Below are 144,179 nucleotides of genomic sequence, written 5' to 3'. Positions count from 1 at the left end.
GAAGCAGCAGAACCACTAGCCTCCTCAGCCTCTCTATCTATTTACTCTTCACCATGAGCAGTGTCTTTGGTCTGAAACATACGTACACCAACAAATCTGTCATTCTTGCCCTTCAACACATCGCTCGTACCTACTGGGGCCAAAGTCTATTAATTCAATAAAGTAGTTATTGCCTCTTACTCATTTGAACCAGTGTCAGTTTAAAGCCACAGTATGTAACATTTTATCAAAAAAAGGACAAAAATAAAATACCTATCTTCATGGAGAATGTTTGTTTGGTTTCTATTTCCCTAAAGTTCCATACTGTACCTTTTTAAAGTATTTCCTGATTGAACTATGGATGTCATCAAGAAATAACAAAAAATCACAACTCAACAACACTTGGTCACTTGCACATCCGTACACCACATCCCTGGTTGGGCATCTGACTGTGCGAAGATGACACAATGCAGATGTTTGCATGACTCACGGCTGGCAGAACATGCTTTCATTACGGAAGGCGGATGTAAACAGGTCTGTCAGTTATGATAATCCCAGCCAGAGTTTAGCGCAGACAATAACATCAGACAGCAACAGGAACACAACCTGTCGCACATCTGCAACTTGGGTATGTTGCTTTACCCATAAACAATTCCTCTGGTATGGACTGTGTAAATGTGGCAATGGCTTCTTCTCAAAATAAGTGAGGATAAGTAAGGAACTAAGTAAGGAATTAAGGAACATATACCCAATTTTGAACCACGAGTAAGGAATATAAGAGGCTGCTGTGTAACTTTTCTGATTTAGGGTATCCCACTTATTTGTGTCCATGCGTATATTATTTTTTTTTTCTAGAATGTTTCTTCCAGGCACTCCAGTTTCCTCCATCATCCCAAAACATGCACAATCCTCCAACAATCCTTAGTCCTGATCAAGCCTAGCAACAAGTTCCGGAGATGGGTTCCTGGGCACTGTGCCTTGATGCTCACTGCTCTTAATGAGATACGCCAGCAGGATTGAAGGATGGGTCAAATGCAGCGGACAAATGTCTCCACGGGGGCAATAAAGTGTATTTTAACCAGATCTGTGGAGAGATGGACCCACTTACAGTAAGAATGCATGCGTTTCTACGATTGAATACTTGAATTGAATGTAATAGAAAAAAAAAAAAAGCAAGATAGAGAAGTTTAATATACTGGCGAATATTCCAGGCAAAGCAATAGCATCCCCAAATCATGGCTGACCCTCCATTAGAAAAGTTCCATAGTGCATCTTTTAAGTTCGCTCAACTCACTTCCTTCTATCCCATGTTGCACCAGGACTGAGAAACGCATAAGCTCCTAAAATGTTCCATGCATATATTCCCCACACTCTGAACACTTGTAGAATCCCACCAACACACAGACAGTCTTATTGACATTTACTATTTCCCTTCTTAATTATACCAATCTGGGCCTCGTGCCGGTGCCATGTGCTAACTGTAATACAGTTGGAACCTGAAAATTCAGACTTTATGTTTGAGGAATGTCAAACACACTTAATTGGAAAGCCCTTTCTCTGCTCATTTGCATTTATGGAAACACAACAAAGGGAGCCAATGCATTTCACCGGAGTACACAAAACACACAGCTCAGATGAAGCCATGTGCTGCTTTGGGGGAAGACAGGCAAAACTGACAATGCTCTTTGTAAGGGAAGAGATTTAAATTTTGACTAAGTTTAAATGAAAACTCTACAGGTCACAGAAGTAAAAGAAATATTTGTAAAAGAAATTTGGTATATGGACTGGTAATTTTTCAGATGTATTTTATGTACCTGATGGATGTCATTTCTGGCCTCTTCTCATGCAAGTCTCCTTTTTTTGCTGTGAATTTCTGATTTTCTTTTCTGATTTTCTTGTTTGTGCAGGGTCCAACTGGTGTGAATGGTCCAACTGCAGCACTGCATTGTGGTTTGGGCAGAGTAAAAAAAAAAAAAAGCACCAAAACTTACTAAAACAACAAAACTAAAAACGATAGACATACTTAAGCCTATTTTTGCAGAATTATGGAGTATTTTGATTTTGAAAAATGTGCAGTAAAAAGTGCTTTGTACATTTGTGCACGGGAAAGATGTCCATGCTTTCACTTAACTCGACATTACCAAACTTTGATTTCTCGGCTTGTTGCACTGTTGTGACGCTTTGACCAATCAGTTTGAAGTATTCGATGAACATCCCAATTGATTTCCTTAAGAGATATTCCAAATTGATTAGGTTAGAAAGCCAGGGGGTCAAAACATCATCCTTTCCACTTGCAGTGTCTCACCTTAATAAAAATTATTTCCCTCTTCATGCAGCTCTTATAGTGTCACTCATTCATTGCCTAAAAGTTCAGGACAAAACTGCACTCTTAGTTTGGTTCACACTATTAATACAGTTTCATTAAAAACAACAATATGCACATCTCACTACTTTTACCAAAAACACAAACTTAACCTGCTCAACAGCCATCCCCCGTCCTCCTCCTCCCCCCCTCCACTTAAGCAGCCCACTTGATTGCCAGCGCCCTGTAAGTTGGTGTGAGAGAGGATAACGAGACGTCACAGCTCCTCTCTCAGGTTTTTCCGAGCACAGGGAACATTTGTCATTTAGGCGTCTCTCCGGTCTGAGCGTCTGTCAGCCAAACGCTCCACTCCGACGGCAGACGGATCCAATTACCAGCCGCGGACATCTCTAACAAGGTGCCAGGAAAAGGCTGCTTGGACAAACAACGCCGAGCCCATAATGAGAAGCCCTCATTTGAGTGATTTGAGTCTTTTCCCTCCATTGAAATCTGCGACAAAATATGCAGGCTTACTTTTATTCATCTTTTGTTTTGTTTTGCCTATCACTTTCAAAGTCTTGTCCGGACTTTTACCGACAGTGAGTGAGGGGACTTAATGACATAAAAAGTGTGTATTGTCTCAGGGTTTAGCATAAAACTTCCAGGCGAGAACTCAAACTTGGGAACGCGCGATTATAAATCATTCCACTGGCAAGGTTGTCAATACAAATGATACAAATAACAACACCGCAGCAGCTACACGGTGCGCTAAAGTGTCGGAGCACCACTTTGGAGGAGCAGCTCATTTGGCCTCATTCCCTCGCATAGCTAACCAGGCCATGGATTGTCAATGGTCGGGTCCAGATCAATACGCCAGAGCTTTGTGCGTAGCATCGATTTCCCAACTCCCAGATATCAGCGCGACTCTTCATCAACAAAAGCACTTTGTCCTTCCCAAATAATCCGATCGAACGCGCTCCTCTCTTGAGACGGAGCGGCCACAGCGATCCTACAGCCAAACTGCACACACACACACACACTCTCCTATCCTCTTGTAGCGGCCCCTCCCATCCCTGAGTCTTCCGGTGTTGCACCCCAGGGAGGTTGAACTGTTTTGCTGGTTCTTATGAGTGAGGTGTAGGACAAACGAGTGCATGCTGAGAACCTGTGAATTAATGTATAATAAATAGGTTTAGATCAATAGAACATGGCACGGATGACACAGGATGAGTGAAATCGAGATTCCATATTAGCTCAACTGAAGACATGTTGAAAGAGGGAGTTATGTCAATTGAATTCCACAGTAAACTTTATAATAACTAGTAATAAGTAAGTTAAGCTAAGTATTAATCATTCTTAATATTCCACTCCTTCATTATGAATCTGTTAAGGCTATATTAGGTGTAGTTATATTGTTTCATTTACACATGAGTTCTTCTCTCTAATGAAAAACACTCTGCTCCACCTTGTGATGTCATGTGGTAATACAGGAAGTGCTCCGCTGTGCTTTTAAAGTTCATACGCCTTCACTAGAATCATTTAGATAATTTCAGCCCTGGAATTGCCTGTTGTGACTGAACTGAATGTAAAAAGTAGCTGTTATGTAGCTGTTAACTACCGCTACATGACATCACAATGTGGAACAGAGCATTTTGAGCTTTGGAAATGACAAACTGATAATAACGGATTACTCAAATGTGTAGGAATGATACAAAACACAACTCCAGGTATGTTTTTGATGAGGTAACATTTTAACATCAACATTGTAATATGGCTTAAAGCTCACAGAATCCATTTTGTGTAATATAGGACGTTTAACATGCGTCTAACTTTACATTTGTCTACAGTAAGCATAACAAAATTGAGTTAGATCCGTAGACTGTGTAAAGAAGTGGCCAAAGTGAGTGTAGAGGCGAATTTCGAGCCGAGATCCAAATTTGGAATTCCGACCATAAGTACCATAGCAACCAAAGAGCCAATCAGGAGCGTTAACCAGGAGCGGGTGCTTAGTAACGCTGTCAATCAAACCTGCTGCTGACATTAGCAGGAGCAACCTCAGAGAAAAAGGGCAGCTCATTTGTCTGTTATTAATGTTCATATCTTTATTTTTTGACAAAATAGCCAAGATCATGTAGCGTGGGCTAATACGAAAATTTTAAGACCAAAATGATGAGGCACAAAGCAGTAGTTACAGAGAGAGGAGTGACAGTTTTTCAATAGAAAGTGAATTGTTACCCATGCTCACTTCCTATTCAGAGTGCAGTAGCTACCTGGCTAGCTATGTCCATTTATATATACAGTCTACGGTGTCATCATTATTGCACAATATGCCACATCTCAAAGTTACTCTCCAAATTTAAATTCTTCTTCTACAACATTGCATCATCTCTAGTCAAGTGCTTTAGACAAATGAGGCCGCTTTGACAATTCATAAATCCACTTTAATATTTTAAGAGGGTCTTTGGGATGGGGAAATTGAGAATAAAAAAGAGACTGTGGAAAAGGAGGGCGTAGGTGCTCAGACAGGCCATGGCAGCGGTTGGAGGGGTGGGGGTCGTGCTCTACTCACTGCCCAATTTGATCAATCGCCACAGCCCGGCCTCTCCACTCAGAAAATTAGAAATGGGAATCTTAAAATCTGGGGCCGTTTATCATCGCAGGTAAGCAGTCGGAGTGTGTACGTGAGTGTGTGTGTGCGCGTGTGTGTGGTGTCTGGAAAAAAGCGGTATTTTTCATGTGCACCGTATAATCTTAGTTTGTCACACCGAAGGGAATTATGAATGTGGAGATATGGTTTATTGCAAGCATTGTGATTAGAATCTCATAATGCAACGAAAGATACGGCAAACCTGTGAACAATGAGAGCCAACTTCTCATAAGTTCTCATGGATTACGGTTTTGATTATACAAGAAGTCAACCGGCATATCCAATGGTGCCAACGAGCGAGAATACGACAAAAAAGTCCAATCCAATCCAACTTTATTTCTAATGCACTTTAAAGAGCCCGTATTACGCCGTTTTCTGATTCATGTTCCTCATCAAAAACATACCTGAAGTTGTGTTTTGTTTCATTCACACAAACCATGCATACTTAGACTTAGAGTTCTCCTACAAAGAAAACACTCCGGCGACTGTTCCACCTTCTGATGTCATGTCGTAATACAGGAAGTGCTCCAATATATGTTTTCAAACTCCATACACCTTCACTAGAATCATTTGGATAATTTAAATGGTAGTTTTCAAGTTACAGCTACCTTTTTATCCACGACTTCATAACATCACAAGGTGGAACAGAGCGTTTTGAGCTTTGGAGATGTAGACAGACTAATACTAAAGGATTACTCAACATAAAGACACACTGTATACTATAAAAGTTGATATATTAATCACAGTTAAAGTCTAATGAGAACAGAGGAGTTTTAAGAGCTGACTTAAAACCGAAATCAACTCAGCCTGTCTCATTCCACAGTCTTGGGCCCACGACAGAAAAAAGCAGTCCCCCTCAAAGTTTTCATGTTGATTTTGGGACCACTAAGGAGTGATCTGCTGACCTGAATGAACGTGCAGAGTCATAGGGCTGAAGCAGGTCAGACAGATAATTTCGGGCAAGGCCATGGAGCCATTTAAAAACAATGACAATGATTTTACTAACTCAATAAAATGTATTTAAAATTGAAAAAGTAAATGGGTTCTGGACTTAAAATGTGAACATGTTCTAAGATGAAATGTTGTGCTCCGTGTGCTTCGTTTTTAATGTTTTTGGTGTGATGTGAATGATCTGAATGACTGTACATAAGACAACTCTGAATCTATACGTTTGTCTTTTTAATTACCTTTAGCACCACTTTATAATAACAACAGTGTTACCTCAGTTTTTGATCAACTTCATAAAATGTGTTTTTGTGCTCTAGCTAGGGGTAATTTAGTTTAATTGTAAAGCGTTACCAAATCTCTTTAACAGTGGTAAGAAGCATAGACTGGTGCCATGGTGACTCCATTGCCCCTCATCAGTTTAAAACATGCAAAATACACACATTTGACTAAGTCGGTACTCCAGTCTGGAAATGGGTCTCAGGCTTTTCACTGCGGTTGCACATTCCCTCTGACATGTTTTCCTAATTGAAAGATGAGTCAAATGCAGAGGAAATGCAATAATGAAACGTACCTTAACGTCATAATGCTCGGCAGAAACCTTTCCTTTTTAAACACAAGGATGGATCACAGGCTAACTCCAAACAGAAAGGCCCCAAATGTCGCTGGGATCAAGCCAGACTTTTGCTGTGAGGTATAAGAGCTAACCCCTCAATAAAATAACCAACCCAGCATTTTTGGATTCATAGAAAATACGTTGTGGAGACTGCATTTGAGCACATTTCAACCAGTTTCAACCAGGGCTGAAGATGTGACAAAGACATCACACAAATCTTTAAAATTAGCTGAACCGACAGCCATTAGAAATCTCTTATTTTTTTAATATTCTTACTCCTCTCTTGTCAGGGGATGTTCATTTCAGACTCCTAATGCTTTTGATTAGCTGTTATAATTGGTATACCTGACTGAGCTGTTGGAGTGCTGTCGCAGTGAAATTAAAACACACGCGAGAATCCAAGGACTAAAAAGTTGCCGCTTTTGCAAATGAGATGAAGATATTTGACAGTGGCGCAGTTATTTAGAGCCGAGATTGGTTCGGTTCTAACTAAAGCCACAGTCAAACCTTTATAATTAGGAGACATGAGGATTCATCGCAGAGCAGTGAGTGTGTTTTCCTAATGGAGGTGTCACATGTGCACTGCTAAACAAGAAGCTGGAAGCATGCTGCCCATTTGTTAAAAATAAAGTTAGAAATACAATCCTAACTACTTGACATCCCAATACGCCCCCACTTTTCAAGATGTATTACAAGCTAATGACCAGGGGCGGGCTCAGGAATGCTCATTCTCGATTTCAAATGGATTCTTGTTTCCCTCAGATTAGTGCGTTCTGCCATTGTGTCCTTAGGCAAGACACTTCACTCACGATGCCAGTGTGTGAATGTGACGCGTGGCTGAATGATTGGCAGTGGTTGGAGATTGCAACCCCAGGCTATGGAAAAAGGAGAATAATGCACAGAATTATAAAGTATCTTGTAAAGCGCAATTTAAGACTTACGCATTTCTCTATGTCATAAAGTCCTGCACCTACACCATTAAACGAACAATAAGAGAAGTACTCCCCAAAGTGGCTTTTTCACAAGTGTATTTCATAAGAACTCTTTATTAATGTTGCAAAAATGGACTTGCAAGGAATTTGTTGAAAATTGCCAAAGGTCAACAGTGTTAATATCCATGCAAAATTTCAAGCAAAGGAAATATGTTTTACACTCCAGAAAGGCTGAATCTGTAATTTTGTGTGTTATTTTAACTACAAAACTTGTCAGGTTGGTCTGGTAAATACAACACTAATAATCAAGATATAGAAAACAGCCAATTATCTATGTATTCGGCCGCCAGAGTTTAAAGAATGACTTGTTTATATGCAATAAAAACATATATAACTAAGCTTTGGTACAACAGAGTATATTGTTTTTCCTGGTAGCATTAAAAAAAAGAAAGAATGGCTAATCAGGACAGGACAGTATGGTTTAAACCTTCAAACGCACAAGGGAGCTTCATTAGCCAAAGATGACGTATATCAGTCTTGAGAGCTGAAGTTGAGATATTTAACTATTATGCAGAATTACTCAAGCATGCACAAAATAACAAACAAACAAACAAAACTGTATGCTAATCATGTGTTTTTCCTAATTTTAACATGGCTAAAAGGTCAAAAAGTTGCGAAGAGGCACACTTGTACGCAACAAGGGAAAACATCCAACAAAGACGCCTGGATTAAAGCTGAACGATTATCACAGTTATGCAAGCTTTGAGAGTTGACACAATTTCACCACACTATTTGTGATAATGGCAATGCTCTAACTCCATCCAGTGCAAGGTTTAACAAGTATGACACCTGGAGACAATAGCTTTTATTTTGTTGCAAACTGCTTTTAACAAAAACAGATGCAGTCCTTGTGCACTTTTTATGAGTGTTGTACGCACATACTTGTTGACCTTATTCTGCCCCGCGCACTTTTGCCTGTAAATGCTACAACGCTACATGCTAAAATATGATATAAAGTAGGTTGATTTGTGTAAAATGCTCAATATTCATGGGCACCAACAAGTCAACAATACCCCAATTCTCTGGGAGGCTTGAGAAAGGCTTCGTAGTCCGGATGGAACTTGTCAAGATCATCAGCCCCAAGGTACAAGGTAAATAACACTACAGAAAGCAACAAAGCAACGATGTCAATGTAGCTAGTGGAACGCATAATTTAAGAACCTTTACCATTGCAGAGCTGGTATACACACTCCCTTAACCGCAGTTTTACCATGCCCATGTTAGACTTGTTGATCTTTCCTACCCAGAATCCTATCTCTGGGTGGCTTCCATAAACACCATGCCGATCCCCAATGGTACGACTTTGACTGACAACTGTGATTTGACTTGTAGATGCCACACTAGACATGCAAATGGACAGCCCTCGGCACGCCTGGTCTCTCCGCCATCTTTGCTCTCCTCCGGCACCTCTTTGATTCGAGCAATTACCATGCGACTGGAGACAGGGGCTGACATTTGTCTATCAACGCACAGCCGCGACGCTCTTGTCTTGGCTCCCCTAATTAGCGTCTTCGGAGATGGAGCGGAAATGGGAGGTAACCCCAGTGAGTGAGAGAAAGATGATCAAGCCTCTGCAGTAGCCCGCTTGTACAATTAGAGCGCCCAAATATGATTCAGCGTCATCCATCTTGGCTGTAAAAGCAAAGGAAGGGAAATGTTAGCGATTCCAGCCGTGTTTAGCCTGGCACTGTCACGATAATTACTATATCGATCTATTGTTCAATATATGAAAGTAGTAGGAACAATATATTTTGTGGCTCAATTTCTTTGTTGTTTTTTTTTTGCCATTTTTAAATAATAAGGTCACATTTGAGGCTAGAGGGCAGAATGGATGACTTCTATGGTTAATCATTAGTTCCTTCTGTTATTTATTTGCAGGAATGGCTCCAGACATTTTTGGTTGGAGGACCTGAGGGGGTGCTGAGGTTGTCAATGTTCGTGCTCACTTAAAAAGTTAATTTAGAGCCTTTTAACAATGGTGCGTACCCTCCCAACCCCCTACCATGTTTGTTTTGCCGTTTTAAACTAATTTAAATGTAGTTAGCATACTGTAGTGATTTACCTAATAGACTATTCTTTATTTTATTGTAGTTGCATTTTGAGCACTCTGGTTGACATTTGAACATTTCTAGTTGAGATTGGATGTGTTATGGAAGTAAGGCAAAAATCTTTGGGGGAGCTATGAGGGTCTATTGGTCATTCTAGGGGAATGACCAATCAAGCCCCTAGCCCTGTGTGCAACTGTGTTTGAATCGGTTCAATTGGTTCGAAGATCATTTAGTTTGAAAACAAAGCCAAAGACCCTAAATGAAATTTACTTACTTCTACCTAAACATACCCAATTAGTAAATCATTATTTTGATAAAGAAAGTTACTGAAACTAGTATGGCCCAAGTATATGTAGTCAATTACTCATATTATTATCATCATCATCATCGTCATCATTATTATTGTTTATTATTATTTTTTATCCATACCAAAACCCCACATTGTTGTAAAGTTGGAGTAAAGTTTTTTTTTTTTGCTTTTTTTTTTTTTTTTTTTTTGCTTTAGTTAAAAAAAAGAAAGAAAAAAAATTCTAACTCTAACTGGGATGTATTTCAGTGTGTTGCATGGTTTATGATGATTAACTTAACTTATTCATCATTGCTTTTCTTGTTCCATTATAACATTTTGATGGTTTTCAGATTGTAGAATGTGATGGTGTCATACTTCCAGATGGGAGGGGAAAGAGCCAGTTTTCCCTATTAATTACACTGTACTTTGTGAATTTACTTTTTGGATATTTCATGCCAAATGTTGAACCTGATCATTTCTATTACTGACTAGATCCTTGAACCCTGACCCTTGATATTACAAAAAAATCTGCTTTTTTAAAATAATATCTACGTTAGCAATCCCCATCTGTTTTTAATAATATTGCACTATAGAATGTTGTGACTCAGGGAATTAGACGATAATATGTTAAAAAGATCCTGTACTGGTTTGTTGTCCATCCCTAATTCAAAGTCCAAGAAGAAGAAAGAAGAAAGAAACTCCATCAAGCTCGCAAATCTTTAAATCAAAATTAGGATTTATATCAGAATTCTAACAACTCTCGCCATTCGCTTTTTTTGCACCACACACATAGACTGAAAAATGTTACGCGTTCAGTTTACCATGTAGACGGATGCTGGTATTTATTCTCATTTGTTTGTGGCCTAATCAGCTCCGGATTGGGCTTGTTGGGCTTCCCCAGTGTGAAGATGGATTCCCTGGTCCTTCAGCCATTTGCACCCGAGAGATAGACCAAGGATAAAATATGTATTAGTTTTTTTTTTGCACCACGCTTGTTCGGTTCTCGCAATTGTCCCACTTTGGATGACAAAAAACCAAGCTGGAGAAAACCGGGATTGGAGCGCTGCGAACGATAGTATATATTTGAATTTCGCAAAAGTACTTATGGAAAGATATCAACAATGCATGCATACACAGCTTGGAGCAATATTGTACCACGCTGCGGCCATATTGCAATCCCAGACACCGCACCAAGTCGCCAAGTAAAACCATTTAGTCAACTCCTCTTCCTCTATCCTAATTCTTTCCCTCTCTCCTCCACGCTGTTTTTTTCTTCTTCTTTTCTTTCTCTCTCCTCCCGCCGCTGACAGGCCTTGGGTTTTCAAGAGAAGAAAGCGGGCATTAATTAAGACAGTGCCAGCTGTAATTTTCTGGGGAAGTAAATTTCTGCACAACTAAAGGTTACGGGGACCTTTTCACTGTCAGAATTTACTACAGCCCGTGAATGTTAATGCAGCTAATGAAGACATGCTCTCACAGCCTGAACTTAAAAACTAGCCGTGGTAGGAGAGAGGGAGAAAGGGTCTGAGCGGAGGGAGGAGAGGAAAACGGGTGAAGGGAGATGGATGGGTAAAATGGTGGCCAGAACTGGATTACTTGGAGATGATTTTAGTCTTGTTAGTGGGTTTCTGGTAAATTATGGAATTGGTTTTGAATTGTATTGGTAATAGAGACACGGCACGCAACAGGGCTATAAATACAAGTACAGTTGCTTTATAATAACAGGCATCTGGCGTACTGCGTAGTTGCTCTGTGGTAGAGTTTGAGGGCGTATTCAAGTTTTCTGTTTTGTGATTGTGAGTTCAGGCATCAATGATTTGTGCACCTTAGTACTACTATGATTTTATTATAATGGGTTTCAGATAGATCCATCCATCCATTTTCTTCCACCTATCTGGGGATGGGTCTAAGCAGGGATTCCCAGATTTCCCCCCACCCCAGACACTTCCTCCAGCTCCTCCAGTGGGATTCCAAGGCGTTCCCAGGCCAGCTGACACCTCCATCGTCATAACCATCAATAATTACAAAATAAAAACAAAACATTCTACATTTTGAACAGACAAAAGGCCTCAAAATGGCACCTACATCAGGACGTTGATCTGAAAGGTACGCTACGCAACTGCACGGTCCAGTACCTGCTTGTTCCCATGTTATTCCTTTGCCAGCAAATTTACACAATACGACATTAAACTTATCTCCATGGAGACAAGCAGATGACGCCATCAGATGTCAGTTATAGGTCAGATCCATAGAGAGGCAGTAATGAAATAACTGCAATTGGATATGTTTAATGCCATGCTGAGGAACTTTACAGGCAAAGCAATAACAATAACAAGGTGAAGTTCCCTCCACCAGAAAAGTTGCATTGAGGCGCATTAATAATAACCTTAGAGTAAATCGATGTTGATTTTTTCAGCTTTTTATCAAAGTTCAAAGACTTCTAATATGTCAGTTAATCGTAACGTGAATAGTTATGAATGAACACTTGATCAGCTGCAAATTACTGCCCATGAAAACCAACCTATAAAGAGATGGTCACGATAAATTTTGAAGCACGGTATATTTCTACAGAGAAATATCAAGATAAATGATAATATTGAAACTACTTGAAATCACTAACACCATAACAAAAGCAGGGTAATGCCAATGAACCATTTTTATATAGAAATCATAATCATTTAAAGGCCTGAGCTGCAGCAAATGAATATCAGAATGACTTTGCTCTCATCACCTCGACCAATTGCACTTGTGTTTATATGACCAACATCAGACTGAAAACATCCAAAATGTCACAACAGATTTTGGAAATTCTAGACATTTTGTCTGGTTTCTGGTGGATTTTAATGTGTTCAAGTTGGCTACAGAGGGCCCACATTTACATTATAAAATGCAGATGTGGGTCGGGCAAAAGCCAAAAGTTGTACTCAAGTAATAGTACACTTCAAAATAATATTGGCTACTCACATCACATAGAAGTACAAAGTAGTGCTCAACCAAAACCTTTACTCAAGTAAGAGTAAAAGTAAGGTGTCAGAACACTATTACAATACAATTTTAAAAAGGATTACTCTACTAGAGTAACTGAGTACTATCCAAAAAATTTGTAACTGTTGACCTTTGACAAAAGCCCTGTTGCCAGTAAAACTTTACATATTTTTTATTTTATTTTCAATATATATATGGGCTCTAGGGGGGCCTCTGGTGGCCTTGGGGCCCTAAGCAGAAGCTTAGTCCGCTCATAGGCTGTGCTGGCCCTGTTCTACTGCTCAGATCTTATCCTATACAAACAATTATTATAAAGAAATTGTACACTTGATAAATATTGAGCCTAAAAATAAATTGTTAAAGCTTTCCATTTATTGACGATAAGTTGATATAGTAATTATGGTGACAGGCCTAACGATGCATCCTCAAACTGTGCCCCATCTTTCTCATTCACGTATTTACCCCTTTCAAAACGTATCTATTTTTTCATATGTTGGTTTTGTTGAGCAGAGTTTATTGAGTTTGTATGACTTTCGCGGGCTGACTACATCACCTTGACCCAGAATGCAGCAGGCATTGGTGGATGGCCCGGATGTTGCGGGTGCCTCCATTTGCCTTGGTTCAGGGCTGGCGTCCGTGATGAATGAATGCCTCTAAATGGCTCTGATCTAGATAACAAATCCAGCTACAGTGGAGGCCAGGTGGACGCGCCCAAAACGGCACAAAGACTATCAAGTATTCTACACAACTTTTAGATTTATATTACAACTCTACAAATGTGTTCTTGCTTGAGTATAGTTTGATTATAGAATTTAAGACTTCTTGCCATGGTAGCTTCAAGGTAGTAACTTCATCTTTTTAGCTTGTTAATTTCAGCATAATATGTTGTTTGGAACATAAGTGTTTTTTTATTTCAATTTTTAATGCTTTATGGAGCACTTTAAGCTCATATGTTCACACAAGCTAACACAACAAACCTAACTAAATATATTATGAACTAAGCTGTGTTTTGAAATCTTGCAATTGTCCCTTCTTAAAGGTTCTGTTTTACACAAGATTGATTCTTGTGAGCTTTAAACCATGTTATAATGTTGTTACCTCCTCAAAAACATACCCTGAGTTGTATTTTGTTTGAGTAACCTTAATTAAAGTCATCATTTAGAACATCTCCATTGCTCAAAATGCTCTGTTCCACCTTGTGATGTCATGAAGTGGTAGTTTTCAAGTTAACAACTAGCTTTTACCTTTTTTTCAGTAGTGATTTCAATTCCAATGCGTAAATAATCCACATGAATCTGGTGAAGTGTGGAGTTTGAAAACACGTTGAAGCATTTCCTGTATCAGCACTTCCTGTATCAGCACTTGATGACATCACAAGGTGGAACATAGTGTTTTCTGTTTGAGAGAAGAAGAAGACGTCAGCCTAAATATGCAGGGTTTGTGTGTTAAACATGTGAATGAAACAAAACAGAACTATAGGTATGTTTGTGATGAGGAAACACCATAGATTAGAAAGTAGCGTATTATGGGCCTTTTAAATTCTAAAATACTTTCATTCCACAAGTCATGAAATTACATTAACCTGCTACGATTCTGAAAGCGTTTCTCACAGCCATTCATCATCACAGATTGCAAAATTATTTTTATCTGCAAGCCTCGAGTCCACTCACAAACAAAGTCATCTGGCTGATAGCTGGAGAAATGGTTCACACTAATGCAAAGTGATACCAGGGTGAAGGAGCCGACTGTGTGGAGTAGGCAGAGGTGGAGTAGCCAAAATATCCTCGAGTAACGTTACTTCTGAGTGATATTTCTCACGTAGAAGTACAAAGTAGTGGTCCAGATAGCTACTCAAGTAAAAAAGTATTTGGAAAAAGTACTACGAAAGGCATGTAACTCTCAGATTGCAACATCTGATTTATAATTTAAAGTGAAACTAAACACTAAATCCGAAATCCTACTATATGTACAAGTTGTTTTAATAGCATTACCTAATTTGCAGCTTTTTGGTCAAAAAACGCCCGACGCCATGAGACGATATTGTAAGTTGGCATCACGATTACCATGGCCAAAATAAGTATGATTAGCAATAATATCACGGTACTGATTAAAGTTGCTGACAGTTTAAAAAATGTTATGGATATGAATAATTATAATGTTATGAGTAGGTTCGATGTTCGATGTCCGACTGCAGTGGCCTCTACAAATTCTGGTAGTTGGTGACATCACAAAAGACTGCCCTGATTAAAGCCAGGTGACTCTGATTACAAATCTACACACCCGGTTGCAGTTTGAAGTGTGGATGCCTGTCAGAGCCATCACAGTGTTGTTTATTTCCGCAGACCCCGCCCCTCTACCCCTATCACTCCACAGATACTGCCCAGTTTAGCAGCTCCATTTGAAATGTGGTTGTGGGCAGAGTTTAGGTGTTTAGTCCCACTTTAAAGCTAATGTAATTGGAATCAGAAAACATTAAATAAGTCACGCAATCTGCTATTTTCAAAAGGTATATCTGAAAGAGTGGTTCAAGAAACACAAATGTGGACAAAAGTAGCTCAGTTGGTAGAGCTTTTGTCCACTGATCTGAGCGTTGGTGGTTCGAATCCTGCTCTTAACATAAACATCATTGATTGAGCGGTGCAAGAAACACAACTCTGAGCGACAGCAGGTCAGTGGGTAGAGCGTGTTTCCGCTGATTTGAAGGTTGGCGGTTTGAATCCCCCTCTTAACATAAACACCACTGGGTGAGCGGTCAGATCCAGTGACACACAGGTTCCCACACACAAGTAAGTCATTGTGTCCTTGGGCAAGACACTTAACCCACTTCGCCCCCAGGGTTTACGTACACTGGTGTATGTACGTGAGTGTGAATGGGTGAGTGGTTAGGTTTGTTGAGCCCTAACGAATAATGATAAAGTTCAATGATTGTGAAAAACAGTGTCCTTGATGTAAAGCGCTTTGAGTGTCTTGAAGGGGAAAAAAGCGGTATATAAAACAAACGTGACCAAAAAGTGATGTTCAAATCATTTACTACTTTCAACATAAAGTAGGAGTAGAAGTGGTGCTAGAAAAGTACTCCGAAAAGCTTCTCAATCAATCAAATGTAACTGAGTACTATCCACCTCTGGGAGTAAGTGCGCACACAGTAGATCAATGACCAGGTCCGCAGGTCTGGAGGAGCAGCAGACTTAGTCCTGCAGAAAAGGAGGATTTGACCCCAGGCTAGAGAATAATTTCACTTTCCCTCAGATCAGTTTAAAAAATCTCTCGCTGTCACGGCCTGGCAGATTTATACAAATGAATGGCCTTTAGTTGAAAATCTCCCAGCGCTTGGGTTATTAATTGTTAAAGTGCATACATTAAACAAAATGAGCAAAAAGTCATTTTCATAAATTATCTCCTACTGATAAAGAAAAAAAAAACTTTGTAGGTAAAAGGGATTGCGGCCTGACTGTGGAAATATGAAGTACTTAAGCGGCAACATGCTTATGAAAGAAAGTAACACACTGGAGAAATGTGCTCAAAATTGGCCAAGATAATAAATTTCATGTAAATGCATTCATTTTAAACCATTAATACATGCATACTTATACTGCAGGTTTGAAATATAAGGCTAAACTTTTGTCTGGTTATTGGCAACTTCCTGAGATATTCTTATTTATTCTCAGTCAAAAAAAAGTACTTTTTATATTGATTTATATTTAAATCCACTTTGATGACTTAGGAACTTATCGTTGAGAACAATGACCAAGACTCTGGGTGTTGCTTGAAATCTTTAGAAATGTAATATAAAAAGTATAAACCTAAAGTAAATAAAACGTTGTCAGATCAACTTAAAATAATAATATTGAAAAAAAGTAATAAGGCCAGCATACAACGTTTTGGAGTGAAACAACTTCAAGCTTTTTTTTGTGTAAATCGGAATACTGCAGTACGAAAGAAACAATCGCTCACACACATCTCATCATGTATGTTCGCATTTTAAACTACAGCAAAAACTATTTCACACTTGCCCTGTGTCTTCTTGCACAAAGAGCTGTTGAAATCCTTATTAAGTGTTCCAGTATCCCCTTCAAACTGCTTTTCTTTTCAATCCAGAATTCCCCATATCCTCCTCTTTCTCTCTCAATGATGCAAAGTGAAACCAGAGTGAAGGAGACTGTGTGGAGTAAGCAGAAGAGCAACGTTACTTCAGAATAATATTAAGTAGAAGTACAAAGGAAATACAGAAAATCCAGGAAATGACTCAATTAAAAGTAAAAAAGTATTTGGTACAAAAAGGAAGAGTAACTGTATTTAACATCTGATTTATAAATTATTAGAAAAAATAAGCATTAAATCCTAAATCATACTGAACTGTGTATATGATATTTGAATAACATTACCTACCCTGCTTCTAGTCTTTTTTGGCAAGAGAAAAAAAAACAAAAAAAAAAAAACAAATCGATTAATTTTGCTTTTTAAAATTAGACCTTAAAATTTCCAAAAGCATTTTAATTTCACATTTGCCCTGTGTCCTCATGCACAAAGGGAAGGGCGGTTGAAGTCCTTGTGAAGTGTTCCAATACATCCTTCAAACTGCTTTTATTTCAGCTCAAATCCCCCTGTATCCCTCTCTTTCTCCTCCTCTCTTTCCCCTCCTCTCTTTCCCCTCCTCTCTTTCTCCTCCTCTCTTTCTCCTCCTCTCTTTCTCCTCCTCTCTTTCTCCTCCTCTCTTTCTCCTCCTCTCTTTCTCCTCCTCTCTTTCTCCTCCTCTCTTTCTCCTCCTCTCACACACACATGGACACTGTGAGCTGAGTGATACTTGAGGTGTCACTTCTCCTTCTGCGGGGGATAGGGGGATAGCGAGGAGAGGAGAGGGGGAAGAGAAAGACGAAGGTGTGATGAGATGTTATTTCCCAAATTTGGCCCCTAGGACAAAGGACAGGCCTGTTTGATATTCATCTGCGCGCCGGTGGCACACTGCTGGGGCAGACTGTGAAAATCTATTCACTATGATAATGAACAAATTGTCATACATTGGGCCCTGTCTCCCCTTGACAGTGATAGTTATCAAAGTGAGAGATCGAGGCAAAGGTGTGTGTGCGTGAGAGAGAGAGTGAGAGAGTGAGAGGGGGGGGGGGGGTTTGAAGAGGGATAGAGGAAAATAGACTGATAGAGAAAGGGTGAGAGCGAGTGGAGAGGAGGAAGAAACAGACACTGGGGCGACGGTAGCTCAAGCGGTTCGAATCCTGCTCTCGACATAAACGTCATTAGTAAAGCGGTCGGATCCACTGACCCACAGGTTGGCGGTGCGATTCCAGCTCCCGCAGATGAATGCTGTGTCCTTGGGCAAGACATTTAACCCACCTCCCCTCCAGTGTCTGCGTACACTGGTGATGTGAAGTGATGGAGGGTCCCTTGAGGGTGGAAAAGCGCTGTATAAAAATGTGAGCATTTACCATTTATCAAGAGAGAAAGATGGATAGAGAGGAAGAAAAAAAACAGGACAGTGTGAAAGAGAGAAAAGGAGATACAATTAAGAGGCTAGGAGGAGGAAGAAGAAGAGAGAGGATGAGAGAGAGAAGATGGGAGAGAGTTAAGAGAGGAAGTGGGCATGGTGGTGAGAAAGATGAGGAAGAGAGAAAGCAAGAAAAGAGAGAGAAGTGAAAGCGTGTGAAGAGAAGGAAGAAGAGAGAGAATGAGAGAGAGAGAGTGATGATGAAAGAGAGGACATGGAGGTGAGAAAGATGAGGAAGGGAGAAAGCAAAGCAGAGAGAGAGAAAAGTGAAAGGGCGTGAAAGAAGGAAGAAGAGAGAGGATGAGAGAGAGTGAAGATGGAAGAGAGTTAAGAAAGGGAGCGGGCATGGTGGTGAGAAAGATGAGGAAGAGAGAGAAAGCAAAGAGGAAAGAGAAAGAGTGAAGAGATAAAAAGGAAAGAGCGGAGACTGAATGAGCAAGAGAGTGAAGAGAAAAAAGATGAAATGAATAAGAGAAAGAAAAAGATGAAAAGGAAGAGGGATGAAAGGAAGATGAGAGGGGCAATGAGAGAGAGTGAAGAGAATGAGTGGGTGAGAAAGAGAGAAGGGAAAGAGAGAGCATGAAGAGATAAAGAGGAGAGATTGAAGAAGAGAGTGAGTGAGAAGTGGGAGAGAGAGAGAGGAAATGAACCAGATAAAAAAGAGAGAAGAGGAAAGAAAGGTTACATTGAGAGTGAGAGTGAAGGAGGTGAATGAAAGAAAGAATAAACAAAAAAGAAAGGTGGAGAAGAGCAAACATAGCGAGAGAGGGAGAGAGACACTGGGAAAGAAAGGGTGGAAAGAGTTAAGCTTAAATTAAGGGGAGAGCAGCAAAGAGGTATGAAGAAGAATGGAAAAAATGAAATTAAGAAGAGAGGAAGAGAGCAAGCAAAAGTGAAGGAGAGAAGAGATGGAGCGGGAATATAAAAAGAGAAAGAGAAGGAAAAAGAGGAGAGAATGAAGATGTGAACATGAGAGAAAGAAAAAAGATGAGCTAAATAAGGTGAAAGAGAAAAGGAAAGGAAGGTTACACTGAGAGCAGAAGAGAGAAAGCAAAAAGAAAGAGAGAGAGTGAAGAGAAAATATAGGAAATGAAAGAAAAAGTAGAGAACAAAAAAGAAAGCTGGAGAAGAGCAAAAGGAGGTGAAAGGAGAGAGAAAGGGTGGAAAGGGTTAAGCTTAAATTAAGGAGAGAGCAGCAACGAGAAAAGAGACAGAACATGAAAAAGAATGGAAAAAAGGAAATTAAGAAGAGAGGAAGAGAATAAGCTTAAGTGAAAGAGCAAGAGAAGAGAGGAAGTGAGGACATAAAAAGAGAGAAGGAAAAAGACACTAAATTATGGAGAGAATAAGCGAGAATGTAAAAAAGAGAGACGAGGGAGAGATAGAAAGAGTGAGGGAAACAAAGAGTGAGAGAGCAAGAGAGAGAGAGAGAGAGAAAGTGGGAGAGAGAGAGCGGCACAGATGTGAGACGCTCCGGAGCGCTCCTGTCATTACAAAGACAAGCCTCCTGGCAGGGAGCGCCTGTCATGTCACAGCCTCACACTTTAGCCCTGTCACATCTGATTGATACGTACAGCAGCGAGATCTGTGTGGTCACCTCGTGTTTCACCTGATGAACGGCGGCTGCGGCTTTTCCCCACAACCTCTGCCATACGCCATCGTTACATACTCATTAGCAATTAGCAGGAGTTCATTTAAAGCAGACCTATTATGCAAAATAGACTTTTTATAGAGCTTTTAACCATGTTCTAGTTGTTTCCCCTCACCTATATTTGAAGAGATTCGTGCGTGTTTGAGCATAGGACTGTCATGATGATTACTATATCGACTTAATAAACTGGATTACTGTTTATTGTGTATATAGTTTCTATGCAAAAGCGGGGAGAATTTTCATTATTTTTGTAGTAATGTGAAAAAAATTGAGATGTTGAGGGTTCAAAAAGTTGTCGTTGCAGCTCAGGCCTTTTAATGATTCTGTATATTTAAAGAGCACATGCTACATTGTATTCTCACCTATGTTATAATGTTGTTTCCTCATCACAAACATACCTGGAGTTGTGTTTTGTTTCATGCACATGTCATGTGGTAATACAGGAAGTGCTCCTCTGTGTTTTTAAACTCCATACACCTTCACTAGAATCATTTGGATAATTTCAGTCCTGGAACTTCTGATCTCTGCTGAACAAAAGGTAAAAAGCAACTGTTAACTTCAAAACTAGCACTACATGACATCACAAGGTGGAACAGAGCATTTTGAGCTGTAGACAGGGTTACTCAAACATGTGTGAATGAAACAAAACACTACTCCAGGTATGTTCCAGCATTATATAATGGTTTAAAGCTCACAAGAGTCAATTTTGCGTAATAAAGACCCTATTAGTTTACTGACATAAACTTGCTTTATTATTATTGCGTCAGTTGCATAAAGTAGTTTCAGTATTATCGTTTATCACAGTATTTCTCTGTGACAATATATCACCCTTCAAAATCTGTTATGATGACAAGTGACAGGCCTATTTGAGCAATCTTTAATCGCTTATTTTCAAGACGCCCTATTACCGATCAATCCGCCGCTTTCACCTCCACCAGCATACGCCCGCCGCTCTCTACTTACTCCGTTGTCTAATTTTAACGCAGCGATAAGTGTCTATGTCCTCGTCAGAAGTGTGTCACCTGTTATGTAATTTGCATGTCATTACCATAGCGACGCCCACAGGGTCAGGTGCCAGGCAGGGGTCAACGTCGAGCCTGTTGAATGATCGGCTCAAAGCTCACATCCCGACACTGCACACAGAAGTATTCACTAGAGAGGAGTCTATAATTGGACTAGTTTTACCTGAGAAAAGTCTATTCATTTACATATAGTGAAGGTTTTTTATGGTTTTGTTGAAGTGAGACAAGATTTGAAGTTATAGTCTGGGGAGAAGGCAGGCAAAAGGTTAAGCATGGAAAGTTTATATCTAAGTTGGTGTTAAAATCAAGTGAAATATCCTTCTGAACAGCCTCAGTGTTTGTGTAGTGATGAAGTCCATTGTAATTATATGATTTAAAGTCCACTGTGGGACTTTTCTGCTTGTCTCCATATAAATGTTATTGTCTTTTGAATGTTCTGTACAATGGAATCTAGATACACGGTAGTAGTATAATCCGGCTAAATAGGCTCTGTGCACAATAGCTCCCGGTAACCTCACAGTTAGCGTCACTATTTCCTGTCCAGGTTTATCTCTATGAGGATTTTTGGGGAGACACGCTAAAATGAATTAATAATTAAAGATAAAGCAGTGGACAGGGAGCTGTGAGTGGATGTCACTGACAACATGTTAACGACTACACAAATAAAATGAATACTTCACCGGAGTGTTTAGAAGGAGAGAAACTGAAGTATTCTACATAAAAAAAAAACAATTGAGTAGTCTTTATTTTAATTAATGTCAATAGATTATATTTTATATATTAATAAAAGTTAGCATATGCTTTAAGACACAGTGAGCTAGTTAGCATGCTGCTGTGCACAGAGTCAATAACAGGTCAAATATTTAGAGCTGACCCTTTCAAAAATGTTTTTATGATAAACCATTAGGACCAATGTAATTAGCAACAGAGTCCAATCTTACAAATATTGCAAAACAATAATTATTGTGTTCTTGAGCAAGACACTCCTCCATTCTTGCCTCTATGCAGGGCCAGCCCCAGCCTTTAGGGTGCCCTAAGCTGAATTTGCCCTTGGGGGCCCTCGCCACTTCAGTGCCACATATTCATATTTGACAACATTAAGACATCATCACAACCACTTATAAAAAGACTCCAGAGGCTCACAATGGCTATAACCACAAGTATAACAGCATAGAAACATGTAAGGAAGGGGGGTCTGCCAGAGAAATTTTTTAATTCTGGACATTTTTTTCTTGGTTTCTGGTGCATTTTAATATGTTCCAGTGGACTAAAGTGGGCTTACATTTATCAGTTATTTATGTCATAAATGCAGAATTGCATTTTATTACATGAAGAAGCCAAGCAATGTACTTAACCAAGAGTACACTTACTTCAAAATCCTATCAATCAAGAAGTGAAAAGTAGTGATTCATATTAAGAATTGCATAAGAGAAACAGCCTTGACAAAAAAGACAAAATTTAAATCTGTCAAATGGACAAACCGTTGTAGAAGTGAAGTGAGTGATTTCTCCAGTTGACAGATTTAAATTTTGTCTTTTGCTATGGATCAGACCTGGACGACAGAAGGATTACACAGACAAGCCTGGACATAACCTCAGATTTATAATCATCAGATCATTTGGAAGGACTGAACATTAAATAAGAGAGGGTTTTAGGATCACATTAGTTTTATGTTTATTGTCAGGCTTTGGATGCTGTGATTTCACCTAAATGCGCATATTATTGAGTTGGGATGCACAGATACCATACCAGTATCGGGTGCCAGTACTCGTACTCGTCAATGGGCTGCCGATATCAAGAGCCGATACCACTGTAACTGCGCTGTCTCTTGTTTGATGCTCACAGCTCATCTCTCCACAGAGCAGTGAGCTCTGAGCTGATCATAAAGATGCACAATGTTCTGCACATTAAGCGCAGCTGTAATGATATGTGACTGTCACAGGAAATATACAAATATTTAGAGCTCTACAGGTTTTTATAGTTCACAGGATATCAGCGCAGTGCTTTTGTTTACAATAGTAGCATGCTAACGTTGCTAAGTGGCGCTGGTGATTATTTGCTTGTGCTGCATTTTAACTTATAATTGACAAACACATTCAGCGACTGAACAGAGCGTGTTCAGAGCTTTTAAAAGAGGTATAGCATGTCCATATGTGTGAAAGTGTGACCGTGGTAAAAGTAACACAACCCTCACTGTTATGCTAACAGTAGCTCGCTAGCTGTTAGCATGTTAGCAGTTAGCGCGGAGCGCAGTCTGCAAAGAGGAAGTGGTAAATATTAAAGTCAGATGCTAACTACAATGATTTCAGTAGATACGATAAGAATTCTAAGATGAAAAAGTAGTCTACACTATAAAAATCCTATGAAATAAATTAGATTTACTACTCCAATCAAACCAGTAAAAACTATGTCTGGAAATGGTATTTTTACTCAGCATCGGCGAGTACTCAAAATTAAGTACCGTACTCGTTTTTGCAGTGGTATCGGTGCATCCCGATATGAGCATTTACAACGCATTCAGGAGTCGTCCACATGTCGTTCTTTCGTTCAGCAGATGTAATAGAGGTTTCTGCCATAACCAACGTTGTTAATGTGACACAGGAGCAGTGACGCTTTTCACTACACTCACATCATCTGATGACAAAAGGATCAGACACATCCAAAAACAGCCAGTGTAATAAACGGACTCACCTGCTGTCCTCCTGTCCCTCTGAGGTGTGTGCTGTCTGCAGAATCATACACGTCCGGCCTCACAGTTTTATCTGCAGGTCCAATGGTGTAAAATGGTGGCATATTTCGAGTCTTCTCTGAAGTCCCTTTCCCCAAAACCATCTTCCTCCGGGGCTCTTCATACATTGTCCTGTACTTTAGATAAACTGAACTTCACTGATTTTTAGTCTTTTAGTCTGTAAAACACCCATTCAAATGCCCCTCTGCTGCCTCCGCGTTCCCAGAGTGCACCTGGAGGGGAGGGGTCCTTCACACCGGTGTAAACACATATCCAGCTACTGGAAAAAATGCACATCAAATCGTTCAAGGCGGATATGTAGACTAGTATAAGCACCCAAGTGCCATTTAGTTTTCAGGAAAAAAAACGTTCCAATCATTATTTTCAATATAAATGTATGGGCTCTTGGGGGCCCTCTAGTGGCCTCGTGGCCCTAAGCAACTGCTTAGTCTTACAGGCTGGGCCTGCCCTGCCTGTGTGAATGTGTTTGTATTGTATTAGCTGAATATCTGTCCCAGAGGCTATAAAAAGTGAGTGGAACAAAACAGGCAAGTTTATTTGTATAGTACTATTCATACACAAAGTAATTCAAAGTGTTTTACAGAATAAGAAAGACATTAAAATCACAATACAACAAATCAAAACATAAATAATCATAAAATGATGATTATTAAAAGAGAAAATATTAAAAGAGAAGAGTGCAGGATAAAAATCTTTCAGTCATATACACAGCTAAACAGAACCATTTTGAGCCTGGATTTAAACATTGTCAAAGTAGAGGCCTGTCTCACATCTTCAGGAAGACTGTTCCAGGTTTTGCTGCATAAAACTGAAACACTGATTCTCCATGTTTAGTCCTGACTCTGGGCACCAGCAGGAGGTCGGTCCCTGAAGTCCTCAGAGTGTGAGATGGTTCATATGGTGGAGATGTATAGATGAGTAGCCCATCAACAGAATTCAGTAGTGTTTCATGAAGCTAGAAATTCTGACAAATTTAATCTGTACAAACACACAATGACATATATTTGTATTCTCATGTATGGTTGTATTACCAAATAATATGTTGTATACTAGGCCACAGGAACACAAAATACATAAGAAAAACATACATTTGAGGTAAATTACTGTTAAAGTCTGTCCTCACATACAGTACCTACACACTGGTTATTGTTAATTTACAAGTCTTTAATTGGTAACACCCTGTCCTAGCTCAGCTCACTACTAAACATCCACATCTCCAGCCGCACACTCCGACAGCTTCATTAACCAGGTCATTCCTAAAGTCTGCACAGCTTTTGGCCGCTCCTCATCTCAGTTTTCTGCAGCAAGTGACTGGAACCACCTACAGCAGACTTTAAAACTTAGTTTGTTTTTTACCTCTGTCTACTTTAAAAAACTCAGCCCAGAGTATTTTACAGGATCAGTGCACAAGATTTTAACACTTTTATATATTTAATCGGCAAATGTTTCACAGACTCATGTTACAACTCACTGTTTCATCCATAGACTGTATATATAAATGGACATAGCTAACCTGCTAGCCGCTGCGTTCCAAATAGAAAGTGATCATGGGCGCACTTCCGGCTCCATCGACACTTTACATAAGAAAACTGTGGCCCCTCTGTCTGTAACTGCTCCTGTCCGGCTCGTCATTTTGGTCTTTGTTCATATTACCCTGCTCTACATGATCCTGGTGTTTTTATTTCGCTATCGTGTCCGTAACTCAAAATATGAACATTAATAACAAACAAATCAGATGCCTTCTTTTCCCGAGGCCGCTCCTTCTACCTTCGGCAACAGGTTTGAGTGACAGTGTTGCTAAGGGACGGTGGGATTACTTGCAATAGCTTTTCTCCAGATTGGCTCTTTGGTTGCTATGATACTCGCGGTTGGAATTCCAAATATGAAACTCAACTCCAAATTCGCCCCTATAACTGCTACCCTCGATGAGCTTCATTTGACTGGAGCTAAATGCTATGGGTGACGTCACACTCACTTAATCCACTTCTTTATACAGTCTATGGTTTCACATTATGACTGATGTGTGAGTGTTTGTGGGTGTATTCTGTGCCATATTATGAGCCATATTACACTGCACGCTTGACATTCTCATTTACTACAGCTTTACCGTTGTGCTTTCCCATAGAACAAACCTTACGCATGCTTAGGTCACCACCATCCTCCGACATCCTGCTTCTTTTCTGTGTGGTGCCCGACGTGATGCCCTTGAACACACAAAGCTGTTCTAAGTGGGTACGCTCCGGAGAGCATGGAGTAAATTACCCAGAGGAAATAAGTAAAAAAACAACAGCAATAACGGCAAAGCTGTAGGTGGCTCTGCTTGATACTCCACATAAATCATCCTAATGCCTGACTTAAAATCCGTGCATACTTAAACAGCCAGGCGGTGGAGGGCAATAATCAGTGAGTACAAACATATATACTATAGCTACATATGCTACAGGAGAAGGTTGTAGTGGAAATAGTATGGAAGGTGATGTTGTCTCCTCGTCAAAAACATACCTGGAGTTGTGTTTTGTTTCATTTACACATGTTTAACGCACAAACTTTGCATATTTAGGCTGCGTTCTTCTCTCAAATGAGACTTGAAAACTACCATTTCATGACATCACAAAGTGGAACACAGCATTTTGAGCTAGACAAACTAGACAAACTAATTAAACAGGATTACTCAAACATGTGAATGAAACAAAACACAACTCCAGATATGTTTTTGATGAGGTAACAACATTATAACATGACTAAAAGCTTACAAGAGTCCATTTTGCGTAATATAGGACTTTTAACATAACAGACAGCAGCAATATTGAGAATAATACATACTATACTACAGAACATGACATAAATATAATGAAGCACAGACACTCAGTAGCAAGAAACATGATTTAGTTAAGAATAGGTTCCTAAAATTTAACAAAAAAATTGCATTATCATTTATCTTTGACAATAATTTCTCATGTAAAACTATTTTCAGTATATTGTCCACACCACACTGCCTTTAAAACCACATACTCATATTTTGCCACAGCCCCCCATTAGTGATTTATCCCCAAGCAAACAAAATCTTTGCGACCTGGGTATTATTTTGCCAGTCCAATTTTCTATACACTCTAGCACCCTCCTCCAAAAAAGGATAAACTTCTGTGCATTTCCAAATAGTATGCATTAAAGTATACCTTTTTTGATGATAAAACAATGCCTCAGGGTCCCACCGGAGGAGCTGGAGGATATGTCTGGGGTGAGGGAGGTCTGGGAGACCCTGCTTGAACTTCTGCCCCTGCGACAAGGCGCCGGATAAGCGAAAGAAAATGGATGGATGATAAAATATAAAAAAAAATAATAATAGCAAAGTTTTATCTCATATTGTTGTTAGTCTAACTAAAAACAATAAAAAACATGGCTTTCACTCTTTTCTTTTCTTTCACCCTTTCTCTCGGCTGGTCTGGGAATGCCTTGGCCTCGGATAAACAGAAAGAAGAAAATAGATGGATGGAATTGTCAAATATCTGAATTCTGCTCCAAAAAGACGCCTCTTTTATGATTAGACATTAGACTGAATCTCAGTCATAGTTAATATTTGATTAATTGCAAGGTCCACTTTCTAATTTTGTTATTATTATGCCAATGAGGAGGAAAAGTGGGTAAAGTGCTTTGCCCGAGGACACATCAACAGGACACATAACAGTGAGAGGAATTTAATTAATTACAAAAGTTCAAATGTACCATTGTATATCCTATTTGATGATAAAACATAAAAAATAACCAAAAAAAAGTTATAATACAAATACAAAAATCATAATTAATAGCAATTTTTTTTTTCTTTCTTTCTTTTTTTTTAAACCTTGTTTGATGATAAAACACACACACACACACACACAAATCCCATAGCAATTAATAGCAATGTTTATTATTAATAGCAATGTTTTACCTCATATTTGTTTTTGTATAGCTAAAAACAATAAAAAATAAAAATAAAAATATGGCTTTCACCCTTCATTTTCAGAGGATAAACAAGACACTTATATAGACAAGACACAAGACACTTGATTAAAAAGACCCCTCACTGACAATTAGAAGTAACTGAATCTCAATCATAGTTAATATTTAATTAACTACAAAGTCCACTTTCTAATTCTGGCATTATTGTCCCAATGAGGAGGAAAGGTCGGTGAAGTGCTTTGCCCGAGGACACATCGACAGTATGGCCTAGTCCACTTGGGGTTCGAATAGCCAATCTTCAGGTTAGCGGGCAAACGCTCTTACCACCGAGCCAAAGGTCTCCCATCCCAGTACTGACCTCAATCTTAGTTAATATTTGATTAACTACAAGGTCGAGTTTCTGATTCTGGTATTATTGTGCCAATGAGAAGGAAAGGGTGAATGCTGAAGTGCTTTGCCCAAGAACACATCGACAGTATGGCCTATAGTCTGCTTAGGGATCAAACAGGCAATCTTCAGGTTAGTGGGCAAGCACTCTTACAACTGAGCCAAAGATCTCCCATCCCAGTGTTGAACCCTTCTTAGCTTCCGGGATCAGAGTAGATTGGGTTCCAAAAAAAATATGCTCCTAAAGATTACATATCACCCACATTTTGATCAGATTTGTGTGCTGTTCTTAGCTTTTAAATATTTTTTTTGGCAGTGGCTCATTTGTTACTAGGCCGATGTCTTAAGCTGAGTGGGAGCATGTATCATTTATCTGGACAAAGCACACATCTGCAGTGCGTTTGGTTTCCGCAGACATTCATCTCAGCTTCAAAGGCAGGTCTGGAGCACTCACTAAAATACACTGATGTCGGCAATATATTTTTGCCCTAAATACAACTATTAAACATGCGTGAAAAGGTGAAGGCGTTTTATACTGTTTTATTACGCTGCGATTTACTATGTATTGTTTATGATGGGGATTGTATATTTGGTTAATGTTGTAATAAAGTCCGGTGAGATACAGTGCTCTCCTTTAATCTGGGCACCACTGGTCATAATGAATAAGCCTATCAGATATAAAATGTTCACAACCATAATTAAAATGTTTACTAATTTAAAAAATATAAAAATAAGCAAAACATATTTTATACACATTTATGCCAAAACTACATTAGGAACAGATAATCTTGCACTGATGACATTACAAAGCGGGTCAGGTTAGTTGAATCTCCAATACTACAAAACAAAGCTGGCAAGGGCACACTATAATGTGAAAAAGACACATATAAACAATATAAACGCAATGATCAGATTTATAAACTCATCTAATCGTCATTTAGACACTGACTGGAGAATGCAACAGCACTTTTAGACGTGTATATCTGTGTAATCCCCTCAGTCGACCAGGTCTTTTGCTATGTCTTTGACGTGTAGTTTGAGGGTGTCGGAGACCTGAAGCACCAGTATCACACTCTTTCTATTGGTTTGAGAGTGAGGTAACAAAATAAGCTAAAGATCATAGTTGAATGTGAATCTTGTAAAACAACGCAACTTTTTACAACATCTACCGTATTTTCCAGAGTGTAAGTCACACCGGAGTATAAGTCGCAACAGCCAAAAAATGCATAATAATCAAGAAAAAGATCATAGTTGAATGTGAATCTTGTATAAAAAACGCAACTTTTGGCATCATCTACCTTATTTTCTGGAGTATAAGTCGCACCGGAGTATGTCACATCTGAGTATAAGTCGCACCCCAGCCAAACTATGAAAAAAAGTGTGACTTATGGTCCGGAAAATAAGGTAAATAGTATGCTTTGGTGTGAAATTGCGTCAGAGTGCCTGGACTGGCTAATATTGACAAACAGTGATCAGTCATAGGAAAGAGGTAGAACATAAGTAATGGAGCTCAATAGTGACCATTCGCCCCTGGTTCCGGTAGTCAATTTACCATTTGTTATATCATACCCTTTCCAAAAAATGAAAAAAATTAAGTTTGAAAGCTTACTCAGGGCTCATCAGCTATATGGTAACTAATGACCGCAAGACTTATCATTTTATTTCTGTTTCTGAAACTTTATAAACCGCTACCGCTAAGTTATTAAAGCATTTCCACAAATCTTGCTTTGTAAATTTGCTTTTTGGACAACTGCATTACTTACCACACAGCTTAATATTTGAATTTTTCGAAAAGTCTATGGAAAAAAATAAATGGAAAACTACTTCCAGAACAGGAGTGGATGTCAAAGTGGGCGAAACAGTTGAGCTCAATAAATGAATAAAGCCCTAGTTGAATCTACTATTAAATCTTAGAAGACATTGGAACTTTTACCACACCAAATCCAAATAGTGCTTTGCCTTCCTGTAGTGTTGCTGGAAGACTGTTCGTTTGCAAAAGGTCTTCACAGAGTTCCTCGATGCCACTTCGCTCCAAGGTTCCTGCTACACAACGCCAAAAGAAACAAACTCTCTCAGCGCTCTCCTCTCTACCCGCCCGCCTCGCTGATAGAAGGTAGAACTGATTTCTTTGAGGAGGTTCGTACTCTAGCAACTGATAAACACGCAGTGCCCTTAAGGAAATGACGGGCCGTGTCACCAGGCAGAGGGCCCCCGCGACATGCCGGGATATAAATCTACACCAGAGATACCGAAAGTACATGATGAATTAAGCTGGCGCATATAAATTCTTAAGAGCCTCCATTTTAATGCTGGTCATTATTCAACAAATTTTTCTAAGAAATGCCACATGGGCAGGAACAAGTAATTAGGGCTAGAAAAGTGAAACTGTCACACGTAATGGTTTACTCCGCCGCCTCACCTTATCAAGGGAGGGGTGGTGATGGAGGGGGAAGGCGGACGGGTGGAGGGGGGGGCTCCACGGGGCCGTACTGGAGCTTCCATTAGGCCAATTCTGAAGAGTAACTGTTCGGGAGGTGCAAATCTAGCCGTGCTCTCCTTCGTGTATTCAAAGCATTGTTAAAAGGGATGTTGTTTTTTACCTTCTTTTCTTCACTTTCTCGTCTCTCTCTCTTTCCCTCTCTCGCGGCTCTCAAACTGGCCAAGGCCTCAATAAATCTGCGGTCACGGGGGATATTGTTAGTGTTGGCCAAAGTACTATTAAAATGAAGGGAAATTTATGGATGACACTTTGTAACAATTAATCAGGAAATGTTGATTAATAAAGTTGGTCGGTTATTCTCAGGAAAGCGAGGGCATTGTCAGGCTGATCATTTTATTCATTATTTTTGATTAATGTACCCAGATATCCAGAGTCTAAGAGAGTGTAAGGAGGGAGGGGTATGGGGGTGGAGGGGTGTGTGTGTGTGTGTGTGGGGGGGGGTTGTTATCCCGTATGCAAAATCATAAATAGTGAATGGTGTGTGTACGAGCTTAACCTTGGGCGTTGGGTTGGTTGGCAGCGGCGATGGGGTTCGAATGTGCGAATTCAGCAAAATAAACTACGAGCATATAGTGGGGGATTAAGGAGACGAAAAGGGAGGGGCCGGCTGAGGGGCGGGGTTGGGGGAGGTGAGTGTGTGTGTGGGGGGGTAGGGGGGGTGTTTGAAGAACATCACCTCTCTGGACCTGTCCGTCTTCAGCTGGACGCCCATGATTAATTAGTTTGTTTAGATACTCAATTAGCCCAGCCATGCAGAGAGAGAAAAAAAAAAAGCATAGGGGGAGAGAAAGATGGAGAGAGGGAGGGAAGGGAGGGAAGGTGGAGGAATGAAGGGGTCAGGGAGAGAGGGAGGGGGCAGTAGTGGTAGTGGTGTTGGAGGAGGAGGACAGGAATAGGAGTGGAGAGATGGAGCGGTGAGATATGAAAGAAGAGGAGAAGAAAGTGTTTTTTTCTGCATCTTCGGCTGATAGTGCTGGGTGGCGTTCATCTGATAGAGTAAAGAACATGATAAGCGTTCCATTATGGCCGATGATGATCAAAATGAATTATTTGTCTTGCATCAAGTATATAAAAAGTTTGATCAGATGAACTTGTTGGCTTGGGGAAGTTTCTAGTTTTGTGCACTACAGAGGTTGAGCAGAGGAGTCAAGTTTCCATGAGGTAGCGTTGTGTTGTTTCCAGCGAAGTGAGGATGATGTTTAACTGTACAATAAATTTGCTCAAGAGTTCTGATCCATAGAATGCATCCCCATGTGTAAAGTTGGTTATTGTCCTAACGTTAGATTAAAAGGGATTGGGAAATTTTGATTCTAAATTTCATAAAGGTGGTCAAATCAAATATGGGTTTTACAATAGCAATGCCCATTATTTCTTAATTAGACAACAACCACATGATGGCCAAGTTGGTTGCTATAATTTGGGTTTTGGTTCTCAAGAAACCTGAACCTATATTACCTTTCTCTGACCTGCAGCTAATTCTTAATCAGTGCTAGTCCAGCCTCTGCAGCTCAGTGAGTGAATTCTGGAGATTTTTATTTCATTTATCTTTATTTATACAGGGAAAGCCCAATGAAAGTACCAGACTCTCTTTTTATGGACACCCTGTTAAAATATAGTACAATACAAACAAGTTCTGTACTAAGTAGTCATCTCTGAATCATCCCCGTAAGACGATCCAGAGATGAGCAAAGTAGCAAGGTGAGACGCTACTCTATTACTATTGCTGAGTTTTCGCCAGCATTGTCACAAATGAAGTGTTTAGACTCAGAGCAGATAGTCTGTGTGTCCTTCGTACATAAAACACCAATAAGCCACGTTTCAAAATTGCTCTTGCAGACCACAAAACTTAATAAAAATACAGACTTGTGCCATTAACGACCAATGGGATAAGCAACTAAAATGTGGCCTGCTAAACATTAGGTCCCTTTCCTCCAAATCTCTTTTAGTAAATGAGTTAACTGGCGACTGTAACATAAATCTTTTAGTTTTAACTGAGTCATGGCTCCAGCAAGATGATTATGTCAGACTAAATGAGTCTACTCCAACTAGTCACTTGAATTTTCAGAGAGCTAGGACCGCAGGCTCGGGAAGGAATTGTAATAGTTGGAGATTTTGATGTACATGTTAACAATAACAGTGAACCAGAATGTGAATAAACCAACCCACAGCACACCCTGGTCCTTGTTCCAACATATGGTATAAAGATCAGTGACCTAAATGTCCTAACTTAAAACCTGATATTGTCAGATCATTTTCTAATTACCTTTCAGTTTATCCTTAAAGATTATCCTGCCACACACAGAATAAAGCTATAATGAAAAGAACAATATCTGAAAAATTGATTAATATTAAAATTCAAAGAAATAATAGAGCCAATATTTAGGAACTTGCCATGTGACCCTGCTGAGAACAGCTTTTGACCAACTATAAGTGATCATTTAGTTGCCAGAACCATGCACTCCCTGAAAACTGCTCTTGATATTGTCGGTTAGGCCCAGAGATCCTGACCCTTGGTACAATGAAGAACTGCGCTCACTCAAACAAAAGGTCATAAATTTAGAGAGGCCACCGCACCACATGGAAAATCTGCCCGTTGACTTATAAGAAGGCCCTGTGGAAGACCCAAACCAGATAAACCAGAGAATTGAATAGAAATAAACAAAAGCAACAGCAGGTTTCTGTTCCGCACTGTAGCCAGGCTGACAAACTGCCACAGCACAGTTGAACCCTCAATCCCTGTTATGCTCAGTGGCGATGACTTTCTTCAGTTTTTTAACAACAAAGTCACAACTATTAGAGATCAGTTTAATGAAATTACTCCAATTAGTACCAAGCAAGCCCAGGCTGTAATACTAGTGTCCTACTAAATCCGCCAGTAATTCTAGACAGGTTTACTGCTGTCGACCATGAGATAACTTCAGCCATCGTGTCCTCTAAAACATCCATTTGTATGTTAGACCCTTTTCCAAGCAGACTCCTTAAAGAAATCCTCCCTCTACTTATAGATCCTATCCTTAATATAATAAAGACCTCATTAGAAAATGGCTATGTCCCCCAGTCCTTCAAATATGCAGTCATTACACCGCCTCTGAAAGGACCTAATCTTAAACCTCATCTATTAGCCAACTATAGACTCATCTCTAATCTTCCCTTTGTCTCAAAAATCCTTGAAAAAGTTGTAGTTACAGCTTTGTCGCCACCTACAGGCTAATAACTTATTTGGAGATTTTTAATCCGGGTTCAGAGCTCACAACAGCACAGACTCTGCTCTACTTAAAGTCACATTTGACTTGACTTATTGACATTATTATTAGCCGCTGACAATGGACTAGTTTCAATCCTGGTTCTGTTGGACTTTAGTGCAGCGTTTGACACCATCAACAACAACATTCTACTGCAGAAGGCTGCCCCTCTGACATAGGTGTCAGAGGGACAGCCCTCCGATGGTGTAAATCCTATTTATTGGATAAGTACCAGTTTGCTAATGTAAACCAGAATTCTTCACCATGTCCTGAGGTAGCTTACGGCGTGCCACAGGGTTCTGTACTCGGTCCAATCCTCTTCACAATGTATTTGCTGTCTTTAGGTAAAGTCATCATAATACATAGCATTAACTTCAAATGCCACACTGATGACACACATCTGTACTATCAATGAAATCGTCAAAAATAAAAGTGAAGCTGAAAAACTTATTCACGCTTTTAGATTACTGTAATCCCCTACCAGCTCATTGCCCTAAAAGCTTTCAACTGGTTCAAAACGCAGCAGTCAGGCTCATAGCAGGAGAAGAGAGCACACCACCCTGGTACTGGAGTCCCTTCACTGGCTTCCTATCAAGTTTAGAATTAAATTTAAAGTTCTCATCCTGACATATAAAGCCACAAAGCTCTAGCACCATATCATCCAAACAGAGCACTCCAATCTCAAAATGCTGGACTAATGGTGCTTCCTAGAGTGTCTAAAAGCACAGAAGGAGGAAGAGCGTTCAGCTACCAAGCTCCTGTGTTATGGAATCAGTTCCCAGCCCATGTTAAAGAGCCCCCCACAGTCTCTACATTTAAGACCAGGCTTAAAACGTTAAAATGCTTTTAATTTGCTTGGGGCCAGGCCAGTTAAGAGCATAAAACCCACAGTTTTAGCTATACTGCCTTAGGATCAACTATGCTGGGGGAAGTATGGTAACTTGAGCACTATCCTTTGTTTCCTCCTACTTTCCCTGTCAACAATATTCACTATTCAGTTCACCTGTAGTCTGTTAATTAGTATTCACAAGTTATTCCCTGTCACTTTCCCCTTTAGGGAATTGGACTGTTTCAGATGCCTGGCCACTGACTGCTTGGTTATGACTGCAACCTAGATGCCCTTCCCATGCCTTCATCCTGTTCTGTGGACACGGATCCTTCCCTCACCTGGCTGGATGACCCAATACCTGGCTAGGTTGATCCCTACTCTACTGTGGATAAGCCTCCCTCTGTCTCTAAGACTTAAGTGAGCACTGGCCCTACAGATTTGAACTTTAACTGCAAATGGATGCACATGAGTCCTGGACACATCTGCGGCCGACCCATCCATGGGAGTGGATCTCTCCTTCATTGTGGTTCTGTTCGAGGTTTCTAATTTTCTCTTTTTTTCTTTTTTAATAGGGTTTAAGAATGGGGATGTTTTGGGACAGTTATCTGTTTGCTTGCTTTCTATGAATATTGGTTAATCTGTGTTATTGACCAATATTAGTTGCTCTGTTGGATTTTCTAACTTTCTGTTGGTTAAATCAATGATCTTGTTAAGACCTAAGAGGCAATTGCTGTTGTAATTTTGGGCTTTACCAAAATAAATTGAAATGAATCAAAAACAAACAAAACATATAGCTACACAGGTCCATTTAAAACATTAAAACTAGGTACAGGTGTGATTATAAATGTTTATCACCACATTATTAAAACAACCAAAAGTTTTTTTTTTTCCATTTTCAGTTTTAGCCCCAGTTTTTAGACATAGACAATCATAAAATATTGTATTAAAAGTTCCCATATCAAAGTTTAACAAGCGAGATATTCAGGCAGTCTATCAAGGAGTTCTGTATAGATCAGTTTTATACAGTGTCCTGACAGATAGCGACGGCCAACCTACTTTTTCATAGAGTGTACAGAGTGTATTTAAGGTCTGCCTGTATATTATATCTCCATAATTTAGTTCAGAAAGAAAGGTAGCTTGAACAATTTATTTTCTTTAATTCAATGAGATGCAAGATTTTTAAAAAAAATCTGTTATAATATAATTCCGAGATATATAGTTAGTTTATATATAGTACGTTTTTATCAATCCAAAACTCGACATTTATAGGTGGTGACTCTTTAAATCAATGCACCATTTAGTGTATAAAGATTTGTTGCTTGCGTATCACTTAAATGTTTGTTTTTTTGTTTTGTTTTTTTAGAAAAAAAAAAAAAATCATCATATATGTTTTATTTGCATCCAATTTAAGCTTTTGGGGGGAATTTTGGATTTCATTAAAATCTTGCAGCATACAAAGCAGTATCATCTACATATAAATGTATGAGGCTTTCTCTTAAATTGCAAGCAATGGAATTAAATATGGCAAAAAGTAGCGGGCCCCAAATTGAGCCTTGGGGCATTCCTTTGCTTAAAGTAAAAAAAATAAATAAAATGCTACTATTGCCTGGGTTCTGTTTGAAAGATAATTTTGGAACCAATTATATGTAGCATTGTCAAATCCAGTATGCTTCAAGAGAGGATTTTATGTTCCACTGAATCGAAAGTGTAGTTAAATCAATAAACAGAGCTATGCAAGTGCAGTGATAGTGCGATGCTCTTTTCTGAAACCCAACTGATAAGACTTCAAAATGGAGCATTTATTTACATACATTGTAACTTTTGGAGCAAACCTTTCTAAAATTTTTGCAAGACAAGATAATTTAGATATTGATCAGAAATCTGAGCTTTCAAATGAGACATAGGAAAACTTGTACGTGTCCTATATAATATGCAGATAAAGCTGGGAACCCAGATTCAGTGATTGTAGTACCTTTTGTTTAAAGGTCCTATATTACACAAAATTGATTCATGTGAGCTTTAACCCGTGTTATAATGTTGTTGCCTCCTCAAAAACACACCCAGAGTTGTGTTTTGTTTCATTCACACATGTTTGAGTAATCCTTTAATATTAAAAGCAAAGCTCAAAATGCTTTGTTCCAGCTTGTGATGTTATGAAGCTGTGGTTTTCAAGTTAACAGCTACATTTTATATTTTGTTCAGTGGAGATTGGCAATTCCATGGCTGAAATCATCCAAACGATTTTAGTGAAGGTGAATGAAGTTTAAAAACACAGTGAAGCACCACATGACATCACAAGATTGAATGAACTCAGCCTGAATATGTAGGGTTTGTGTATTAAACATGTTTGAATGAAAGAAAACGCAATTGCAGGTATGTTTGTAAAGAGGAAACAACATTATCAGATCAGAAAATAGATTAATATGGGCCCTTTAAAAAGAGTACGACTTTTTAAGGATATAATGTATTTTTAATATAAAAGTGACTGAATAGGACAAGCTACAACCAGCGTATAATGTTTTGTTCCTGACATTGCCCAAAGGCTATGTATGAAAGTGTTTTGTGTGTGATTGGTTGTATCATCTTTTCTGTTCTATCAATTTGCCACAGGGCAGATGTGGCTACAGAAGTACTCCATCTTATATTGGGGCTAAATAAATAATCCATGAAAAAAAGAAAACCTTATGCATTCATTTGTGTGTCACATTATGTCAAATTTACTATATTGTGAAAACAACATTTGCTCCATGAATATTTATACAGCAGCGTCTTAAAAAGGTGAAAAGTGACATTTCACTGCAGCTGTCTGTCCAGTCAGTCACACCCACCTAAAACGGTCAAATGTTCTGGCGCTGTGGTGCACTCCTCACTCAGACACTTCCCTCTTTAAGTCACATCAGATCTGCTCAAACAAGTGAAGAACAAGTCTTCTCTCTCTCCGTCTTTTTCTCCTTTGTTCCTCCCCCCATCTCTCCCCTCTCCTCCACTCTCTGCACAGTGGGACAAATGGCTGCAGAGGGACCTGGGTGTCTGCATGTGTGTGTGTTTGTGTGTGTGTGTGTGCATTTGTGCATGTATGTGTGTGTGGTGGGCGGGTATTCATCACAATATGGGGACTTAAATCTGTATTGGTGGTTTTCAGATCCTAGAATGTGAAGATGTCACTCTCAGATGGGGGTAAAAATAATTATATGTTACAAAAAGGAAATTTTACTTTTTTTGTGTGTGACTAGATATAGAACTTTATGCATAACAACTATAATCTGCATTTGAATCTTCTTCCTTATACCTATTTCCCATCTGTATTAAATATTACTGGCCTGTAGCAGTGGTTCCCAAAGGGGGGCCTCAATAGCACCACAGGGGACCCCAAAAGTTATTTAGACAACAAGTACGAAAGAAAATTGAGTTTTAAATCAACTTTACATAAGATATTTGTTTATATTTATACAGTATATATTAGTTTTAAGGAATGTGTTGCATATAAATCTAATCTAAAACGTTACATATTATTTTATGTGTTGTATAAATATTAATAGAGAGGCCTTGCGTGATCTTCGCATCGATGGTGGGGCCGTGACAAAGCAGACTTTCTGAATGGCTGGCCTATAGAATGTTGTGATGTTACCCGAAACCCAGCAATACACATTCACATCCTGGGAATCTGCCTCTCTTATGGCAACAAAAATAATGTCCCAATGACGTAAATGTTTTATTAGATCAATAAATTGGATGCATACAGTGTGTATTTAAAAAGTTAGCTTTAATCCGTTCCCCCTGCAAGTTTTTGATGACAGTTTTGAGTAGTCTATATTTTACAGAAAGTTGCTTGTGAGCATACATCAGTGATCGCGTTGGTCCGGCCCTCCACACATGTCTGGATTTGAATATGGGCCTCTAACAAAAAACAAAACAAAACTCCACCACTGGTTTCGATTAAATTAAGCAACTATTCACTATGGTTAAAGTTAGGATCAGTCTCCAGGAAATAAATGTAAGACCATGTAATGTCCCCAAGAAGCATGGAAACCCAACGTAGCATTTGCGTGTGTATGTGTGAGTGTGTGTGCGCGCGTGTGTGTATCCATGGGTTCTTATTGTGTTATGTGTGACAAAGTGCTGTGGCTGCAGAAATGTTTGTGTGACATGCTCTCGACAGTGGGAGTCCATTAGCTGCCTCTTTTGAGTCTCCTTGGCAGGTTATCACTCTCCCCATACACACACACACACACACACACACATGCATATACACACACTCCCCCTACATACGCACACTAACGCACTTATGAGCTTCACAAACAAGACACAAGACAGCTGCCGCGTTTGTGCCACTTGTGTCCTAGCAACATGTGTCGGGGTGGCTTTCTTGTGTTCAAAGTCACACAACATGCTTTTTCTCACTGAAGTAAAGCAAGAAAAAAAAAAAAAAAAAGAAAGCACCCTATGGAAAAGTTCCAAATTGAAATGTACAACTGCTTCTATGTATAATATTGTGTTGTTAAAATGTAACAATGGGGAGGGGACAGAGGGACTTTGTATAGACGTCGATTCTGTATTTTTTGTTGTTTATGTCGTTTTTTACTAAAAACTAATAATTTTCACTGCAGTTAAAAATAGCCAGAATACGGCAGGTTGTGCTTTTTATAAAATTAAGTATTAGGGTAGAGCTTTTTTTTTTTTTATAGTTGTATCTCAAATGTAGTATATAAACTTGAATATAGAAAAAAATATATACAATGCATAGTAAAGGTTAAAAGTTCAATTTTATTTATATAGCACATTTAAAATACAAGTTAAGCTGCCCAAAGTGGTTTATAGAAAAAACAAACAAACAAAAAAAACAAAAACAAAAAACAGATATACATATACATTAAAAAAATACATTAAAAAATACATAAGATACCACACATAGTCAAAGAACAATACAACAATATAACTAAAATTACTTAAAAATTCCAATTGGCAACACTTATAACTCCTGCTCAAAGAACCATTCATGAAATATGTAAGACGTTATATATAAACAAAAGTGTCCAATGTTGAGATCACCATTAAAAATACACAAATCTAACTTGTCAGAGTACATCATTCATATTCCGTATCATGTGAAGCCCCTCCCCTATCACCAATATCCACTGTTCCGAGGATTCAGTGCAAATCATTCCCTTTTCCAGAGTCCAAATTCCCATTGGACCTGCATGGGACTGAGCCAGTATAACCCATGTCTGGCGTTTAGTCTGATTTCGCTTTCCAAATGGGCCTAACCTTATGGGACATATTTGAACCTCCCTCCCCTTCCCTCCCATGCCTTACACTCCCTTCTTCCCCCCATCTTGACCCCCCCTTTTCCACAGACACACACACACACACACACACACACACACACACACGGAATACACAATTTCCAAGTTAATAATTGATGCTTATATTTCACACGCATTTGACAACCCTTCTATGTGCGCCTATATTGTTTTTGTCTTGGCAAATCCAGCTGCACCCCTCCTCTTTCTCGCTCTTACTCCATTTCTATCACACAAAACATGTCCTGTCTCTTTGCCAGTTCGTCATAAAGTCCATATGTTGCTATGCGCCCACTTTTTGCCTGTGTTTTCACTCATTCATTCTCCCGTAGACGCGCGACTGACAAACACGCAAACCGTTTTTGAAGCACAGCGGTGGACAAGACGGGCTTTTAGGGCGTCCGATCTGACAGTTGGGGGAATAGAGTGCGGAGGGGGCATGCATGTTTAAACAGACAATAAGAGGGGGAGAGGAGTTGTTGACAGATGAAACACAGACGCATATAAAGTTGATTTTGCCCAGAGAAATTTCAAAAAGTTAAATGGCGAACGCTTGTGGTTTGTGGCGTGGCATGGTGACTTGTTTGAGGGACGAGGTTGGCGCAGAGTACAAAAGGGTATGCGGATTTAAAATACATAAGGGAGATACCAAGTTATTCTAATTTTAGACTTGTCTTGAAAGATTCACAAGGAGGTGAAGCTGCATGTCTGGAGCATGGAGAGCAAGGAAAGGGTAAGAAGGTAGGGAATTTTTCTGAATATCATTTGAATTTTGAATCTGGATAAAGGGTTAGAGTTGATTGAAACAAAAATGTAAAGAAAAATAGATAAAATTTCAATGATGTGCTTGGTTTCTTTATGAGATTTGAACATGGAAGTCAGGTTGGGGTTTGTTTTTTCTGACCAAACACCAGTGATTCTGTAGTTCTGCCCAGTCCTTGTCCATTTGCGAAGCTAGAGTTTTATTCTTTTACAGATTTTGAAATGGGTCAGCAATGTGGCCACCTCCTACTCTCGTGTTTGAATGGTGAATCTCAGAGAACCAGGGCGTAGCGTGGATCAGGCAACTGTCCGATATTTTGAACAATCGCAGATGCTTATTTGAAGCACGTGTCTTCAAATGCGCACGACATCTCCTCTCGGTATTCCCTTAAATCCCTCAGCTTTAGAGTTTAGTCGTTTATTTGCTGATTCTGCAGGAATCTGTGGTATTGTGCAGTCTTATGTTATTTTTTCCTTTCTTTCTCGCTCGTAAATCCACCTGTCAATCACACCGATCTGGAATTGTGGAGAGACAGGATACGGTTTCAGACTATACATTTTTGGAAAGTATTATACGTGCAAATACCAGACTAAATGTGGTCTGTATCAAAATGTGTCATAAAAAGTTAAAAAGTAAAAGAAAAATGGAAATCTTAAAAAGGTTTGATGAAGGGGTATGTCCAGTTTTAAACCTTACCTGTCCCGAGTCCTTGAAGAGTGAAAAGACATCACAACAACTAGTTTTGGAAACAGGAGGGCAGCGCACAAAATGGCTGTGCTCGTTGCTAGATGGTGAAAATGACACCAGAAAGACAACAAGAGGGGAAGGCAATAACAAACATTCATCAAAACTACAGGCAGGATGGGGCTATTCATTCTGGAGGCAGGGAAGAGAAATATCATCAATATTTGACATTGTTTTATGGAGAAGCCACTTGATTTCGTCCTGGGTCCTGTGCGGGTGACCAGTGGCGATCAATTACCATTGACAAGATTTGTGTACATGGAAGGCCCTCGCACTTTGTTAGCCCCGGCCGCCTGCTTCCTCCTCAGAGAGCTCCAAGCCGCTTCTTAGTGAGTGCTACATCTTGCTCCTGACTGGCTGGCATCATTACTCAGAGGCCGTCAGCATAAAGAGACTATTGGACTAATTATGTGGCGTGCTAGTGTAATTCAAAGTGGGGACAAGCCTGCAGTGTTGAGCAGGCACCCTGGTGTCACATCTAATGATATAAAACTGCCGCAGATTGGCAAACACATGGAAACACTTTGTAATGATGAGTCAGTGGAGAGCGCTGCCATTTATTGTGTTTGAATCGATGGGCCTCATTGTAAAGAGAAAAGATGCACATAGAGGCACTTAAACTTGGTATGGAACAATAGAAGTTTATTTTATAAGTCTTGATAACTTGGAATAGTGTCAGGTCAGGTGAACTGTGAAAGTGCGGACAGAGAAGTGAAAGTACTTATGGAACATGCATTTTCCGATCAATTTTTTAAGTATAAGTGATTCGTGCAAGGTTAAGTGCTCTATTAATACAGAAAACCTTTAAAGGCTCTTATAATGGAATACTTGCATGTACTTTATTCAAAACTGAGTTACTAATATATGGAGTTAAATTGAATTGGAGTGGCTTCTTGTTACTTGTGCCTTGAAAAGTCATTGCTATGGATCTTTTAACACCAGATTTGGAACTCTTTGACGTAAGTTGAAGAGCCAAAATTCCAAAAAACAAATCCTGAGCAGCATTTTCCATTTCAAAACTTGGACTGTGTGGCGCCATCTGCTGGAAAACAATCTGGTGGCATGCCGGTTGGATTGAAAAATTAGCAGCATGGCTAATAGTCATGATGCTAACAGATCAATGCTTCATAGTTAAGGCATTTTTAACTTCGGTCAGACTCCTTAGCAGGAATCTAGTGAAGGTGTCCGTATGACCAAACAACAGTGCGTTCTTTTTTGTTTTTTTTAAATACCGACATTACAAAATTACGTAAACCTTTTTGTTCTTTTATACAACTCTATCCATCATTAAAACTTACCAACGGATTCATCCCTATTTTGCAAAAAAAAAAAAACTGTCCATACCCACCATGTATTGCCTTTCATTGGATCTTTTTCGTTGATGTTTGACGCTGCACTTTCCTTCACTTCTGCGCATACATATTTATTGCACATTGTCGTGTAATGCACAGATGCGTGTAGGATATCTTAGCACTGCCACATAAGTCACTCATAATGGCTACATGAACGGCCGGTCACTTTAGACTGTTGTGGCTGGAGTCCTGTAAAGTAGCGCGGCTAACGGCTCCCCCTCAGTACCACAGCGCTAGCAGGTGATTTGTAGCCGGGGGAGACTAATGAAGTGGTCGCTCTGCCACCCTGCTTCTTTTGCAAGATCAATTCGGCGTCAGGGGCCCGTACGGCGACCGTGCGTTATGAATGATGGAAACCTCCTTAGGCCATCCATATACCTGAATCGCCGACATCAGTGCGCGCCAGCTACTACCCACCCCCCTCCCTCCTTGCCATTGCCATAGACACCCCATCCCACCCTGTCCAGCTCCGGGAGGCAGGGATGCAGCAATCTTTCTTGTTTGGGGAAAACGCATTACCATCGGCCTTCTTGGCTGTCCGACCTATGCCTGGCACACACACATATACACCCACCAACGACGTGCAAATCAATGGATGTAAAAGCCACTGTTTGGGAAGTTTGAACAAATGTGGTCTACGCTTGTTGGTGAACTTAGGGAATTGCATGTAGTGTGTTGATTAATAAACTAATAAACTTGAAACATGCTTGTTCTTGTGACATACATAGTTGCATTTTTCACTTTCATACTTTTACTTTATGGACACAGATCATAATCCATATCGGTAAGTCAGGTGATAGTCCAAAAAGTGTGTCTCAGTGTTTTTAAAGTACATAAACATTCACTTTTGTTGTGCGATGATGAAAAGCAACTACTGTTTTATTCTTTTTTGATTTTTTTTTATACTCATGACTGACCTTTTACCTTTTTTCATACATGTAATATACATCATTTTAGCTGTAAGATGAAGAACTATCAATTGCTTTAAGCCCAGCCAATCCAACTACCTCTGTTCAGTTACTAGACAGTGTGATCTCCCCTTGATCAGATGGTTACTCAGGTTTTCCCAACACTACAGTGACGTATGATAGAGTCCACTTCAGGGCCAGACCTTTTCTGAAGATGCAAGATGCTTATTGGAGTCAAAATATTGAGATGAGTTATTGCTTTGATTACCTACAGCCGTGCAACAATCTATTTAAGGGTCCTATATTACGCAAAATTGACTTGTGTGAGCTTTGAACCATGTTATTATGTTTTACCTGATCAAAAACATACTCTGAGTTGTGTTTTGTTTCATTCACACGTTTGAGCAACCCTCCATTATTAGTCTGTCTACAGCTCAAAATGCTAATAGTATTTTTCAAGGTAACATCACCTTTTTACCTTTTGTTAGGTAAAGATGAGCAATTCCAGGGCTGAAATGATCCAAATGATTTTAGTGAAGGTATATGGAGTTTAAAAACACAGTGGAGCACTTCCTGTATCACCACATGACATCACAGGGTGGAACAGAGTGTTTTCTGCTTGCGAGAAGAACTCAGCCTGAAATTCTGAATGCAAAATTTGAGTGTTAAACGTGTGAATAAAACAAAACACAACTCTGGGTATGTTTTTGATTAGAGAACAACATTATAAAATAGCTCTGACAATAGCGTAATAAGGGCCCTTTAAGCATACAACACTTTTTTAGAGTAATACAGCCGATAAACAAATAGAATGACCCCTACTTAATGTATTGCACTTGGCTGTGAAAGACACTATTTTAACATGTTGTTCTATTGGCAATATGGTCTTCTGGACAAAACAAAGACCCTATGTTTACTAAAAATTCAACAATTTAGCCTTAAAAACATGACCCAACAGTTTCCGAGACCAGAGCAGCATTTTGTTTCCCATTATAATCACCGCATTGTGCTTCACCTGAGACACACCTTATCATTACCATGCAGTGCACATCTTATTCCTCCATTTCTGTTAATAAAGCTGTCATCACTGCGGGGTTTGATTGACTTGACGTGCTACGCCTGTGCCACATCTCAACCACGATGACATCCTCTAATGCTCAAACGCTGTTCGAGAGGCTGGGAGCTTTTAAAACCGCTAATGCATAATGCGCTAAATGTTTTAGCCATGCACCGGGTGATAATGAAAATGAGCTCACTCCGTACGCTAGCTCTCTTTCTCTGCTGGCCTTTTGATCCCATCCAGTCTACATTTGAAAGCATCTGCCTGCGTAATGAGCGCGGGTTTACTATAGCAGATTCAGGAAATGCATTCAAAAGTTAATGGCGTATTTGTCCCCATGATTAAGAGCCGTGTCTGGTTCTTTATGACACTGCTGATCCCCCCCCCCGCCATAAAACAAGTCACATGATGGGGAAAAAAGAAGTATTTATCATAAGTTGCAATAATTATCCCAAAATACCGAGGGAGTGATTAGCTCGTGGATAAAGGTATACACAGCACACTGAAGAACATAGCTGTAAAGTTGATTTGATTGAGATGTCGGACTGGAATTCTGTTTTTTTCTGACATAGAAATTGAACTACAGACCAACCCGAAAAATCCCAAGGCCACAGTGAACACAGAGACACTCACAAATTGTACTATACAGATGGTTTTAACAAGAACAATAACTAGAAATGGTGTGTTATGGCCTTTGTTAGCGAACCATTAAAAAAACAGTAACAAAAAACTAATATTTAAGTTTTCATTTCTCTGATCAGGGTGTCTTGCTCGGAAAAGTCACCATAATTTCATAACAGGTAGCGGGCTATGTATATGCATTTGTTATGACACAATTGTTAATGTCAGTCCTCAATTGAATCATCCAATTGAGAACAAGTTGTTTTTATGTTTGCATAACTTTTGCAAAATAATAATCATTATTCCCATCTCTTAAAGTTCATTGTGTCATATGATAAATGAGGGGGAAGACAATTTTAGCAGAAAAAATGATTATACCTTTCTGTTCTGTATTACAAAACAAACCCTACAGCCAGGTGTTATATAATATGCAAAACCCAAACAGCCTTTTCAAAATAAATTTGCCCTTTCTTTTTTCCTGTGGATGTCAAGGCAAACTAGCCACACTTCAGTTTATTTTATTTTAATGTTTCCAAAGACGGTCTCTTGCCCATTGCCAATTTTCTGATGACATCTCAGCATTGTATAGTTTTACACAAATGCGCGCGCACACACACACACGCGCGCACACACACAGTTACACAGGGACGTTACATCAACTTAAATTATTTTAATAGACACACATCCTAATCTTAACCGTACAACTTAATCGTAATTTATTTTAACGCTTTAATGTCTGAACTTTAAACCATGTTGTTGATTAAATAATAAAGGATTTACATCATGGGGACCACATTTTTGTCTCCATAAGGAACATAAGTGGTCTGCATGATGGCAGTTTGAATACAAATAACAGTCTCCACAATGAGATACTCACCCACCATGCTCAACCAGATTGTGTTTTAATACAGACCTAAACCTTGACTACACCAGGACTACGTCAACAGAGGACCAAATCAAGTCTACTTCAAGACTTAACTAGGATCAAAACATGCCAAACCAGGTATGAATGCACTGTGGTAGAAATTTTAGTCAATATACACTGCAAGAAGTGTTAAAAGCCATACTAGTAAACTCTCACAGGAAGGCTATAGGTAACTTTGTGTTTTCCATTTTACAGTTCTGCTGTTTTATTTCATGTCTGTTGTTTAATCATCCTTACCTGTACTCAAAAGCTAAGGTAAAGGTGTTGCCTCTCTGAGTTAAGAAGGTCAAATGGCTAACCAGGTTGGCCTAAAAGCAAATTATACTTGGGCAAGGGCATCTCAGACAGTATTTAAGTGTGTTAGGCCATTGCTCTGGGCCCACTGCTCGCAGAAACTCTGTCTGTCAGTAGTGGGACCATTTGTTTACCTGTGCAAATGTAATAAATTAACAAGGACAACCGTCTTGTATGTTCTGATATTATTTTACAGATAATGTCCACAACAGCACTCTTAGTTTTTGTTGTTGTCACTACAAAAGATTACGTTTAATGACTAGGTAGATTAAAATTTGGGGATTTTACCAATGCAACTTGTATTAATATATGGCACTGAATAGAATAATAAGTCTCATCTGTATCAAACCAAGACAATACATCGCACTGTGTTGAGTGAGACCTCCTGCACAGGCTGCTCATGATGATCTTTGTTCTAGCGTATGTCAATAAGAAAAATCTGTCAGGTGCATTTCCATATGGTGAGATCACAAAGATACAAAGATGCCATTAACCCCAACCTCCCACTGCGCATCTGCAACTGACAAGTACGGCAAACGATGAATACCTCTTGAACAATTCTTTTTGAAGATTTGAAATTTCACTCTTTCTTTTGCTTAGATTAAAACACACCAAGAAAAAAAAAGATTGAAAGGCAAGGAAGAAACTGAAAATTGAGACAACAGAAGCCGAGATAGTAGTTTTTTCGTTGAGGTGAGATTGATAGTTGGAAGCTACCTGTACATCAGCACCTGCGTAGCACCCATCTTCTTGTATGATAATCTAGGTGTCATCTAAGCGCGGAGTGGGTGACAAGGAGAGACCGGAGGCAGGTAAGGGCCTTGATAGCCACGCACACTCCCTCCGTAGGCATCTTTCACTCCTGCTTCATTCTTCTTCTGTGGTCGGAGAGGTGGAGATGAGCCCGCGGTGTTTAATGTTTTCACTGATGCAACAACAGAATGAGCTAGCTCCCCGGCACAGTCCTGGAAATGAGCTATGCGGATGAAGGCGCACTTTGGAATATTTTATTGTCAGGGAGGCGATATTATCTCTGGTGTTATGGAGATGGTGTCGAGTGGCATTCATGTCTTTCCTGCATGACTTTTGTTTGGGAAGATCAGTAGTCTTCTTTCTTTTTCCATAGTATTTATGATTGGATTTGAGATTTTAATGTGATTCATCAGCCAATTCGGAATGTAAGTCAATTGGATTTTCCAGGTGGATTTAGCAATTTTTCTTGGGAATATATATTTTTTGATTACGGCACTTATCTAATTGTAACCTTTTGCAACTAAATATACATTATGGTCTGTTAATCAACTTAAAAATGTGTGAATGGATGTTGTATTTTAAATTGGATTAATATAGATTTCTTAATATACGTGGGCAGAAAAAAAAAAGAAAAACAAACAAAAAAAACCTAACATCTTGTGAGTGATGTATGTCCATAATTGTAGTAAAAACCACATTATTTCAAACCTTTGTCAAATATTTTTTATTACCAACAGAACATCCAACACATAATTTATTTAATTCCAGATCCCCAAATCAAAAGTAAAGAAACAACAACAAAAAACCCAACAAAAAAAACTCCCTTCACTCCCTGTCTATGTAATGACAATATTGCATGAGTATCCCCTATCTCATCATCCCACATAAAACATCAGTACATCTGCTGCCCCTCTCCATCGACCCTTAAATGCACCACACACGTTTCCCCCGGAGCACCAGAGGAGAAGATGGACCAGCAGATATCCCCGTACCCTTTTATTGGTCTCCCATGAGTGTCCTCCATTCATTTTCCCCCCTTTATATATTATTCAAGTTCAGATAATTAATTCAGGATATCAAACCAAGATGTAGGAAATCAATCAAGAGCCCTTTTCAATCTGCCTTTCATTACACATGCTTGGCCCGGACCGAAGCAGAGCTGGCCTGCAGTTCTATCAGACTGCCTGGAAACACTTAGAGAGGGAAGATGACTGCTCCACTGTGAAGAAGCATACTGAACTACTTACGCCGCATCCGATTGGCTGGTTGGAATTATTTTTGGTGCGCGTATATAAAAACGAACCACATGGTAAGGTCTAATGGTAAGGTTGATAATGACTTTGTTTCGCCGTGCGTGCGTGCGTGCCGCGGATTTGAAGTGACGTTAAGGATATTAGCTTTGTCAGATGGAGAGGGGCTTTTAAGGAGAAAAAGACAACCGCAGTATGTGGGACTGTTTAGTGTCCGCTGTCTCGAAAAATAGTTTAATTTTACTAGGCGAAAATAGATGTCTTGTTTCAAAAATCCTTTGTTAAATTATTAGATGTGTTCAGATTTTCTAGTAGCGTGTAACCACATCCAAACATGAATCAGAGTATTGTCATGTTTTGTTCATTTGAAAAGTTGTACGTGCAAAACCAAATAATAGTGTGTAAGGGTCCGCCACCTGCTTGTCTCGATGGATATGTTATTTTTGCTTTATAGCGGAGAGATTAATTTGGTTTTCAAAAGTCTAAAGTGTCGAAACATGTCAAGATGAACACACAAACTGGTCTGTTAGAAGAAAAAAAGTAGCCTAGATTAGACCACTGTATGGCATTAGACTGATCAATCTTCATGGAGGAAAAAGTACATAGTGCATCTTTCTGTATACAAGTCAGGAGTTTCTTTTTCTTTTTTCTTTTTTTTAATCATGTTATTAATTGCCGTGCAGTAGTTGGAAAATTAGCAAACAGTGCTTCAACTATCCTCCAATTGGTTGCAGGCTCCTAAAGGCAAACAAAATACTTAGAAATTAGAAAAATATGCATACAAGAGTCACATTGTCTTGCTGAGAGGTAGATTACGCCGCAGTCTGGTTCAACAACAGAAAAGGCCCTATTGCGCCTGATACTAGGATGTAGTTGTTGACTAGATGATATGTTTAAGCAGTCCCTTGCGAAAAGTGTAAAGACAGGTAAAGAGTTTGGAGCAACTTTCAGCAAACTCCTTGAGCCTGGAATCAATTTCATATGCACTGAAGCCAGCACGGAGCCTCCCATTGCACGTTTTGTTTATGCAATTAACATTTAATTTCTACTCATTAACCATTTTTGCCATCATTATATACCATTGACACATTAATATGAGTGATAGCTTTGCCTAAGCACAGATTAAGCAACACCAGCTGCTATTGAAAGCAATGCCCCGCGGTCACACATATATTTTGTCATCTTTATGTCCTGTTTCTCTTTCCGTCCGCCTTCACCCGGACCACCTTTACGGGACTCCCCATCTCCTTTTTTTTGCGCGAATCAATATCCCTGGTCAAATGACATCAAAAGCGCTAGTAGATCCACCCCATACTTTTAGCGCCATACTTTAGCTACATTTGCAGTGGCGGCGACGCACCCAGACACCGTAATGTTGTGATAAAACCGTCTGTCAAATCGGTGAATGGGCAGACAGGCGGTGAGGATGTGTGTGTGTGTGTGTGTGTGTGTATGTGTGTGTGTGCGGTCCGAGAGTGGTAATTTATTGAAGGAAATGTATCTATATTCTCATAGAGCCGCTGCGAAGGCGAGATCTCCATGGTGGTGATAATTCGCGGTTGTTAAAGTGACACAGAGTTACCGGGATGGTCCAGGAGAGGAATGCGAGGGCTGGACCTGACAATTAGAGACCTGTATATCACACAGGCTCTCAAAGGAGGAGCAGGAGAGAGGGCAGGACGGGTCAGGACGCACAAACACACCAGAAAACTGCAGGACTTTCAACTATACTGTAAGGGCGAGTGGTAAAAACTGATAAATGAAGAGGTATACGGGAATTCAAGAGGGTTTTGGATAGGCATGCACCAGTCCAGCTTTTTCAGTTCCGATTTTGATATTAGAGTTGTCCCTTGCTATAACGCAGTTCACCTTTTGCGGCCTCACTGTTTCGAAGATTTTTTGTGCAATTTTGCATGTTTTTTTACAGCATATGAACGCATCAGGATTGGCTAAGGGACTGCAGACAATTGTCAATCAATCTCCTCCGTGCCGTGTCTCCTGTACAGTACAGAATGCTTTCAGCCAAATTTACATAAAAGTTCGACTGACACTACAGCAGAGTGGCACCAGGACAAAGAGGCACGGTCAGAGGAACTGTGAAACACACGTGAGTCACTATTAATTAATTAAACAAGAGAAAAATGTGAGAAAATGTTAATGCCTGTCTGAGAAAAGTGTATAAAGTGTGTGGTGAGGGGTTTCACAGCCTTAAAACATATATAATAATTATAAAAAAAAATAAAGCTGACTACTTCACTGAGGGGTTATTTTTAGAACGTAACCCCCGTGATAAACGAGGGACCACTGTATAGTAGTATCTGCAGATACCCGATATCAACCGATACTGGTGCAGAGACTGAAGAAATCATTTTATTTACTTAAAACAAAAATAGAATAAGACACAACTGATCAAAATGGGTTATGTAGCTGTTATTTAACCCTCAAGTAACTTCAGAACAACTTTGTACAAATAAAAAATAAATAAACAGTCTTATTAAATCAATATATATGTCCAAACACAATATCAGCCTAATAGATATTTGAAGGCCAATGTCCAATCCAGCAAATTTTCCAGTATTGATGCCAATATCCAATACCAGTTTTGGATCAGTGCATCCCTAGTTTTGGAAGTGACAGAAATGTAGGTGTTTGAAAAACGCAACTTTAAAATTTGAGTAAAAATCAATTATCCATCATTATACTTTCATCAAACTGAGAGAATGGCGATTAAACCCTAATGTGCAATTCTTACTACATTGTAGTCTCATTTTGGACACTTTGTGACTGCAATTTGAACATTTTTAGTTGAGACTGGATGTCCTGTGAACATGGGGTAAACTCTTTGGGGAAGCTGGGGTGGGGGCATTGGCCATAAACCCCCCTCCTGGTGCCGCCCCTGCTTGGTCTTTGTTGACATTTCTTTGTGAATGAAGAGGTTTTATTACATCATAAAACGAAAGCATGACGCTATCTAAGCAGAATTTATGTTTTTATTGCTCAAATATACCTCAGAAAACCTTACATTTCTGCACAAAGCTGACCAGGAACTTGGCCTTGAGGCACTGCCCTCTTATATTCACAGAAAGAAATAAGTTGAATGCCATACTGTGAAAAATTCTTGACAAATAAACCAGAAAAGTTACGCAACACACGTTAATTTTAGAAAGGTACTTTGTATCTGAACTATTGGGGAAACCTACCGTTATACATAGACATGGGGATAGATCTCAGTTTCTTCAACAGGTTCTTGGTCAGGAATACCTCACTTGAGGATTGGCCTTTTCTGGTTGAAAGTATCTTGGTTGAGTATACAAGCTCCGCACAAAAGCCTCACACAGTCTATTGATCAAACCTGTTATCTTCTAGCTATGAGGCAAGAGTGTCAACCTCTTATACCACCGTAGAATCATCGCTCCCCAACTAATTAATCGAAGAGATGTCCATAATCAAAACAAGTTGCTTTAAATTAATTCTTCAAAATAAGTAACTAGCCTTTGGGGTTTTGAGTAAATGTAAATGTGGCTACAGGCAGAATCTGTGTGAAATCTAATCAAATAACAGCTATAACAATACATTTCAAGATGGAAATGTCTGCTCATATTTTGCAAATCAGTCCTGTGCCATCCAGCAACAACTTGAGTGCAACACGCGCACGATTATGAAGGCAGAGGTCATAACATTTCGCGTATGCCATGCAGATAACATATGGCTTTCATTTGTCTGAGAACACCAAACAACTTATCTCAGGTGAGTGCATGGTACAAGCTAATTTAATTTCCTTGGACTCCAATTTGGAAGTAGTGAGAAAACAAGCAAACAGGACTGATAGCAACAAAGCTCTCACGCATCTCGAACATCTGCATGGGCCTGCGCCAGATCCCGTTGGACATAAGCTGCTACCATCGGCATTCTGGGAAAAATAATAGTAGTAATCATTCCATGCCACCCCTAACAATTCCATACAAGGCAATAGTGCATTATTTTAACGCACCGGTGCTGTGAAGTCTTTATTGATGAGGTACTTATTTTTCAGGATTTTCGCTCTTCTTGCTCTTCTGCGTTTGACCCATCCTTTAATGATTACTGTGGCACCTTGTCCAGATGTAGAGAAGGTTTCAGAGGTAATCATTTGGATGTTGTTTTTGAAATCAAGACATTTCTCATCCAGAAGTCGTTTTCAATTTGATGGTACTGATTTGAGAGACCCGTAATGAGGCTAGCTTCTAAACAAAGCCGTTAAGGGCATCGCTTATTCAACTCAGAGTAATATAAATCACTGAGAGAACATGCAAACTCCACAGAAAGGAACCACACAGCTTAGAAGTTGAATCAGGATCTTCTTGCTGTAGCAACGGGCCACCAAAACATAGCTTTATACGGTAAACAGTCCCTTCTCCACACATCTGACCTGTAATTTGGCCTGATGACGCCACCTGCCATAATGTTGGATATTCCAGGAAACACAATAATATCTCCACGGAGACAAACCAAAAAAGGTACATGCTGCACCTTTAACTATCTTTTGGTTTATTCTGACACATCTCATCCACCGTTCTTGGATTACAATCGGACAAAAGTTCATGGGGATCCAATCTATCTAATCTGACAATTATAAAACATCGTAACACCCGAAAACTTGTCCTGCAAAGTTTCCTCAAAGTCTAGTCACAACACCGTGTAAAATTCATCCATCTTGGTCTTTGCTGTTCTTCGCTGTCACACTACCTCAGAGTAATGGGTCCTAATTGGTCGACTGAGAATGCACACCACTCCGGTTGTACATTATAAACAATTCAAAACTCCCAAGAAGGTACAAAATCCATTTCCATATTTCCTTCTTTCCAAATCATGTACTCGCTTAATACACTGTTTATTCTCCCATTGCACCTTTTTACCGTAATACCCCTTAACACGCAGCAAGCACAAAAACACCGGTCGATAGCTGTCCGCGATATGTTGCTGCATAATTGCTGTAATTAATGACCTGTGGGTATTAAGCGCACGCAATGTGATGTACCTCCAAGGACAACTTCTGCAACTTCAACCGCGCGCTATCGGACGCATCACTCAACCACTCAAAACAGCATACTAACAACACGGCTGCGTTAGCTTATTCTTATTTCCGCACACGTTCTATTTTCTTTGTGATACGCCTGTCCAAAGAGTCTCAACTTATTGCAGGTAAGATCGCTGGTGCATTCGCGTGACCTTTACAACTGTCTCTCGCCTCGGAGTGCCGACAATTTCTACCGTTGCAACAAATGATAGCAATGCGTCAAAACACGATGTTAAGTTGCTATGATGTTGGAGCATGCTGATACACAAAAGCGCGATGCCTCCGTGATGGGTTTTCCCGTTTCTTTTATTTGCTGTAATTGGAAAATAATTCAGGCGACGTCAAGCAGAATCGATAAAGAATTAATGAAAGAAGAGGGGGAGTCATTAAAGGCAATAAAAGGGGGAGGTTATGATGAAGATGGGATCATAGAGAGACGCTCAGGAGACAAGCACCGTGGAGCAGGGTGTGTGTGTGTGTGTGTGTGTGTGTGAGAGAGAGAGAGAAAAGATTTGTGGTAATATGAAAGGATAGCCTGTGTTTTATTGTTTTTCCTTTGAGATTATTGTTTTAAATATGTACTTGGAATTAAATTATCAAAAGTTATGATTGTTTTGAAAGAAAATAATGAAAGGGGGATGATATTGTGCGAGCAAACGTGGCTACGTGTCTATGAGAGGTGAAATATGGTGAGTTTTAGAGTAGGAAGTGCAATTGTTAAAATGTAAAAGCATGTGATTTTTTGGCTATAGGTTCTGTGTTGATAATAATTAATAAAAATAATAATAATAATGAGGCTGGTTTGAAAATAAAAGGTAATAAAAAAATAAAATAAAATAAATAAAAAGTAAAAAAAAAAATCTGCCAAAAACTTTACTAAATGCCAGTCTAAAATTAATTCTATTTTTTTGTTAATTTTATACAACACACTTTTAAAACTATTCACATTTGCGCAACACCAAAAGGCACCAAGAGCCATTGTCTTTAATTATACTTTATTGTGGTTTTCAACGCAGCAACATTTTATTTCATGTATCTTAACAATACGCAGACTTTTGAAATACACTCGTACTTCTAACACTCGTCTATTTTCAAATCCGAGTGATTACTTTGTCGAATTCGCTGAAATAAAAATCTCTCTACTCCCTCACACAACCATTTCGAAAACAGACTCATTCCTTCCACTGAGCTCATGATTTAATTAACAAAAGGTAACGTCAGACACTTTTTACACCCTTTCATAAAAACGGCCTCCCTCCTTCACCATCTCCACAGTATGGCCCGTGTCACAGTCAATCATTCAAAAGGGTAATTATATGACACTACCGCGTTAAAATACCTACAGTGTCTTAATAGGATCAGAGCCATTTGAAATCCAACCTTAAGCTTCTCTCCTGGCCCCGACCACTCATCGCAGTGCCATAAAGCTGCCAGAGGAAACAATACTAGCTCTCTCCCAAGCGCCGGGGTTAATGGCAAATGGGGCTATGGCTGCCGGTGATATCGTTGGATAAATGATTATTGATTAGGTAAAGGTTGAGCTAATCATTAGGCTTCATCCATTTTACGGACTCTCGCGGTGACCTTTCTGCCCGGCACTCTCGGATCAGCCAGGATTTCTCCCTACGATGATTTGATCCGCTCACAGATGGGGAGATGTGAGGAAAGAGGGGAAGGGGTGACGATGGAGGGGATTAGTTAAGAGGAGGTGTAAAGTAGCAAGGAGTACATGAGTGTTGTGTTTTATTTCGGATTTATTTGATGAACCGAGGATTTAAAATGTAGAAAATTGGAACATGGCGCGATCCCTAGAGCAAGTAAAGGTTGTGATTCTAAAAGCAAATTTTGGCATTCTGGTCATTCATTGATAGGAGGAAAAAAAAGTAAAATAAAAAAAAAAATAGATATATATATGTAAATAAATATAATACAAATGAATAATAATAATAATAATAATAATAATAATAATAATAATAATAATAATAATAATAATAATAATAATAATTAACATTAAATGCTGCTTTTCTGATCCACACACACCCATAAAAAAAATTAAAAAAAAATCTTTACAATTAATAGTTTGATTTGCCAGTGAATTTTCTAGCCATATCTGCCTTGGGACAGACTAATGAAAGCACACCCTTCAATATAAATTTACAGCTATATTCACACATACACAGTTGTAAATACAGAATAATATACAGAATAAATCAAATAGGCAAGACACCATAATGTATTGTGCCAAGGATATGGTAGCAGTACACATTGACTGGAGTGGGAATCAAACCGACAATCATCTACTTCTACGGTCAGTATATGAAGTACTTTTTCTTTGTTGCAGAGAGTTGAATACGTCACTTCTATGGCTAATTATTGCTTCATTCGGCTGTTTATTTGTTGTAGCTCATAGTTTTTACTGATATTGCTTACTTAAAAATGTGTTGTTGTTGTAGTTTTTTTAATTGGGATTATCTTGCTGTATTTTAATTGTATCAGTGGTATAAAATAGTTTCAGTATTATTGTTTACCAGAGTATATCTCTATAGTAATAGTAGTAGTAGTATCACTGAGCTACTGTCACCCGCAGCTAATGTCCCATAAAGCACTGAGAGTCAGAGCATTTGGATATGAACAAAGAATTGTGAGATATGCCACAAAATCAATTTCAGTATTGTCTCCTATAAATACTGACTCCAGTGATGACATTTTGTGATTTCTGTAACTTTGGTCACAGTTTACAAGCCTGCCTTGTGCTGTTTGCTAGCAGATTCACAGATATCACTGGAAAATACAAGAAAGAAACCAATACAAACATTTTTTTTTTCAGAATTCGATTAGCTTAATTCCAAACCAAATACTATCGCCAACTGCTCCAACTCGACCGCTCCAAACCTCATTTACGCAATTTTTATCCGTGTATTCATTTGATCGCTTCCCACCGTCTCCAGTTACATCCCGTATCAAACTTCTGCACGGGCAAAGCATTAGACACACCACGACGCCCAACTCAAAACATCCTCCCCAAAACTGTAACATGGTGACAAGGAAATGCCTCTAGAATGTAACAGCTCTATTTATTGAATTGTTGCGAGTATTCCTGGCAGCGGTGTCTTAACCAAACCCAGGCCTTAGCTCACATCTGCAGCCAATCATGCAGCAGAGAGAAAACCCCTCTGTTCTCTGGGAAATCGAATGTTTATTTGAAGTAATACTTTACTCTCAACTACTGGATGCAATGCGTTTTCGTAGCAGCGTGCACAATGGCGCATAATGAGGAACATGCGTCTTTAACAGTAACCGGAAAGGGCTTGTATGTGGGTTTAAACGGTGGACTTTTTTGTAGCGTCATGCGTGTGGGTTTTTGCTTCATGACAGAAAGTGGTTGGAAACAGATGCGGATGGTTGTACGAGTGCATTGTAAATCTGTGTACACATACAAATGACACTGTGAAGCCGCCATGTTAATTACGTAAGTTTTATTGTTGTTTTTGGAAAATGAAACAAAATCAATTATGTAAAAGTCAACAAATTGTCACTGTTGTAGATTTTAAGTAGCGCTATGTAGCTTTTCTGGTGGAGTTTCTACCTCTATGATGCTATTGCTTTATAAGGAATGTTCCAAAGTATGGCATTTGATTTATGTGTATTCATATAGCGTTTTTTCCCCTTCAACACACAAAAAGCGCTCACCCATTCACACACGCATTCATACACCAGTGTACGCAGACACTGGGGGCGAGGTGGGTTAAGTTTCTTGCCCAAGGACACAACAACAGCATTCATCTGTGGGAGGTGGATTTGCACCGGCAACCTGTGGATCAGTGGATCTGACCGCTCAACCAATGATGTTTATGTCGAGAGCGGGATTCAAACTGGCAACCTTTGGATCAGTGGACAAACAACTGAGCTACTGTTATGCTGATTTAATTTAACAAAAACAACTTGAAAACCAACCATTCTTATTGCATCCAATCCAGGTTTATTTGTATTTGCATTTTACAAACAAGACAAGAGTTTCCACAAACAAGCATTATTATTGTACGTGGGGGTGCCCCTACACAAACCTGACCTGTAACCTGGCCTGCTGTTGCTACCTGCTCGTCGTCATGGAGATGCTATAACTTATATCCATAGTGTGTAGCATTCAAGAAAAGCAGTATCTCCAGTTTCTCAGTCCAGGTAGGCGGGATGCATTCATATTCTGCATCTGAAAACATGTGAACTATGCTATTTTTAATGTTAATAAATGTATTTTTAATCACTCAATTTGGAGCTGCTTCTAATAGTCCAAGCGTACGTTCCTCAGTGCGGTTCTTGATCCCAGACTGAGCTGCAAACTTTGACATTTTGCTTGTGGTAAAATAACAAAACAAAATGCAGGATCAGTTTTTGGGTGGGAATTCAAATAAAAAGTTAGTCATTTCACATGAAATTTCTGATGGTCAAACCGGGATTAGAAAGTGGTTACTGTTTCAATTCTGGTTATTGTTTTGCATTTTGTTCACATCATTAACTGAATTTCCCTCATACTTTGGTTTTCATTAGCTCTTGCTGGCAGTGGCAATATTTTTCCGACCACAAACCTGGAACTGTTTATGCCAGAAGATCAAAACAGGACAACGTTAATTACATACTTTTACTATGTCATTTGTTTTTGACAGAACACCACAGACCACCAGACGTGAAATATAAGATACTGTTAAACGCATCCTGACAAGCCATCGATATGACATGGTAGAAGACTGAAGGTTTCTAGGCCAGTGGATCAAACTTGGCTTTTTGACATGCGGCGAATGAGACAGGTTGGCAGGACACAACACAAATGCAAACACTTATCACATGTGAATTATTTAGCATCGCGGTTATTGCTACTACACCTCTCACTCCATCATTCATTCCATAGGTTTGAGGCTTTGCGCCGTTCCTCAAGTATGCGCCGATGTATTTACAATTGTTTGCATGTGTACACGTTTATAGTATGTCAGACACACATTGTAAAAGCAGTAAGTAAACTTCAGATTACAGGAAAATTGTGGAAATTTGTTTGGAAAGATGTCTGTGTAATCCTTCAGTCGTCCAGGAGTGATCAGTCGTCTTCGCTCTGAAACTTTTGTCCAGTTGTCCAATGTTTCTTTTGCTATTTTTTTGGAAAGCACATATTGCACTGATCATTTTAAGCTTGGCAAAATAAAATATGACAAAATAGTTGGAAATAAAAGCAATTGGTTTTCAAATTTCAAACAAATTAAATGGAAAATGTAAAAACAAAACAATAAAAAAAAAAAAAACACGTAATTATCGGAATTGAAATATACAGCAGCAATAGGCATTTTTGTAAGAAATGTATATAGTAAAGCTTGGTGCGTTTTTACAATTTGTCATCTTTAACGCATTTTCATTTGCCTGCCAAATCCAGACTGATATCTCTCTGTATTTTTGGTTCCTCTGTTGTCTCAAGCCCGGTCAAACGTGATCGTGTAATCAGATCTGTTCTGTGAAACAAAGGAGCTCATTGGTCACTTATGATTTACAAATAAAATCAAATTTATTTCACCTCAGATTAACAGAGTTTAGTGCGTCTCCCATTGATTCTGCAGAAATCCACCATGTTTTTCAGCCCACTGTGATATTTTTTCCTTTTTTTCCTATAAGGACAAACCATGCATGTCCCTGATTGGCTGATCCACCTGTCAATCACGCCCATTCGAAAACACGAGAACTTCACCGGTTACCAGACTCACATCTTTATAAAGTATTGAAAAAGTTTGTATTCTTGATCTGAGCCAACATTTTTCATATATATTTCCTAAAATCTGCAAAGGTAAAAAAAAGACAATTCTTCTGACATTTTGAACTTACAATCAATCAAAAGCGACACATTCAGGACATTTTTAATCCTGTTTTAGTACTGCAAACTATACAGATTTAACTTCTCCCTTTCTCCTAGCAACGTACTTCTGACACACTCAAACGCACCGAAGTCCCAGACGAATCAATGCGTTCTCATTCTGTATTATAACTGCGGGCTACGTTTTTAGGTGAACGCCAATTTATCTGAACTTCAATTCACACTTTGGCCAAGAAATAAAACCCGGTCTCCATCTAGGTCTGAAAAATCCCGCATTTGTCTCCTCGGTCTCGCCTTTTCCTTCTCTCTCTCCCCATTTAAATATTTCATTCAGTTGTCTTGCGGCTTCTGTGGCTTGCCAAGTGTCATCTAGATCCCAAGGCCCGACAGTCTAAGTGGAGCACGGAAGTCATTTTTCGAGGTGCCATTTTGTGAGTATATATGTGTGTGCGTGTGTGTGTGCGTGTGTGTGTGCGGATATGGGGTGGGGCTAGGGAGTAGGGATGATAAGAAGTGAAAAGGTGGAGGAGACAGGGGAGTGATAACTAATGTAATTCCTGTGTACTGGCCCTCCTGTCCTGTCATGGTGCTCAGATGCCAACGCTAGCTCTTTGTCGTGGGCTAAAAGACGTAAGTGATGTGGGATATGTGTGGAATGATTGGCTATCGTGAGGAAGCATGTGGAGTGGTGAGGGGAGAAGGCAAAGTGGGGAAGTGACGGTGACATATATGAGAAAAGATATGTATAGAAAGTATGTATAGAGTTTAAAGCGGTGGATTATGCAGAACTGACTTTATGGAGCTTTACCACGTTATAACATTGTCCCCTCATCAAAAACATGCCTGACGAGGTTTTATATGTCATCCATGCGCGTTTCAGTGATTTAGCGATCTCTCCCAGGCCCTATTCCAAGTGTATTTATGGTTAGGGGGCAGTATGATCTCATGTTCCCATACAGACATAAAACAATCTACTACAACTTCACAAACATGATGCGATGTGCAGTAGTGAAAGGATGATGCGAGAGGATAGGAGACTGAGGTGAAATTTAAAAGTAAAAAAGTGAAAGTAAAAGTAAAAGTGAAATTTAAACATTTTAATGTGTTGTTTTTGGCGAATATAGCATTTTCAAAACAATAAAATGTAGCATAGTGAGCTAAATATGTTAAGTGTTAGCAATTATTATGCCATAGAAGTGTAATACCCCCTCTTTAAAGGTCCTATATTACACAAAATGGACTTGTTAGCTTTAAGTCATGTTATAATCCTGTTACCGCCTCCAAAACATACTTAGAGTTGTGTTTTGTTACATTCACGCATGTTTGAGTAATCCTGCATCATTAGTCTGTCTACATCTCCAAAGCTCAAAATGCTGTGTTCTACCTTGTGATGTCACGTAGTGGTAGTTTTCAAGTAAACAACTACCTTTTATCTTGTGTCCAGTTGAGATTGACAAGTCTCAAATCATCCAAATGATTCCAGTGAAGGTGTATGGAGTTTAAAAACACAGTGGAGCGCTTCCTGTATTACCGCGTGACATCACAAGGTGGAACAGAGTGTTTTCAGTTTGAGAGAAGAACTTAGGCAGGGTTTGTGTGTTAAACATGAGCGTGTGAATGAAATGAAATGAAACTCCAGGTATGTTTTTGATGAGGAAACAACATTATAGCATAGATCAGAAAATAGCGTAGTATGGGCCCTTTAAAACAAACGCGGTGCTACAGGGAGAATAAGGGACTCACACCAAATTCAGTTTTTGGCAAGTACATTTATTTATGTTTACTAATCAGTGTGAGGTATGTGGGCCTAAAACCAGTGAATTTGTGGAAATTTTTTTAGACTGTAATGCAAAACACGCTTACACAGTACCAAATAAAGTCTACTTACCAATTAGGCTCTATGCAATATGCCTATTACAATGAGTCAGTATTAGGTTATTGATTGTGCAAAAACTAGGCATTTGATAATTTAATAAATGAAAAATAAATAAATATTTTTTGGAAATCTAACTTTTGCAAAGTATAACTCAAAAAATTAAGTAATCCTGTAATGACATAAAAAAAATTAAAAAATGCTCATATAAAAATTTGTCCTATTGAACTTTTTCCTAGTTTTCCTAACTCTTACCTTTACCCTTATGTTTTCTGCCAAATCAAAACTACCATGTGAGATTAGTTTTTTTCTTCTTCTTCCTGCAGTATCTCACCTTAACCTCTTTTGACTAAGCTCACATTCTTGTCGACTCCCTCTCGCTTCCCGTTTCTGCCGCCCCTTTGGTCTCCAACTGCACAACGCTTCGCATCTCCACCTGCAAAACAAAGCAGAGGATGAGCTGAGAGTGAGAGCGCGGGACATGCAATCAGAGCCTGTAGTTTAGACTGTAGAGCGCAAAACATGGCCACAAACACGCTTTAGCTTTTAACATGTTCTATCCGATGACAAGCCCCGCCCACTGACACAAAGGCAAGCACAAGAGAGGAGGCGAACGGTGGAATCACATCTTCTCAACTCAAGGTCCAATGATATGATGTTAGATCACAACGTATTTGTCTATTTGAAATACATTTAAATAAACAAAACTTGCAAATACAGTATAATATTGAAGTTTAGGTTTGAACTGCTGGGGTATCTTTGCCTGGAAAGTCTTGAACAGTGATCAAAAACGAGTCAGCTTTTCTAAACGGTTCTTTAACGTGAACGGTTGGATCCGGATCTCATTTTTTAAAAGAGCCACATTTTTTTTCTTTCTAATTTGAATGCATTTTTATACCGATTAACACTGAACCGACACAAGAATCGGCACAGAAGCAGAAAAGGAGACATATGAGAGAGCCCTTTGTGCAGAAAAACACATTTGGCATCATACTTACAGTTAGTTTTAAAATTATCAATATTGTTTTATTTAAATTGTGAATAATTTGAAAGGGTAAACGCACTCCCACTCTCAGTTTGATCAGTTTAAACACATTTAAGCCTTGGTTGTTTCTTTCTGTGATTAGTTTGTAGATAAAATGAGTTCTCACGTTGGCTTCTGTCATATACACAAACAGTAAAAGAGCCAGTCCTTTGAACGGCTCTTTGGAATGAACGGCTCCAAAAGATTCAAATCCAATAAAAGAGCTGAAAGTTCCATCACAAGTTACGAATGATCCAGTGAGGTTCATCTGGTCTTCTGTTAATTGATTTGAATTGATTCTTTTTCCAGACAAAGGTTTAGTTTGTTTTCATACGTGACAGTTTCGTCTGCTCACTCACGGTCTTCTTTAGAGTGATGTTACTGTGATATTTCCGGTCAGCTGATTTAATTCTTTCACCTCGCTCATTGATTCTACAGAAATCTGTGTTGTTCTTTTTTTTTTCCTCACAAGCAGCCATAATTGTTTTGATACGTACAGACCATGCGTTTCCCTGATTGGCTAATCCACCTGTCAATCACGGCCATCAGAACTTGTGGAGATACAAACGGTGACCGGGTTCTTCAGTATTAAAGAAGTATATCGGGGGGTATTGGAGTTTTTTCTTGTTAAAAAGTACATTTTGTTATATTTGTAAAAGCAGTACTTGGTGACAAAGACAGCTGCATGTTGTTCACATCTAATTATAAAACCGTTTTTTGATCGCTAATCCGGATGAAAAAGTCTGATAGGTTGGGATTACATTTAGATAATAATAATAATGTGTGGGCTGTGCAAGACAAATGTTTCCTCTCACTTACAAAGGGTTTGCTAATTTACTTTTGATCAACAATTCAATAGTTTTATGGTTAAGGCAAGACAAGGCATGGCAAGTTTATTTGTATGGCACAAGTCGTACACTAAGTTATTCAAAGTGGTTTACAGAATAAGAAAGACATTCAAATCACAATACAGCAGATCAAAACATAAATACTCATCATAAAGTGAACATTAAAAGAGAAAAGTGCAGAATAAAAACCTTTCAGTCATATGCACAGCTAAACAGAAGCGTTTTGAGCCTGGATTAAACATTGTCAAAGTAGAGGCCTGTCTCACATCTTCAGGAAGACTGTTCCAGGTTTTATTTGCATAAAACTGAAACACTGATTCTCCATGTTTAGTCCTGACTCTGAGCACCAGCAGGAGGTCGGTCCCTGAAGTCCTCAGAGTGCGACATGGTTCTTATGGCACTAACATGTCGGAGCACTAACTCGTTGGCTAAAAAGTCAAAGTAAATGATAACGCACATTTTCATTTTTATGATCTTGCTGAGGAAATATAAAATGGAGCACCGCAGAAGTGAAACGTGTGCGTATAAACTGTCCATTCATTTACAACATTCTATCGTCATAATCTTGATATCTTTACACGGTTAAGCATGCGTTTGATTGTTTATTCTTGCACGTAAAATTCACAGTGAACTGAACGTATTTTATGAACTCAGGGTTAAGTTAATTGAGACTATAGTGCCTTATATAGAATCCTGAATTGTGGCACAAGGTTGTTATTGTTTATTCATATATGCACAATTATCATGTTTTACAAGGTCAGTGCCGCTATGCAGAACCGGAACATCTTTGATTTATTTAAGGGAGTGTTGTCTGACCTAAAAAGTTGACAAAACACAGTACAGGATTTCAAAATGTTGCAACGAATCAGTGTATCTCTTTCTGTATTGATTTATTGACTTTTTTTAACCTGTAAATACAATGATTGATATATACATGTAGAAAATATTTATAATGCGTGTAAATAACCAACATGTGTATTTTTTTTTTTTACTCAGAAGTAGTAGTTGCATTTTATTCTGTATTTGGTCAATTTACAAAAACTTCAATTCTGGTTTTCCACTTTTATTTTGAAGAGTTACTTCCTGTGTAGCACTTGCGCGTAATTTTTCTTGTCCAGCTAATTCTCACTAAACATCAAAGGCAAAAAAGTTGACACGGAGCAAAATTAACATGGTTTTTGCATTAGTTACCCCTTTCAAGAGGCATAAGGCAAGTTTTGAGCATAAAAGCACAATCGTAATGTTTTGAGTAACCAAAGTGAATGTCATGTTTTCTGTAAGCTAACGTTGCGGTTCAATTTGTAAAGTGTAAGAGCATGGCATTTAGCATTTACACAGTGTTTTGATGTATTCCCCCCCCAATGCATATTTGTAACTGCAGTTTACCTCATTGAAGAGAGAACTGTTCACTTGTGTTTCAATTAAAATAGGATTTTTACTCCCCTATTTAACCCTGTGCATGTTTTACTACTTGTGTCCACCCCTTAAGTCTCTTATTATTTGCTCCCTCTGCCACAATAACACGTGCAGGAGCCGTATGATCTTTTTTGTTCCACTTGCCAGGCTGCTCGGTGACCCCCCGCGTGTGAGTTTGACCTTTGAACTGTGCTCTTCCCCCCAGGAGGAGCTAGCTAGCCCTCGCTCCCTTTAACAATGGACTTTGTATTAGATATCCACGGATGGTCCAGTACATTATTTTTTTTCCAATCTAGTTTGATTCTCCAATATTTACCTTGCAGTTGCGATATCAATATTTTAAAAATCCATGGGGGACAAGAGGGTGATACCAGGATATGTTACAAGTCAGATCTGTGGAGAGGCAAGCATGATCACAATAAGAATTCATTTTTTTCCAAGGTGATTTTATTTATTTATTGATTTATTTAATGTTTTTTTTTTTTTTTTTTTTTTTGTATTATTAAAACAAAATAACTGCCAGCTAGATTATGCTAAGCCATATTGTGGAACATCCCTGGCAAGGTATCCATGGAGACAAGCAGGTCATCTAAAAATGTACATACTGCACTATTACATTTATAAAATTTACAAACTTTTGCTAAACTAATTACCATATGTATTCACCTGGTAAACAGTTGCTGGGATTTTTATTTATTTATTTTATTTATTTATTTATTTTCAATTTTTTTTTGTCCATTTCCATTTAAATTCTCTAGTTTGATTGAAACAACACATTTGATGCACTATTATGTAATACGAAAAAGAAAGAAATCCCACAAATGTGCCGATACCAGAATTAGCGCCGATATCACCCACCCTTAAGTATATCAACTCCCTCCACTTCACACTGATCCGTCTTTTGAGTGCCACAGATTTAGCCTCGTGGGACAAATTCTGCAAAAGCGGTCTTACGGTTGCCCTCGGTAACAGATAAACGGATGTATCATTTACCACACACACACACTCCTGCTAGCTCGACACGGACTAGCCAGCAAACTCCTTCTGATTCTCCCAGCTTAGTGGTTGATCCTCTCTTGGGAAGGTTGACACTTCAGAGGGGAAAACCGTCGCAAACTCGGCTAGCGTAGGAGATAGAGGACGTTATTTTTTGACAAAGCTAACCCCTCCGAGGCGTAGTCGCGGTGATCTGCTGGTCAGCATCTGTTTACTGTCAAAGATGCTAACTCAAATTTCCACAGCCATCACTCAAACAAAAACCCAAGTCTCAGCATTTGAAGTGCACGGGACACATCGCCAAAATCACGGCAGTAAACAACCCATTGGCTTGTCACTACGTATCCTTAAGCTACGGGGGGATCGGTTTGAGCAAGTTGACCCCTGTTTTGCTAGCGCTATCGGGGTGGGGGTTGATGTTTTAAGCCCCCCGCGTGAGGCAAATTGGGTAAGGCGCGGGGCAGACGGGGAGCTGTCGGAGATGTCGCGTTGGTTAAAATCTGTGTGAGGCCCAAGGGCACCTGGTCGCTATGGGTATAAGGGAGAACGCCGAGCCGTATACCGACGTAGTGAAATCGGTGAAGAGATGTAAACAAATGTATAGGTTCAATGAGAGGTCAGATGGTTCACGGTAAACAATGCATAGGCTAGGGGCTATGCGTAACATGATGTAGAGTAACGAGGGATGTCATAGTTTCTTCTACTTTCTGTCCGAGCGAATGTTCAAAACGATGTGCGTCAAATGACCGTCTTTATTCGGGATGCGCCGATCGAAGCCGCTAATCTCGAATGTGGAAGATGTCTCCTCTGGAATAAGTTTGTATCATTTAGAACAAAATATATAACTTTTTTTTTTTTTAAGCTGCCATGTTTGTTTTGACTCAAACATGCCATGCGTTTCTCTGATTGGTTAATCCACCTGTCAGTCAAGGCCATAGCAAATCAGGAAGCCCCCTCTGTTCTCAGCTGGTAACAGTGGCCTTTTATACACTCACCGACTGGTTGAGTTACTCAGTTTTGCACATTAATTCTTGCATTATTATTTATTTATCATGTGTAAAATGTTAAATTGTCATGTGTATGAGTCTAAAGGTTGTTCATAGTTCATGGATAATAATGTGTTTAAATGTGTTGCACTCTATGGGTCCTTTTTATTTGACTCCACCCAGACCCCTGTGCCCAAAGCCAGGCTCAAGACCAGAGGTGACTATGGAACAGCGCCCTCTGCCTGTCACATCCTCTCTGTCTTTAACACAGTTTAAACTAGACTGAAAAACCACCTCTTCTCCCTGGCATTTAATAATATCTAGACATCTTATCTTGGTGTTTTAGTGTTTTACTGTTCTTTGCTTGTATATTTGTTTATTTGTTGAGTTTTTATGTGAACCGCTTTGGGCATCTGAAGTTGTAAATACAGTAAATGTGCTAGAATTGAACTAACAATTTAAAAGTTTGATATAGGCCTATAGAGTTGCATTGTGATCGGTTGATATAGAACTATAGTGATCAGTTCAGAATACATTTTAAGTATATGTTACATCTAGGGCTGTGCAATTAATCACATTTTTATTGACGTCTGTAGTTTTCAGTGATCAGGTTTGGTGTTTTTACTGGAGAAGTCTGCTGCCAATACTCGTAGTTAGTAAAAGCATGTGGTTTGGGGGAACAAATATGACAATTCTTTGCGCTATAACTGAATAAAACTCTATTGTTTATGTTAAGGAAATGAATATTGAAAGCCATTTTAATTTCATATCGCACAGCCCTCGTTACCCATTGCATGTTTAGATACTGAGATCAAAATCATTCTTTCTGTGACCACCATCTTGTCTCCATCACTCCCATACATTCCCCATTCTCTCTTTTATTTCCCTTGTATTATTGCCGCGCGTTGTCCCCGCCTTTGTCAGGGCCGTGATTGGTGTATTCAAATGAGTCTGGAGAGCTGCGAGAGGCCTATCATCGTCATGGTGAACGTAATTAATAAAAACAAGCTGTTCCCATTTAGCCGACTGAATAATGAAGCCGATACATCAGTGCGTGGAGTGGACCATCTCTCTCTGGCAGTATTAGGTTAGAATGCCTTTGTATCCGGGTGTGTTGCGCGTCTTCACAAATCATAACTTCATATTTACTCGTCTTCAAGTGCTTAAGATTTCAGAGGGAATTAAGAGTGCTGTCCGCTAGTGGGGTGTGTATGGAGGAGTGTATATAGGCAGTGATTGTGTTGTTTTCAAGTTAAAAGGGGGAAGTGACTGAAAGGGAATTGTTCATTTAGATTGTCAGGAGGGTTTTGTTAAGATGTGTGCCTTCTAGTGGCCGGGGCATGACATTGCATGGGCAGGAGGTGCTTTTTTTTATTTTTTATTTCAACAACTGTCTCAACCTATTTATTCATATTGATAAAAAAATACTACTAATAAAACAAATACATGAAAATTCATTTGGGGTGACAGTAGCTCTGTTGGTAGAGCGTTTGCCCACTGATTTGAAGGTTGGTGGTTCGAACATCATGAGTTGAGAGGTCAGATCCGCTGACCCACAGGTTGGCGGTGCAATTGTACGGATGAATGCTGTTGTTGTGTCCTTGGGCAAGACACTTAACCCACCTGTACACTGTTGCATGAATGCGAGTGTGAATGGGTGAGTGAAAAAGCGATTTGAGTGGAAAAGCGCTATATAAAAACGTGATCATTTACCAAATAAATACATTCTGATTTCAACAAACTTGTCTGTCTCTATGGAAACAAGCAGGCGACGCCACCAGGCCAAGATTCCGCTCACATCTGTGGAGAGGTGTCACACCGCACAGTAAGAATGCATGGTTCACAAGGCGTTTTTAGCAACAAAAACATCTCTAAATGTCAAAAAAAGATGATTTAATGCCATACTGTGGAATATAACATCTACATGAAGACAAGCAAGTAGCAGCTCCCCCATCTGTGCACTTTTAATTATTTTATGTCTGAAAATACTTGAATAAACTTAACTATAACAAGATTTTTTTTTATTTTGGTCATCATTTCATTGTCTAAAATTGGATGTATTTATTTGTGGAAGGAAAAATTATACAGTTTACTGCTCATGTCCTGTATATGTGAAGATGACTACGGTGGGAGCTCTGTAGGTGGTCCACGCCCCTGACTTTGGGAAGCCAGTGTTTTGGCCCAGTGTAAGTGCAGAGTAACAGTAATGCAGTTCTAATGACTGTAGCACATGTGAGTCTGGCTCTGCGCCCTCTCATTACAGTCACCGGACACTGTGCTGTGTGTGCCAGTGTACGGCTTTGGACTTCTCATCTCCTGCTTCTCCTCGCTCAGCTCTAAGAATAAAGTACGTAAGTCTTTATAGAGTTATCCATATGTTTCAAGTTCATTTCAGTGTGCATTTATGTTTTCAGGCAAATGTTCTAACGCAACTTGCAAATGATTTAGTTTGAGTCAATAGAAAAGTGAATCATTTGAAGCTAATATTATAAAATACTTTGTACCTGAAAACAATTAAAATTTTAGCTAAATTTATTTTCATCGCTGCATCAATGCTATCTACTTGCAAGCCCTGCCGAGACGATTAGCTTTTACCACACGATACGAAAATGTGCAGTGTGAGCCCCAGTTTTATCCCCCAGCGTTTAGCAATAGGTGGGACACGGATTAGCCAATCAGAGGAAGGCAAATGAAAAAACTGAATAAATAAAAACATTACAGACTTTTGCAGATTCAAACACTTAACTTCGGAGAAATCGGATATTGTTCAAAATGATAGCTGACCAATGAGCTTATCCATTTTGCATGCGTCTCTGAAATGAACAAATCTGATTGGACAGCTCTGTGTGAGTTTAGTCCGAGGTGCCGCTGAGTTGTGAATCCCAAGCAGACGATCTCTACAACCTTCTCATTCAATGTCTACATTTTATATACACACATACACACAAAAAACATCAGATATATGAAGCAAGATATATGGAATTATGCAGTTATTTGTTTTGTCGACAGCGCTGCAAACCTCGGCCCTTCTCTCAACGAGTTTCATAATTATTCACCTGGAATACAATGGATTTCACTTCACAGATGCGCCTCATCAGTCAGGAAATGCCAAAAGTGTAAACTAATGATTAAATCGAAAGGTATATATATATTTTTTGTTTGTTTTTTTGTTTTAATCTAAAGCAAATTCCGAGTTATTCTGAGTTAATTTTGCGCTACATTCCACACATGTCCATTCACAGTTTTGATGCCTTCGGTGAGAATCTACAATGTAAATAATCATGGAAATAAACAAAGAAAAATGAAAAAGTGTGTCCAAACTTTTGTCTAGTAGCGTTCATGAAGGACATCTCTTCAAACAGACGACAGATCCAAGCCGTCGCAATGACACCCTTTCACTCTGGGCTAAACTTCTTTCCGATGACTTCATTTGACACTAAAGGACACATTTTTATTTTTTTTTTCGCAAATCTCACCATTTTCTTCTACAGATGTTTGCCGTATATGAATAACCAAGCGCGCATTTGTGTACCAGTCTGGTGTGTGCGTGCAGTAAACAAGACGCTTTGCAACGGTGGAAGGAGGAATTTCCCCAGCAGCCCTCATCAGTAATAGTGCCTGTAATGAGGTGCAGCTGTCAGCGTGGTTTTCCGTTCACACACACACACACATACACACACGCACGCCGACTTACACGCACGCTCCTTTCACGTGCACGTTTGCATAAGTGGAGGGGAGGAAGTAGTGACTCACCCAGCAGCGCGCCGTCACACTGTACGCAGATAAACAGTGTAACTCATCAGAGCGAGAATCAAAACGCGGAGACTAAAAATAACTGTGTGTGCGTGTGTGTTTTTACAGTGTACAGTGGGTTTTACAAGCTGGTTTAGTGTCATGGTTACGCATAAGAGTGAGGAAAATGATATGATTTGGAGATAAGTGGATGGGATGCTTTTTGACATAAGTTCTTGATTTTTTTTAAGGAAGGTTTTGCGTTCATTGTCTCAGAAGCTTTGTCCATTCCGAGGTTCTGGAAATGCAGTTCTCATCCATTTACTATAAACTTAGTTGTTAAAACCTTCTGCCAAATTGACAAACTTGACAAAATTGACGGTTTCTTCTTAAAATTACAATTGTGTTAAGTAGCTGGGACTTTTGAGCTCCATAGCTGGTTATGTACATTCCATATTCCGAACTTCCGGGCATTTCTGTCATTATCTCGGAAGCTATGGGGCTCATCCCGACGTTTCGGAAGCTCGTTTCTCATGCATTTCCCATAAACTTCTAAGCTATTAAAGCATTTTCCCGAATTGACAGAGGATTTTTTTTTTGTTTGGTCTACAACTGTGTTAAGCAGCAGAGACTGTTGAGCTCCATAGCTGGTTATGAACATTCCATATTACAAACTTCCGAGCATTTGTGTTCATTATCTCAGACGTTATGGGGCTCAAAAGCGACTGCCCATTCCAAACTTCCAGAAGTACATTTCTCATGCTTATAGTTGTTTATGTACATCCCGTATACCGAACTTCCAAGCGTTTGTGTTTATCATCTCGGAAGCTATGGGGCTCAAAAGTGACTGCCCATCCCGAGGTTCTGGAAGTACATTTTTCAAGCATTTCCCATAAACTAGTTTAATGATCTAAGCTATTAAAACATTTTGCTGAATTGACAAAAGATTTTTTGTTTGTTTTTTGACTACAGCCGAGTTAAGTAGCTGGTTATGCGATTCCATATTACGAAATTCCAAGCATTTGTGTCTATTATGTCAGAAGCTAAGTGACTGTCCATCCCGAGGTTTGGGAAGTACATTTCTCATTCATTTCCCATAAACATTTTGCCTAATTGCCAAAGTTTGTTGTTGTTGTTTGTTGTTTTTTTCTGTACTAAGTAGCTGGGACTATTGAATTCCAGAGCTAAGTGCTTTCCAATATTCCAAACTTCCTTAGTCTTTTCAAAATAAATAGTACTATATTGACTATATGAGATCACATTAGTCATACATGGAACTATTATCTCTTATTTTATAATGGAATCTAACAAAATTTGCAGATAAATCCTCTTGAAAAATAAAAAATAAATAAATAATAAATAAATAAATAAATGTCTGCCAGTTTAAGTTTTTTTGTTGTTGTTTTGTTTTGTTGTTTTGTTTTGTTTTTTTTTTGTGTGTGTGTTTACCAGTCTAATGCATTGTCATATTACCCAGGCACAATAAGCAAATAATTACGTAAAGGTTTTGTCATATCAAAATTAATATTCCAAACACATTTCAGCGTATGCAGGCAAAACTGCTCAAACATTTTACTTTTTTTTTTTTTTAACCCACACATATCGTTGCCACGGTTTCACATCACAAAAACCACAAAAAAGTGTTAGTTGGATTAGTTTGCCTTGGTTTTCTTTTCAGAATCTGCCCCCAGTCTCTAACCCATTACTGGCTTACTTCCTATAGTTCAAGTGTGCAGAATGGATGGGGTCTCTAAAGAACACTAATGAGTATCCTCCTAGCACAAACTTGCAGTATAAGGTTACGTCCACATGTGTTTGCATTTTAAACCAGACCTCTGCACTGAAAACCATCCCTGTCTGCACGTCCTTTTCCTAACATTATGTAACCTGGAAAAAAAAATAAAAAATACATATGATAGGATTTTTTTTCTACCGTAAATATCGAAAAAATTCTCAAAGTTTGCTGACGATACTGTACATTTTACACTGGATCAACGTAATGATTTGTTCTTCCCTTTTCTTTTACTGTACTACTACTACTACTACTACTACTGCTACTACTTTTTATTTTATTCTATGCCATATTCATTAAAATGGGCGGAAAATCGACACCAGCGTCTGTATTACCCATGTAGTTTTGTTACTTATACAAAGTCTTTCAAATACAAATGTTGTATGTTTTCTGCTTTCAATTATAATTACAAAAACAAAACAAAGTGTGATTCTAACAGCCCCGTTACGTGATAAATAAACACTGCTGATTTGAGTCTACAGCTTTTATTCCATTTCCTATTTGAAAAATCGTCCCATTATAATCAAAGGTTATATCTGACATTCTTTTTGAATCAAGATTAAGCTGGTTATTTATTTTAGGTTCATATGAGTAAAAAAAAAAATTCCTGGTGCCATTGTGCTCTAAAGCGGGGTATTCTGTCTGCAAAATCGATTTTTACTATAACGTCATCAAAAACATGCCTGAACAGGGTTGAGACGTCATCCATGCATGTTTGAGTAATTTAGCGATCTCTTCGGGCCCTATTCGAACACTTGTTACGGTTAGCTCCGCCCACAAGCCTACATCACCCACGCTCCCACTCGACAATTCTCCATAAATACACAAAAACATGACACAAATGTACGCAACAACTTAACAAAGCTGATGCGATGTGCAGTCATTTCATTAGCGGGATGCACTCTGACTATGTTAATGATAGTGCTCTGAAGGGGGAGTGACTTAGCGTGGAGAGCAAAGGGCGCTGAGACTCAAAACGAAACTGAAACTTATAAAACGTGTTAATATGTTGTTTTTTTTTACAAATATAGCATTTTCAAAACAATAAAAGGTAACGCGCGATCTAAGTATTTTATGTGTTAGCGGTTAATACGCCGTAAAAGTATCATACCTCCCCTTTAAACCTAAATAAAAGTAGCCAGAACGCAGATAGAACCTTCTAAAATAATTCAAAGAGAGCAATATTTTGTACGTTAGAGTTTCGTGCTTTTTATTACCAATACAAAAACAAAGAAAAAACCAAGCATTTTCGACAGCCCCATTATTTTGACAAAGGAGATCCCAACTAACACACTGTTGATTTGAGTCTACAAATTCTAGTAAGTAATAAGTCATTTGACTCCAAGCCATTCATTTCCTACTTGTCAAATCTTAAAATATCTCTCTATAAAAAACATTCCTCCATTGTGTTCTGCTCTTACAAAACCCTACCCTCGCCACATTTCTGACGACCGCGTGTGTGTAGCCCGTGCATTTCTATCCAATTGTTTTGCAGGATGTGATCTAATGCAATTTCGCCGTAATGCGGTCGAGAGCCAATTTGGTTACTTCTACATGTGATAAGTAGGTGAAAATCTGAGCCAGTACATCATTGGCAATCTACGAATTTGAATTGAATTTTAAAATGAGTTTTTTCACGATCTCCATTCGCTGTCAGATCATAGCAAATCATTCCAAACGTTGTTGCCAAATCCAGATGACGTCCCTCTGTATGTTTTAAACAGATTGATACCGGTCTGGTCCACACGTCCTTTGTTGCGTCTCAAGCCTGGTCAGACGTCATCGTGCAGTCAGATCTGTGTTTTTTTTTTAGTGACACATGTGAAACGAAGGAGCTCACTGGTCACTTATGATTCACAAATACGATAAAATGTATTTCACCTCAGATTAACAGGGTTCAGTGCATCTTTCTTTCGTTATCTTTATTTATACAGAGGAACCCATTGAGAGCACTTGGACTCGTTTTTCCATGGGTGCCCTGTTTAAAATACAATGCAAGCAGAAAAAAAACACCCAAAAACAAGCATACAAGCCCATATAAAACATTAAAAACAGGTGCAGGTGTGTGTATAAAAGTTCATTACCAGATTATTAAATTGCAATTGTGTCACCAATGCATCCAGTTTTGCTTTTCCTTGAAATGTATCGCATTTTTGTGAAGAAAAGCAGCTAAAACACCTCTTTCCCGTCTCAGTTTTAGTGCAGCTAGTCCTTAGCCTTATGCAGTCATGTGATCTGGTATTAAATGTCCCTGTTTCAACGATTAACAAGCAGGTTGACCATCGATTCTGCAAAAATCCGTGACTTTTTTCAGTCCTCTGCGATATTTTTATTCTTTTATTTTTTCGGTACGGTTGGACCATGCATGTCCCTGATTGGCTAATCCACCTGTCAATCACGCCCATCTAAAAACAGGCAGATTCACCATTGACCAGACTCACATCTTTGTAAAGCATTGAAAAAGTGTGTGCGACAAACTTGGATTAACTGTATCAAACATCCCAAACATTGAGATATTCCAAATTTGAATTCATTTTTTGTTTAAGTGTAATAACAAGTGAACGGGTTTGCAAAAGTTTCATTCTCAGCACTACACTCTTTGAGAAACCGAGTAAATCATGCACATTTGCACACTTTAAATTCATAACTATAGTCGCAAAAGTATACTAATATGTCATTCCTGTTTTACATTTTTTATTTTGACCTATTTACAGTACTTTGACCTCACGAGTAGTTTCAAAATTGAGGGTAACAGCCCAGAGTTAAAACCCTACCCTCACCACATTTCTGACAACTGTGTGTGTAACCGATGCATTGCTCTCCAATTGTTTTGCAGGATGTGATCTAATGGAATTATGCCATAATGCAGGAAGGACTTGATGTTGTTAGTCAAAGTGTAATGAAAACCAATCATTCACCATCATGTATTTTCCATTTGTGTTTCTCATTTCACAGTTGTAGCTTAGGGTGTCTTATTACTCTATCGCTTTAATCACATTGGCCCATTATTATTTGCGATCGAAACAAGCAAGCTGATATGGAATGTTTTTCATGTGTCTTTTGGGGAAGTTTTTGTATAGTTGTTTTCAAGCGATAGGCGACTCTAATGATTTTTGTGTTCCAAGTAGGCCTGCCACGATCGCTAAACAAGAATATTGAAACTAATTTATGCCGCTGACGCAATAACCCGAGAGCAGGTTTAAACCACCAAAATATTCTAAAAGTACAATATTGTTAAAAAATTACGAGCTGCAATAAATAAACAGCAGAATGAAACACTTTAGTACATAGTTTGCATCTGTAATGAGTCATACAAGTTATTTATTCAGACTTTTATGGCTTAAATCTGATCATAGAGCCAAAAAATAACTAAAAATGTCCCAGTAGTGCAAAGAAAAAGTACACACGATAAAAATGACCCAAAAAAATCTTTCATATACTGAACAATAAGTCGATATAGTGATGATCATGGCCTAATTCCAAGCAGTATTAGATAAATATCGCAATATCGATTTGTTAAAGTTGACAAACGGTATTGACAGGCCTAATGTTACTAAACGATGCAAAATTTTGATACTAAGTAATTGACTCGATACTCAATACTGTTTCAGGAAAGGTTCATTTCTGTCCTGCTGAGGTGACATTTTCAGTATCGATACTTGCTCGAATGAATATCTAGTTTCGATACTAGTTTTTCGATCTAGTTTTAGTATCAATTCGTATCTGATTTTCGATACTTTTGACAATCTTAATCAGGCCTCAGTTATGAAGTTATAAACGTATCCGGCCTTAGTGTATTCATGCGTTTCAGTTTCCTCCCATTTTGAGAAGTGCGGACTATTCCAAAGATATAATAATTCATTTTGAATTCTTAATTGCTATGGCGACGGACCTAACGTTTCAGATAGAGGCGCTGTCTTTTCTAATGCTTTTGAAATTAGTAAATACATGGAAGAAAATAGTACATTAAACACTCAACAAGGATTAAAAAAAAGAAAAAACATGTACTTCATATAGAAAATGATTTTTTTAGGAGAAATTATTGTAGTAGTGTTGAAGTTTTTGCGTGAAAATATATAAATTTTAGTATCAATCTGGCAATCAAACTAGTTATTCCATATTAGCATGCAAGTGCACTGAAGTAACAGATCGATTTATCAGTGGCAACAGCGAAGTAGAAGGTAACACAATTAAACCGTTTAGAGATTAAGAATAAAAAATAAAAAGAACTGAAGAAGCGTCTTGGATGAGCAGATGAAGAAGCAGAAATGTCTTCACTCTTACAACTATTTGCCCAGTTGACAGATTTAAACTTCGTCTTTTGCTTTGGATCAGACCTGGACGACTGAGGGATTACACAGACAATAAAAAAAAGTTATCTGAAAATGACTATTGCAAATTTTACACTATTACAAGAACCAAACGCTCACACTTCATCAACTTTTTGTGACAAACTTCTTCCAACGATTGTGGACTGCAACTTCAAAATGAGTCCAAGCGAAATGCACTGAGAAATATACGAAAATATGCGACGAAATATTATACAAAACTGCATATATTGACCAGATTGGCATTTTTTGACCCCTGCCAATCCCGCTCTCATCTGAGTCTAACTTCGTAGATCAGGGTTTAATTTTGAAACGTCGGGCATGGGACAGTGATGAATAGGCTACATCAAGGAGGGCTTAAATTACCCCTCTCCCTAGTGGCAAACACTGACCGCGAGGAGAGGTGCATAGACTTTTGTGTGTGTGTGTGTGTGCGTGTGTGTATAGTTGTGTATGCGCGGTGACCTAGTAACAGCAGACAGAAGAGAAAGAGAGCTGGTCAGCACTTGGCCTCTCAACCCTGCTAGCTCCGCAGCCCAGCCAAACAGCCAGGCAGGGGGGAGAGTGAGTGAGAGAGAGAAGAGAGAGAAAGAGGGAGGGGAAGAGAAGAGAGAGGAGGGGTAGGGGCAGAGGGGGGTGGGTGGTACGCAGGGGAACGCTGAAAAGAAAGACAGCATCCACTCTGTCTCTCTCAACTCGTCAACGTGTTTACTTTTTAGGGACAATTTTGTAACTTTTTCGAGGTTATCCGAGGAGAGGTTGGCCTGGTTTTCGCTACTTTCTTCCCTGCACATGCAAATATGTTTTAGTCAATGCCAGACGTGTTGGTTGGTGCCGTCAATTGAGGTGCAAAGACAATAGCGGGTTATATTAGCCAGAGGCATGGCCCACGGCTGAAGCAAAAATCAAAAACAGTGTCATAAGAAAAAAGTGGAAGTAAGTTGGGGTTTGGTGTTTTTCAAGGTGTTATTTCGTATATTATATTTATTTTAATTTTGTTTAGCATACAGGAACAGTTTGTACTTGAGTCTGCCCAACAGTTGAGAAGCATTTTGGTTACTCCTGCATCTGATAAGAAGGATAAGAAATGTGAAAATCTGAGCCAGGCAATCTGTGTATAGCAACGAATTTGAATTTCACTGTCAAATCATAGCAAATCATTTCAAACTTTTGATTCATTGTGTCAAATATTCCAAACTTGCATTATGGGATATTCCAAATTTGAATATATTTTAATTTTGGGGTAAACATTTTTTCTTTAAGTAAAATAAATAACAAGTGCATGTGTTTGTGAAAGTTATGTTTTTATCTCTACATTCTTTGAGAAAATTAAATTCAAGTTGTGAACCTTGGATATCATTTGCACACTTTAGATTCATACTTTATACTAATATTTTGTGCCTAACTTTTGAATTTTTATTTTGACATAGTTGAGACAATGAGGAAAACAATCACACTACTTTGGCCTCATGGTTATTAAAAAAAAAAGAAAAAAAAAAAGAGGTAACAGCCAAGATTTGAGGGTACAGACATTTTTCTCCTCCCGTGCAGTCAGTCCCACCGCTGCGCAGCGCACTGTCCCTCCCCCTGGCTCTTTATCCACTCTACTAGAAACCAGTATGCCGTGAAACCGGTGCGCCTCTCCACGCCAATGTGATCACCGTGCGCGAGGAGGGAGAAGAAGAAGGAGAAGAGAGGGGGAATGAGGGGAAGGAAATCACGGCCGTGTGTGTGCAGAGCGCCGGGGCGCACAGATAAATCACGCTAGTTGCACTAGCGCGCAACACTTTAGGACACACAGCGACTATTTGGACTCGTTGGGGATTTTACGCACAAAACCAGCTTGCTATAAATGTTTGGACATGGTTACAAGTTGTTTAGCTTTCATTTTTTCCATGATCAGCAGAAACTCGATTATCAACAACACACGCAGACATATTTCTCACAAATCTAACGTGTTCCTAAATAATTTTTCGTTTTATTCTGATTCAGAACTCTGACCACAGGGGCATTATCGAGGATAAGCTACACTCTGATCACCGTGTGCGTAAAAACGTGCAGTGCGTCTGCGGAGAGACCCTTGGACCCGTGCGTAATGACCGAGCAGCGGTGCAAGGCAGGGTCCCGAGTCCCCCTGACTCCTGCTCCTCTATTGCCTCACACAGGCACAAATGTACAGGAACACACAAGGCAATACCGTAGACTACTGCAGGCTCCTATGTACTCTTCAATAACTTTTTACACACGTGAAAGAAAAAGCTCGCTGGAAACCTATTTTTAGTCCGTGATAATGTTATAAAATCACATCATGACTACCAAAATGTACGGGAGCAAAGACACTTGTACATGAGTCATATACGCGCCTGTCAAATAGTTTAATGCGTAAACTCATTCTGTTTTTACGCGCAGTGACAGACATTCGGTCAAACGGGGAAAAACATATATTGTTTTTAGTGGATTGTCAAGTGTCCCTCACATTAAGCTTTCACCGAATACTTGAAACAATTTATATAAAAAAGTAAACAGTATAAATCTCATTTTGTGAAATGAATTTTGGCTCAGTTTAGGGTTCATTCATATTTGCTTATTTATGAAAACATTTGGATTCCAGGCAAAATGAAATGGCAGTTCATCCTTAAACAAAAGTGAATTATTAGTTAGGACAGTCACCACTTTTGTAACTGGGTTTTATTTTATTTTTTTCCAGTAGGCATCATAATATTCTGTTAATTACGTGGAGAATATCTGACAAAAATGTGCATTAAGTAACTTCAATGACTGTATTTGCATCCCAGTTTTCTTTCTTTCATACTTCTCTTGACTTTTCACTAGTCCGTGTTTTAATCCCTCTAAACGTAGTGCGTAATTCAAACAACAGCACGTTAAAAATAAATACGTTTTGGACTTTACTGTTACTGTGCACTCTTCTTTCTGTGTAACGTGCCTTCTCCGTCCTCTCTGTGCCTCATACAATCACACACACGGAAATAAAAAAAAATGGCAGTCTCTAAGTCTATTATTAGGCCTATTTTGACATGCTTTTTTGTATAGGGGGCGTCTGATTAGGCTTGAATAATAATAATAAAAATAAATAAAAATAAAATAAAAATAATAATATCCTCTTATATGACAGTAGCCTAATTATCAACATAATGAAAATGTTGTATTAATTTACTCTGTCTTATCAAATGCAGTTATGTTCAATCATTATTCATCATAAAACTTGCCTGACTTTCTTCACAAGTATGTAATTATCTCCACGGTGGTTACAGAGAGCAGATAGCATTTATAAAAACACTATAGCATGTTTCTAATTGTACTTTAAGCACAGTTCTGAATAGTTTACAAACTACATTTTGCAGTATGTTGTTCTGAAGTTCCTGACCCAAGCCCTTGCGCATGCTGCTGCGTAAATCCCAGGACCTACCTCCGCTGCGCACGCACTGATCTCCGTCTCCCAGAGAAAGTGAGGGCTCGAAATCTGTTCCTCTAAACTAAACCATATTTGATCATGTTACAAACTGCCTCCGTGCGTGTGATTGAATCGTAAATGAGACAGAAATGCGCAGTATAAATGTGGACATTATTTCGTCAACCATATTTTATCGCGTTTTGTTAAAAGTTCCATGTAGTTTCAACTTAATATGTGGCTTTTGTAATTTTTAGAACATTTTGAAACAGAGTAAAAAGCAATTTGACTCACGTGTTAAAGTTAGGAATGTAGATAAAAGATAAATGCATTCGTAATGTTTGTGACGTTAATGATGGAAAAGTGCAATATTTAGGCTATAAAACCGCACGCTGCGCATCGTTGGTTTAGTGGCATTAAAAAAAGTGAAATGATTTTTCCCCCCCCAGCAGTTGAATTAAGACATTTATGGGGTTGCACCCATTCTGGCTTTTAAAACTTCCACTTTCTTCCGAACAAAGTGAAACTACGGATCAAGTCACATTTTCAACAAATGGACAGGGCAAATTACTTCAAACATCAAGCAGGCAAAATATCTGAAAGAGTTTAAAATCAAAGTCGCAGTTTGTATCAGCACTTTTACCTATCGTTGCTGCTTTATTTGGAGACCAAAGTGTCTCAGAGCAGATCAAACAGCTGCTGCGTGTATCAAAGGCAGCGCCAGGAGCTCGCTGACGGGCTTCTCACAGCGCGTACTGTGTCAGTCACACCGCGAGGAGAGCTCTCCATTGCCCGTGAGCGCGCGCATGCACCCTTGTGTGTACGCGTGCGTGTGCGTTATGTTTGAGTGTAAACTGTCGGGTGGGAGGGGTATTGTAGTAGTGTGCACGCGCGAGTATGTGTGTGTGACACTGATGGATGCGCCAATGGAAAGACGGACAGATGCTTGGGCGGATCTAACGGCACGCAGTGGTGGAGCGGCGCACACATTTCGGCGACGAGATTAGGGCGAAAACAACGTCGATCGGTGGAAAGAAGAACCTCGAGGAAGCAGCGGACGCACTCGGGGGTTTTAAGACACACGCGGGGTAGATCTGATTCCCCAGGCGGATCAGGGACGACGAAAGGAGCGCCTTCTGTGTTGATGAGCGCGAGAGACGAGGCTCTGTAGCAGCAGGCAGGCGGCAGCAGCGGCTGTGGCAGCGGAGGTAGCACATCTGGCACAGGGAAGAGAGAGACAGCCTTTAGGCAACTCACCCTCACTGCCCTCCTCTTCAGCACTCTTCTCTCCTTTGCCTGCTTCTTCGAGGGGCGCCTAAAAAACAAAGGAAAACATATGATCCAGCAACGGCTTCAAAACTTTTACGCTTCACTGAAAAGGCAAAAAGAAACTTGTGTTTGGAGCGAGGAGCTTACCTGTAAAAATAAAAAAAATCAGTTTGAAGCAAATGTTTTGCGTGGCATTCAAACGAGAGTTGTTGAAGTAGCTCCACGCCAGGTAAAAGGGACTTAAAAGTACCAGCAACGACCGACAAAGTGCTTGGCTCTACAGTCGTTAGAAGAAGTCGTTGCGCTTGAGCCATGCGGCATGCGTGAGCCCGTCCCTCCTCCACCACCTCCTCCTTTTCCTCATGTACATTATTACAACAAGGGAGACCCAATCAAGCGCGCATCTCATCGATTCACACACGCGCACACGCACGTACACTTAACCTCAAGAGTGACTGAGTGACTTGCCCCCTAGAGTGGATTTGTGTTGGACAAAACAGCAGTCAAAAGTACACCACGCAAGACGCACAAGGGGCAGCCCGTGTTAGCGACCGCTCCTGACTGTCACCTCCAAATTTTTCTTCTGCTTTTCTCAACCAAGAAACAAACCGCCTCAGTTCAGAATGGATTTTAACGCTACGCTTCCGTGTGCACGGGCGCTTTGAGTCGCGTGTGTGTTTGGAGGATATCGACAGCACAAAGTAAGTAAAGTGAATACGTGACGCCTTCACGTCAGTCAGCGAACAGTGCATGTCCGTTCTAGTGCAGGTTAAATGGAAACGTGTACACGTGCACCTTACGCACCGTGTTTTGCATTTTACGCTCACTGTTTCCTTTTCACCGCAGCTCGTTTTGAGCTCGGATCAAGCTGTGAATGACAGTACGGGAGCGCGAGGGCTGTGGGAGACAGCACGAGGAGTGAGAGAGGGCTTGTGAGCGTGTGTGTGCGTGTGAGTGAGAGAGACAGAGAGCTACGTGACGCCCATCAGCGGCGGAGAGCTTGAACCGTAGAGGAGGCGCAGGGCTTCAGTTGTGGCAGCTCTTGATGTGTTGTTGTCCCCGTTGTTTGCGGACTTTTGACTGACGCCACGTTTGTTTTTATTCCTTTCTTCAAGCTTTCCAGTTTCAGCCCTCGACGACAACTACAGAGGATCACCCTGACGCTTTTAACGATCCTTGTTTGGTTTTTCTACCGCGGAGTCTCTTCTGTCTATCCGAGAGAGAGGCGGACATAGAGCGAGCAGCGACACGGGGAAACCACGCTGCCTTTCCCGCCCCATCATCTGCTCCTCTTCGCTTCTACCTCTTTTTTTGTGTTTTGTTTTCGAACGTCCTCGTCAGACGCACGCCCCGCGCACGCACACTCCGCTCCTCTCTATGTGGGAGCCCTAGGAGCACACCCACGGGGGGAACTGTGTATCAAAGGCTTCGCGGATCCCCCGAGGCAGCCTCGGGTGATCGGATCACCGGGGGTCAGGAGAGGAGAAGAATCCCCCGGACTGCGGGCCGCAACAGTACAACATGCCGCGGAGGAAGCAGCAAGCGCCCCGGCGCGCCTCAGGTACGCACTGACTCGGCTTTGTATGCCAACTCTACAGCTATCTCTCTCTTTCTGCTCTCTCCCTCCGTGCCCCCCACTACCACCCCTCCCTCATTCACTTACTTTTCATTGACATTTCCCACATTATGGAACCGCAAAAGCATCTTTTGTTGAAGCACTCAGAGAACAAGTTTCCCAGCCTTCCACAGCACATGTCCTGTAATGCGCGCAGTAATGATTCCCCTGATAGACAACTGCTATCATCTGTGCCCTATTCGGTTACATCATGCTGAGAGTGCTTTACTGACATTGTCTAAAACACATGTTTACATTGTGTTTACTGACCTAACCTACTACATTTGCCTCCTGAACAGAAGTGTGGACATTTACAGGTGACACACAATGCTTTGAGTAAATAGTTGCAGCACTTCTAAAGGTCACAGGTCAGAGTTCCTGCAGAGGGCAAGTGTAGAGAGGAGCTGTTTTGTCCCTCTGTAATGGTCAAAACAGGTTCATGCACACATTTGATAAACACTTTTATTTTAAATCAGTTTTCTTAACAGCGTTCCTGTATTTACTACGAACATTTCCGCCACTGAAACAAGCCCCCACCATCCACTCTCCGGTCTGCTCCTGGTCCTCTCGGCTTGTACTTATTGACTAAAGAATTAGAGATCCATAGAGTGTAGCTGAGACAATTGGTGAAGTGTTAGGGTCAGCTGACAGTCTCTGTGCCAAAGTAACGTGTGATTTAGACGGCTTTGAATAGGGAGATTTTGCATGGTTTCTTATTGTTTACATATATGTCATAATTTAAATTTTTAGACTCTTTTTAGACTTTTTTTTTTCAATTATATCTTAAGCAAAAGTTGAGTGGCTTTAAGCAAGAAAGTATGAATTAATATTTTAAAGATTTGGCATTTTGAATATTTGGTAGTGACGCAAAGTATGAATTGCATTTGAATGACACTATCTTTTTGTTTTGCAATTTGTTTCATTTAGTTTCCACTTTTTATTTCCAACCTTTACATTATACATTTGTCACTTTTTCCCTATTTAAACTAACTTTGCACTATTTTTACGCTGGCATCCTTGTGGTAACATCTCCACAATCCCGTTCCACTTTTGTTTTTCTATCAACTCCGCTTTTCTCTTCTGTTTCTGGGAAAGACTTTCTCGCCCTTAGCCTAAAGATTATTTTACAGCCCGCGTAAGGAGGGAGAGAGGGAGGGAGTGTACTGGAAGCGGACTTTAATGGACAATCGCCATCTTTGATTTGATGCCTGATTGATCACCCGTCATGCCGGCCAGCCTTTGATCTGTTCATTCCCGATAAGTGTCAATAAATCAAGTCTCCCTCTCTCTCTCTCTCTCTCTTTTCCCCCTCCTCCTCTTCCTCCCTCTCTCTCTTTCTTTCTTTCTCTCCTACTCTCTCCCTCCATCCGCTCTTCTCTCTCTTTCTCTCCCTCTCTCTGAAGTCACGTCTGGCCTCACAAACTTGTAGCCATTAACGCTTGGCTTTTAATTGCGGCTATTTATCTGTTTTCACTCTCCTTTTATTGACTTGCATTTCCGACCTTTTTCTGTGCGATCCTATTTTAAACAAGCACTATAGGAAGGAATTAAATCTATTTACAAAAACGAAGCAAAAATGTTGTGTTGTTGGTCAGACTATTTGCAATTAAAAGTTACATTCGATTGGCTGGTCATGGAACACTTCTGTTGGCTTCGAAGTAACGCAGCGATTTATGTTATAGTTACATTTACAATAAGAAAACAAAAGGATTCGCTCAGTTATTAAAGTGGATTGCGCAACCATCTTGTATTTGATCTGATATGTGAATGCATGTAGATATATCCATGTGAAACTGACCTATTTTTAATATTGTTTTTGATTTTTTTTTATTATTATTTAGCTGTTAAGTTTAAATTTCTATTTCTAAATATTTGTATGCCTTGCAAATATACCAAAGTTTCAATATTATAAGACTCATTTGTGTCTTTTTCTTGCAAATTTACTATATTTTCGTAAGCCTACCCTATCCTTTGTAAGTCAGTTCATTTAAAAGAAACCCAGGTAGTGTGTTTTCAAATTCTACTCTATTACTACTTCTAAAATTTCGTCTTTGCCGCATACTGTAACAAAGATGGCGGCATTGCGTATACCCCCATTCTTCTAATAGAGAATTGTTGTGATTTATGTGCGACCTTTAACTTTTTATTTTAGGCCGTATTACCTTCCGCACACTCGTGTTTGCTACTTCTTGCATCGAAGAAATATAGCCTTTGACTTCTACCTGCACACACACACACACACACACACAAAAGATTATAATTACACCCCCCACACACATACACACACATACACACCCCTTCATATACACACACACACACTCACACACACACACACACACACACATATTGGGGGTGTACCATTAATCTCGATCTAATCCAAATTAGCAAATTGCTTTTACAAATACAAAATGTCCTAAAAGAAACATCTAACCCTGAAGTTTCGACCTCTACAAACAAGTTCTGAAATGCACGAGCTTCATATTTCAGTCTTATGTCTAATGTTAATGCTACTAGAGATGTTTAAAACATGCACTATGAACACAATCCGATTATTCAAATTTTAAAACCTAATCGTAATCGTAACGCTCGTTAAAAAACACCGCAATTCGATGTTTTGCCGAAATCGTTCAGCACTAACACACAACGCAACGCAAGTAAACAGGAATAGTTTTTATAGTGCTGTGAAAAATGCAACTATTAGCTTAATCGCGAGGCGGAAGACTGGTTAGCTCCATCAGAAAAGCGCCCCCGTCAGAGCGACTTTGTTTCATATTTGATTTAATTGTCTGGATCCTGACAGCCACATTCGTCAATGGCCCTAATGGTCAATCAGAGGCTGGCACACATCAGGAGACTATGTATTCTCAGCCCAGGGCCCCGCTTGATCAAAATGTTTTAGCCCTAATGGACACAGTGGTTGGAGGGAAAGAGGGAGGGAAGGAGGGAAGGAGGGAGGGAGGAATGGAGGGAGGAGGGGGTGGCGAGGAGGATGGGTGGACAGAACGATAGATAGATGGATGGATGCATGGAGAGGCAAGATGACTTTTAATTCTGGGCAAGAAACAAAATGGCGACAGGCGAATGGCGATTGGCAACTTGTTTATTTTTCGAAATGCTGCTCAACAAATACAGTAAGGAGTGATGTGTTGGTTAAAATACAAATGAACTATAAACCAACTATGCAAATCCACATAAGATATAATTGTTCTGTATTCAAGTAATAGTAGTATATTCATGAATCACAGCTTTCAGTTTACAGGCGCCATTTTGAGTACTTTTCATTGGTCAAAAGTTATGCTTTTTTGTTATTTACCATGGTTATTTACCAAATCTTCACTTTGAAAACCCATATGCTAACAGATTGACAGGCCAAAGACAATTTCATATTTTTAACTTTGACAACTTATGTGACGACTTTGACATTCATTTATTTATTTTTCGCACACATTTCTTCCCTTTCTCACCTCACCACATTTCAAGCGTAGAGTTAATTTGCAGTATGATCGTATACTACCGCTAGGAGTGATATTGTGAAGGCCTTTTTGTTTTAAATCTGTTAATTTTTCAAGTATTTGACAAAGCAAAATGAAAACTTTTACAGTGTCTCCGATTTCCTCCTTTACTTTTATATAAGTTGTGCAGTTGCATGTAAACAAAACGTGCAAAAATACAACTACCAGACAATTCGTTAGCGCAAACCAAACCAAACTTGGTGGTAGAATTCTATATGAAATTATAAATAGACAGACTGACAAATACAACTATAGCAACTTTTCCTTCTGGCCTAAAATCACGTGAATCAAAATGGCGCCAAACAAAAGCGATTATCGTCAACTTCTTGTTTTACTTCTTCCTAACTCTCCCTTCAGTCTCTTTCTTTCTCTCTTCCTCTGTTTCTCTCCATCCCTTGTTCACAGCTGCAAGTTATAAGGTCCGGGCGAACTGCATGGCACACGAGGCGTTGACAAATTGATTGCGCATTTGCGACGGTTATAGGAGGATGGCAAATGATAGGGCCCTGATTAGGAACTTGGAAAAAAAACCCCGTACCCCACCCATGCTAACAACCTTCCATTTGAATGCGTTTCGTCAATCTCCCTCCCACTTTTTTTCCCCTTGCTTTTATGTCTGGCGTAGTTCCTGTGTCCTGCAATGAGGAAATTACGGTGCAACTTCGGGGCCAAAAATGTAGTAGCAGGTATTTTCTAAAGGGAATCATTCAACCATCAAATGTGAGCAAATGAGATAAATGGGACGATTAGGTTAAAAAAGGTGAAGCTGGTTATTAAAATGCGACTTAATCCGGGAAGGTTTTAATTGCGCGGCTAAGTCGGAACATGTGTTAGCGGATGGGGTGGAAGTATGAATCACAATCGAATCCAAATCAGAGATGGTAAAAATCCATTCACTCAAAAAGAAATGAGCAAACGAGAGATCAAAATATTTCGTTTTATGCAGTACAATTATGTATAAAATCTGCTAACTATGTATCTTCACCAAAATGTCCCCTATAGCTTAAGACTTTTTAGTTTAGCTGTTGGTGTTTGTTTTGTTTTTTTTGTTTTTTTTTCAAATGTTAATACTAACTACTAAACACCCCTTCCCACATATTTTAGCCCTGTTAGCAAATAGAGTTTTCAATTCAAAAATAGACAATAAATATAATTGCAATTTTATATTTATCTGCAAAATCATAAAAAAAATAAAAATAAAAAAATAAAAAAATAGACTTATGATGTAAAAACACTTTGACATCTTTAAAATTTGAGGAAAAAAATAATAATAAAAATAATCCCCATGCTTACTTTTTAGACACTACACACACATACCCAAAAGCTAACGTCTCGGAAAAAAAAAAAAAAAATCAGACTTGTTTTGCCAGCTTCATTAGCGTTCTCCTAATTAGCCTAGCATCTGATGGATCTGTGACAGCGCTAATGATTGGAGATGACAAGATCCGCACACTGTCACGCTCGCCAATTAGGTCCGCAGCGTGGTTTGATGTAAGCAACTTGATCTTACAGCACCGTCCCTGTTTTTTGGTCCCCTCTGCGCCCTCTTTCAGTCTGTACCCACCCCCCACACCCTCCCCCCTACCCCACCCGTGCCCACTTGTACCCCTATAACAGGTAATGGGTTGGGCAATGGAGTGGTAAAATGTCTGAAGCGTTGGCATGGAAACCTAAACTACAAATGGAAGCGAGCGGCTAAAGATGTGCCCTAGCCAGCCATACTCATTAGCATTAATAGGTTTGCAGACTTGAAAACAACATTACATTGAAGTCACTTTCTTCTCCTAAAATGTCCAATATAGCCATGATATTCTGGCACAACTTCAGACCACAATAAAAATTAAATCCTTACAGTCAATATTATCATTTCTTCATTTTTGAATTTACCTTTTTTTTTGCACTTGTCATGTTGTACGTATAGTCTATATATCGTTGATTTCCGGTTACTTGTTGATCTAATTGCATTCAATTTGTATGCATTTGTTTTGCTCCTTGGAAATCAATTTGTCAGAAGCAAGCCTAATCATTTGTAATTAACACAATAGAAGTGGTACAATGGGCTATCTGTGGGTTTCACAATGATGAGAATCTAGGACAGTTGCCACGACGATGAGCAATTTAAATGAACCCATGAATACAACAAGGCAGACCTATAAAAATATGTGAGATTCTTAATTTGTTTACGAAATCCTAGGCCTTATTGTCCTCGTTAGTAATAGTTAATAATTCATTTTTATTAGCTATGTATAAGCTTATGACTGTGAGGTATTTCATTTAACCACTAGACTGGGTACTGGGGTTGAACAAGAGTTTTTAAAAGTATTTATTTCTTTGATAATAAGCAAATCAAAGTTGTTGTTTTTTGTTTAATTTTATTTTTTTTTTTTACTTTTTTTTAATAAAAAAAAAATATGTCTTAGATTTTTTTTCTTAGATTTTTTTCTGCCATTTTTAAATCATTTTTTTCTTTTAATTATTATTAATTTAACCATACACAGCCATAGAATCCATTTAATCCACTGAACCAAATTTGAGACTATGACCCCAAAACCCAAGTTATAAATTCACAATCACAATACACCACAATGTATTTTTAAAATTTTTTTATTTATTCAATTTATTTATTTTTTCCCATTTCATTTCCAACACAGTCTCTCCCGTCTCTTAATTACCAACATCCCAATTATTCACTGCAATTATTTCATTAGTGCACTTAACGACACAGATCACAGCGGTGTTTTGCAGAGACGTTAAAGCTAAACAAGCACACTAGCATGCTAACAGTGCACTTCCTGATCATCTGACAATTAAAAAAAACGCTTTATAATTCGACGCAGACGGCACACAGTGGTCTCTTTTGACACTGATCTGTACTGGGGCCATACTCATTTTGCTCAAATACGTTAACGCACTTGGCGGATAGTTTTGTGTAGCATTTGTTCCTCTTAAACGTTGCCATATAGTTTTTTTTTTTTTCTTACCCTAACACAATCACCTGTCTCTCTTATCAGTCATTGGTCCATTCGCATCACTTACTTCTCCCATCTCCTCTCTCTAAACCCTAAGTAGCCTTGTAGTTTATTTTCACAGCACTCAGAACACCAGGGGAGGACAATGCTCCAGCTCTGTGCTCCAGGCTTCAAAGACCGACCCAGACCAAACAGATCATTGTTACAGCAAGAGGAAGCTTACACATCAAACGCCTGTGTATTTTCATAAAACACTTTTAAACTTAAAACTTTTATCCCCTCCCCATGTCCAACTGGGAAGCCATTGTTCCAAAATGTCTAAAAATAAAGGCAGTGCCCTCTGTTCATAGTGGCACTTTTGACAAATAATGGAGATTCATTTTTGGGTTAAATATTTATCATAACGTGTTTGAAATATTAGCAGAAATTTGAAATGTATTGTATGATTATGTGTCAAATATTAGCGGCGTTTGAATCCACTGGTTGGTTTTGGAAGCTGGTGTTATTGTGGCGGCTCGATCTCATCTCTGATCATTGTATACTATGATTTTGTCCTCGGGCAAGACACTTCACATACGTTTTGACGGTGTAATTTTTGAATGAGCAGTTGATTGTGTTCAGGGAGGGTAACTTTGAGAAGATTGTCATGTTTATTAACAGCAGTGTAAAACAAAATGAAAATAAAAAAGTTGGGAAAAAATGTCCACATACAGGAAGTGCAGGAGTTGGTTTGGGATCATAATTAGGTTCAAAACAGCATGCTCAGGTCACTTCTCCTACCATATGTTAATACCAGTGGTGGAAGGCAACAAAGTACAAATAGTGAAGTACTGTGCTCAAGTTGAATTTTTTGATATCTGTACTATACTTAAGTACGTTTTGCAGTGTATACTTTTTACTTTTACTTTATTACATTTGAGAGCAGGTATCTGTCATTTATACTCCACTACATTTTTTAACTGGACTGAAAAGTAATAACTACTTTACATGTGATTTGAGGAGTTATTTCTATCATGTTCGTGGTAACATACCGACTACAGTTTTCGAGTTCAAGCTTTGACTTTGACCAAACAAAAATAAATACACAGAATTCATAAGAAAAATTAAGAAATTGATTTGTATTGCTGCTGCTGACCAAAATATGTATCATTTTAAATTATTTTAACTACATTTAACACTTAAAAACATGAACACTTTTGTGAAATATTTGTACTTTTTAGTCTTGAAGTACATTTTTAAACAGGTAATTAAGTCGATTTTTTTCACCCGATACTTTTACTTATACTTGAGTAACTTTTTACCTCTCTGTCTAAACATTTAGTTCATCCACCACTGAAAAATACTCTAACAATATCCCATCAAACCTGTATAGGGCTTTTTGGACACATTAAAACTCTTAACATAAGGAGAGAATTAGAAGTTCCGTTATTTGAGCTTTTTCACTGTGCAGTTGGAGAATAGTTAAACCGCAGCTGTTTATCTATCGCAGTTCACTGTTAGAGTGAGAGAAGGGATTAAAGCCACTGTATCTGATGTATAATACCATAAAAAAATGTGAAAAACAGAATTAGTTCATTTTAAACAGTTTGCAGTGGTCCAAAGGTATCCCTCACTTACCTTACGTGTTCCCAGCATCCTATATATTTACTGATATAAGGTTGTAAATGCCGTTACACAACTTTCAGAGAGCGTTTCAGAGAGTTTTGCCATCACAGTAATGCTAATGTTGCACTTCCTGGTTCTCAGAGGATAAAACGCTCTATAATTAGACGTAGACAGCACACGGTGGTCTCATTTTAACTCTTAAGAGCTGCTTTTGCCATATATCTGTACTGGGACAAGACATGGACTACAATCACTTAACTTAGTGGAGCCAGCAGTTTTTTTTTTACTTTTATTTTGCCAGGAAGTCCCTTGAGACAAACTTCTTTTACAGCCATTAACAACATGTTCCTTACTCATAGTTTAACATCTGGTACAGCCCCTTTAAAACAAACCTTCTTATATAAACACTATTGAAGCTCAAATTTGGATTGATGGCATTGACAGGAACCATTATTAGCTACTCAGTGCTATTTTTTTTTTTTTTTTAGCTGCTAAGAATTCTACACCTGCATGCATTTTATTTATTTATTTTTTTTATATTTTTCCCCCACATGCAAACACCTATCATCAGCATGGTGTCCAGGGAGGCTAAGCATGATTTATTTAAATATTACCACAGCGACAGATCTGGTTGTGTCCAATAGGAGATAGATGGGAGATGAGGAGGAAAAGCAGCTGATTTCTGTGATTTCGGTGGGTTTGTGTGTACGTGTGTTAGAGTGTGCGTTAGTGTGTGTGTGCGTGATTGATTGCAGATGAGAAAGGCAGATTAATCATGCTTGATGTGTGTTCGTTGCACTGGTTGCCGTGGCGTTGAGCGGAAAGGCAGTGGCCCATTTAAATATACTCGCTCACACGGGAGGGAGAGGAGGAGAGGACATGGTTGTGGCGCTTTGCACTAGTGGAGATGGTGGGAATTACAGCTGGGGGTATTCAGGGGGACTTGGGAATGTAAAATGTACCTTGTTTTAGTGTATGCTCAAAATCTTGTTTATTATTATTATTTTTTTTTTTTTTCAGGTGTAGGTATGGATGCATTAATACATAGAAGCACACTGACATTTAGTAGTATTATTTTTTTTTATATTTATATCTTCTCTTTTTAATTTTTTGTATTTTTATTTTTATATTTTAATTTATTTTATTGTATTTATTATACTGATTATTCTAATTAGTTTAACATTGTTGTTATCATTTACCTTAGTACTTTATTATAACATATTCATCGTGGATAGAATCATTGCTAAATACTGAACAAAGTTTTATGTAGACTCGCTTTAGTTTCACTTTTGCCCTTTCCCCACATGCCATTTGGAGTAGAGACTTCTTATTCTTTACTAATAATTTGGATCAGCAACACTGATTTCTTCATGAAGCATGCTAATGAGATTAATGCAGCATAATTAGCAAAGCTGGGGAAATATATCGTTCATAATAGTGATTGCATAGTGCTAACTTCTTGCTGACTTCCTCGTTCACTGATTCAGCGTAATTCCTACACTCAAAGTCACAATGCAGATACTGAAAGCGCAAATCTGTCATTGGAAGCACGTTGAAAGTCAATGCAAACTTTATGTGGCCGTGTTACTGACAGAAATACACTGGTCTATGTAGTACCCAGTGCATTTAGGCCTGGTACTATGAGTGTCCTTAGGCAAGACACTTCACCTTCACCTTTTATGAATGTGGTGTGTGAGTGTTGGTGGTGGTCAGAGGAGCCGCAGATTGGCAGCCTCGCTTCCGTCATTCTACCCCAGGGCAGCTGTGGCTATGATCCACCTTACCACTATCCACTTATTCAATACATGACAAACAGAACAATATTTTTAGGGGTCACTATTTATCGTGTGTACTTTTTCTCAGTATTAGTCAGGAACTTTTTGTTATTTTTCCAGTTCTACCATTAAATTTGAGCTTTGGAGTGTTGAATTAATAACTTCTATGACTCATTATAGACACAAACTAACTACCAAAGTGTTTCATTCTGGTATTTATTTGCCACCATTAGAATTTTTTAACCATATCGTTCATTTAGAATAGTTTTTTGGGGATAATTCTACTTCAGGGTTATTGTGTCAGTAGCATAAAGTAGTTTAGTTTAGTTTAGCATCTATATTTACTTCAGAAATACATTGAACTTCAAAATGAGTTATCATGACAGGCCTACGCAGAGTAGCTGTCAATACAATGTTAATGCCAGATATCATCTTGTTTTTCGTTGCATATGGTCAGTAATAGCATCCTATAGTCGTATATATATATTCCTATGATTGTGACAGGGTAGAAACTGAGCAAAACATCTTTTCTGTAACCCACAATGTCTGAATAAAAAGAACTTCTCTCAAATATAGCCACCTACACGCTGGCATATCCCATTTTACTTTTAGCTTCCAACTACCTCTGAATACACCATCCCACTCTCCCCTCCCTTCTTCCCCCCCTCTCCCTCTTCTCTTCTGTCTCCAATGCAAAGTTATGATTCCCAACTTGTCCTTTAAAACCTGGCTGTATCCCACCTCCAGCCTCCTCTGCTCTGTCCTCATCCCGTGTGGAGTGAGCTGTTCCCAGGCATCTCACTGACACTCTGATTAGTTCTGGCCTTGCTCTCCATTCGGGCTCCCGCTGTCCCACTACGCTGCGCCACAATGAGCCCGACCAGAGCGCGCAGAGAATAGAAAGAGCTAGAAGAGTTGCATAGTTAAATATTCTATCATACGAGACGGACAGAAAGGGAATGAGATTGTAAAACAGATTATGTGCTGGGGCATGGAGGAAGCGCTAGCGAATGAAAAAGCGTGCGAGTAGACAAACGGCAATCATCATGAGGAGACAGAGGAAGAGTGAGGAGTTCGGTCCCCTCTTTCTCACTCTCTCCCTCCCTCCATCTCTCCGTCCCTCCCTCCCTCGCTCCCTCTCTCCTGCAGGATAAGTGGCTGATGCTTTATAAACACTCTTTCTTCCCCTCCTCTTCCAGAATCTTCCGTCATGGCTCCCATTAGGTTGGCAGCTGTCAATTAGAGCTCCCTTGGTCTGGCGCGCTGCACTTTATTGCAGGCAGTTGATGCTGTCATTTCGCTCCCAGTTTCGCCTTGAGCGTTATCACGAGCGCTCAAACAGTCAATAGCTGATGCATCAGCAGTTATTTCTTAAATTGGCTCACAAGGCTGCATCCTACCCTCATTTTTTCCACCGCGCCCCCTCCCTCTTTCCCCAATTCTGCTCTATCTATCTGCCTGTTGTGTCTTTGGCTTTTGTGAGGGAGGAGAGCCTTGGGCGTTGCCGGGGAGAAGGTTCACCCTGGACAGATGTAAGACACAAGTCAAGTAACTATTCAAACTGTGTTGTCAAAAGTCTACCTCAACTTCCTCTCTGCCTCGAGCTATTCTTTTAATTCGTTTCAATTTTTTTCAGTTTTTTGCTAAAATGTACATCGTCAGGTTGCATTCAATTTGGTTTACAACATCATTAATTACATCCATTAAATTAAACTCATCCTGGTTTTCCACATATAAAGCAATCATAATCCTAACTTGTGTGGACAGTAGATATCTTCACAACACACCCTCTTTTGTCTAATATGTTTATCTGTTTATTTAAGGATCCCCATCAGTCTCTGCAAGTGTAAATCCTGCTCTTTCTGCCTTAATCCTGAGTTGTCAAAAGTATATATACCCAGATACTAATCAATACTAAAACTAGTTTCAAAATTAGATGCCCTGAAAAGTCTTCGAAGAACTGTGATATCAGAAATAAGCCTTAAGACCAGAGAAATATTATAGAAATTACAATTATTTTGCAGTCATGTTTGCGTAGTTTTAAATCCAACACTAGTCTGATAGGAACATCATCAATGCTTCAAAAAAAAACAAAAAAAACAACAACCCAAAACCAAAAAAACACAGCCAAGTTCATAAAAAATAAGTGTTTTTCTTAAGCATTAACAACATCTGTACAGTCATCCAAGCACTAGTACATCTTAAGTGCCATTGTGCCCGCCCCAAGGCATCCTGGGAAAACATCTCAGACAGGAAATGGATCGACGGAGTGTGATTCCTACACTCCCACACATGTGTCTACTTCCTTTACTGACACAAGGCAGATACAGTATTGTGTGTGTGTGTGTGTACGTGTATGTGTGTGTAAGTGTGTGTGTGGGTGTGTGTGGGGGTGTGTGTGCGTGTGTGTGTGTAAATGTGTGTAAATGTTTCATAAGGTTAAAGGCCCAGTCGGTGTTTTACTGTTCCGGGGTGGTCTCAGCCTGAGTCCACTGCAAATCATGTCGCCATCATTATTACTGCACTGTTTGTCTTTAGGGTGGACAATGAAAAATCGCTACGTCCAAACTTTCTCTCTTTCGTCTCTCTCTCTCTCTCTTCCTCTCTTTTTCGGGCTTATCTCTCGCTCCTCTGTAGTGTTGTGAAGTGTCTGACTTTTTTATTGACGTATACTGAATGTATTGTTAAAAGTCAAAAAGTCCTCTTAAATAAATATCCTTTCATCCTCTCTCTCTCTCTCTCTCTTTATCTTGACTTTCGCTCTCTTCTTTTACTCTATATTTCTCTACTCTTTCCACTCCTCCTTTGTCTTGCATCTCTTCTCTCTATCCCCTTCTTTCTGTCTCTCTTTCTGATTCTCTTAAATTCAGTTTTTCTTCCCTCCACTCTCTCTTCTCTTTCTCTCCATATCTCTCTAGTCTTTCCACCCCTCTTTTCTCTCTCTTCTCTCTATCCTCCTTCTCTCTCTTTCTTCCACACTTTTCCCTTCCCCTCACTCTCCTTTCTTTCTCTGTCACTCTCTTCCTTCTTTTTTCCCTCTTTCCTTGTTTTTCCTCTTCTCTTTCTGTTTCTCTCTACTTTCCCTTTTGCTCTCTCCTTCTTTTACTCTATGTTTGTCTACTCTTCTCCCCCTTGCCTTTCACTCTCATCTCTCTCTATCCTCTTTCTCTCTCTCTCTCTCTCTCTCGTTCTCTTACACTCTTATTTTACTCTTTTTTCCATACTTTCGTCTTTGCTCTCTCTTGCCCCCCCACTCTTCTCTCACTCCCTCTTCCTTCTCCTTTTTCTCTCTCCTCTCCTTGTTTCTCTCCACTCTGTCTTTCCTTCTCTTCTCCCCCCTTCTCTCTCTCTCTCTTCCTTGCCTCCCCTACCCCTCTCCCTCTCTTCCCTCCATCTCTCTCTGTGTAATTCTCTTACACACTCTTTTTCCACACTTTATTGTTACTTCTCTCTTATTTCTTTCTCCCCCCCTCCCTCTTTGTTTTTTCTCTTCTCCCCCCTTCTCTCTCTCTCTCTCTCTTCCTTGTCTCCCCTACCCCTCTCCCTGTCTCCCCTCCATCTCTCTCTCTTTCTAATTCTCTTACACACTCTCTTTTCCACACTTTGCTCTTACCTCTCACTTTTATTTCTTTCTCCCCCCTCTCTCTCCTTGTCTTTTCTCTTCTCCCTCCTCTCTCTCCCTCTTCCTTGCCTCCCCTACCCCTCTCCCTCTCTTCCCTCCATCTCTCTCTCTCTTTCCAATTCTATTACACACTCTCTTTTCCACACTTTGCTCTTCCCTCTCTTATTTCTTTCTCCCCCCTCTCTCTTTGTCTTTTCTCTTCTCCCTCCATCTCTCTCTCTCTAATTCTCTTGCACTCTTTTTCCACACTTTACTCTTACTTCTCTCTTATTTCTTTCTCCCCCCTCTCTCTCTTTGTCTTTTCTCTTCTCCCTCCATCTCTCTCTCTCTAATTCTCTTACACTCTTTTTCCACACTTTACTCTTACTTCTCTCTTATTTCTTTCTCCCCCTCTCTCTCCTTGTCTTTTCTCTTCTCCCTCCTCTCTCTCTCCCTCTTCCTTGTCTCCCCTACCCCTCTCCCTCTCTTCCCTCCCTCCCTCCATCCCTCTCTCTCTCTCTCTGTGATATTTGTGCAGTAGTCATAACTTGCTTGTGTTTACGAGTGCAGTATTGTTTCTTTATAGTGCCGGGCTGCAGTGTGCGGGGGCCGACTCTGTGGCGTTAGTTACTTTGGTGGAGTGGACAAAGTGCATAGGAGACAGTGTCAGAGATGATGAGTGAGGGGGCTGTGGGTGGTCTCCGGATTTATGGTCAAGTGTTTCGGAGAAGTCACGTACGTATTATACACACTTTAGCCTGAATTATGTGGGAAGGAACACAACGTGAGTGTCAAAGAATTGAATTTAACTCTAGGGGAGAGTAGTTTTGTCGTAACTGATACAAGTGTAGATAAACTTGTTGGTAAATGGTATACAGGCCTGTCATGATAATTACTATATTGAGTTATTGTTCAGTATATGAAAGCTTTTTTTGTTTTTTTTTGGCTGTGTGATGAGATTTAAGCTGTAAAAGTTTGAATAAATAACTTGTATGACTCATTACAGATGCAAAGTAAGCACTAAAGTGTTTTATTCTGCTGTTTATTTATTGCAGCTCATGTTTTTTTTTAACAATATTGTAGATTTAGAATAGTTTTGTGATATACATCTGCTCTATTATCTATCTGTTATTGTGTCAGTGGCATAAATTAGTTTCAATATCATCGTTTATCCTTTATTGTCGCACTTTTCCACTTCCATGTCACTCAAAGCGCTTTACATCAAGGAACCAATCATCCATTCACGCACATATTCATACACCGGTGTACGCAGACACTGGGGGGCGAGGTGGGTTAAGTGTTTTGCTCAAGGGCACGACGACAGTATTCATCTGTGGGAGCGGGATTCGAGTCGCCAACCTTCGAATCAGTGGATCTGACCCTCTACCAACTGAGCGGTTGTCATTAGGGGCAAATACAAGAGGAAAACAAAGTACCTCCGTTGAATAAGTACACTTTTTATACAGTCAAGTAAAATTATGTAAGAAATTATGAAAATAGTATTGTTATTATTATTGGTAATGCAAGTTTTTTTTTGTATTTCTATATAATTTTATTTTGATACTCAATTGTCTTGTGATAGCACACATTCATAGTCATTTAAAGCTGAGTTTCTGCTTATTTAAACTTTTTTTTTTCTAGAAAATATTGATAAAATTCAAGTTTATTCAATATTTTTTAATTTTAAAGTGCAAACAAGGTGAAAGTGTATATAACTGTCATTAAATATGTTCAGAAATCGTTTAAAAAGTCAGTGTCAAAAAGGCCTGTAAATTATGATCTTTAGTATTTTAACATATTCTAATAGTATTTATTTTATTTTTTTTAATATATATATAACAGTTTTTTTTGTGTTTTTTTTTTGTATTATTATTTTATTATTATTTTTATGTATGTATTATTTTTTAATGCATATCCATATTTTAATTTTACTATCGTTCCTAGGTTGTGTTCCTACAGACATCTTTGCTTCTCACCAGAATCCAACTTAACCTTTTCATTCTCACCCATAGTTCGTAAGATGTTTCGCTTTGACTTTTTACAATAGCAGGTTAGCATGTAGCGAGTGTCATCTGGGCCTCGCTCCAGCCCGGCGTCTCTCCTTACCCTCCTCTCTTACCCCGTCTTTCTGTGCGAACACTTTGTACCCTCTCCTCCTCCTTTCCCACGGAGGCTTAGGCTAAACCCGCATCAGACTGGCAGCCTTCACTCTAGTATGCAGCCCGTGATGAAAGCCAGGAGCCGGAGCGAACCAATCCGGGCCCCTTTTACGTACTAATCAAGACCCCTTTGTGAGTGACAGTACCCTCCTCTTCACTGCATGGCCACCACTCCAAGCCATACTGACATACCTTTGTGCTTTTTTTTTTCCCCTTCGTTTCAAGTCGTGATCAGTTTCAGATGCTCGGAATTATCTCCCCTTCTTTGTTGCGCTGGTGGAACTGTATGCGTGCGTGTAATCGGACTGCTCATCGGCCCACAGAATGCTTTGAAATGCTCGGGACATAGACAGTAATATGACTTGACTAATAAGCTGTGACGTAAGCTATAAAAAGGGGATGTAAGCAGGCTGAGAAGACGTGTGTGCGAAGTGAAAGAATGTAGAATCTATTGGGGTGACGCATATTTGGATAGCATCAAAAGGAAACTGTTACGGTTAGCGATTATTAGCTTGTGATCCCAACCCTAATGAAAGAACAATGGCCTAAAAGGTTAAAATGAGTTAACTGGGCTAAGTTTGAAGAGTTGGAGATGCAAAACTAATGACGCGAAGGAGGTCGCAACTGTTCAACTCGTTCGAGCGATTTTGTGATGAACCCCAACTGGACGACTGACGGAAAAGCAAATCCATGTTTCTCGGGGTCAGGATTCCTCCCGAAAAGACTAGTTTTAATGCGAATGCCACTGTTTTCCAAGCGCGCGGAGGTCGAGTATCGTTAAACTTCAGGACGAGCGGTTAACGGTAGCCTAAAACAATTTGAAATGTAGAACGGCAGCTTTATGGATTGTGGTCGTAAAAATGTATTCTGATACGTTGGCGCGTTACGTTCACCAATAACGTTTTTTTGGGGGGGCTCGCAAATGAATCCCGACAGTTTTACTCTGTAGGACACTTGAAAATATAGCTTAACGGTTAGCCTGGAAATAATTAGTTAACATATTGGCTGTTCGCTATAAGACTTTCAAAAATGTTCAGGCATCGGGAATCAGATAGTGTTGCTCGTTTCTAGTCACCGAATAGCATTTTATCTTTCCTCCGTCCTACTTTTCCACACCTTACGCTACACGCCTGGTATTTCCATGATTCCCGATTCACCGGCTTGATACTATTACTATTGTGTATAATTTTCAGAGATCCCGTCTTCCTGTTGCACAGCCCCTGATGCCACTCTGTCTAAATATCCCCGAGCCTCCTGCATTCCGAGGAAGTGGTTTGCGCCAAAACCCACTCTAACCTCGCCATGTTTTCTTTGAAGGTTAAGAGAGGAGGAAGCAGGTGATAGAGAGAGCAAACTGGGTCGTATAGAGAAAGAAAGAGAGGACGAGAGAAAGAGGGAGAGAGAAAGATGAGAGGGCAGGAGGGGAAGCCGGCTGTTTTATTTTATACTGCGAGGGCTTGTTGCTAATTAATGTTTCGTGGTCGGTTTCTGTCTGAGCTGAGTAATGTTTTTGATCTTTATGCCTGATAACTGCATACCTAATGAGATTTCAAAGCTGGTGGAGATGGGAGTTGCTGCTCCCTGCAATTATTGACAGATGCCTTTTCTCCGCCACTGGCTGCCGCGCCATAAATCCTTCCCCAGTAATGAGCTTGAGAAGTGCCACCCTGCCAGTGAGCTAATGAAACCAAGCAAGGGGGGCCTCCGCTGTATATGTGTGTGTGTATGTGTGTGTGCGTTTGTGTGCGTGCAAAACAGAGCATCACACCCCTCTGACACATTTTTTTTCCCGCTTTAAATGCACTCTGCAGATGTCAGCCACCTCGCCACGAAAAAACGAGTGGGGATAGATAGCGAGGGGTAGAGAGGTTAGGGCGAAAGGGGTGGAGTGTGTGAAGGGTTTAAGGCTAGATACTATAGGCCAAATTCATTTTTACACAATACATTTAATTGTTTTTACATTTTTAGGTCAGTTTGCGCTTTCGGTATCCAGAAACAACCACATTGTCCAGTTTTTTTTGTCCATATTAGCATGCTAGTTGTTGTTTGATCTGTGAGAGTTGTGAAAAACACTTAAAAAACAAATGCATTGAATAATTTGTCACGTGAGGAATAACTTTGGACCACTGCAAACTGTTTTAAATGGGTTAGTTCTGTTTTTTTAAGGTTTAAAATGTGAGTGATTAAAGGGTTTAAGGCAGGGATGTCCAAACGCGGCCCTCAGACCAATTTTTACTGGTCCAACTCATCAAAATCAGTACTTTTTACAGGAAATTTGAGTAATCCTACCAACACAACCTAAATAACATCACATTGCATTGTCATACAGACCTAATATATATATTTTTAAGCCTTATTTAAAGTATGAAGTCAAAACTATGTTACTACTGTATGGACCACTGGCCCTCCATGTCGAATATTTTTCAAGATATGGCCCTCGTTTGGGTTTGAGTTTGGGCACCCCTGGTTTAAGGCCAGAAACTATAGCCCAAATTGATTTTTTCCATAATTTTTTTTCTTTCTTTTTACATTTTTAGGTCAGTTTGCGCTTTCGACACATGGAAACAACCACTTTGTCCAGTTCGCACCACGTATTTGAGCAAAATGTATCTTTCCCCAATACTCGAGGTCATCGAATTAGAAAGCATTTTTTTGTGCGATAATCAGGAAGTGCACGTTAGCATGCTAGTTGATGTTATCTTTACCGTCATCTCTGATCGATGAGTGTTGCGAAAACTGCTTATGAACTAAAGGCGGTGAATAGTTGGGATTCTTGTAACGCATAAGGCCACAGACATTGTATACGCAGCTCTTGAGGTCACCTAATTAGAAAGCATCGTATTGTCCGATAATCAGGAACTGCACGTTAGCATGCTAGTTGCCGATAGATCAGAGCTGACGGTAAAGCTATGAGAGTTGCAAAACCACTTACAAGCTAAATGCGGTGAATAAGTAGGATGCCGGGAACATGTAAAGTAAGTGAGGAATAACTTTGGATCACTGCAAACTGTTTTAAATTAGCCAGTTCTGTTTTTCAAAATCAGGTACAGCATCTTAAATACAAACCAGAAGTCTCTCTGTCTCTTTCCTGATACTTTATGAGACGTTTGAGGGTGGTGCTCACGGGTGCTCCGGTTACAGCCCCACGTTAAGGCGATCTGTCTGCGTTGGCTGTTTTATTTGAAATACTAGTATTGGTGTTGCCAAACGGGACTGTGATTGATACTGTTGCACGCCAGGCCAGATCTAGGCGCTTCCTTCTCTTCCTTTTCTTCTCCTCTGCTTTTTTGTTCCACAGTGAACTCGTCCGCTCTGAAACGCTGCCAGGGAAGCACAGGCCTTGAAAGAGAGAGAGAGAAGATAGATACATAGAGAAGGAGAGAGAAAGACAGAGAGAGAAGGAGTGGCATGCTGAGGAAAGTAAAAAGAAACAGGATTACCCCACATCACATCTCGGGGAAATCCGCGTTGGTATAGATGGTAGAACGGTCGCTGCTACATACAGCTGGGTGCCATTTAAAGGTGCCAGTACAGTGCCAAATAAAAGTGTTTGACTAGTACTAGAACAAACAAAAAGGAAACGAAAACTGGTACCGATAGATCATAACAAGTTTTGGTGCCAAGTAGGTCCTGGCAGAGCACGGTAGAAAGTTACAAGGCAGTGCCACCTAAACCTAACAATAAAACAAGAGATTTATGAACGTTGCATTTAGGTTTTGTCAGGCTAGATCGCATGTGTCAAACTCAAGGCCCACGGGCAAAATGTGGCCCCCCCAAGTCATTTTATGTGGCCCTCAACAAGATAAATTAAAAGCTATGACTGTCTTAAAATTAATGAAATCAGGAGATACGCAGTTATACAGCCATATTTTTTTACATCTACGGAGACGCATATGCAGTATTTGTAACTTGAATAAGTAATAAATACAGAAACAGTTAATGAACAAGTTAAAAAAAGTAGTTTATTTTACGTTACATCTGGCCCTTTTTGTAATTGACACCCCTGGTCTAGATGATAATTACAGAAATAGTTAAAGAAAAAGCCGTTTTCTGGAACTGATATTGAAAATAAGGTATCGTACGGGCACCTGAAGAAGTTGAAAGGTACAAACCGCTCAACTTTTTACAGAGCACAATGTATCCACTTAGAATGACCAGGATCTACCAAAATGTTATTCATACAATTTTATAAAATCTATTTCTTTTATTTCTAAATATCTCCAAAGTAACCGGAACACAGATGGATATAATTTTAAGGAACTGGCATGTTTGCAAGTTTAAGAGGTTATATCATTAGTGCTTTAAGGGCTGTATGAATAAAGAAAGAGAGAAAAAGAGAGGAAAAGAGTAGCGTTTGGACCAGCGACGTCTCTCAAGTAACCTGAAAAAATGTAAACTTACTCTGCCCTATCGCTACATATTACCGAGCGGATTGATATGACATGTTTGCAAGTTTAAGTGCGTATATCTTTAAAGCTTTCCACTGCTATAAAAAAAGAAGTCCACAAAAAAGCCCAAAAGAGCAGAAGAGTAGCGGTTGGACCAGCGGCGTCTCTCTGCCAAACAGTCGATTTCCCCCTCTCATCGTCCGCACCATACATCACAGACCCACCCTTCTCTCCTGACACAAAGACGTGTGTCATTTATCAAACAGGGCCGTGCCAGGACCCCGCGTGTGCATGTGTGTGTGTGTGTGTGTGTGTGTGTGTGTGTGTGTGCGTAACAGCGTGCACGTGCAGAGAGAGGCCAGTCCTACCTCCTGTCTCTGAGGTCCACCACTCAGGGGAAGCAGAGACGGAGTGAGGGATGAGGGAACAGACAGGAAGAAGAGGGGATTAGTGGTGTTGAATGAATGAGTGAGTGTTTGAGAAAAGAACAAAACGACCCAGGATTCTCGTACTAATGGTGAAGCCGGGGCACTTTCCATATCCAAACTTTTCGGGGCTACAAAGAGTAAAAAGAAAGTTTTGTCTGCTATTTAGTTGCCGAAGCTGCTCAGCGTCTTTGAGAAATAACAGATTCAAAATAAGCCTTAAAGCTGAACTATGTAGCTTTTCCAGTGGGGACATGCTAACTGGTTGTCTCCTGGAATGTTCCACAGTTTTAGTATTAAACTTTATTAGGTGACGGAAAGTTATAACTAGTGATGGGACTTTCAGCTCTTTTAGAGGATCCGAATCTTTTGGATCTGTTTATTTATTTCAAAGACAATTTCAAAACACTGGCTCTTTTAATATGTATTTACATGACAGAAACCAATGTGAGAACTCTTTTAACTACAAACTAATCACAGAAAAAGGACCAAGGCTGGTTTAAAATGGTTCAAACTGAGAGTGGGAGTGTGTTTACCCGTTCTCACTCGTGTCTAACTCTGATTCTGAGCTGATTCTTGGGTTGGCTCAATGTAAATCAATGTAAAAATGCATAAAAATAAGAAAGAAAAAGATTTGGTTCTTTTAAAAATGTGATCTGGTTCTAATCATTCACGTTAAAGAACCGTTCAAAAGATCCAACTCGTTCACAAACGTCACATCACTAGTTACAGCTCAGATCTGTGGAGAGGCGAGCCTGATCACAGTAAGAGTCAGTCAAGTTTGTCAAGGTATTTGTGAACAATAAAACACATGGGCGTAAGTAATTAGTAGATTTATAACTATGATGGAATAGTGTGGAACATTCCAGGCTAGGTAATAACATTTCCATGGAGACAAAAAAAAAAAAAAAAAGAAAAGCAGACCAAAAAAGTTACTTAGTTACTTATAACGTGACCCCACTGGGATTAGCGTTTAACCAAATGACCAGTTGACTTCCCTGGTCGTTTTTTAGTTAATATACTGTTTTATGATGAATATTTTTTGACTTTGTCCGGTAAATGTGTAAAGCAGATTAGGTGAGGTGAGACTGTCCTCGTTCTGTCAGCAGGTGACAGCTGAGCAGTACAGGGACCCCTCTGCTGATCGCGAGCTGGATCCTGGCAAAGACTAACTGGCCGTGAGATTAGCTTACTGTGGTTTTGCTTTGTGCCTCATGATTTATGACAGAAACTGGAGTACCAAGAGTAGATCTCCCCTACAGCACCGAGTCCAGTTTGGGAATCAAACCTAGGATCATTAGGCTTACTCGCTCATATTATTGTTGCTATAAATTTGGAATGAGACAGACAAACATGTAATGCCGCGGTGTATTTGACAAACATATAGTCAGAGGTTTTTACATTGGGACTTCAGAGCAGGGTTACATTTTATTTTAAAAATCTAACCAGTGGTGGATGAAGTACTCAAAAGTGTTATTTAAGCAGAAGTGTTACAACCCAGCTCAGTTAGGGAAAGGGAGGTAGTAACAAAAAGAAAACCAAGATGGGAAAATGGTAAAATAAGAGAAAGTAAGTAATTTATTTAACAGGATTGTAAGGGTAAACTAAACAAAAAAGAACTAAACATAGATAAAAACAAAAGGTTCTTTGCAAGGGCCATAACAAGAAGTACAGATACAGAGGTAAAAAGTTGTAAAAATGTTTAAAAATGTACTTTAAGAGTAAAAAGTAAAAGTATTTCACACAAGTGTTGTTAATTAAAGTGTTAAATGTAGCGTTATTCTTTAAAATATATATATATAATAACCCCTCAAATCATATTTTTACTTTTCAGTCCAGTTAAAAAATGTAGAGGAGTAGAAAGTACGGATACCTCAAATTTATGTAGAGAAATTAAAATGTTTCCACTGCAAAATTTAAGAAAACTACAGATACCGAAAAAAATAAAATAAATCTACTTCAATACACTACTTTACTACTTGTACTTACCTTCCACCATTAAATCTAACCTTCAGTGACCCTAACCCTGACCCTAAGTTCTAGTTCCTTTGTACCTGGTATGTTACATGTTTAAATTATCAGCCTGGCCACTAATTACTATCATTAATTTTGGGCAGATCACATGGTATCACAAGGAGAACATGCACTTTTCTAATTGTTGTTTTTTTTTTTTTATTATTGACTGGACGTTGGAGTTGAACCTACAACCTGCTGGCAAATCAAATGTCAACATATTATTAGAGACGTACACAAAAATCCAACTTGATCTCGATATTAAGGAAAGTACTTATTATTTAGACACCATAATGATAATGAAAACCTTTTTTTTTTTTTTTAACACAGTTTCAATATTGTTGTTTCATACTGGTTTTTGATACATAAATTAAGACATTTCTAAAACTAAACAGGAAATTCCCAGATTTTTCTTATGTTATGTAAAATTTTCAGTTTATATCTGTTCAAATTAGTATCTATTTTAGTACCAGGTTGCATTTGGTAATTGATTTTTTGTCACAATCTTACTAAACTCCACACCACAACCAAATTCTGATGCGTCTTTGCTGTCACTAACCATCTCTCCCCATCACTCCAGCTTGTATTCTCAGATGTAGTGTATCATTCACCATACATCCAGACTGACAAACTCCAACCCACTAACACAGGGCCGTCCCAGGGGCTTGGCCAGTGCAGTGTCTATCCGCCCCGTTCAAAGAGAGGCCTTACGGAAGATGGATGCGCCTTAAAAAAAAGACACCGTTGATGGATACGAATCCGGCCGCGCCATTCATCACTGCTATATTATTTAGACTGGATGGCTACAGAGCTGTAACCCAAGCTCCACCTATGACTGTGTGGATGTGTGCGGACAGGTAAATAAAGGCAGGGGCGGGGTGGGGGTGGGGGTGGAAGAGGAGGTGGGAGGTGGGAGGTGGGTGGTGGGTGCGAGGCGGTCAGAAGGAAAGGAGAGGTGAAGGAGAGAGTTAGAAAGAGAAAAGTTTGAGATGCGAAAATGGGTTATGAAACTGTGAGTAATGTAATGGAAAATTTCACCATTGACTTATATGAAATAGCTCCCTCTACAGGACGCATTATTCTCCAGTATATAAAAATAAAAATACTATATGGAGCAAATTACTTACACTTTTAATGCAGTTTATATTTCTTAACTTGTACTCACGTTAAGGTGATTTGTGTATTTTTTTCTGTTCGGGAGCAATGTTATTGCTTTGTGTGGAATGTTTCACAGTAGGGCATTAAACCTTTCATCATGAACACCAAACCAGGCCAATTTACAGGTCATATCTGTGGAGTGACAACCCCACTCACAATCAAAATCCCTGTTTTTCTAGATATATTTGCGCAATAAAACCAAATGTAATTGAATAAATGTAAAGTAAATCAGTTTAATGTCATACTATGGAACATTTTGAGCTATGACATGTCCAGAGAAACAAAAAGTTGACGGATCCCCAACCAAAAAGTTACATAGGGTTCTCTTAACTTCTTAAAAAAAACGTGTTTAATCATTGCCATCTGCTATATTTCACTCCTTTCAAATATTGTAGCTATAACTTTTCACAACATTCACTTCAAAGACGCTTCACAGCAGACACCAGTTTGATTGGATAAGCAGAGAAACAACTAAAAACCATGAGCTCTAACAGTCCATAGGTTTCTGCGCTTGTGGTATTGTTGTGACTACGCCGCATGCCTTTGACTCACAGGGTTGCGGGTTCAAAACCAGACTGTGGCACTTTGAAATTGTCACTATATGCGGTCACTTGCAATGACTTCAATCACTGCACCGTACTTAGTTTCAAAAGAAAATGTAACTCTAACAACTGGACGACTGAGGGATTGCGCAGACATTTTATCTAGTGTGTGCTTTGGCCAATGCGTCTTTATGAACATCTGGTGAGTAACGTAAAGTTCTTTTCCATGCTTGATCCTGTGCTCCGTTCATCATGTGAAATGACACTAACCAAACTACGGAGGGTATCTGTAGGAGCTTCTACAACAATACCATCCACACACAGACACACCATGAGTTCCTGTGTAAAATGGTCGTATACATCTTGACTTCCAGGGCTGTTGGTTCACGTTGTCACGATGTGCTGTCAATCACAATGGCTTCAATCATTGCTCCGTGTCTAGTGTTTTGCATCTTTATTACCGTTTGGCTCATCTAGCTAGTAACAAAGTTGTTTTCCATGTTTAGTCCTGTGCTCTAAACATAGCGTGAAATTAAACTAACCAAATTAGGTAGCCTATCCAAGCTTCTACAACAATACGTTCCATGCACACAAACAAACACGCACACACACATACACAATATATTTATTTCCTAGCTTCAGTGATGATCCCATGTCCCCTCTCCTCCTTCACTCTCCCTGATCCCTCTCGAGCCGGTCCCAGGTTTCCGTAGTGGCGCGGCAGACGTGCTGATTTATTGTGGCCATCCATCTCCGCTGCTCATCCATCACGGGCCCGGTTGCTAGGCGATCATGGCAGCAGCTGTTTGCTTTTGAGTTCAAAAGAGGGGCCGTCAGTCAGCGCAGGCAGGTGAAAGGCATTACCCAGGCGCTGTTGTCACGCCAAATAATTAATCAAAGGAGGGAAAGATAATTAAAAAGATATGACCCCTGGTGGCCCTCGGACCTGGGTTTGTCCACGTGGAGACAGGGGAGGTGGGGACGGTGCAGAACAATAGGAGAGGTGATGTGATGGGTGATTTGTCAACGCTGATTTGGGTGACAAGACGGTTAATCATGGCCGGTTTTGGAAATAGTAACTTCCATGTTGGGATTTTACAAAAGCAGATGTTTTCGATGAAGGTATTAAAGTACACGGCCTTAGGTAGGATAAAGTAGACGTTACTGTAGCCTAGCATAGCGAATGTAATCTAATTGTCATCCATAGCTCTTTTCCAGATCCATAGAGTGTCTGTTCAGTGATGTTATAGCCACAGCTGCCTTGGGGTAGACTGACCAAAATGTGCCTGCCAATCTGCACCTTATCCATGCTTCATTCATCGATATGTGGTTGAAGTATTTATCTAGATAGGATTGTATTTGGAAAAATCAATGAACCAATACAGATGATATTTGAAAGAATTAAAGCAGGGGTGTCCAAACTAGGGCCCGGGGGCCAAATGCGGCCCTCAGACCAATTTTTATTGGTCCTCAGGCCTTCATCTGAACTGGCCCAATTGATCAAAATCAGTACTTTTATGGCAAATTTGAGTAATGCTACCAATATAACCTAAATAACATCACATTGCGTTGTCATACAGACCTAATATTAATATTTCAAGCCTCTTTTAAAATATGAAGTCAAAACTATGTTAAATGCACCATCTGAATTGTCCACTGTATTGACCACTGGCCCTCCGTGTTGAATATTTTTCAATATATGGCTCTCGGTGAAAAGAGTTTGGGCATCCCTGAATTATAGATTACAATTTTTTTTTGTTTTATGCTTTATATATTGGCAACTTACAAACTTCTATCTGCAGCTAGTTCCATTGACATTAGCGTGATGGGAGGTTACGGGAGATTTCAAAATGCATGTTCATGTTATTTGGCTCTAAACGTTGTCTAGACAGAATGACAAATAACTATTCCATTTCTGAATTTGTACTAATTTGCACCAGTGTCTCTAAGTGTATGGACATCTTGAAGCAAACATTCCTCTCACATATTACAGATACACTCTCAATCCACTTGTTTTTTTTCTCTCCCTGCTTTGCTCCGGCCTCTCAAAAGGGGACATGGAGGAGTGGAATGAGTGAGTGCTGATAAAACGGCCTCTCCTCTTCGTCAGTGGCTCTGCTCTAATTAATTAGGAGGAGATAGGCTTGAGAAAAGAACTTAGGAAAAAATAGCAGCTTGGCAAAGAGAATGAAACACTAACTGAATCTGTCTCTGCTACTGCGCTGTATTCAGAGCGACTTGTGCACCTGCGTTGTGTATGATTCAAAATGCGCTTTTCTTGGAGTGTTGAGTATTTTTGGACATGGACAAAAGATAAAGGACTTGTGGTTGACCTGGTGAAGTTTGAAATTGTAATCAAACTTGAGTTAAAGTGCAATAAGGATGATCGAACAAGGTTTGAAATTTCCGTCCAAAATATTAATGATTTTGGAAGAACTTGGTTGATCTTAAAGTCTAGGAGTGGAAGACAAAAACTAAAAAGAAATTTGCTATTTTGTTTGCCTTTTGACTAAAATTAGATGCTCATTTTACAATATGAAAATCTCAAAACCACTGTACCTGATTTTTCCTGCCATAAAAAGATGAAAAACTAGTTAATTTCAGACGATTTGCAGTGATCCAAAATTATTCCCCACTTACTTTTTGCATTCCGAACACCCTAATTTCTCACCGTGATGAGTTTAAAAGTGCTTTTCGCAATTTTCAGAGACCAAGCCATGAAGGTAACGCTAACAACTACTAGCATGCTAACGTAAACTTCCTGATCGGACAATAAAATGCTTTCTAAAAGACGCAGACAGCACGCAACAGAGTTATTTTGATCGTGAAAAATGCTTATACAGTATGTCAGCACTGGGGCAACACAAATTTTACTCAAATGCATTGGAAAAAAAAAAAAAATGGCTACAGGGTCTTTAATGATTTAGTCAAAGAAATGTAAGTACCAGTCAGATTAAAAGTTATGTGAGCTGTTTTTAGCATCGCAGATATTATCAGGCTGATGAGATCCAAGTATTCCTTTTCAGTTTTCAGTTTTTAGTATTCAGGCTTATCTATCTCTTATTGCTTTTGATCAGTTTAATCATTCCTGACTGCAAGCATGGTTTCATTTTCATCGTACATTTGGGGATTTTAACTATCTGAGGCTGTGTGTACTGCTAAATTTGATAGTACAGTGATTGGCAGTGACAGTTTCGGAATATTTTCTAGTCTAGGCTTCCTGTTGACACTCACTACACTGGGCACAGCTTATAATATTGAACAAAAAGACTACTAAACAGTCCATTGATCAAAAGACCGTATGCTAGGTAATCAATGCTTTGTAGTCTATTGTTAATGAATTATTGGATTGGATTTTTGTACTTAAGTAAATACAGTTTTGTAGATAAATACTTGGACCAGATATCGTTAAAGCAGTTATTTGTGATGTCAATGGTGAAACCCATAACGATACAGGGACAGGCATTTTCATCCAATCAGATATGTTGTTGGATGAGAACCATGTGGAAACAGCTGTCTGCGATTATCCCAGACAGTGTGGTTTCTGTGTCATGGTTCATCAGAGTGAATGAGGGCTAAGCATGTTTTTAACTCTTGGTTCAGGTGCTTTATGTCAGTTTATCTACGACTAACGTACATGTAAAGAATGTACTGTTCAACTTTATTCATTTTTAAATTATATATATATATATATATATATATATATATATATATATATATATATATATATATATATATATATATATATATATATATATATATATATATTATGCTGCACTATTAACTAACACTAACCTAACCCTAACACAATTTCTCTAACATAAAAATTCCAACTAGATTATGTTTCTTTCTTTCTTTCAAAGGTCTTTTTATTAGGCAGTAAGTGTCAATGAAGACTACAATACTTATATTGTTTGACTTTTTTCAAACCAGACCAGCTGCTCAAAACAGAAATGAGACATACATATAATAATAGTAATAATAATAATAGTAAAATATAATTTTTAAAGATGGGTAATAATCCCAAATTATGATGGAGAGGGAGGGAGGGAGGAAGGGGAAGGAGGCTACTCTGCAGCAATAGTTGAGGGTTTCTCAAAGAAACCTAAGAAAGGGCGCCATAGTTTATAATATTTTGTTCCTGATCCGCGAACAGTATCAAATTTTTTTCCAAATCCGTATAAAACATTATATCTTTTATCCATTGTGCATGGGAGGGAGATGCAGAGTCTTTCCACTTAAGTTTCTATGTTGAAATTTGACATGTTTTTTCTTTCTACTTCCATATTACTACACACTGTATATGTTAGCCATTAGCCAGTTTAGCATCCTTGCCTGCAGCTAACATAAAAGGTAATTTCGCACGAGTGTTAGCGAGCAGTACCAGACCAGCTCTCCAGACTTTGATCACCCATGTCAAGTCTGGGAGTGTTTTGACGTCCCTCATTTTCTCACCATCATTTATTATCTTGAGTTGATGCAGGCCTGGGCTACGCAGAGGAACCCAGTGTTCTCCGCGCACAGCCGGGCTACGAGACATAACAACGCCATGGGAGAGGAATAATATACAGACACACGATAACACACCAGGAAGACAAATAGAATGGTACGATTTTTATCAGAGAAACGGCCATGGCCCAAAGACTTTAAAAAGGATTTGATACAACGAAGAGACTGGAGTAATTGGGTTATCTGTCTAGCCGCAAAGACTCTACAAAGAACAGTATTCAATCTTGTTTTAAAAATTCTATGTGCAGGATGGCCTCATGCTGAACTTTTGCATACTGTTTTGGAGCACATCTGATGGTTGAAAAATTGAAGGAGCTTACGCTTGCGAGTACGAGTAATGCTGGCCAGGTGTATTGAAATTGAAATAAATTATACGCAGACAAGTTTGCAGTGATTCAAAGTGTGTCAAGATAAACAACTGGTGGTGGGACGAAACACACTTCCCCCAAGACAAGATGAGACATGAGATTGAGTCCACGGGAATGAAGATTTTGACATAATTTATTTGCGCAATCCAGCTCACAATTTTTAGACTCAAAGCTTATTTTATTTCATATTTTTGGTGTCGTACAACTGCTTTTTGGAACTATGGCTTCTCAGAATGTGTAACTCACCAGAATCCAAGCCAAAGGTGAAAGTAAAAGCAACTTTATCTCATCCTTACAAACAGCCGAGTTACAGATATACACAAAAGTAATGTAGAAACGAGTGTAATCTAGATTCTTGTTTTGAATTTAATCCATTACTTTTCTCCATCCGCTACTTCAGTATAGCCACAACTCTCACGGTCGACGGACAAAAGTGTGGCTGTTAATCCGTCAATCTTCGCTATCGACCCCTCCAACTATCTCCAATCAAACTATTTAGACATAGGCAAGGTGATTGTATTGTGAAGCCATCATATTTGCGGTTGAAAACTCTACATTAATAACTTAGTAACACCTTATAACAGGCACGTCCAAACTGTGGCTCGGGGGCCAAATGCGGCCCTCAGACCAATTTTTCTTGGCCCTCAAGCTGCCAGGTGAATTGTCCCATATTACATTAAACAGTACTTTTTACTGTATATTTCTGAAAATCTACTTTAACAAGACCATATCAAATATTTAATGTGTCCCGTTGAGGATGTAAGCATGAATAAAGGTCTAGTGGTTCTGTCTAACTTGTAATAACGCAGATTTGAAGTATTCCCTGTATTGGTTACGAGTCTATGGCCCTCAGCTTTGTCTGGGTTTTTATATGTGGCCCTTAATGAGAAAAGTTTGGACACCCCTACCCCTTACAATAACTACACCTTATTAGCCTTAACAACCCTAATGAAGTACTCACTAAGCCTGAGCCAGTCCGATCAAACTATTAATAAACGATTTGTTCATTGTGAGTTGAGTGTATCTTCACGCGTTGCTAAGGCGAATAACAGCGTAGTTATTATGAAGTGTAACCACAACATCCAAAAATGCACCTTACCTGCATACCGGAGATTAGCCAAACTGCGAGCTTAACACCGATCCATCTTGTCCGATCCAAATTCCAGCCACTGTCGGAGGACTTCTTCAGCTCTTAACTTAAAAATAAAACATCCAACCTGAACATAAACGCCTAGCATATCTCCATTTCTCTTCCATTAGTCCTGTTGTTTTTTTTAGAACCACCATTCGGACATACTTTCTAGTGTAGATAAATCGGGGAGTGGTAGCGGTAGGATTTGAGACAAGAGGTACAAGACAGAAAGCCTATTCGGATTGACATATTTTTGCCCAGGTAGTTAGGGAGGAGAGACGGCGCGGTAGACATAGAGCTCTTCTGATACGCAGACAGTGATGAAGGCCGACACAGACAGGCATGGGAGCAGAGCGTGCATTCGTCAGCGTTTAACATTTGGTGCTTTATACCTTTTTCTGCCCGCTCTTCCAGGAATGATTTCGCCTCCAGTCTTGCCCTAGGTTATATTCACTCACACAGAACTCGACTCCCATAGACACATCCACAGTCTGTCTCATAAATATCGCAACGAGAGATGGAACTGTTTTGATTGAGTTGAATTGAATACAAGCTGTTTGGGGGGGAACTCGAGAAAATAGGTTGGGTTCACGCGGCGTCGCAACATTATAATCTGCCACTAGTTTAAAGGTGCACTGTGTAGCTTTTCTATTGGAGGGGAGAGTTTACAATCTGCTTGACTGCCATAGACTGTATATAGAAATGGACATAGCTAACCTGCTAGCTGCCAGTTTCCAAATAGACTCCAGCTCCGTCGACTCTGGCTCCAATTCACTTTCTATTGAAAAACTGTCGCCCTTCTCTCCGTAAATGATGCTGTCAGGCTCATCATTTTGGTCTTAAAATGTTTGTATTGACCCAATCTACATGATCCTGGTATTTTTATTTCACTATTGTGTCCATAAATCAAGATATAAACATAAATAACAAACTTTGGCTCTTTGGTTGCTATGATACTCGTGGTCAGAATTCCCAAATATAGAACTCGGCTCCAGATTCACCCCTATAACCGCCAGCCTCAATAAGCTTCATTTGACTGTAGCTGAACACATTTCTTTATACAGACTATGGTTATTACTTTGCCCAAAATGTTTCATAGTATGGCTTTATCTGTTTCCAGGCCAAGTTACAGGTCAGATCTGTGGAGATGAGACTCAGATGAGGTCGCAGTACTTTTTGAGCAATACAGACACCACTAATCAGACAGATATGTTTAATGACATTCAAGAAAAAGCAATTAAATAACCATAGAGATAAGCGAATGGCATACAGTCCCCCAGAAAAATTACATAATGTACCTTTAAAGTTGAACTGGATGGCAGGTGAGAATTTATTTCTAAATATTCATTAAAGTGATTGTATATGGTTTATGGTTAATATCTATCTATCTATCTAATTTCCTGGACTAGTCACATGAAACAAAAACTGGCACAAAGTTCAACTTATTGTCGGAAAAAAATGAATGAACTTGAAATTATTTCTTCACAATAACTTCATGAAGATGTAAGTCATGTGTCACGGTAACACATTTTGAAGTGTAATACATCGTTGAAGTAAATATAAATAATAAATGATAATACTGAAACCAAACCAAAAAGCAGAATTATGCCTAAAAAAGTATTCCATATGTACAATATTGTTAAAAAATATGAACTGCAAGAAATAGATGACAGAAAGCAACACGTGAATAGTTAGTTTGTGTCTATAATGAGTCATAGAAGTTCACAGTTTGAAGCTGCAGATGTGATGAAGACTCAGTCACAAAGGAGTGGTTATGGTCAGCTGAAAACACTTAAAGTCATAAGTTTAATTTTGTTTGTACACTCAATCTTTGACAAATACTTAGGTCAGTATTCGTGTATTTTCAGACCTCAAGTTCGAGAATTTTGCAAACGTGGCCTGTTGGCATGGAAAATTTGAATGCGGTTGTTTGGCATGTGTTTCATTATAACTCGTCAATAGAGGCTTGATTGGTTAACTTGTTGGTATTGATTCATTGAGCGTTGGACTTGTAGGTGGTTAATAGTGACTCCTTAAGCCTAAAATATTGGCTTTTAAATAATAGGCACTTGCGCTGACCAAATATTCTGACAGGCTAATGGTTGTAATTATGTCTTTCCAAATTGGCTTAGATCTTTTGAGGTCAGGCTTGTGCTGCAGCCTGGTCAGTTGGTATAAAAGGGAAGATTTGATGTGGCCAGAGTTTTCTGTTAAGGGCGCCATTTTGAGAACTATGAAACATTCTAATTTGATTTTGAGTCGTTTCGTGCTACGGCAATGTTTTTGATTTTTCATCACCCCGAAAAACATAGACAGTGTTTAGGTTATATTGTTTGATTGTGGAAAAAAAAAAAAAAAAGATCGGGGAATTAGATAAAAATAAAAAAGAAGCAAAATTGTTAATGGTAAAAACAAACAAGAAAAATGTTTTTAAAAAGTACTTAAAGGCGCTGTATGTCTTAAACACAGGGTTAGTTCATTTTAAGGGGTGAAATGGTAAATGGTCATAATTTTTATAGCATTTTTTCACTTGGACTCAAAACACTTTACATCAAGGAATGATTCACCCACTCACACACACATTCATTCATTAAACAGTTTGTAACAGTCCATAGTTCTTCCTCACTTACTTATGCATTCTGAGCATTTTAATTATTCCCCACGATGAGATTACCAGAGCGGAGTTTTGCCGTCACTTAACTACTAGCATGCTAACGTGCACTTCCTGAAATTTGGCCAAAAAAAAAGCTCTGTAATTAGATGTTCAGAATGCAGTGGTCCAAAGTTCTTCACCACTTACTTTATGCATTCTGAGCATCTTAACTATTCCCCACAGTGGGATTACCAGAACACTGCCGTCACTCAACTGCTAGCATGCTAACACGCATTTCCTAATAATCAGACAATAAAACACTGTATAATTAGATGCCGACAGTGCGCAGCTAATTTATTTTGACCTCAAGAGCTGCTTATACAATATATCCGTACTGGGGCAAGACACATTTTGCTCCGATACATTGAACAAATTTGGGTGCAGGGCCTGCAATAAACCAGCAAATTTAAAAAAAAAAGAAAAAATATATAGAACCATGTCTTTTTGACTCTATCCATAATCTTTGGCCTTCCTGCAGACTTTCAAACCAACATCATTAGCCTTAAAAATGTCCGTTAACTTGGTCAAATATTTCTCCACAAATATGGGACATAAACCTTACTCCTATACTAAGATACTTTACGAGCTTGTTTCACTGCAGTTATATGGAGTTTATGTACATGTTAGAAAAATCAGTTCATAACCATCATCGCGGTTGATTGAAAGTGAAGAGAAAAGTAATTGCCGGGCTCAAAGTTAAACTCACTGTGAAATAGCGTTGGCCCCATGGAGCATCTCAAGGCTTTAACTTAAAAGCCCATAGCATCTAAGTGAACGCAAATATTTGAATGAGAATTAATGACCACTGGAGGGAGTTTAGGGCATATTGGTAATTATAGCCTTTTCTCCATCTTACTTTCTTTCTTAAAATGCAAAATGAATGGGAGGATTAAATTGGATGGTTTGAACATTTTGATGGGCATTTTTCTGATAATCATTCCCAAGTTGCTACATCATTGTTTTTTTGTTTGTTTTTTTAATTATTTTTATTTATTATATTTATTTATTTATTTTATTATTTTTATTTCATTATTTTTATTTATTTATTTTATTTATTTATGTTTCATTTTTCCACAAACACACACTTACTTCTTAACTTAATTTTGAATATCTACAAATCAATGTATGAACTATATGGAGTAATGGCTGGCAGAGTGGTTAGCTTTGTGATTTCCCATTCGCCCGGTTGCAAGTTAGATTCTTGGCCATTAACCGCTGTCCTGTCCATGTTAGTTTTTTGTTTACTTCCATCCAGACTTTCAATACAATATCTTACCTATGGCCAGTTTTATATGTATTTTTATGTATATATTGAATATGTTTGAATATGTTTGTATGTTTGTTTGAATACTAAAACTTCAAACGATACTAACACTTCGATACTACGGAATAGACTCGATACCCAATACTGATTCCGATACCGCAATCATAATAAAAGATACTCTTAGACAATAGAATGTGATTTTCAACATTAAAACGTAGTACTTTCTTTTTTATTGCCATGTGGTGTAATATCTATGCAATCCCTCAGTCGTCCAGGTAGTCCATAGTGGTCCATGGATGTGTAGTAGTCTGTATACTAGTCCTACGTGGTCTTATACTTCATCTGATACAGCTAAAACTATGCAGGAAATTAGTATCTAGTTTCCATGCTACTTTTAGTATCGACTAGTATCTGATTTTTGATTCTTTTGACAATCCTAATCCATGTAACATTTGTCACGCATGTTACTGATAGTACTTTTTTGACAACTTTGATAAGAAATGTCTACTTCCCGCTGTGTACGTAGCCTGTAACAGCGAAGAGAGCTCATGTCAAAATGGTACAATGTCCTGACAGGCTTCACTTCTAAAACCACTCACATTTATGGACATGAACAATCTGTACCATGTTAACATAGTGGGTGTGTGTGTGGACTGGGACAGTGTTGTAAATCTTGGTAATCAATGGTGGCCTGTGTCGCAGTATGGGAGACATGGCTCTGTTTTACATCAGGCTGCTTGTGTGTGTGTCTGTGTGTGTGTCTGTGTGTGTGTGTGTCTGTGTGTGTGTGTGCGTCTTGTGTGTGTCTGTCACATGATGTCCTGCACACAGCTGTCACAACTCACAGCTAAGTGTCTCCTACGGCACTGTTACCGCGTGGAGAGAGGGAAAGAGAGGAAAGATAGAGAGAAAGAGTGAGAGAGGGAGGGAGAGTGAAGGAGGGGCAGAGAAAGAAAGAGAGAGAGAGAGGGAAGGAGGGGCAGAGAAAGAGAGAGAGAGCGTCTTCGTAACAACATCGGTTATACTTTTGAGAGGTTCAGGTAAAGGTGGGTAGCGTAGCCAAAAATGTAACGTTACTTCAAATTGTTATTCAAGTAGAAGTACAAAGTTGTAGTTCAAGATATTACTCAAGTAAGAGGAACTTAAAGAGTAACTGTCAGGACGTTACCTCAAAGGATAGACAGAACATGAGAAAAAATACATAACTGAAAGAGCAGTGCAAGAAATACAAATCATATAAAATGTAACTGAGTACTACCCACTTCTTCTCAAGTCTTTACAACTTTTTGCTTATACCACTGCATATTTAGAGATATTAGATACATCAAATATGTACCTAATCACATGTAGTATGAGCTATTAGCTATTAGTTGAATACTTTTTGAATTGAAGTAAAATAAAAATGTATGAAGTGTACATTTTGACCTATACTTTTGACACAAATAAAAAAACCAAAAACAAAACATTATATATATTACTATATTACACACCACTAAAGTACAATTAGTAAATGGTCACATTTTATATATGGCCCTTAAAGGAACCACTCACTCATTCACACACAGTTGTACGCTGACACTGGGAGCGAGGTGGGTCAAGTGTTTTGCCCAGGGACACAACAACAACGTTCATCTGTGGGAGCTGGAATCGCACCGCCAGCCTTCAGATCAGTGGACAAACGCTTTACCAACTGAGCTACTGTCGAGTATAAAGAGTATTTCATGAGCTTTTTATATATTTTTTTGCTTGGTATAGTTGTGCATTTGTAACTTTTACATTTTATTTGACATGTTTTGCATATATTCAATACGTTTTCTTTTTAATTATATACTTTAACATTTTTGTACAGCACAGTATAATCAAATATGCTTTATGCTGTGGTGAGAATAGTCATCTTGCATAACCTTTTCCCACTATATACTCTTTACACTATCACACTATGACAGTCAATCAACGTCAGGCAGCATTTCACCTGGTATATATTTACAGAACTATACATAATTTCCCATATGCAAATACACGGCACCAACGGATAAAAGACCATTGCATTGTGCTAATTATGCACATAAATAAACTGCAATGTATTTACTACTTCTTCCTTTGTGTTTTGTGCCTACCTGCGGCTGTGCGTTCCCTGCAGACGTGGTTACTATAACAGCGTTCACAGCTTGTGTCCTTAGACAGCACCTCCCTCCTGGCACTGGTGTCGTGTGGGTGACACACCTTGAGTTAGAATTAGAAAAAGTGTATGTGACAGGTTAGAATACTCATTTCACTAAAACATAGTTAACATAATTATATTTAATATTTCACAAAAAAATCTAGCCTTTTTTCAATGTTTTTTTTTTAAATTATTATTTTTAATGCATTTATTTATGTATTTATTTATTTATTTTGTGAAGTGTATCTATTTACTTCCTGGTTGAAGATTGCTGGCAGATGTTACATTTTATTTTTATTTATTTATCTTTATTTATACAGGGAGACCCAATGAGATGATGATAATAATAATAATAATAATAATAATAATAATAATAATAATAATAATAATAATAATAATAATAATACATTTTATTTATATAGCGCTTTTCAAGACACTCAAAGACACTTTATATAGAAGAACAATTTGAAAAAGTACAAAGATAAAAACATTTAAAATCAATACTCATAATAATTAAAGATTAAAAGCAGCTTTAAACAGGTGAGTCTTTAGGTGTTTTTCGAAGGTGGTGAGGTCAGTGCAGTCTCGGAGTTGTTGTGGTAGAGTGTTCCAGAGGGTGGGGGCAGCGATGGGGAAGGCTCTGTCTCCCCAGGTTCGGAGCTTGGTCCTGCAGGGGAGGGAGAGGAGGTTTGCGTTTGAGGAGCAGAGGGAGCGAGAGGGAATGTGGTGATGGAGCAGATCTGTGAGGAGGGGGCCAGGTTGTGGAGAGCTTTGAAAGTGATAAGAAGAACTTTGAACTGAATTCGCTGAGAAATGGGGAGCCAATGGAGGTTTTGGAGGACCGGGGTGATGTGTTCACACAGGCGGGTGCTTGTGAGGAGGAGGGCAGCAGAGTTTTGTATGTATTGCAGTTTATCAAGTGTTTTTGAGGGTGTGTGTATAAAAGTTTGTTATCAGATTATTAAATTGCAATTGTGTCACCAACGTGTCCAGTTTTGCTTTTCCGTGCAGCATATTCCATTTTTGTGAAGCAAAACAGCTAAAAGCCCTCTTTCCCATCTCAGTTCTGGTGTGGCTCATCCTTAGCCTTATGGAGTCATGTGATCTGGTGTTAAATGTTCCGGTATAAATAATTAACAAACAGGTGAGGTATTCTGGCAGTTTTTGAAGTAATCCCTTATAGATAAACTTCATGCAGTGCTGTTCTCTTCTAACAGACAGTGATGGCCAACCCACTTTTTCATAGAGCGTACAGTGATGAGTTACAAATCCATCACCTGTAATAAAACGAAGGGCAAAGTGAAATAGTGGATATATGAATATTCCCATAACTGTTACCTAGCAACCATAATATAAACTTGTCTAAATTACACTGCAGTTAATTACACTATAGTTAGAGTAATACAAATGAATGATGTACTTTTATTTTGTTAAATGAAGGCTTAAACTGTCAAAGAAAAAAAAAAAAAAGCCCTTTGTGTGTGTAAATTGTTCTTGCATTTTGGGTAGAATTTTTTGTGTTGATGACAAAAGTAGAGACATGGCCCTACACAGCACTGAGGTTAATCTTGGTGTTTTTTCTAAACCAACTGCAACAAATGAAGAGCCCAGCAATTTATTATTATGTTGTGTGTGTGTGTGTGTGTGTGTGTGTGTGTGTGGACAAGAGGACACACCGCCCACACACACAGTTTTAGCAGACAGGACAGGGTGCAGACTGACCCTTTCATTAACAGCATTTATTGAAAGTCCAGGAACATTTAGTAACCCATAATCTGGACCTCGGTATTTTAAAATTCCTGGGTAGAGGTATTCTATTCCACCAAACCAAGTAATACTTACTCGACATTTAAGACCCTATTTGTTTGGCGTCTTCCAGCTTAACTACATGATTCAAAATGTCAGTCTTCTTCCTGATATAATTCAATTCTCCTTGTGTTTACGTCCCCGTTGCTTTGAAACTCGAATCCTGCGGGGCTCCACTGACTCCCCATGGTCAGGAGGGGAGGTGTGGATGGGTTGCAAGGTCCAGAGATCCATCATGAGACCAACATGCCAACAACATGCCAACAACATGCTAACGACACACTAACGCTAACTGCAAATCAAAGCCAAATCTCCGGTGCACTGGTCCTATACCTGCAGAGCTCAGGTTTCACTTTGATTATGAAGGGAAAGTTATACAGGGGAGAAAGTTGAGTAAAGGAGGTACTACGGTTGCTTTTTTAGTAGGCTGTAGCATAAACAGCCATAGACTACAATGGCATTACTCTTTTGAATATGGAAAAAAAAGCTATAGGAAATCATGGAATACTATAATCAAACATTTTCAATTTATATTTCACTTTACTCAAAATTGTGTCCATTTTAACTGCCCAAACCTGATCACATGTTCAAGATAGTAGCATTGTAGCATGTAAGGCGACTCGATTGAGCGCAGCCTTAAGTAAATTAACCAAATTATTTTAAAATTGTACATTAAGAGATGAGGTTTCCAAACAAGGTATATGGATATTATGTTATATTATGTTATATTCTCTATCTCTAATACCGTGAATACATTAACCTTTACTAGAATCATTTTGGTAATAGAGTGTTTTGAACTTTTAAGTGGAATAGATAAGGATAGGACAGTTTTGGCTATACACAGTGCAAAAGATAGCTGTAAATCAGTTTTGTGATGGCAGTATGGTTGAATACATTGCCTTATAACTAAAACAGCAGAGCTAGTTTTGTCATGACATTTCAGACTATGTTGATACTAAGGAAAATGCTTAATTTTTATACCTAAGTGATACATAAAATATATGCACACTATCAAATAAGTATCTTTTACAATCCTTTACTAGGCCTTATTAATTTGTGTGATGCGATGCAACAGAAAACACATTCGCTCAGACCGATTCCCTTAACTAATCTGAACCTGCAACATGAAACTGAAACCTGTTTAACTTCACACATTCAGTGATTCACTCAAAGCTCATTCCCCCATAGATCACACTGTACCTCCAACTTTTCTATCTTCCAACTTCTTCCCCTAAAATATGTTCTGACTTTCGACCCGAGCCATATTTTCACAGGTCTAAGAAGTGAAATTGGCACATGATAAATGGCGCTCTGAGCAGCTGTGTGGTGTGGGTGGGTGTGAGGGAGGGAGGGAGGGAGGGGGGTGCTGGAGGTGAGAGGGTGGGTGCTGGTGTGGGTGCTAAGGTGGGGTGGGGGGATGCAGGTGCCGGGGAGAAGATGAAACATGATTTGCAGAGTTCACTTTGAGCATAACATTAATGAGAGCAACAGCTAATCAGTTCGACCAACCAAAGCACCAACACTGCTACAGCTAAATTAGAATTGGATCGCTCCTATCTGCACTCGGGTGCATTTGTACAGTGGCGTTTTTATAGACTTTGCAATGGCTTCACGGCTTTTTTTCCCCTTTGTTACATAAACACATTTTTATGGTAAATTCTCCTTTTGCAAGCGGCAATTGATCCAAACATGGGACCAAAAGACACTTGAGACGTACCTCTGACTTAACCCCATTAATGTGGACTACGTAAGCGTTTAAGAAGTTACGATTATATTTTGGTTTTGTATTTTAGTATTGCCAATTTTGCTAAGAATTACTTGAATACTAATACCGTAATTTACAATCAAAGAACTCACAAAAATGATAACTGTGTTGAATAGCGTAGTTGGAATCACTGAATGGAGTTGGATGGACGAAACCGCAACCTTCTGTGTTATGTTGTTTATTTTGCATTGTTTATGGGATGAGATGAGGTATAAGGCCAACTATATAATTTTTTCGTGTAACTTCTGGGATGTAGGGTTCTATTAAGCTCATATGAGAAAAAAACAGGGACATTTACAGCAGCGGAAAAGCACAAAACAGCAACATCGATACATTTAAAGGGCACATATTACGCGATTTTCTGATCTCTGTTGTAATGTTTCCTCATCAAAAATATACCTGGATCTGTTTTATTTTATTATTTTTTTCAGTCACATATGTTTAACACACAAACACTACATATTTAGGCAGAAAACACTGTTCCACCTTGTGATGTCATGTGGTAATACAGGAAGTGCTCCACTGTGCTTCTAAACTCCATCGCTAGAATCATTTCGATCATTTTCACCCTTGAAAATCACCAATCTTTACTGAACTAAAGGTAAAAGTTAACTTGAAAACTACCACTTCATGACATCACGAGGTGGAACAGAGCATTTCGAGCTTTGCGGATGTAGACAGACTAATAAAAAAGGATTACAAAACTCAACACCAGGTATTTTTTGGGGGACGTAACATCGATCTATCATAGCTTAAAGTTTGCAAGGGTCCGTTTTGCATAATTTAGGATCTTTAATGCCGTACTGTGGGACATTCAAGGCAAACCAGTATATTACCCTTTGAAAGATTAGGCCGTAGACCAGTACAGCCCATAATTCAAACGTACCCTTACAAATGACTGGATTAGAATGTGTGTATCCGTTACAATGAATGGCAGCCTGACAGAAAAATACACTTAGCATTAAAGCGTGTGAGAGTGTAGCCGCGGGCCTCATTAAATAAGCTCCATACATGCCCGCACACTGTAAACATGCTAATATTTCTTAATGGCACTCTCCCACATTGATATGCATATGAACTCCTGACCCCATAGCCCCGCCCCCCTCTCCCGCGCTCATACAAACATTCGCATCCATTGGCAACCATTACGGGGGCCCCTAGCTCCGCGTCTTTCCATTAATATCGAGTGATTGAGCGTAACATTAGCAGATAAAGCAGGGAGTTAGATGACGTGTTTGTTGTGGACGGAGGAATTAAATCGTAATGTAATCAGTTGTCGAATAAGGAAAATCGCTGCCCGAGTGTGGTGTTTTGATTTGGGATATTTGTGGCATATTGTGAGAAAATGGGGGGGACGAGTGAAAATGCAATAATAGGATTGAATTACATAATGGTGTATTGTAGCAGTTGCAGTGATACATTTTAATGTTATTTAAGGCTTAGTGATTGACACCGCTTGTCAACAATGGAATAACCCAATAGCTGCTGCTGCTAATCAGGAAAGTAATATGCGTAGGAGAATTAAACGTAGAAAACTATAAGTCAGTGGGTCAATGGGTAATGATGTTGGGAACAGTAGACGCAAAAGTAAAAAAAATATTAAATAAATACCAAAAGAAAATGTAATTCTGCCACGATATCTGTGTAATCCCTCAGTCGTCCAGGTATGATCCATAGTAAAAGGAAAAAATATGTAAAATCTGACATTTCATCGAAGCCACGTTTTCAGTTCTGGTCAGATCACTGGTGGACGCTGCCATATGTCCATCTGAAAGGAGGAGCTAACAACACTGAAACTCAAAACACTTATTGTTTACAGTTTCTGTATGTAGGCTAGGTGTATTGAGCTACACTAAGTGAGCACTGTGGCTGAGTCCTACGTAGTCTCTCCTGTAATGAGTGATTTGGGGTTTCACGTGTCAAACGTTTTCACTCCTACAACTTTTTGTTCAGTTGACAGATTTAATATTTTTCTTTTACTATTCTGTCAAGATGTTTCGCTGCTCATCCAAGTGGCTTCTTCGACATATTGGTGTTGGATGAACGGCAAAACATCTTGGCTATAAAGCTTTTGACCAGTTGACAAAATTTGTGTTTTGTTTTTTTTTTTTGGCTAAGGGACTAACCTGGTTGACTAAAGAATTCCACGGAAATACTACACTGAAACACACCTAACACACCTTCTATTTTTACAATAATCTAGATTCATAAATGACATGTATAAATCCACATTTAATTTATGTATTTATTTATGCACAAATGATGCTTTGGGGATATTTTATTTATTTATTTATTAGTTTTGTTCTGTTTTGTTTGTTTATTTATTTTTATTTATTTTTGTTTTTTCATTATTTTTGCACAATTTTCATTTAGCCAGTTCAGCACTTACCCCTTACAATTCGATCCCTCATATTGTCATACCCCTCAGCTGTTTTTTTTTTTTGTTTTGTTTATTGTCATTTGTTTTTTTTTCAGCCATTCTAATAGACCCTTAAGTGATTGTTCAAAAGAAGTCCCCTCGCACACACAAACATATCGACCGTGGCCCTCTTAGGACAAAAAGGGTGTGAACGCTCAAGTGTGTCTGAGCTCCGCCGTCCGGCCCTGCACATCACTTTTTATTAGCTTAATAAATCACCTTTGTTGTCAATCAAGCCGCACAGAATAATTGGATATGGTTGAAGCCTTGCGTGATGGATTATAAATCATTCAAGATTAAATTAAAAGATAATGCACAAACTTAATGGCTTGTGTTTTGCAGTCTAAATTGCCTCAGAGCACTGTTGTTTTCCTGCTTTATTGCCAGCCATTTTTCTTTCTCCTAAAACCGCTCGCATTTCACACCTTTTATTGCTCAGATGCAGCCACTTCTGGTATACATCTGCGCGATTTTAGCCCCACGTTTTTGCTTATGCTAATCAAAATCCTCAAAATTTCCCCGCGTGTGGCTATAGCATTCGCTTGTAAAACCGGTAGCGTTTAGCGTGATGAGTTGGCAAGCTTGCGACCCTTGTTTTATGGACCTAGAATCTGTGTTTGAATGCCGTTTTGGTTTCGGTGATAGTAGCAGATGTACCGAGCGCTAGTCTGTAAAAGTGATAACAAAAAACAAAACAAAATAAAAGCACAAGAGAGAGAATAAGCAAGTAACTATTTCGTGTAAGCTAAACAAATATAACCTTGTATTCCTGTATGTAGCTATAGTGTTCACTTGTAAATCTGTTAGCGTTTAGCATGATGACTTGGCCGTGTTGCAGCTCTTGTTTTATAGACCTAGAATCTGTACTTGGAAGACATTTTGGGTTTTGATAGGAAGAGAAAAAGGGCATTATTCCAAAGGAGATGAGAAAAGGAATGAAAGCTAAAAAAGGGACACGAGAGAGAAAGATCGGAAGGAGGAGAGGTGGAAAAGGAGCTGTTTTAACTAGTCTTGTATGTAGTTTATAGCGTTCACTTGTAAAGAGTGTTGTTGCGATGCTAAAATTTCAAGCTTGATTTTGATACTAAGGAATAGACTCGATCCTCAATACTGATTCTGATGCCACGAAGAGAATTTAAAACACTCTTAGGCAATAGAATATCATTTTCAGTGCTAAATAATTGTACTTTCTTTTATATTACCACGTGGCCACAGTATATCTGTGTATTCCCTCAGTCATCCAGGTAGGATCCATAGTGGTCCACGGGCAAATACTGGTCTATGCAGTCTAATACTTCAGATACAGCTCAAGATGATTCAGAAAAGGTTTATTTCTTTCCTGCGAATGTGACTTCTTTAGTATCGATACCTGCTCACATGAGTATCTAGTTCTGGTACTAGTTGTAGTATCGATTAGTATCTGTTTTGAATACTTTTGACAACCATAGGCCTAACTGTAGCGGTTACTATGATGACAGCAAGCTTGCAACTCTTGTTTTATAGCACAGTCTGTATTGATGCTATCCAAAAAAATGCTAATCAAAAAAGAAAGAAAGAAAAGAGAGATTATTGCAATGAACAAAAGGGAAAGAAAAACAGAAAAAAGATATATAGACAGATAGGAGGGTGTCTGTCTGTTTTATATTTTATACATTTTTTTTGCAATGCTACATTTAGTTGCATATGTAGCATTTTGTTGTAAATCTGTTCACATTTAGCATGATGAGTTGGCAATCTTGCAACCCTTGTAATGTTGCGCAATCTGTATTTGAATGACACTGTGTTTCTTGGCTGCAGATACACTGAGCACTTGCCTATAAAAGAGATGACAAAACGAAGAAAAAAAACAGTGATACAAGGAAAGAACGCATTATTATTTATTATTCAAGAAAATTAGGAAAGCATAATACGTTGGCATGGTCACAACCCTTTTTATACACCTAAAATCTGTGACTGAGTAACATTTTGGCTTCCGTATGTTCGTAGCAGATGCGCCGAGCAATAGCCTATAAAGTGATAACAGAAAACAAAACATAAGGAGAGTGCGGGAGTGATAGAAAGAGCACATTATTGCAAAGGAGACGAGAAAATGAAAGAAAAACAAAACAGAGACACAGGAGGCGGGCAGGAGGGGAGGCAGAAAAAAGAGCTCTATCATGTATATTATGTCCCAGCCAGTGAATTTAAACAGTGTCCGTTTGCGTTGGATCCGAGCGGGCGTTATCATAATCGCCCCTTGCCTACTTGACAGGGCCTTAAAGTGATCCTGTCGTTTTATTTACACCCAGTCCACTATGCGATTTACTCCCAAACGCGCGCACACATACACACACAAACGTACATACACAAGCGTACACACGAGTGCTAACGTTGCTAACTTCCCTAGCGGGCCCAGTCGAGTAGGTCGGATGACATCTTTTGATCAAAGCTGTCCAAAGAGATCAGGGTAGACTGGCAGGTAATAGATACCCAGGCACTAACCAGAATGCACTGCAAAAAGAGAGAGGGAGAGACAGAGGAAAGAGAGATAGGAAAAGATGTAGAGTGAATGGGCTGTTGTGTACTATCTTGGTACGGAAAACAAAGACGTTTTTACCCTTATGTTGATATAACTCCAAGTGTGACGTCTTGTATTACCGTATAATAGGTGCCATTTTTACTGTTTTTCTATGGTCGCGGTAGAATGGTAAATAGTAAATGGTCATATTTTTATATAGCGCTTTTCCACCTTCAAGGCACTCCAAGCACTTTACATCAAGGAACCACTTTCCCTTTCACACACACACGCTCATACAGCAGTGTACGCAGACAGTGGGGGCGAGGGGGGTTAAGTGCCTTGCCCAAGGACACACGGACAACATTCATTTGTGGGAGCTGGAATCGCACCATCAGCTGGACAAACACACTACCAACTGAGCTACTGCCTATTTTGGTGCATGTATGTATGAAAATTGGCAAGTTTACTACAAAAATATGCAAACATTAAACTATACAAATACATTGCTGCATATAAGACACACAAAAAAAAGTTTTACGTTTGATTTTTTCAGATCTATGTGTGTTTTATACTGAAATCTCTGCCACTTCTATTTGTAAAGGGGAATTGCTGCAATACATACTGCCTTTGTGTCATGGAGCAACTCACCTTGGTGGTTGAATACGCAGAGAGCACTAAGAGAATTTCAGATCTATATTACATGACCACCATTTTAATTTCCCCGCCTTTCAGAATTTTCTCATTGACATACATCGAGAGAGAGCTACAGTTATTTCACACCGTTTAAAACCACAATCTTACACTCATATGTTTTTCTCCAGTGTTCCCACCCACTTTGGAGCATGCTACGTTATATCTTATGCAAATACTGAGCCATAGTAACATGCAAAAGAAAACATGCGTGTAGCTATTTTCTCCTCACCACTGCGTCCACTTCCCGGCTGGGTTAATCAATAAACGTTGCAGTTCAATGAGCATGCTTAGCCACCGTTCTTTGCAAAACCGCGAGCCAATTTACTTACCAAAAAAACAACAATGGAAATGCACAAACAGGAGCGCAAACAAAAGAATGGGGATGTAGCGTGCAGTGTGTGTGTGTGTGTTTGTAGGGTTATATGCAGGGCCGTTTCTAGATTTGTGAGGGCCCTGTGTAAAAAGAAAATAAAGGAATAACAGATGCAGTCTTATGCTAACTGTCAGGTATCTAAGAAAAAATATGCAAATGCTGCTTAGAATAAGGTCATAGTTCAAAACTGTTTTTTGCCATAGTTCAGTCTGTAATCCATAGTCACAATTCTTCAGTTTATTTTATTTTTTAAAATTCTTCTTATAATTTTTTTTTTTCTTTAAACTTTTTTTTTTTTTTTTATTAGATTTTTTTTTTTTTTTTATCACTCTTGTCTTATAACAGCAAAACAACAACAATTCAGCTCACAAATTTGACAGTAGCTGAGTTGGGTAGAGTGTTTGGCCACTGATCTGAAGGCTGGTGGTTCAAATCCTGCTCTTGATATTTAAAAAAAAAAAAAAAAAAGGGGGGGTTAGCGGTGCAAGCCAAGGTCCCACAGATGAATGTATATATACAACTTTTATTTAAAAAAAAAAAAAAAAAAAAAAAAAAAAAAAAAGTATTCTTTGGGCCCTCTTATGTGAGTTTGCATCTACACAGTTTCCCTGCTCATGTTTTTTTTTTTCATAATATTGTTTTGTTTGTTAATTACTATGGCAACAGTCCTGACTTTTCATAGTTTTAAAACCTATGTATACCCAGTATGTTGTAGATGAATGAAAACAGCAGTAACAGACACAGGAGTAGCAGGAGTAGCATGGTGGCAGCTGGGAGGTAAGAACAGAGGAAGTTTAGAGGAGGGAAAGCAAACAGAAGACAGGGGGTATGACGGATATCTACTGCTTGGCCTGGCCTGGCACAGCTCGACATGGCTCGGCACACCCCGCTGACTTTTCCTATGAAGAGACACACATCCACGCACATCTCCCCAGAGACCAGTGCTCATGACCCCAGCCTGCCCCTGGGCTCTGGGCTTTGACTGTGACTGCTCCCTGTGTGATCCATCTGAATAACAAAGGAGAGAGGAACAGTTATGGACTGACACACACTTGGCAACTGGAGATATTCTGGAGTAAAGAGTGTATATGTGTCAGTGTTTGTGATCATTATAATGGGGAAAAAAGGAAAAAAATATATGTTTAAGGGTGCACATAGAAAAGAACAGGAGCGTTTACATTTGAGAGAAGACTGAAACATGAACAGATGAACTACTACAAGAATCCAGTGCATTTTAGAACATGTTTGTGGAGTCGAATCTACAGGTACAAGATTTTTCCCTAAGACAGGACATTTTATTATTTGCTTAGAACAATCTCTTATATATATGATTCAGTTTTTGCGATTTGATAACTGCACCAACTCAGATAGAGATTTCGATTCAGTAGCAATATGCTGTGCAATTAAAGAGTTTTTTTTTTTTTTACATTACAGGGATCACCAATCAAAGTGAAATTGGTTGGATTTGATTAAGGAGGAACGGAATCATATTTTTACCACACTAAAACTGATGTGGCTTTTGAAAACACTGCTCTTCAAATAATTTGCTAGCATCATCTGTTTTTTAATCTGTTTCAGCAATGGACAATAAGCTAACATGAACATCTGGTTTACTAAGAATTCATATTATGGTATGTCGAATTGGCTAACTATTACGTGGTTAAAATACAGGTTATCTGGAGATACAGTGGATATAACAAGAATCTGTCATAGGTATGTTTGAATATTTGGGGATTTGACGAGCTAATAAGTACTATGTTATTGGGAGTACTGTATTTACTTGTATATTTGTCGTTTATCCAAAATTATCTGTGCATTTTGAAGCTCCTCCTCCTTATAGATCCTAGACTAGACTAAAAACCCACCTCTTCTCCCTGGCATTTAATTCAATCTAGACAGGATATCTTGGCGTTTCATCGTTTTATTGTTCTTTACCAATGCGTCGTAGTTTTTGTATACCTTTTTGACTTTTCTGTGAAGCACTTCAGGCAGCTTAAGTTGTATTTTAAACGTGCTATATAAATAAAGTTGAATTGAAGGTATTCCTGAGTAGCATATGTGGATACTAGAAGTCTCCCTTTTCCCAAATGTAATCATTAGACTGGATTGTTCCTGCAGTGACCGTATTTGTACCTTTTCAGTTTACTATGGCAGAAAAAAAAAAACACATTTTTGACTGTGTGCTCAAAAAACACATTGTACAAACCGCTCTTCGGCTCCGCAAGCAACGCCTGCCCACTCCAACGTTTTACACATCTGCATAACTGTGAGCCAGTCCAGACCCACTCTCCTCCATTGGCAGAGCAGTAACATGTAAATAGACTGTCAGCATGTTCCTAGCTGAGTGGCACCGCGAGATGATTAGCCGCTGTAGCACCACTCTCCCCCTCCAGTATACACACATATGCTGCTGCTGCTGGCGGGCAACAACTGCTCCTGCGCTTGCAATATTACTGTAGCGTGTTAGCGTAGCCGCCGTCAGACATGCTAACTGTTGCCACTCCGAATCCAATCTCGTACATAGCTTCTTTATAGCGTCTACGTCTCCCGCTAGGTAGTGCAGAGTATGCTAATAATATTTTTTGTCAATGCCGTTTGGCACGTCTGGGTATTATGGAGTGTAGGTATTTCCATTTTGCAGTATAAAAAATGTACGGCTATTTTTATTGCATTGTGATGGATGCAGTGTTGTTTGTTTACTAAATGCTTTGCTTCAAAATGTTTCCGCAGTGTCCTGACAATTTGAAATGGAGATGCGTTCAGTAGCAAAACGCCGGTAATCATGAACTGTCTATCAAAGAGATTCAGGACAAATGTAGTAGAGTATTGATCCAGTTGTAGAAATGGGATTTAAAACTGCGGCTTTGTTGTTTGTAATTTGACACATGCTTTTCAGGTACTTGTTTAAAAAAATAAAATAAAATAAAAAATAAATAAACAAAAAAAATTCACATATATGCTAATAATAATGAAAAAAAAAAAAAACAGAAATGGCTCTTCATCTCAAAATTGATATAGTAGATGCACATATGGATTGTATTTAAACATTTAGTCAGATATTCAATGTAATTCTTAAAAAGCAAACTTTTTTTTTTATTCTATGGGTATTAAAGGTCACTATGCAACTTTTCTGAAGAGGGGTCCTCGCTTGATTGTCTCCATGGCAATACTGATGCTTTGCCTGGAACGTTACGCAGTATGGCGTTACGCAGTATTTATCTCCATCGAGCCCAGCGGGCCAAGGAACAGGTTGGATCTGTGGAGAGGCATGCTCTTTCACCATAAGAAAGATGCTTTCCAAGGCTGTTTTCTAGCAATATAAACACCTGTAATTGAATAAATGCAAAATAGTCAATTAATTTAATGCCATACAGTGGAACATTCCAGGCAAAGCATCAATATCGCCATGGAGAAAATCAAGCGAAGGACCGTTAATACCCACAAAATAGAAAAAAATGTTAGCTTTTTTAAGAATTACATTGAATTACATCTCCATGGAAGCAAACCATTGGCGTACCCCCACCAGGAAAGTTACATGGTACACCTTTAAGAAATAAGTAGACATTGATAGACTGTAGGTCCATATTTTTGACCATACCTTGACCTCCGGCGCTACCTGCTCCTCCAGTATCATAGCTCGGTGAAAGTGCAAATATTTTACAGCCCGGGTACATCGTGTAGCCGTGCGAAGTGAACAACTCCATTCGTCAGAAAACACAGGTCGATGGAACACCCCCCGGGATCAATGGCACGCCCCGCCAATCCCCCCCCCCACCGCTACCCCCTCCTTCAACCCTCTCCCCTTCCACACACACACACACACACACACTAATATACTCACCCGAAATACAGACACACGTACGCACACGCACCTTACTAATTTGTCTGTGCATGTCAAATCACAATAATTAAGCATTATTGATCTGGGATTCAATTAACTTCATTAACGTGGCTCGCGAGGGGGATCGGAGAGAGACTGGGCGGGTGGGGGGGACTGTGAGGGCGGAGATTAGGGGGTCTTATCAAGTGACGGACAAACACGCATGTATACAGTGGTCCAAAACGTGAGGGAATTCAAGGAAGGAATTCAAGTGCAAACATATGGGCGGACGTGACGCTCGGTCCGATAGGGATGCTGGGAGATTATATAAGCGTAAAGTATGCATTATGACGTAACTTTAGTGTATTGGTTTAAAACACGGTCTGAGGAATTTACATAATGTTAGCTTCATAGCGTAAGTGCCTTAGTCGTTTTTTAAGATTTTTGGGGAAAAGCACTTAATGAAAAATAAACGGCATGTCAATAAGATGACTGGGGCGGTTTGTGCTGGGGGTTTTTTTGGCTGTGAATATTGTTATGATTGGATGAGGGATGGAGTCTATGACAACTACAGATGCAGCAGGATCTGAAGGGTAGACAGAGATAAAAACAATAAAAAAATACAAAAAAAAACCCCATAAATTGTCAAAAAATTATGTTTTTGGCATTGAACAACTCTCCAAATCTGACTATATTAAGTTTTTTAAGCAACAACAGGAAAACCAGTAAATCGTTAACACACTACTCCATTAAAATATCTGCTTTTTTTGCAACGAACAACTCAAAAATGTCACTGTTACTGCTCCCTCTGTGTTATATTGAAATCAAAATGCATTGTTCAGAGCTACTACATGGCGACAATATTGTTTTTTACAATGCAACAACATAAAACAACTAAACATGCTCATTTTCAGTTTTGACTTTTAGTTTTAAATGGTTATATAACATTTCAAGTATAAGCCCTTTGAGTTCTTTCACAGCCAGTCGAATTTATGAGTACCTTACATATTACTACCCCGTGTTTTATCAAATACAGCTTTAAAATATCCAAAAATGCGTTTAAATAAATTAAATAAAAGTGTATTGTTTACCGGAATCCTATAGTTGGTCCACAAAGCTTAACTGATGTAAAAAGTCCATCATGCGTGGTAGAATTGGGCACGGATCAAGTCCACTTCTTTTTAAAAAGCTACGGTCCAGTGAGCACTTCACACCTGGCATTTTGTCTCCTCAAACATTTCTGTCTGAAATTGACAATCAAAAAACTGCATTGTTCCGCAAAAGGAGAGTTCATTTGCAAACACAGATTAGTGACATTTGAAAAAAAGGTTTGTAATTTAGTTTGTCTAGCAATGTTAAAAGATAAATCTACTGTAGAGCAATAGAGAAAATATTACTCCATGCCTCCTTGAACACATCATTAATAATATAATAATACTAATATCACTACTAGTACTACCAATAATACAACAATTTACAATTTTGTGCTTTATTCATTCACTCCACGCTCATGATGCAAAGCTAACATTGTAGCCACAGCTGCCCTGGGGTAGCCTGACAGAAGCAAGGCTGCCAATCTGCGCCATCAGCTCCGACAAAACACCACCGGCACTCACACACACACACCACATTCAGATTTGTCAATGTGGGTGCAGTGTATTGCTTAAGGACACACACAAATATCACACATATCAATATTGGCGAATTAACTCTCCAACATAATTAGGTGTTCTTATATATATTATATGATTGCCGATACAGAAATCAGAATTCCGTTTGGTTTCTCCCGTGTTTTGCGTAGCGTCATTTTTAGCCATGGCTTGTTATCTGGTAAAAAGCCTGGCGTCTTTATTGCTTTGCTCACCTTTCCTATCAGAATGAGCTATCTCAGCTGGTCTCCTTCTGCTGAAAATGAGATCAAACCTGGTTTCCTTCCCCGCTGCCCTCCCTCCCTCTTCTCTCCCTTTCCCCTCCTCCCTTTCTCTCTCCTTCCCTCTCTTTTTCTCTCTCTCCCTCTCTCCTTGCTAATTAAAAGAGCACCTGGATGCGTGGTGTGCTGCTTGGCCCAGACTTCTTCCACTCCGGCGGTTTCATGTGGATACGAATGTGCTTGTGTGTGTGTGTCCATATTTATCGCACTGTGCTGGGTCATGGTGGTGGACCTCGTAGCCTGGACTAAAGCCAGGGGCCTAAGGGATCGTGTGTGTGTGTGTGTGTGTGACAGAGAAAGGGGGAGTGCTTGCTAGTGTTGACTTTCTTCCAAAACTTGCTTCTCTTCTTGGATATCCTCTCCTATGTCTCTGCTACTTCCACTACACCGGTTAATGTCTGATTTTGGGCGTGCTGCGTGATATAAACCTTGTCAATACAACATTAGAAAAGCGTAAATTTTGTAAAAGTGAAAATTTGGCACAAAACTCACTGGCAATTTGTAATTCAGAGGTTGGCAAAGTTTGAAAACCAATATATTTGCATAGCCGTGTTTTTGGAAGTTGGTACTGTAAAACCAAGTCAATTTTTGTATTTTTGTGTTTTCTGTTCTGCTTATTTTGTACATCGGCATATGGACACAAAAATAGATGTAACATGTAATAGTAAAGTAATTGTTTTACATAGAAATTATCACGTTGCATAAAAATTACGGTTACGATGCGCAATGAAATAAAAATGAAATCGCTCAAAGATTGAAATACACAGATTTTAAGTGTATTTAAAAGCACAGTCATTGATTATTGTGTTAATATACCCCATAATCTCATTAAACAAAGGAAAAAACACACAATTTAGCCTATTTCATGCTAAAACCACCATAGCTATTACCATATATTTCACTACCACTTCCTTAAACAAATCCCGAAACGAGTCGTGCGCACCATTACAGCATACGCATCCTACACGCTGGATTCATTCAGACCTGGCAAGCGTTTTTGTCTCCTCATGCATTTCTATAGCAGGCCCGTTCTTATCACCAAACGGCAGCTAATTCGAAGAGGTGTATCGGAGGTTTCGCGTGGATGTTTTTGGGCCTTGATGTGCGCGCCATGCTGCTGTGCTGTTGGGTTCTTCCCTTCGCCGGAGCATTGTTCTCTTAAACAGCTGTCGTTTTGGCTGATTCAGAACAGATGGCGTGTACATGTGGGGCTGGCTGCCTGGCTGTATGCAGTCTATGTCTCGCACAAGCTGGGAGAGGTGGGTAGAGGAGGGGAGGGGTGGAGGAGAGATAGGAGCTGCGAAAAGGTTGTGGATCTAAGCAAAGTAAAGGGGTCTCCAAGAATTGTTATGTTTCTGTTTTTGTCGCTTGTTTTTTTTTTTTTTTTTTTTTGGGAGTACGCTAAAATTTTGAGTATTTATAATAATAATAATAAGAAACCATTGAGAAATTTTGTTCTGTGGAGACGACAGGTAGGGGCGAGGAATAGGTTATGGATTTAAGATGTTTAAGAAAAGCGGTCTGTGGTTATGTTTTTTTTTATACTTATTCTGATAATAAATACTGAATATTTAGGTCAAAGTCAAACTTGCTTTTTTAACACACCGTTGAGAAATTTAGTTCTATGTGGAAGAGAGATTGGAATCTAAAATCTAAAATGAATATAAGCTAGATAAGAAAAACGGTCTGTTGTTGTGACGTTGCTCCTTTTTTTTTTTTTTTTTTTTTGGAGGTCTTATTCTTACAAAAAAAGTTGAATATTTAAGTCAAAGTCAAATTTGCTTTTTAATACACTGTTTAAACATTTTATTCTATACTGATAAAATTAAATAATTAAATGTTATGGATTAATTGCTAAAATACATCTAACTATAAGAGAATGGACTGAACTAATTTGATTCTCAATTTGCTTAGAGTCTATAAGCAATTCACAAACCCAACATTATGCAAAGCGTTAGTTGTGAATTGTGTCTTGATTTAAGTATTGCAATAGTAATAATAATAATTGAAATGCAATTCTACTCAATATTTTTCTTTATAGTCAAACTCCTATGGTATTTAACACTGAAACATGACAGAAAGCAGTAGTTTCAAGTAGATATTTTGACCATTATCAACAATCCTTCCTGATCAGTGCTTCAAAACATAACCCCATATTCATAATGACTTCGATATTTGATTCAAAACGTGAAAATGTTCGGGTAGTTGCACTTAACAGCAGAGCACATTTCATTTTTGAACCGTTCTTAAACACCTTAATATGAACTAGCATGTTTGAAGTGCTCACAGAAGATGCTTTTCATTGAACAGTGGAGCAGACATTTTTGAGAGGCGCTCCGGAGATCGCCCGAGGCAAAGAGTAGAGCGGTATCGCATATACAGTAGACTAGTGGAGAGATAGAGAGAAGAGAGAGAGAAAAGGAGGTAGAGAAAGAGAGAGAGAGATGTGATGTTTTCAGGGATATCTGTGTCTCTGTGCATATGTTTATCCCACGGCACTGTCGCATCATCGCCGTCGGCAACCAGTGGCCTGACAATGACAGAGCCTTCTCCCGGGGTTGCCGTTGACGACCGCACACACCGCCTCACACAAGTTGCGGCGCACTTAGGGACTGGAGTGTGCAACAGTTGAAGTGTGTTGGATGACACTACTGGCAGCTAGCGTTGGGTATTTTGTGCACACGACACTATTTTTGCCAAACTGTAGGTGTGATTTGGCATTCGACTACTCGGGATGCATTTTATTTCTTATCAGTATTTCAGTGTCTGTCGTACTTTCACTAGATTTTGCACCGAGTTAGGTGGATTTACTCTTGCTAGTGAATGTGATGTAGAGTTGCAAGGTTAACCGCAATCAAGATATTTTGTAGTTACTCACTACAAAATATTTAAGCTATTGTTTGGGGGGGAAAAAAAAGTGCAATTTTCTTAGATGAAAAAATAAAATAAAATAAAAAAATATATATATTAACTCTTTTTACAACTTTAAAAATATATTATCATTATTATCTTTTTTTTTATCATTATTATTAGCAATTTATGTGAGTTTACATATCCTATAAACATCAATTTCAGTGTTTTCCTCAATGGCCTGTTTCCAGTTTAAAACATGCACAGTGAACTCTAGATTTAAAAAAATATATACATCTTTTTTTTTTGTACATACTAATTCAAAACCACCCCTACTTATGTGTTTACAACTGTCCTCACCACACCCGCTCCACTGGCCGTCTTCACTGTTTACATACCAGGTTACATGAGTGATGGCCTGTTTCCCAGAGGAATGCTAGGCACAAGGCAGCTGATGTTCACAAACACCCCAATCCTTATCTACTCTAGCTAGCTCATGTCTGCAGCGTGCACCTATTCTTGTATTCTTGACAAATCTAGCATTTTAACAGCTTTCATGTGATGTTGCTTTATCTTATGACGCCTACTCATGAACAAAAGCGAACATTTGTGAACGCAGAAAAAAAGACGAAGCCGTAATTTATCTTGATACATCGTCCCGTTGATTTCCGCTGTACTGCTCTTAAACTAGAAAGATTTGAATATATATCGAAAGCCTCGAGCCCTCTCCCTCTGGCTAAACTGTAAATAATAACTAAACTTTTTTTCTAATCTTTTGTAATTGAAGTGAATGTGTTTTGCAGGGCGAGATTTGTTGCAGGCGAATGTACATGCATTCGTTTTTATTTACGAGGAGGCGAGGAGGGCTGAGCGGTGTAATGAGTGAAAATGCATGCTTAATTTAAATGGCGAGAGTGTCTGTTAGGGAATGCATTAGAGTCTGCAGAAGAAGCGTAAGACATATTAATTGACAGACAGGAACCGCTGTCTCCGAGGTTGATACAAGTAATTTATTACTTCAGAAACGAACGCCACCGCCAGAATGTGCTTCATTAATTTCAAATTTAGTTTTAATTTCAAGCTGTTGCCCCTTGAGAAGAATAAGGTGGCAAGTTGTGTTTGAAGAGACGTTTTTCTCCTCTCCCTCCCTCCATCTCATTCCATTCCACATCTCTCTTTCTCTCTTTCTGTCTGTATGGTGCATCGAACAAAGACCAATGGGTGGGGATGGGTTCTGACTTGATTTCAATATGAATACAATGTCAATGTAAATACATTACTCAGCAGCTCATGATATGAAATACTGTCTGTAAATATTAGTGGATGATTGCTTCCTCTAGAGAATAACTAAACCATATTAGGTTTGTGTTTTCATCAGTTATTTCAAAACAAACTATTCATATCAATCAATCAATCAATCAATTTTCTGTCCCTAACCAGTCTTTTTTTCTGTCTCTTGTTGAACAGCGTACGTCCCTGAAGATGAGAAGGAGGCTGTCTTGATGGAGGAGGACCTGGATGGAGAGGACTCAGCTCAAGAGGGAGACGAGCCTGGTGCCAAGTTTCTGTGTCAAGAAAAAGACTTTCTTCTCAAAGACAGACCGGGTTCGACTGGTTTCCATGACTCCCCGAACGCGGCCGACTTCTCTGGACAGGAGCTGGACAGCGAGTCGCACTTGAGTGAATCCAGTGACAGGATGTCTGATTTTGAAAGCTCGTCCCTTAAAAACGAGGACCTTCTTTCCAAGGACGCCTCGAATGCTCTGTCTTCCGCCATGTCAGTCGCAGCTGCCAACTCCTCCACGCCAGTAAGTTCGGATGAAGCAATGTTAGTAGCGACAGGATCAGTGGCTGACAGCTTGGAGAAAATGAAAGCGATTTACACCTCTTTCCTCACCAACTCGTACTGGTCCACTCTGAATTTAAACCTCACACAACCCCCTGAACAGCCAGAGAAGCGCAGTCACAGCAGTAGCAGCAGTAGCAGCAGTAGCAGTAGCTGTGGCAGTGGGGGTTATGATTGGCACCAAACGGCTATCGCGAAAACTCTCCAGCAGGCCTCGCAGAACCACCACAACAGACTGGCCATGATCCCGCAAACTCCCGTAGTAGCAGTGTCCGCCGCTTCTACCGAACCCAATCTCTTCAGCACCGTCCAGCTGTACCGCCAAAGCTCCAAACTCTATGGCTCCATTTTCACCGGAGCTAGCAAGTTCCGCTGCAAAGACTGTAGCGCCGCTTACGACACGCTGGTGGAGCTCACGGTGCACATGAACGAGACAGGCCATTACCGCGACGATAACCACGAGACGGATAGTGAGGGTACCAGGCGGTGGTCCAAACCCAGGAAGAGGTCCCTGCTAGAAATGGAAGGGAAGGAGGATGCACAGAAAGTTTTAAAGTGCATGTATTGTGGCCACTCCTTTGAATCCCTCCAAGATCTAAGTGTACACATGATCAAGACTAAACACTATCAGAAAGTGCCTCTGAAAGAACCAGTTACGCCAGTGGCAGCTAAGATTATCTCCAATGCCAGGAAAAAGGTGCCAATTGAACTTGACATTCCCAGCTCGCCAGACTCAAATGGAGCAAACACGCCTAAACCGTCGTCCCTGAATGATTCCAATGATATTCTACAGAAAAATGCTAACCCTTATATCACAGCCAACAACCGCTATGGACACCAAAACGGGGCTAGCTACGCCTGGCAGTTTGAATCGAGAAAATCACAGATACTGAAATGTATGGAGTGTGGCAGTTCACATGATACACTACAAGAGTTAACAGCTCATATGATGGTTACGGGACACTTTATTAAAGTTACCAACTCGGCCATTAAAAAGGGCAAACCGATTATTGAGTCTCCAACACCTATTACCACAAACAGTGTAACAACTGAAGAAAAGGTGCAGTCAGTTCCTTTGGCGGCAACGACCTTCTCACCTCCACCTGCCCCGGTGCCACCTACTAGCATCTCTCCTTCAGCTCTTGCGGTGGAAATTAAAAAGGAGGAGAAAGAGGAAGAGTGCACTAAAGAGTCTCTGATCAACAATGGCGGAGTTGTAAATAAAGATAGAAAAGCGGGATGTGATGACGAGGCAGAGGAGAAGTTTGATATTTCCTCCAAATACTCTTATCTGACGGAGGAGGACCTGGATGAAAGCCCTAAAGGAGGTCTGGACATTCTCAAGTCCTTGGAGAATACCGTTACCTCGGCCATCAACAAAGCTCAGAATGGAGCTCCAAGTTGGGGGGGTTATCCCAGTATACATGCAGCGTACCAGCTACCAAACATTATGAAACTTTCTCTCGGTAACTCTGGCAAAAATTCTCCTCTGAAGTACATGTTTCCCGGTGGTGATATCCTCTCTCCCACAGGCAAAAACCAGCCTCTTATCTCCCCTCCTAGTCGTCAGACTTCCCCATTGCCAAAGAATAATTTTCACGCCATGGAAGAACTAGTGAAAAAGGTGACAGAAAAAGTGGCGAAAGTGGAAGAAAAATTGAGAGAGCCCAACGCTGCCATGAAAGCCTCACCGTTAAGGCGTACAACTCCATCCCCATGTACCAGTGAGGCAGGGGAGTCGGCCAGAGGAGAATCCCCCAAAGAAAGCAGAGCAGGGGGCTGTAAATCTCCAGAGAGCATGGCTGTGGGGGAGAAGGCAGACACAAACCACAGAGAGTCAAATGGAGAGGTGAAGGAGTGTGTGGAGAATGGTGTGGACTCCCCCTCAGTCACATCTCCTCTGCCCTCTATGCTCTGCAGCAGCACAGCCATCATCACAGACCACCCACCCCCAGAGCAGCCCTTTGTCAACCCCCTCAGCGCTCTCCAGTCTGTAATGAACGTGCATCTGGGGAAGGCTGCTAAGCCTGCCTTACCTTCCCTGGACCCTATGAGCATGCTATTCAAAATGAGTAACAGTTTGGCAGAGAAAGCAGCAGTAGCTGCCTCCACACCACCAGCCCAGAGCAAGAAACCCAGCAATGACCACTTAGAGCGCTACTTCTACCAGCAACATGTAAGCAATGACCAACCCATCGATCTGACCAAGGGCAAACACGGTGAGAAAAACGGCACAAGCGGCCCTATGGGTCCAACCACCCTGTCCTCCAGCACCTCCACACCCTCCTCTGTGTCCCCGTCTGCAGCCGTGACCATGACCAAAGCCTCGGCTGCTTTAGCCTCTTTTATGTCCTCCTCCCCTCTGAGAGAGAATGCTCTCTCAGATATCTCTGATATGCTGAGGAATCTGACTGAGAGTCAAGTGGTCTCAAAGTCCTCCACCCCGACTAGTCTGTCTGAGCGCTCGGACATCGAGGGTGCCACGCAGGAGGAGACCGAGGACATATCTCCTGCCCAGAAGCGGAAGGGTCGCCAGTCCAACTGGAACCCTCAGCACCTCCTCATCCTTCAGGCCCAGTTTGCGTCCAGTTTAAGACAGACCAGTGATGGCAAATACATGATGTCAGACTTAAGCCCCCAGGAGAGGATGCACATCTCCCGCTTCACTGGTCTGTCAATGACAACTATATCCCATTGGTTGGCCAATGTAAAATACCAGCTAAGGAGAACTGGTGGGACCAAGTTTTTGAAGAACTTGGACTCAGGTCATCCAGTGTTCTTCTGCAGTGACTGTGCCTCACAGATTCGCTCCCCGTCCACATATGTCAGCCACTTGGAATCCCACTTGGGGTTCCGTTTAAGAGACTTAGCTAAGCTCTCCGGGGAGCAGCTGCTTAGCCAGATCTCACAGCATAACCACCATCGACACACCAAAGGACTGTCTGAAAAACTGCTCTCTACTCTGCACCCCTCCAGCCACCCTCTGCCCTCCTCTCTGCCCACAGCACTGCCCCCATCCTTACCCATCTCCCTGCCCTCGTCTGTGCCCAGCTCTTTACCCCCTGCTAAGTCCCCCTCCCCCTCTCCCGAGGACGAGGAAAGTGGGGCAGTGCACCAGTGCAAACTGTGCAATCGGACTTTTGCTAGCAAGCATGCGGTCAAGCTTCACCTGAGCAAGACTCATGGCAAATCTCCCGAGGATCATCTCATGTACGTTAGTGAGCTGGAGAAACAGTAGCACTCACTGAGGACAATGCTGCAAATCTTTTGTACTGTCTGACTCTTCCTCGCTCACATTCTCCCAAGCCCTCACAGACCTTTATGGCGATGGAAAAAGGACCATAAATGTGATAGAACTGCACAAGGATGCCATAAAACTACTGCTCTGAGTTTTGGCACATGCTTTTTCAAAATTTGTGTTGTAGCAGTTTGTTATTTTTATGTGAAATAACTCACTTGGGGCCCAAGACATTCAAATTTTGTGCTCTGGTTTGATGGAAACTAAGTGACTTTTCAAAATTGTGCAGATGGGGGCTGTTTGTCACTGAAATGCTTCTGTATATGAAGGTTTTAAAAAGACATTTTAAAATGAAGTGGTGTGTATTTTGAAAACTTGTGGAATTGAGTTCATTTATATTTTGACATCACTGGGGTGTTGAGCTGCATGCATAAAGAAAACCGTTTAGTTGAACATTTGAAAACTAAATCTGGCGCACTTTGTAATTTTAATTTTTGGCCATCACATTTTCTTGGTTTTGTTGTAAACATTTTGTGCAAAGTCAGCCATTTCAATTTAACCCTCTGAGTACGTCAAAGCACTTCTTCTCCTAAGGTTCCAGAAGACATTTGAGATTAGAGATTGTGTGATCAGATTATGCGCAGTTTAAAGGGAGGATGTGTTTCAAATTAAGTTGTATATGTAAATTTATCGAAAAGACTTGACGCATTGTGATTAAAGTTTAAAATAATGAATAAATTTGTGTGTTTTGGTTGATCAGGGGCCTTCACTGAATCAGGTCTGTGTAACATATGTATATAAAATGTGAATTAATTCATGTCTAAATTATGCATCTTTTTATATTTTTAATTTAAAAAAAGATAATGACTATCTACTGGTTGACAGTATATGAAGAAAATTGTTTTTGCACAATAGTTTTATAAATGTGTTATTTAATCAAAAGAAAATTGGACACAAAATGGATGACGACAGGTGAATTGATGAATTTCCACCTCGTGCTCAAAGGGTTAAACGTCTTTTTACCAGACACTACTCATGTGCCGCTGTATGAAATATTAAAGGTTGTACAAAAGATGTTACTTTATAAAGTTATTTATAAGCACTCTGTTTCCTATTGTTGAATGCTTTTTGAGTTTTGGTCCTATTTTCCCCCTGTCTAATTACCTTGCCATGAATCCACACTGCAGCTTTATCTTTTGGGGATATGAAAGGTAACCATGGTAACTCTAACCTATTGAGTGACAAGTTCTGCTACATTTTTGGCAGTTAATTTGGTGAAGTAACTGACAGCTGCCAGTGTTGAAATGGAAAAAAAAAAAAGAAAAAAAAAACTTTATGTGTAAAATATTGGCATGTAAACAGCACAGACCCTGTTATGAATTCTGTGCAGTTCGTCCTTTCATTTCCTTCTTTGGTTTTTCAGTTGTTGTTGTTCTTGACAATGAACCCCCCATTATATGACTTCATATAACCTTGTTTTCTACTGCAGCATTAAAAAAGGAACCTGTTTTTTGCAATTGTGTGTGTGTGCATCATATGTGTCATAGCTATCAATTACGTGTGAGCTGTGCAGTGCCTAATGAGCACATTAGAGTGGAGGGTGTCATCGCCGTGGTGACGAGGCGCACACGGGAGGAGGGTGAGTGGCAGCAGAGCAGAGGGGCCGGGGAGACAAACAGACGAGAACCATACACAGCTATTGTTCAGGCCATTCACACTACCAGCCTACTCTTTTGTACCAGGGTGGTGACCAAGATGTGCACAAGATGGAATACAAACGAAATACTAATTATAAAAGTTTGAAGTTGGTTTCAAATTTTGTGAACAGCTAATTGTAATATTATAGTAGAGATTCATCAGTGTTAGATTTTATTGTTCAGACACAAATCATAAGTACAGCCATTTTTCAGGCCAGTCACTAAAT

The 144,179-nt window shown here is 39.4% G+C and overlaps 1 protein-coding gene across 2 annotated transcripts; it reads left to right on the top strand.

The window, feature by feature from the left end:
- Positions 1-80,811: 80,811 nt before the first annotated feature.
- tshz3b (teashirt zinc finger homeobox 3b) lies at positions 80,812-143,828 on the top strand. 2 transcript variants are annotated; one of them, XM_055230583.1, is made up of 3 exons: positions 80,812-81,870; positions 82,285-82,730; positions 138,639-143,827. In XM_055230583.1, exons 2-3 carry the CDS (start codon positions 82,691-82,693, stop codon positions 142,253-142,255), a joined length of 3,657 nt encoding a protein of 1,218 aa, XP_055086558.1. In that variant the 5' UTR covers positions 80,812-81,870; positions 82,285-82,690; the 3' UTR covers positions 142,256-143,827. The 2 variants fall into 2 exon arrangements, with proteins under 2 accessions (XP_055086558.1, XP_055086549.1); XM_055230574.1 differs by lacking the exons at positions 80,812-81,870; positions 82,285-82,730 and adding an exon at positions 86,853-86,982 and having other exon boundaries at positions 138,639-143,828.
- The last annotated feature ends 351 nt before the right edge of the window (positions 143,829-144,179 follow it).

The sequence above is a fragment of the Periophthalmus magnuspinnatus genome, chromosome 3 (assembly GCF_009829125.3).
Source record: "Periophthalmus magnuspinnatus isolate fPerMag1 chromosome 3, fPerMag1.2.pri, whole genome shotgun sequence".
Classification (NCBI taxonomy): Eukaryota; Metazoa; Chordata; class Actinopteri; order Gobiiformes; family Gobiidae; genus Periophthalmus; species Periophthalmus magnuspinnatus.
The sequence above is the reverse complement of the archived record's forward strand: the minus strand, read 5'-3'. Positions and strand labels throughout refer to the sequence as shown.

Coding starts and splice junctions, on each gene's coding strand:
- tshz3b (XM_055230574.1), top strand. CDS start 86,937: ATGAGGAAATTACGGTGCAACTTCGGGGCCAAAAATGTAGTAGCAG. Junction 86,983..138,638: donor GGCCAAAAATGTAGTAGCAG/GTATTTTCTAAA, acceptor CTTGTTGAACAG/CGTACGTCCCTGAAGATGAG.